This window comes from Vigna umbellata, chromosome 4, assembly GCF_029865625.1.
Source record: "Vigna umbellata cultivar VRB3 chromosome 4, Vumbellata_1.0, whole genome shotgun sequence".
Classification (NCBI taxonomy): domain Eukaryota; kingdom Viridiplantae; phylum Streptophyta; class Magnoliopsida; order Fabales; family Fabaceae; genus Vigna; species Vigna umbellata.
The window spans coordinates 44879722-45023900 of NC_142168.1; the positions used below are offsets into that span (position 1 = coordinate 44879722).

General features: G+C 33.5%; 7 protein-coding genes and 2 pseudogenes across 8 annotated transcripts; 6 read left to right on the forward strand and 3 right to left on the reverse strand.

Annotated features, from left to right (window-relative positions):
• The first annotated feature begins 5862 nt into the window (after positions 1 to 5862).
• LOC124838790 (uncharacterized) lies at positions 5863 to 7165 on the forward strand. Its single transcript, XM_047314476.2, has one exon. It carries the CDS (start codon positions 6133 to 6135, stop codon positions 6817 to 6819), a length of 687 nt encoding a protein of 228 aa, XP_047170432.1. The 5' UTR covers positions 5863 to 6132; the 3' UTR covers positions 6820 to 7165.
• A 3427-nt stretch (positions 7166 to 10592) lies between these two features.
• On the forward strand, positions 10593 to 16039 carry LOC124838791 (caffeoylshikimate esterase-like). The gene is made up of 9 exons (XM_088113573.1): positions 10593 to 10749; positions 10951 to 11150; positions 12622 to 12651; positions 12827 to 12953; positions 13046 to 13192; positions 14148 to 14278; positions 14359 to 14496; positions 14676 to 14774; positions 15518 to 16039. The coding sequence occupies exons 1-9, from the start codon at positions 10689 to 10691 to the stop codon at positions 15749 to 15751; spliced, it is 1167 nt and encodes a 388-aa protein (XP_087969699.1). The 5' UTR covers positions 10593 to 10688; the 3' UTR covers positions 15752 to 16039.
• A 10260-nt stretch (positions 16040 to 26299) lies between these two features.
• On the reverse strand, positions 26300 to 28571 carry LOC148200354 (uncharacterized; annotated as a pseudogene).
• Positions 28572 to 33199: 4628 nt separating this feature from the next.
• On the forward strand, positions 33200 to 44362 carry LOC124848797 (protein ABA DEFICIENT 4, chloroplastic-like). The gene is made up of 6 exons (XM_047326589.2): positions 33200 to 33370; positions 33778 to 34009; positions 34514 to 34614; positions 35312 to 35440; positions 35716 to 35804; positions 44042 to 44362. The coding sequence occupies exons 1-6, from the start codon at positions 33326 to 33328 to the stop codon at positions 44187 to 44189; spliced, it is 744 nt and encodes a 247-aa protein (XP_047182545.1). The 5' UTR covers positions 33200 to 33325; the 3' UTR covers positions 44190 to 44362.
• Positions 44363 to 45705: 1343 nt separating this feature from the next.
• On the reverse strand, positions 45706 to 57688 carry LOC124839465 (zinc transporter). The gene is made up of 11 exons (XM_088113413.1): positions 57431 to 57688; positions 56185 to 56377; positions 55987 to 56072; positions 55611 to 55695; positions 49196 to 49274; positions 48918 to 49048; positions 48737 to 48823; positions 48482 to 48600; positions 48000 to 48130; positions 46755 to 46868; positions 45706 to 46039 (listed from the first exon to the last, which is right to left on the reverse strand). The coding sequence occupies exons 1-10, from the start codon at positions 57484 to 57486 to the stop codon at positions 46756 to 46758; spliced, it is 1080 nt and encodes a 359-aa protein (XP_087969539.1). The 5' UTR covers positions 57487 to 57688; the 3' UTR covers positions 45706 to 46039; position 46755.
• A 9016-nt stretch (positions 57689 to 66704) lies between these two features.
• On the forward strand, positions 66705 to 68910 carry LOC124839482 (small ribosomal subunit protein eS7-like). Its single transcript, XM_047315307.2, has 6 exons — positions 66705 to 66862; positions 67725 to 67809; positions 67904 to 67977; positions 68061 to 68184; positions 68348 to 68530; positions 68626 to 68910. Exons 2-6 carry the CDS (start codon positions 67735 to 67737, stop codon positions 68743 to 68745), a joined length of 576 nt encoding a protein of 191 aa, XP_047171263.1. The 5' UTR covers positions 66705 to 66862; positions 67725 to 67734; the 3' UTR covers positions 68746 to 68910.
• Positions 68911 to 77646: 8736 nt separating this feature from the next.
• Positions 77647 to 97009, forward strand: LOC124839490 (uncharacterized). Its single transcript, XM_047315315.2, has 12 exons — positions 77647 to 77796; positions 78262 to 78394; positions 78498 to 78600; positions 80693 to 80816; positions 89655 to 89720; positions 93185 to 93223; positions 93440 to 93520; positions 93654 to 93701; positions 95207 to 95257; positions 95347 to 95415; positions 95892 to 96140; positions 96558 to 97009. Exons 1-12 carry the CDS (start codon positions 77647 to 77649, stop codon positions 96804 to 96806), a joined length of 1362 nt encoding a protein of 453 aa, XP_047171271.1. The 3' UTR covers positions 96807 to 97009.
• On the forward strand, positions 84551 to 85528 carry LOC148200355 (uncharacterized). The gene has a single exon (XM_088112168.1). It carries the CDS (start codon positions 84551 to 84553, stop codon positions 85526 to 85528), a length of 978 nt encoding a protein of 325 aa, XP_087968294.1.
• A 3160-nt stretch (positions 97010 to 100169) lies between the features above and the next one.
• Positions 100170 to 114073, reverse strand: LOC124839497 (uncharacterized; annotated as a pseudogene). Its single transcript, XR_015785843.1, has 14 exons — positions 113644 to 114073; positions 113517 to 113563; positions 111514 to 111778; positions 110945 to 111288; positions 110543 to 110828; positions 110365 to 110432; positions 109787 to 110038; positions 106055 to 106130; positions 105705 to 105781; positions 105547 to 105596; positions 105224 to 105308; positions 101568 to 101666; positions 100953 to 101296; positions 100170 to 100531 (listed from the first exon to the last, which is right to left on the reverse strand). The product of XR_015785843.1 is annotated as an uncharacterized LOC124839497 (transcript).
• Positions 114074 to 144179: the final 30106 nt, after the last annotated feature.

Sequence of the window (144179 nt, forward strand, 5' to 3'; positions counted from 1 at the left end):
CACGACTTCACTTTGGGTCAAAATTTGCCCATTTTAGTAATAAAGAGGGCATATTTGCCTAGTTTAGTGCAAAAGCCCATGGGTTTCAAAGTTGAAGAAGTTGATTCAACGTGTTGCCCTACATCCTTCTTTTAATTTCTTAAAATGATTCCACCATTGTACTTTTGATTTTAAAAGTCATTCTTTTTAACGATTGAAGTTGTTAATTTTCTACCTCTCTTCTTACTTTAAGATAAACATTCAGATCTCCATATCCGATCCTTTTGTCCATCGGATATTAACATTGATATTTTCTTTTTCGAATTTCTTTATTCAATAACATTTTCACAATTTTATTTTTCTAAAATATTTATATTAAATCTAAAAAATTCATAAAAATTATTTTTTAACAATTAAAAATTATCTAATTAAATTATAAATTTGTAAAAAATTTTAATTTAAAATCTTTAAAAGGATGTAAAAGGATTTTAAAAAGAATGAAAAAAAAATATATTTATTAAAATTAAAAGATGAATTTTTAAAAAAGTTTGAGATGGAACTTTGAATGAAACTGTTTAAACTTTGACCAAATTGTTTAGTTTTAGTTTTTTATAAATTAAATGCATTTTTAATTAGGGATGAAATTAATATTTTATTAAAGTTTGGAGATGTAGGATGAAAGGAGTGTACATTTTTTTCTTCAAAACGCACAGCTTCAGCTTCATTTCAGCCCAAAAGAGCTCTTTGTTGGTCAAATTCATGACTTGACACCATCTCAAGTGGTTCTGCATCTCTTCACTATTTTTTTTTATTCCAAAAATATTTTATACCTTTCCACTATTTTCTTTTATTCCAAAAATACCCTACACATCCTCACTATCATCTTTTTCTTTCTCTCTCTGCATTAATGGAGCATTCATATAGCTTAGATTTAAATTAAATATAAAATTCACAGGAAACTTCAATATTAGTGCTTCTACCACTTCCATTTTATAAACATAAAAGTTAGATGCAAATACAAAATAATAAACATAATAATATTAATAGTAAATAATATATTATTATTATATACTAACTTTATAATGACGAAAGGATTAAATAAATTTCAAATTTTTAACAAATAACTTTTCTTTTATATTTTAAGTATTTAATAATATTTTTATATTATTTATCTAATAAAATAAATATTTTATTCAAGTTATTTGAGTCAAACATGTCGGTAAGTTAAAACATAATATAATGTTAAAAATTATAGATATTAAATGTAAAAAAAAACACACACATATATATAAACATTTTTCTAGAAATTTAGAACAAAATTTTACCATTTATTAAGTAATTTGAAGAAAAAAAATATATTGAACAATGAAAATAAGATTGAATCAAACTTATTTAAGGGAAAGTTTAAATAAAATTTTGCAATATATCACAAGTTTAAATCTAAGCCATATAAATGCTCCATTAATGTGGAAAGAGAAAGAGAAATATGGTTGAATATAGTGGGGATGTGTAGGGTATTTTTGAAATAAAAGAAAATAGTTGGGAGGTGTAAAACATTTTTGGAATAATAGAAAATAGTGGGGATGTGCAGGAGCATTTGGGGTGGTGGAGGGAGCAACACCCTCATGACTTTGCCTAGTCTCTTCAGCAGCTTCAGCTCCGTCCCAAAACATTTTAATTTGGCCCAATCTGTAATAAAAAAAAAAAGTCAATCAGCAAATAAGAAAAGAAGAGAAATTAAGCAATTAAAACAAAACATTTTTATTGAAAGATTTTCAGAAAAAAAAAATACCAATTTCCTAATTATTAAGAAAGACTAAAAATTACATCTAAAAACCTATTTTTAACTAAAATTCTAAAAACTAAAGAATTAAAAGAAAAACCTAAAACTAACCTAATTCTAGACAAATAGAAACAAAAAGAAATTAAAATTGACTTTTAAACATAAGAAAAAAAGGGAAAAACTGACAGTTATCAAATATTTTAACTAGGATTTGTTATAATTGGATTTATTGAGCATGAAATACCAAAACATGTTAAAAGTAGCTTTTTATTTGCATAAATGTTCTTTGGATATTTTGAAGTGTATTAGTGCAACTATATCTAAGTTAAGTTTATGGAGATGTGAAAATAAATTGGTTAAACTTTCATGACATCTTAAAAATAAATCAAAGAATAGAAAATAATCAAAATCGATCACAAGAAGTCAATCCAAGCATTGCATGAAGAAGGAAAGAAAAACATGAAAAAGTGAAGAAATTTGACTAAGTCAAGAAGATGGAACGGACAACAAAAATTGGACCTTGGAGTTTTCTCTATTGTTTAAAAAAAATGGCTTTGATAATTGATAAATGTTTATGATAAAGGATAATTTTTGAAAAATATATCTATAGATATTTTATTTAATATTTTTAAATAATTATCTTATTTAACTATATCAGTAAATATCAAAAGATAATATTAACCAAATTTTTGTTGAATCTATCAAATATCTTTTCAAATATTTTTAGATATCCATAACAATCAAATATATCTTGAAGATGTTGGAGTGTTTAGAAGATAATTGTAGGATATTACATTATCATAAAGAATATTACAACAACGGAAAAGCCAAAAATAAAGTTTAGTCCAATTTTTATATAAAGAGACTTAGGGAAACACATTATGGGAGTTTAGGAACCCTTTGCGAAACCTAATTTCATCCTCTCTGCCACCTTTCATGTATTCTACCCTATCTTTTTCTATTTTTATGTTATTTTCACATCCCATGGAGTGTTAAGCCTTTGAGGTGATTATGTTGTAATTTCTTAAATGGATTATAAGGTTAGAGGACTAAATTTATTTGTTCTTTTGATTCTTGTTGTGATTAATTTTTTTCGTACAACTTTCTAGGAAGTCACGTTCAACTTTTTGTGCAACTCTCCAAAATGCTTCTGGTAGTCGATTATAGGGTCTTGGTAATTGATTATAGGGTTCCCAAAATTTGAACGTAGTCCTTACAATTCTAAATAACACTTGAAAATAATTTATCATTTAAAACCAATTACAAGGTCAAACGTTTAATAACTACTTGAAAAATGTCGTACTTGACGAAAGTGTATATTAAGAAAGTTGAGAAAAAAAATTTCATTAACATTATTCAACCCCCTTCTAATGTTTTTAAGGAACTTCAAGTCTCCCTAACAAAAAATTGAACATATGGTCCTTACACGACAACCTACTTGGCTATGGTGGAAAACATTACCCTCACAAGGTAGCTTCGTGGGTTATGGTGGAACAAAACGCCTCCAAAGGGTAGTCTCCCTAGTAAAAAATGGAACATATCGTTCTTAGAGGACCATCTTCTCGACTTTTGTGGAACACATCACTCTCACAAGTCATCTGTTAAATATAGTGAAAATTATATATGGGATTAATCTCCCTTGTGTTAAACACACATAAGGTTCTCTATTTATAATAGAAGAAATATGGGCTAAGCCCAAAATACAAATAAGAAATAATAACAAACTAACTGAAAGATAAAAGATAAAGATAAAAGATATAATATTTCTAACACTCCCCCTCAAGCTGGAGCATACAAATTGTATGAACCAAGCTTGAAATAATTGAACTTGGTTTTGAACTAGATGATTTGTCTTCAAGAGTGTGAGGCAAACAGAGATGGGTTATCACATGTCAATGAACAAACAACAGCTTGTGAAACTTCAACTTCAAAAGTGGATGAAGGAGAGCAACGGAGAAAGAGGCAATAAACACTTCAACTTCAAAAGTGGATGAAGGAGAGCAGCGGAGAGCAGCAGAGAAGGAGGCAATAAACACTTCAACTTCAGAAGTGGATGAAGGAGAGCAGTGGAGAAGGAGGCAATAAACACTTCAACTTCAAAAGTGGATGAAGGAGAGCAGCGGAGAAGGAGGCAATAAACACTTCAACTTCAGAAGTGGATGAAGGAGAGCAGCGGAGAAGGAGGCAATAAACACTTCAACTTCAGAAGTGGATGAAGGAGAGCAGCGGAGAAGGAGGCAATAAACACTTCAACTTTAGAAGTGGATGAAGGAGAGCAGCGGAGAAGGAGGCAATAAACGCAACAGATCTGTGCGGCAGATACAATAAGAAAGGAAGAACAAGGCAAGAACAACAATACAGAGGCGAAACCCTCTACAACAGAGACGAAGCACAAAAAACGCAGAAAGAAGAAGGAGGTCCGAAGATGCGGAAGCATGCGGCGAGAAGAAGACAGACGTCGATGGCAGCAATGGCTGCTCTGGAAGGTCTGAACAGAAAGAGGGAGGTTCGGTGAGACGACTGGCGGTTTGGTAACGACGCCGAGAAGGCGGCGCGTGATGAACACTCGTTCGAGATCTACTTCCGGAGAGTGGAGGCGCGTGACAGCGCATGCAGACGAGACAAAGACGGCGACCGCCAGGGTTAGGTCGCGCTTGAAGAGACAGTCCAGATCCACTGGTCACCGGTCGAAACTGTGACGGTGGCCGGTGAGAAGGTGTATGGTCGGTGGCAGCAGAGAGCGACAATCGATTGAGCGACGACTGGTTCAGAGGAGGCAGTGGTTCCCAGGAGACTTGTCTCTTTGATTCTGGGTGCTGAGATTTAAGAAGAAGAGAAAATGAATCTTATGAAATTTTTAAGGGCTGCTGGCGGCCATGACGGCCGGCCGCCGACAGACAGCAAAGACCACCGGAAGAGATCAGAAAATCTGCTCTGATACCATGTTAAATATAATGAAAATTATATATGGGATTAATCTCCCTTGTGTTAAACACACATAGGGTTCTCTATTTATAATAGAAGAAATATGGACTAAGCCCAAAATACAAATAAAAAATTATAACAAACTAACTGAAAGATAAAATATATAATATTTCTAACACATCCTCTCCAACTATGATGAAACAAAAACACCTCCAAAGAACAACCTCCTCAACCTAACATGGAACATATGGATCTCATAGAATAGCCTCTTGACTATGGTGGAACATCACCCTCACAAGGCAACCTCCTTGGCTATGGTGAAATAAAGAATAAATTAAGAAAAATTTCTAGAGTTACTTTTTAATTTTAGAAATTAATTATAACATGCAAATATAATTTACGAAAATTATCCAAGCAAATCCTACAATTATCCACTTATAATAGATGACAAATTATTTTCTCTGCCATGGAGAATACGTTTAAAACTAAATATGCCACTCTTCTTTTTAATATAAAGCTTCAACTACGCATATAATATTGAAAATGACTAAGAAATTTTATATGCGTCGCTGACACATTCAATAATACAGAACACAGTTTTCAACATGCCAGGAGTCTCACTTAATTCAATATTCACACAACTCAGTCCGTCTCTACCATTCAGCCAATTGCACAACTTATAGAACTTGTCTTCATGTCATAGCAATTCATTTAATGTAACAAATAACAATGAAACCTTACTTTAAATGAAGACATATGCTGCACCATAACTCAATGTTCTAAATTGTTTTTTATAATATATTTTTTATTTGTCTTTAAAACATAGTAATATTGTATATTAAAAATGTTTTTAATAGTATTTTCGGTTTTTATATTTATAAAAAGGATTCCATGTTTTTTTATTTCTTTTTTTAAAGATTTGATATTGTTTGGTTAGATCAACATTGAAGTCATTCGAAATTTGGTAAATAAATATGTAAAAAAAATGATTGTATTAACATTATTAATTGATCATTCTCAAAACAAATTTAAGTGATTTAATGGTAGTAACCCTATTAAGGGTTTTAAAATGTAACACTTATGCTTAATTAATTCTATTCTTCAACAAAATATATAGAATCCAATAATCACAAAGACTTAATAGATTCTTCACCAAGATCTAAACCCAACAACCCAACTAGAACGTTAGTAAGCCATCATTACTCATATCAAAATCAAAGTAACAAAGTTACTTTCTCTTTTTCTCTCACACACTTCAACCTAAGATTTAGACCGTTGCAAATAAAACCCTTTTTCACTTTGTCAAGTTCTGCTACATTGATGAAAGGCAAATAATCTCAAGAATAAGATGTATTAAGCTGTTGATTACTCAATCAGCCACAGATACAGAAGAGAAAAGACACTGCCAAAACCTTCAAATTCTTCAAGTATTCTTATCATTGATCATGGCTGACACAAAACCAAACAGCAACATCTCACTGCCTCAAACCCATCAAGCAAACCCCAATCATGAGCCTCTCTTGCATGCCCTTGATCCCATATCACTGATCCTCAACCAGAATTCCAATTCTGAAAACCCTTTTCCTCTGAGACTCGCCTTAGTAGACAGTTTCGTGATGGAGAGAGGACCCAACTATACTGCGTATGCCGAGTTGAGAGAATCCAGGTTGCACATGAAGTGTTTGATGCAAGACCGCCAACAAGAGGCTCAGGTATCGGAACCAACTATAAAACCTGCAACACCACCAAGGAAGAAACAGGTCAAGTTTCAAACTTGTGAGAGAACCTCAAAAGGGTCCTTTTCTATTGCTCAATCGGTGCCAGATTTTTCTGCTGCATTAAGGAAAGAGAATAGGAAGCCTGTGAACACTCTGCCTTCAATGACACCACCAAGCAAGAGTGGTAATCGGGTGGTGTTGAGTTCAAGGGGGAGCAAGTCAGTGAGTGGAGGGGAGAAGAAGAAAGGTGGTGGTGGTGGTAGTGTGATGGCTAGGAAGAGCTATGCCTGCATTGATGAACTTAAGGGTTTGTCTTCCGCTACAGCCATTGCCATCAATGGTGAAGGTAGAGGTGGAGGAAGGAGTAACAAGGTGATGGGAAAGACAGTTTCAAGATTCCCCAGCCAGTTTTGAATGTTGGTGTTCTGGAAATATTGATTCCTTAAATTTGGACTTGTTCTTTATTGGTTGAATTTGTTGGTTTTGAGAGGCTCTGGAAATGGCTGTCTGATTTATCCTTTTTTTCACTCATTTTGTTCTTATCTGGGATTTTGAGTATCAGTCTTATTCATAGGTGTCAAGATTTGAATAACTTGAATGTTCCTTATGAATACTCCTAAGGACTTGTATAATTCTATTTTATGATCTCTTACTGAGGATCTTACAGTATAATGTAAACTTGTAAAGTTAAGGTGTATGTAAAAGTGTTTCTCACTGTAACACTGATATAGAAAATACACAGTTTTGCATTTCTTTTTTATGTGGACTGGTTGATTTTTGTGTTTCGAAATGAAGTATCTTCAAACAAATATTCAAAATAGGTGTGTGATTTGTTGCTAATGCTTAACTCAAACTATGTCTTTCACCTCTTCCCACATTCTACTAGTGATATTGTAATTGCCAAAGTTTAGGGTATAAGTTTTTCTTTTCCTTTTTCAATAAAATTCTTCCTCAAGTTTTAATTACCAACCTTTGGGTTTAAAGATTGTAGTGGAATCTGTCTGTTTCTTTCTGGCGTGCTTAAGAAAGGGCAAATGTCAAACTTTATCTTTAGTATGTTTTTATCTTCATGTATTTTTGGTTGAACAAATACATAGAACAAATCAAGTGACATCATCAATTTTCATTTATAAGAAGGCAATAAAACATTGGATGCTACAAAACTTACATTAATCCTAAAAAAAAGACAATAAAGGCGAGCTTAGGTAAATTAAGCTCATCAAGTTGGTCCATTTTTTCGTATCCGGATACCTAAAAATACAAAGAGATTCAATCAGAAAAAACATCATGCTAGTCCACGGTTTCCTTTTTATTTGATGCATAGAATGTGCCCAAGTTAAGTTCTTATAGGAGGAAGATCTTAATCTATCAACTTGTGTCATTTAATATTATATTTTGATCATAACAAATAAATAAAACAATTTTAGTGTGTCTAGTATATTTTACCTTGTGTGCAATATTAGATAAAAACTGAGTGATATTTGATCATGCCAAAAAGAGCTTCTTGTTAAACTAGCAGTCATGATTGAAATCTACTATAAAGGATTGAAATCTACTATTTGCAAAGAGCAGAAGAATTGTCAATCTTCACGAGTGCAATAGAGAATATATAGAAGTGTTAGATTATCATGTTATCTAATGAGTGCAAGAATGAAGCAACTCTTTAATTAGTTTTATGGGTCCTAAATAGAATTTACGGGGCTTGTATTTAAGATTTTTTGTTTAATTCTAAAAAGGTTACAAATAAGTATTTGGAAGCCCAAAAGGCTAAAGGGTAAAAACATTAAAAAACTAAAGGAAACAAAAAGACGTTTGGGCCACTATATTCTCCTGTTTACAAAACTACATGGTGAGCAAAGAAGACACACATGAAAAGTAGTGAAAATAGGAAAAGTACACCAAGATTGAATTGAGTATTTAAGACTTCTAAAAGCTTTTTGGGTTGATAATTAGACGAAGTTTTAATGTGACTTCAAACTGTGAAAAACACTTTTTTTGAAAATGATCGTCCCATAAATTTTCTTTGGTTAGTTCCAAATATGTAATTTAAAGATAAAGGGTAGAGATAAATTTACACAAGATATTTTTATTTTGATTAGTTACAAATATGTAATTCAAAGATATAAGAGTAGAGATAAATTTACACAACATATTTTTATATTGGTTAGTTTATAAAAACTATACTACTCTTGATCTATATGATAAAATTACTCTATTAAACTAATGTTGCAAGATACAACACGTATATTATTTAGATCTCAGCCACTCTTGATAAAAAAATAAAATATCATTTGAATTTCAATTACTTTCTAATAAGACAAACACAATCACTCCTAATTGAACATTAATTAAGTATTCTTTGAACAGGCCATCAGTCTTGGTTAAAACATGAGTATTCTTTGAAGTCAACCATTATAGAAAAAAATGCAAATTACTGACTAATTATTACCTCTATATTAGTATTTCAATATACAAATCTCTTTATGGGTACTTAAACATATAATTTTTAATATTTAGTTCTAACATAATTTTAAAGAAGATGTGAATAACTAAAAGTAATGACATATTATAATATAACTTTTTTACTATATGTTAAAATGCTTTATTTATTATAAAATTTAATTATACCATTGTTCATTTATTTTAAAATTTAATTATAGAAATTAAACATTTATTATTCTAAAATACTAGTAGACTATAACATCGAAACGTAAACTACTATGCTTAATTTAATGATTTTCGTTATAATATATAGGTGAAAATATGCACGGACATGCACATGTATATATATTTTTTATAATAATAGAAATAAAAAATATTATAATAATTAATTAATGAAAAAATATTACTAAAGTTTTTCTTGAAGTTAAATATAGTGGAGTAAATTAAAAAAAAAATCATAAAATTTATTTTTATTAATATTTGTAATGTTAAAATTATGTAATAAGAATGTTTATAGTTTTTAAACAAAATTATAATTAAAAAACTAATACAAACACATGCACTTATAAGAATTTTTATTACATATAACTATGTGAGAATAATATTTAAAATATTAATACAGGAAAATTTAGAAATATATATAATTTTATTTTAAGGAATATGACGTGATTATTTTGAAGGAAATAGGTTATGTCATTATTTTTTAGGAGAGAGAAATATTTTGTAATCACTTATTCTACTAAATGAAAAGTTACTTTTTATTTATTAATAGGTAAAATTATCTAATTAAAAGATATAAAAGTAGTTATCTGTGTTGTTTTACTATGATGATGGTATAATGATATAATATTATTATGATATAGATATATATATGAAAATAATTATAAAATATCTTAAATTTTACTATTTGGTATAATTATATTATAAAACATATTCAGTCTGGCTAGTTTTACAAACTTCTATCTCTATTATTAATTTCTATAAATTTAAAAATCTTTCATTTGTAATCAATTCTTAATGACCTTCCTTGAACATAATAGCCTGTAATTAATTTGTATTATAAGAGAAAAGTAAAGTTGACTTTAAATTAAAATAATAGTATTTTCATATATTTTCAAGTAATTAAAGAAAATATTTTTAATTAAAAAAGTTATAAGTGTATTTTGAATGATTTTGAGATTTTAACACATTACTAAAAATTGATTGATATTTATTAAAATTCATCATTTTAATTATTTAAACCCTATAGGCTATGTCAAGGGTCAATTCTCCACCCTCTTCTTTCTTTCGTTATCCTTGAACTTTACACGCCCTGCTTCAAACCTTATCCCAATCTTCCACATTTCGTATCCAATTGAAATCATATAGACTAAGAAACATCCAAAAATGATTTTATAACTTCAGTCAAATTCAGATTCCCATTATAAGCAAACCAATGAAAATAAAGAAGAAGAAAAAAAATTCTCTTCTTTATTTTTTCAAAGATTTTTTTTAATCTTAGTCAAATTCCACCTTTCATAATAAAAAAAATATTTAGTTGGATTGGTATAAGAATAAATCTCTTAAACTAAAGTACATAATTGAAATGGAAACTTCGTTGAAGATGATGGATTACCAAAAATAACCCAAATTCAAGTCAACAACTTTCATATTAAGAAAACTGAAATCCAAAATAAATGCTCTTAAAATTTTATTCACATCTTTTCCTTTATTTATTTATTAATTTTTAAGACTTACTTGCTTAATGGGTATTTGTTTCTTCACCACATACCTTATCTTTTTTTCCCAAGTCAGATATTGCATGCTTTGCGGATCCCATTCATGTTTTTTCCAATAAAATAATGATTAAATCTACAGTGCATCCCAGACCCCCAGAGCTTTACCGGTGCCACCCTTTGAATGGTTGGCATTTGCATAAAAACTAGTAAAAGCAAAAGAAAAAAAAAAAGTTATTCTTTTTCAATATTCTATTCACATTTCCAAGTGTTCTTTTTAATGTCTATATACATATTTTTCTTAAAGGGGTGTGTCAGAGTCTGTTTCCTATGATTCTGTTTCTGGGTACATAGATCAGGTTGAATCCAAGTGTTTGGGGTGGTGCAGAATTCAGAGCAAGTGTGCAGCAGAGGAAGAGGAATAATAGGAGAAAGGTGATAAGGGTGTCAAGATCAATGGGGTTACCTGGTGTTGATAGAGAATTGAAGAAGATTTTGAATGCAAATATGGACCAAGTGGGTGCCAGAAGGCGTGCACGTGAGGCCTTCAAGGATATTCAGCTTGGAATTGATCACATATTGTTTAAGGTTTGGTTTTGTTTTGTTTCTTTTGTTTTGTTTTGATGCTGTTTGTGGAATAGATGACATGATTAAATCCATGCCATTTTTTTGTTGTTGTTTCTAATGTGCTTGGTTTTGTCTTGTGAGTGAACGTTTTGCTATTTGATTATGGAGGGACTTGCAAAATATTTGGTTTTGCCCTTTATTGTTTCTTACTTCTCTCTTTCTTTAATGCTGAGGATATTGATTGGTGGACTTGAAACTTTGACTTTGAGATTTCTGATTTGCAAGCAAATCCCTTGTAAAGAGAAAGATATTTGTTCTGACTTTAGCTTCTTTTTGATATTGGGCATGGAGGGTTTGTTTGGTATATTCTGTTGCAGCTATTAATTATAAGGTGAATTCCTCTTCAAAATAGTTTACCCTAATTTCTTAAAGCAAGAAAAGATGAGATTTTAATATATTTTCTGTTAAACTTGATTATGTGGATGAATTTTGGTTTGGATGAATACTTGAAGCTAGTTTTAAAAATTTAAACTCATTAGAATTAACTGTGTCACAGCCAGAGTTAATAGAAAAAATGTGTTAAAGCTCAAATTGAATAAATTTAACTTTATTGTGAAATGAGATGAGTCATGAACACTTCAATTCTAGTTTGTCATAGGGGTAGGGGGCTTCAACTGTTGGTATTAAATGTTGCAGAATTGGAAACTCTGTATTTAAATGCAACGGGGTCAGCCTTCAATACAACTACAATAAGAGGAAAAATGTTAGGTGGGAACTCGTTCAAAATTCAGACAATTTTTAGTATAATATTATTTGACTATGGTATTCAATAATTTAGGGTAAAAAAATGTAAATTTATGAAGTTCTTCTTGCATAAATATAATGCTCATTTACACAATTAATCAAACGTTTAAGTGTACTGGAATAGTAAGTGGAGAATTCTTACATGAGGACGGTGGTGAGTGGAATGTTGAAGCTATCTTTTTATTTTTCTAAGTTTTTGAGTAGTTGTGAGTTGTGAGCATGTACTGGTGCAAAATGGCACCGATTTCTGGTGTAAAATGTGAGACCTGACCCAATAAAAAATGTGTTACAGAGATATTTTGAAAAGACTTGTCAAGAGCATGTAGGGATTCACAATAATTATGATAGTTCAGTGAATTTCTTGAGTAGTTAATATTCCTTAAACATGTTAGGTTATTTTTTTTTATCATAGTTTTTTGGACTCTAGTATGGCCTACTCGTTCTTTCTTACTCAACTTTGCATCAGACACTACAATATGCAATTAGATCTGTACATTGTCTTTTCTCCATTCTTTTTCAAACCCATCCATTGCATGACATTTTCATGGTCTTGGCTTTTGGTAACCTTTTGGTGCTGGGATAACTTTTTGTGGGGGGTGCAGTGATTGTTTTATTTCACTTTAAATCAGTAAAATTTCATTTCCTTTAAATTTTAACATCGATTCTTTTGTGTTTTCTGTTTTTGTAGACTCCATGTGATGGAATAAAAATGGAAGAGGTTAGTGAGAAATTTAGTCTTAAACGCTTTCCTGCAATTTATGTTTCTTCTGAGTAGTTACCAAAAAAAGTGACGATTGAGTAACTATTTCTATGAATCATCACCAGTGCCAACTATTGTCCTGTTTTGCTATTGAAATATGATGATTGACTTAATTTTGTGTGCTATGGAACAGTCATATGAGAAGAATTCAAAAGGACTAGAAATCTTCTGCAAAAGTTGGCTTCCTGAAGCATCTACGCCAAAAGCAGCACTATTTTACTGTCATGGTTATGGAGACACTTGCTCCTTTTTCTTTGAAGGCATGTAGTTGATACTTAGACTTGGTAGCTATAAGTAACTATCAGTTATCTTGAGGATTAGCAACTCAATGGTATCATGGACTTTTTTGCAGGAATTGCTAGAAAACTGGCATCATCTGGATATGCAGTTTTTGCCATGGATTATCCGGGATTTGGTCTATCAGAAGGTCTTCATTGCTTTGTTCCCAGTTTTGATGGACTTGTTGATGATGTTATTGAGCATTACTCTAAAATCAAAGGTACCTATACTCCCATCAACCCCCAAGTCATGAAATTCTTAGTCATCATGAATTTCTTCAATAGTTTGTTGCGTCCTGGTGGTTTGTGATTATGTTTACTTTTTAGTTTGGACACAGTCAAGGATCTTGAACTACTATTTATTTTTGTATAAAGTATTTGATCCATTCCTTCTGAAAGTAGTCTATACTATTAATCAATGCTCAAAATATAAAGAATATCAGAAAAAATAACAATAAATTAATGATCTGTGTCTTCCAATAGTATTGAGTTGGAGATGACTAGAATTAGACATCAAAGGGTCAAAGAAAAAATGTTTTTGAGTGCTTTCAAGGATATTTTTTTATTTAAAAAACTTGGAAGCTAAGGGAAACAACAAATTCTTTATTTGTTTATTTTGAGGTTTGTGGTAGGGTGATGAGTTCCAAACCTATTTTGAAAATATAAATTATTGAGTTTTATGAAATGTAATTCTTCAGGTTGTAGTTTTTCATCTGCTTTTTGCATATATATTCTAATCAAGGCAGTAGCTAAAGTGAATCTATTCTTCAGTTCTATTTTCCATGTTCTTAAAGTCACAGTTCTATTTTCCTGGTCAAGAAGAATGGTGACTTTAAGAACATGGAAACTATGAAACATTAAATGTTACATATATTTTCCTATTTCTTGGGCGACAACTTAAACAATTTAATAACAAGGAATATTGTATTTGGAGTAAATGGTTTGTTAGTAGGGTGCTCATCAGTTAGTTTGTTGATGGTTTGTTACTAATAAGTTATCAATAAATTAAACACCATTGTATCTCGCTCATAATCTCTTAATCAATGAATATGATTCTTTGTGATTGCTTCTCTCAAACTACTCAGCATTAGCCTTTGATCTCTATCGTTCTCATCCTCTCATTACTTACATATTGATTCCGTTATGTTCAATCAAAAGATTTGGTTCATGTTGCAGAAAATCCAGAGTTTCGTTCTCTTCCCAGCTTCCTATTTGGACAGTCCATGGGTGGAGCAGTTGCATTAAAGATACACCTGAAACAGCCTAAGGCATGGGATGGTGCCATTCTTGTTGCACCTATGTGTAAGGTATTTTTCTTGAAACACTAATGTATGGAGTTCTGGCTATTCTTTGCTTTGATCTCCCTTTGATTACAAGATCTTTGTAGATTGCAGATGACATGGTTCCACCAAAGTTGGTCACTAATCTCCTTATTGGATTAGCCAATGTTTTACCAAAGCATAAATTGGTTCCAAACAAGGATTTAGCGGAGGCTGCATTCAGAGATTTAAAGAAGAGGGAACAGGTTTGTGTTTTGTGATGTACTCCAACAGAATGTTACTTTTTCTCAGCTAATCTTAATACAAAGATCCATTTTTTCTTCTGCGCTTTTTAGTGACTCCATTTTTCTCCAAATTTTTTCATGCATTTGTTTTTGGTAATGTGTGTTAGTAAGAGATTCACACGTTTCTAATGTCTTTGCAGACTGCTTACAATGTTATTGCTTACAAGGATAAACCACGCTTGCAGAGTGCTGTAGAATTGCTCAGAACTACTCAAGAAATAGAACGGCGATTGAAAGAAGTACGTACTGATCTTCTGGTTTATCTGAACTAAGTGGTTGGAAGAAATTATGGTAAAAGTGATAGGTTCAGAAAGGTCTCAAATCTTTGGTAGCAAAGGCAAGGATGCAAGTATAAGAATGTGTTTCATCTAAAACTAGTTCAATTCAATAGTTGAAACTGATGCCCATAAATTCTAAAACAAGATCTAGAAACCCCTTGAAACATGTCGGGCTATACCTTAAAATTTCGAAATGTTTGAGAATCATTTGTGGCTCATGTTTTGATGACTTTGAAGAAATAGCGAATAGTGATCCTTTCAAAACTACCCTTTTGCTCTGGCTTCCAAAGACACCACTCTACTTCATATATTGTTCATTTAATTTGATCATCCTCTCTTAATTTGATCTTCTTCTCCATGGTAGTATATCTTGGAGTTTGTATCGATTATTACTGCAGAAACTAAAAACACTATACTTTTCGAGATGTTTACATGATTCAGGATCACTACATGACCCATAGTCTCAACCATTCTTTGTGTGATAATCAAATTTTCAAATTTAGGAGAAAGAATTGATAATCCGTCGGTTAGATGTCACGTGTGGTTGGGACCACTGGACTCTCTAATAGTTTATCGTGCTTTTAGTTTGACCAAGTGTTCTTTCTAGACCTGCTGTTTAAATCTGAAATTTCACTTTTATTGACCATATTCTGTCAGTGTAATAAAATGTATGCATCTTCACACGTAATTGATTATGATTACAGGTTTCTCTACCATTATTCATCCTTCATGGAAAGGCTGACACAGTGACTGATCCATCAGTGAGCAAAGCCTTGTATGAGAATGCAAGCTGTTCAGATAAGAAGCTTAAGCTTTATGAAGATGCCTACCATGCTCTTCTGGAGGGTGAGCCTGATGAAGTGATTACTGAAGTTTTTGAAGACATCATCTCTTGGCTTGATGAACACAGCTTGAAACAGAACCAGCCTTCCTCCTAATACCGATAAATTAATTTTGCAATCTTCTGATTTAAAGATGAATATTTTTATTGGGATTGTTTCAAGCAATGGAATATAGAATGCTTCCGTTAAAGTTGCCTATTATTTGCAGCTTACGTTCAGTGAATACACCATAACCTTGTTTTATGTATATAACATACAAGGTATATATATGTATATTTTTTTTTTCTTTCTGTACCTTTATTTTTTATATGTTTTAAGACTTTACGTAATAAGAAAAGAAAAAATATGAGGGGAACAAAACATCCACCTCCTTTTACTATTCTACATCCCTTGGTTTGTGAGTTCTTGTGCAAAGTTTTGGTAACTTCAGGCTAGTGTATTGAACTATTTTTTCTAGGTCAGAGCTGCATTATATTTATTGGGAGATTTCCCTTAGACTCTCGTAAGGTAAAATTCTAAGTACTCGAAAGCAAATTCTATAAGCAAGAAACTCGGAATAACATTGTAAGCATTCCAAGATTAATTTATTAAGGAGTTCTTTAATGTTTTTGATGGATAAAGATGTAATTCTTATCTTCACTTGTTTAGCGAAGGGATACGTTAACTATTGTTTTTGATAATTGACAACGGTTTAAGAACCAATACATATTAAGATGAGGTAAAAAGAAAAGTTGACTTTAGTTATGAACCTTTGTTTCGGTTAAGAAAAATCGAAGCATTAAATTGAAAATAAATAAAAAATAGGTTTTTGGTAGTAAATCTACAAACATCAGAGGTCATGGACCTTATTAGATTTTAGATAATTATTTAAGTTTAAGTCTTTATGGAAAATTTTAACTCTCTCGTCATGCTCATCTTGAACTCATTCTTCATAAGGCTTGAAAATTTCTCACATAATGATTAATTAGTAACACCAAAAATTATATCATTTATATATAACTACACTGATATAAAATCATCTGAATAACTTTTCCTAAACAGGATGGTATCTACATGACCTCTAGTAAATCCATTTTCAAATAGAAAAATACTTAATCTCTCAAACCAAGCTCTACGAGCTTCTTTTCAACCATATAAAGCTTTATTTAGTTTATAAACATAGTTTGGATATGTTGAATCCTTAAATTTAGGGGGCTATTCTACATAAATTTCTTCCTTAATGAATTCATTTAGAAATGCATTCTTAACATCCATATGATAAAATTTTATGTTGTTAAATGTAGCAAATTATAGTAATAACCTCTCGTCTAGCAACATGAGCATAAGTTTCAGCATAGTCAACACCTTTCTATTGTAAGTAATCTTTCACTACCAACCTAGCTTTGTTCCTTACAAACTTACCTTGCTCGTTAAGTTTGTTTTTATACACCCATTTTTCTTCTATAATACTCTTGCTTTGGTGGTGGACATACAAGGGTCCAAACTTCATTCTTTTCAAATTGATCCAGCTCCTTCGTCAGTACTTGAACCTAACTCTCATCCTCTAAGGCTTCATCCACCTTTTGGGGTTTAATTTATAAAATCATTGCTTCGTGAACTTTAAGATTTGATGTTCTTGTGACTCCTTTCTTTGGGTAACCTAAAATAACCCCTGTTAAGAAAGAATCGTCTTCAGACTAATATGTATAAATGCTCTCATGTTTTGAAGTTTAACAAAACAACATTAAACGAAATGAGAATATGAGGATGTCATCGCTAAAATATGATAATTTTTGTATCACTTGTCCATTTATAATATTAGAGTCTTGAATAGATAAATCTATAGTATTTTTTTCTCTTAAAACATCTTCTTCTTTATCACCATCTACAATATAATAAAAAATGCTAACTAATAATATTAAAACAAAAAATAATAAATAATTAAATTAAATTAGGTGGGTTGGTGAGCCAACCCGACTCACCATGGGTTCAACCCGGTGAGCCAGGTTCTAAGTGAGCCGGGTTGAAAACTAGCCCGCATAAAAATATTACAATTTTTTCAAACCCAACCCGGCTCAAACCCGTGGTGAGTCGGGTTGGCTCATGGGTTACAACCCATTTTGACAGCACTATTCAAAATCTCTAAATACCCAGTAACATAGGAAACCCTTAGAAAAACACTTAGGCCTAAACGAGACGTTATACTAAACGATTCAAAAGTTAAAGCGCCTATGAGAGTTGTGTTAAAAGCAAAAGTTATAATGTTTCAAACAGTATTCAATCAAACTATCAAAAGAATTTAAAAGTTGTTGAGACAATGTTTTTGGTAAAGCTATTTAAGAGTCTCAATCAATATTCCAAAAACTTGTAGAAGACAAACTTGTTAAATGCTCTGGCTAAAGGAAGCAGAATATTAAAGTGTTTACAACAGTCTAGACGATATCATGAGCAAAACCCTATACTTCGTCCAATGATGAAGTCCTTAATTAATGACTAGTATCTTAAGAGAAAAGCTGAAATGATAAAATGCTACCTGAATGGTAGAAAACGTAAAAAACACTTTGTTATTCTAAACAAGTATTAAATGTCATTAAATGATCAACGTTCAAAAACAACAAATAATGAGATAAAAGACATATCTATTTGAAATATATTAGAAGTGAACATTAAAGACAAAGAAAACATTCACAGAATGTTCTTTCCATCAGAAGTCATGCCAAGAAAATAGTACAACCTATTTCAATCGAAGTACTAAAAAAGCAAGTCTACTTTGGCAAGTTGACTTTAACCAACGGCTGCTTCACATGATAAGACAAAGAAGACACAAGATTCAAGGAAAAAGCTCAAGTCTAAAAAATATCTTTTGAGAAGCCTTTAAATAGCACAAGATTTGAAGAAAGAATCAAGAAAATCGCTTGAAAAAAAGAATATCAATATCGTCGAGAAGAAAAAGCATAGAAGAGCTCAAGATCAAAAGAGAATATCTAAGAAGAAGAGAAAAAAAAAGTCGAGAAACTCTCAAGGTTCATTGTAATATCAACTTACAATTTGTAAGAAAAGAAAAAAAAAAGAGAAACACTTAATGAGTTCGTAGACAGTATTGTATTGAACATATATCCTTTCTATAAGAGTTATCGTCTAACGACTAGTAAGCAATCAGATTAATTACAAATTTTAAAGAGAATTCAAACACTTGTTGTATAACTCAATAGAGTTAAGGATTACTAGGCAACGTATTGGGGGGATACCATGAAGTACCTGAAACACACTAGAAGGGGGGTTGAATAGTGTTAATAGAAAAACGAATTGCAACTTTCCTAATATAGCACTTTAGTCGAGTACAAGATTTATCATGTAATTATTAAACGTTCGACCATGTAAATGATTTTAAACAATAAATACTTTTCACTTGTTATTCAGAATATTCAGTGTAGTGTTTTAAGAACATCCTTTTTAATGAACAATCGTTTAGTATGTGAAGCTCTTGTATTTAAAACTAAAATGCAACCGCAGGTTTTATAATAGAAACGTTGAGATAGATGTAAAGAATAAATGCATAGATAATATTGGTTCACTCTAGCTAAGATATGTCGAGTCTCCTCTATCCTTGATGGTTCCAATATAATCTTCAACCAGATTACAACTGAGTATTCTCACCAATCATGGTATCCCTAGGCATTCCTAGTATCCCTCGATACGTTGCCCAGTTGAGTTTCACCCACACATGGTTGTGCAGTATTCTTCACCACTCTTAGTATCCTTAGGCAACGAATGACTCTTTTTACCCTAGATTGGTTGAGTTTCACCAATTCCTGCTTGTGTAGTATTCTTCACCACTCTTGGTATCCCCAGTCAGCAAATAACTCTTGTTACCCTAGACTGGTTAAGCTTCACCCACTCCTGGTACTAGACCATCCTAGTATCATATGATATGCTTCCTAGACGCTAGAGCAAAAAAGGCTTTTGACGTTTGTGTTTTTTGGCTTTTAACGTCTAAAATAATACTGACATCATATCGAGAGACGTTAAATTGACATAATTTTTTTAAAAAAAAAATTGATGTTAATTGACGTCATATCTCTTGAATGAAGTTATGAGAAAACACTAAAATAGGGGTTGAATAGTGTTTTCATAACTTATATCGTGGCTAAAGGGCTAAGCATTATGTACATAATACTCATGAGTTAGTTGTACTTTAACTATAAACGCAATTCCATGAAGATCGTTTACAGAATTAGCCCAATATTCTCCAATAGATGTATAAGTAGTAACATGTTAAAGATGTAAACGCTAGCTAAAAGTTTGATGCTAACTTAAGCGTCTAGAAGGATTGTCTTCATCAAGAGCTAGTCGTTTACAAAGAGGACTACAACACATAAACAATTTTTATATTGGTTCACTCGTTAAAGCTACATCCAGTTCTCCTCTAAGTTAACATAGAAGGTTTCATTAAATACTCAATGAATTACAGTTCAGTGTTTTAAACCACTCCTAGTGTTCCTAGTCCTATTAAGTAACCATTGTTACTTCTTACTAGTTGAGTTTGACTCATTCCTGATTGTGTAGTATTATTCACCACTCTTGGTATCCCTAGACCTTCCAGTATCACTTGTTATACATTGTCTAGTTGAGTATTACCCACTCCTAGTTGTGAAGTATTTTTCATCACTCATGGTATTCCTGATCAACAAATAACCTTCAATTACCCTAGACCAATTGAGTACTCTTACCACTCCTGGTTTCTCAGTCAACAAGTAGTTTTTAATTACCCTTGATTGGATGAGTATTCGCACCACTCTTGGTATCCTCAGTAAGCGAATAACCTCTTGTTACCCTAGAATGGATGAGTTTTTGCACCACTCCTAGTATCCTCAATCAGTAAATAACCTCTTATTACCCTAGCTTGATGAGTATTTGCATCACTCCTGGTATCCCTAGACACTCCTGATATCCACTGATACTGCCTAGTTGAGTTTCACGCATTCTTGGTTATGCAATACTTTTCACCACTCCTGGTACCCCTAATCAGCGAATAACCTTCAGTTACCCTAGACTAAGTGAATATTTGCACCACTCCTGGTACTAGACGACCTTGCCTAGATTTCCTTAACGCTCCAAAGTCAAGTTTTGAGTGTTTTTATTCTCTCCAAAATTGCAATCAACGATTGGTTACAAGTCCTTTAGACTATTACTCTCGTAGAGAGGATGTGATTATAGTATAAAGCAATCTAAACACTAGCAGGTGTTTCTCTCCTTACTCTTTTCTCTCATCTTATAAAGGTAAGCATATAATACAATGATGCTCAAGAGTGTTGCTTTAATTTTCTTTTTCTCTCTTTTCTCTCTTTTCTCTCTCCTTACAAAGCTGAGTAGATATTACAATAAAGCTTAAGAGAAATTCTTAGTGTTTCACTCGATTAGTCTCTCTTGTTTTCTTCAAGTAGATGTTCTAATGAAGCTTGAGAGTATTATTCTTTTCTTGAGCTCTTCTCGTTTTCTTTTTCCTTAGATAAGGATTTTTTCTTTTAATAGCTTAAAGAGATTTCCTTGCTCAATTGATGATGATACATCTTCATGTTTTTCTCTTCTTGTTCATCTCTTCATCATCGTCTTCTTCTTCTTCTCTTCTATCTATACACCTTAAAGATATAATTGTTATGACGATGCTTGTCTTGAGATTTGATAATATGACTATTTGACAAAGCTTGTCTCGAGATCTTTTCTTTTCTGACTATTGGTGTAGATGTCTGTCATGGGTGGAGTCTTTTGTCAGAGCAGACATGTTTTTTTAAGCTTTTATCAAAAGTATATTTGACTTCTCATTTGACACAACTTTTGATAAACTGATCAGTTCTTCTTTTATCCTCTTCTCTGCAACATTCATTTTGATTCTTATAAGATGAGGTAGATGAACATTTGTAGCAAATGTCCTACACAAGATAGAACAGAGGCAAGTATGTCCTATTTCCAGTTTACTTTGTTATTTTCAAAAGTTTTCAGCATTTGTTCAGGATTTTTTTTCTATTGTTTTGTTTGTAGTTGATATCGTTTAGTCTTTGTAAAATACTCTTCCTTGGTTGGTGTTTTACCTGTTGTTTTCATGATTATTTTAGACATAGGTATTGTGTCACAATTTCCTAAGACAAGAACATTCTGTGAATGTCTTTCTTTTTACTAACACCTATTACTGATCTGTTTAGGGTTTTAATGTATAATCCATACATTAGATATCACTTTTGTTGTTGGGCATTTAACGTCATTTAATGCTTGCTTAGAACAATAAATTGCTTTTTATTTTCTACCGTTAAGGTAGCATTTGACAGTTAGACTTTTCTTCTAAAGATATCAAGTGTTGAGTAAAGACTTCATCGTTGGATGAAGTAATAATTTAGCTCATGGTATCGTTTAGACTGAGTAAACATTTCTTGTGACTTAGATTTAGTTTTTCTTTGTGTTTTAGATTTAGTCTTTTAGAGTGATTTTGTCAATGACATATTCTTGACATTGTTTCATTTTTCCCGAGAATTAAACCGATACCCCTTGAGTATAGTAAGTTTACGTGTTTTTAGTTTCAACTTCATTAGCTTATGCGTTTTAGCATAGTATGGTAAAATAAGCTTATGTGTTTAGCTCAAACTCTCTTAGATGCTTTGACTTAATAGTTGTTTAGCATAGCGTCTGGCTGTTTAGACCTAGTTTGTTTTTCTAGTTCTAAAATCCTAAGTGTTTTCCTAGGTTTGCTTAATCTTAATGCTTTATTTTTGTTTTTCAGCAGCTAGCCTAATCCTTGTTTTCTAATAGCCTAGGTTGACCTTCTTATGATTTTCTGTGTGTTAGACTTCTTTTAGAGGATCGTTTAATGTCTTTCTATTTGGTGTATTAGACTTGTTATACGGATACTTGTTCTTAGAGTTTTTGTCCTAGCATTCGATGTTTGTTTTCTATTCTTCTTTATTTCATGTTGTTTAGTTAAATTTCAAAATCAGGTTTCTATAAACAAGTTTGTTTTGTCCTAACAATCTCCTCATTTTTTATGTTTAACAAATATACATGCAAAATGAAGAGATCTACTAGTTTATTTCTCTCCCCCTTATTTGTAAAATTTCAAAAAAAGGTACATAGAAATAGTAACCCTTATAGTGAGCTCCCCTAATTTGTTGCACTCTTGAATTTCCTATGTTTATTTGAGTTTTGTTTTTTTTTGTTTTTTAGGTTTGTCTAACTTTTTCGTATTTTATTATTTAATTTTTACTTTGAGTGTTTTTACAATTTTATTATGTTTGGAAACTTAATGTCTTGCCTATTTAGTCATTGGGTCATGTAGGGTGTGTTCGCTTGAACAGAAAGTATTGTTCAAGAGTATTTGAGAGCGAAGAAATGCGATTTGTTTTATGTTCGCTTGAGACGAGAGGAGCGGATTTGTGGGAGACAAAAGGCGCGGATTTGCGAGATTTATAAAATTTTCATCACCCGCAAGAGTGCAGCGATTTGGAAGGATTGTCGATACAATATCTTCTTTACCCTTTGCCTATTATATAATTCCAGTCCAAGTCCTGAAGCTTACGTACATCGATTCTAACTATGAAATAACTGATTCCATATGAAGATGATGGTTGAAGATGAAGTTTGAAGCTGAACAAGATTAAGAACAGTGGCTGAAGCTGACGTTTGACTGACGGTGTTTTCGGTTCCAGCGCTGGAGCATTTCCAAGCTTCGAAGCTTCATGGTGGAGGTCAGGCGCCATGTTCGACGAAGCTGGAGGTTGCTTTGGTGGTGGACGCTGGATTAGATGCCACAAAGGTGGAGGATCCAACTGTCTTGGCTTCCGGCCAGAGATCTACTTTCACCAACACATCTCTGCATGTTCAACCAATCCCAAGAGCCAGCACAGTATAAAGAGAAATTTGGTTGTAAATAAGAGGAATTATTAAAATGAGGAACCAAACACTTCATAAAAAAATGACACTCTCAAAAAAAAAAAAAAGAAAGGTTCAATACCCAAATTTGTCCCCAGTTTGGTTCGGAAATCTCAATTTAGTCCCTCTTTAGAAAAGTAATTGTAATGGATCCTTACTTGTAATTATGTGAGTCAAGTTAGTCCCTTCCGTTAAATATAAGCAAACAGAGTTAATGGGTTGATGATGTGGCAGTAGTCACTAGTTAGGTGTCAACATGCAATTTTGTGCGTGCTTACGTGGTGTTAGGGCAGCTGATTTTAAAATTGGGTTTTAATTAGAAATTGGGTTTATTTAATTGGGGATAAATTGGCAGCAGTTAGGGTTTGTAATTAATTTTGTGCAATTGAATAGAAAGAAAGGTAGGGCAGCTGGAGTTCTTCACGTACATTGCCAACACGGAGCAGTTGTGGGTGTTGTTGTTGTTCATGATCTTCTCATTTATGTTGTTCTTGTTTACGGGTTGTGCTTAAGTTAGTGGTTGCTGGTGGTTCGTGGTTGGCGAGTTGTTCTTCCTTCTCAGTGGTTGTCTCGCTTTGGGGTTCGCAATGTCTTCGAATCACGGTTGTTCGTCTTGCTCATGGGGGAGCTCTCGTGGTGGTTCATCCAGAGGATTGGTTGGAAGCCAAATATGCCATTGTGGGGAGGCTGTTGTGTTGAGAGTGGCAAAAACAGTTAAAAACGAGGGGAAACAATTCTGGGGCTGCCCTAACTAAAAGGTTTGTAGTTTAATGTTTGTGATAAATTATTTTTAGTTATTAATGAAAATTTTGTGGTTGGATACTTTGAACAGCAGACAAGAAATGAAGAACTTCAAGGATGCAATTTCTTTAAATGGCTTAATGAAGATTACGTAGATGATGCTGCTAGTACTATTGGAAGGCAAAGGAGGAAGATTAATAGCCTGGAGAAATGTGTAGGGAATGTCAGAAAAGGGAGAAGATGTTAATAACAATGATATGTTTTCTGGGATTCATTAACATCATTGTTGTATGTATTTTGTTTAAAAGTCCATGATGTGTTCTATTAGATAGTTTATGTGAAGAGCACTTTGGGCAAATTGTAATATGATGTTATCAAATGAAGGTGAAATTTGAATTCAAGCATCTGAAATTATGGTTTCAATTTGCATTTTGTTTGATATATACAACATAAAATGAGGAAGTGGTGTGTAATTGGCAATAAAATGAGGAAGTGGCTTCTGTAATCCAAAAAGAGAGTTATGTATAAGAAGGGACTTTTTAGACAAGAAGAAGTATATGTGCATTGTTTTAATCCAAAAAAAGAGTTGTGTAACAGAGGTATTACACACTTTCAGTGTTTGTAATATAACTGAAGAACAAATCCACTCATAATGACATCATAATCAAAAGAGAAGTTGTGATCACAATATAATGAGAAATTGTAATTGTGAAATGCACATCCAAAAGAAAATCTGTCATTGAAATTGATATGCCAAAGGTCTAAACACCATTCATAATTACATCATAATGAAAACAAAATATGTCATTGAAATTACAAAGTGGGCTTCAAATGGATGTCTGACAGTTTACAAAATACATGTCTGTGATTACAAAATAGCCATCACTTAAGCTAAACATACTGTCAGTCCTAAATCACTTTTAAACTTGTGTTGTAGATGGCTGAGTTTGTTCCAAAACGCATTGAGTAAGCTGACTTGGTGCAGTAATTGGCTGACTTTGTTCAGCTTGGGTTTCAGGTTGCTCAGTTGATTGATATTGAGTTTGGTTTGCTGGAGGAGCTTGTGGACAACTATTTCTTTTATGACCAAGCTGTCTACATATGGAACATCTCTTACGAGTTCCATTTTGCTTGAGTTGTGTGTCATCCTTCTTTAGCTCCCAAGCCTCTAGCCTTCTCTTCTTTTTTGGTGTACCAGGCAACACTCTTTTAGTTGGAGGCAAAACATCAGGTTGAGAAGTCTTTTCCCATAGCTGAGGACCATTGAGATTGGAATGTATGTTTCTTGGTAGGTTGACTTTGTAAACCAATGTGGGACGTAGTCTTCTCCATTGATGTTGATAAATGTCATGGCAGCTAGTGCATGACAGCATGGGATGGCTGTTAAAGTCCACTTTCTGCAACTGCATTCCAGTTTATCTATGTCAACCACATACTTGTCACTCATCATTAAAATGTGTCTGACCTCAAAAATTTTGTCCTGACCAACTGCAAATTTTTAAAAGACAAATCAGGGTTTATAGTACAAAATTGAATACATAAAGAAGTCAAATGGTAATGTAGTGATGTCAACATACCTAGGTATCCAGCATTTAGTCAAGTGCAATTCCTTGTCAAATCTTTTCTTAATCTTTGGACAAAGACTACCTTTATATGTACTTATTTTTTTTCTATTTGTTGCCCATCTCTACATGAGGTACAGACGAATGTCTTCCATCATTATGATGATGGGCTTACCTCTTGCATGTAATATTACACTATTAAATGCTTCGGACATATTATTCACTAAGGTGTCACAAACAGCATTACTTGTAAACCTTGGCCGTGACCAAAATATACTTACACAAATAACAAGTGCAAAATATCAGCTATGAAAACAAAGAACAATTAATAGGAACAATGAATTTTATAGGCATGTGGATTGACATACCTTGGTGGAATGGCTAATAAGTATTTAAAGGCGTCTGGATTCACCTCTTTAACTTCTCTCATCACTGCTTCCCATGTTTAAGGGTGTGTTGATGCTGCTGCCTTCCATAGTAGACGTTTTAGAATCTGGCTAGGAAACCTCTTCCTGAAATTAGCATAGATGTGCCGCACACAAAACCTTTGCTCCACACCAGGGAGAAGTTCTTGTAATGCTGGTAAAAGTCCCTATTGACATGAAGGTATACAAGTTAAAATAAAAGACATGAAGATTTAAAAGATAAAAAAAGATGCCAATGGTAGTAAGTTACTCACTTTTTGTTGATCTGACATAAATGTGATGGTTGAAGAAATCTCCACACCACCAAGATCATCAATGAGCAAATGTAGAAACCAACTCCAACTGTCCTTATTCTCCACCTCCACAACAGCATATGCCAAAGGACACATTTGGTCATTCCCATCTCTTGCTACTGTAGTTAACAACTCACCTCCAAATTTTCCTTTTAAGAAACAGCCATCCAAATCTATAATCTTCCTACATGACACGAAGCTGTCCTTACAGGCCTTCAAACACACATATAGTCTCTTGAAAATTGGAGTGTCCTCATTAGGTTCAACATGAACTTTGACAGTTGAACCAGGATTTGACCAAAGCAACTCATTGGCATAGTCATACACTCTTCTATATTGTTCTTTAAAATCACCTTCTATTTGTTTAAAAGCCATTGCTTTTGCCCTACAGGTTGTGGACCGAGAAACACCAATGTTCCACTTCTTAGAAACTTTGTTATGGAGGTTATACAGATTAATATTTGGATTCTCTTTTATAGTCTTCTCTAACCTCCCACTCAACCATTTTGAAGTCATTAAACGGATGTTAAATTCTCTACTGCAAGTGTGGTTGTCTACTATTTTCCTTAGCTGCCATGTATTTTCAGCTGCCTTATATGCACAATATGCATTCCAAGGACATTTCCCTTTTGCCCCACAACATCTGACACACACTCTTCTTTTGTCATTTTTATAAACTTTTAATTTTCTACCATTCTCTACTCCATACGATCTTATAGCTTCTGTAAAATCTTTTTTGTCACTGAAGTACGTGCCCACTTCCCATTTATATTGTTCCATAGTTTTGGGCATTGAAAAAACACCAAAATCCCCATACTCATCCCTGTCATCATCTGTGTTATCACTTTCCACAACACTGTTCAAACTATTGGATTCCCAATCACTATCAGATAAACCCCTAGGTCCACCAAATTCAACTTCATTAGTAGCTTCAAATATATCAAATCTCACTTTATCTCCATGGTCAATAAATACATCCTCTTCGGACCCATTCCAACTTCTAACATCATACTCATCAGCTTCTACTCCATTACCCTCTACCTCACCCTCTACTTCTGCCTGCCCCTGCACATCAGACTGCCCGCCTACATTCACACCATTTCCCTCAGCATTTGAATCACTCTCTGCCTCAAGATGTGCCTCCACACCAACATCCTGTACCTCAACCTGTGCCTCCACACCAACATCCTTCATTGGCTCTGATTGTAATTCTACGACATCCTCTACATCACCCACTAACATCAACCTCAACTTCAATCATTTCTGGGGCTACTTCTGATTCAGGTTCTACCTCAGGTTGTACATCAATCACTGCCTCTGTTTGAACTTCTACCATAGCCTCTACATCAGCCACTACATCAACCTCAACTTCTATCATTTGTGGATCAACTTCTGATTCAAGTTCTACCTCAGGTGCTACTGTCTGAACCTCTGCTTCACCCACTGCCTCAACATCTGCTTCACCAATCTCTATCTCAACTTCCTTTTCAGCACTCTCTCTCTCAACTTCTCCTTCACCACTAGGTCTATCAACTTGCAAATCAGCACTCTCTCTCTCAACTTCTCCTTCACCACTAGGTCTATCAACTTCCAAATCAGCACTCTCTCTCTCAACTTGTCCTTCACCACTAAGTTTATCAGTTTGGGGTTCAGAAAAGTATTCCAACTCCAGAAGATACTTAGGTTCACACACCCTATGTATAACATAAAGGTGAGCTTCACCATTCAACATAGCAATATTGATCAGATGACAAGCACCCTTGTCATCTAATAAAGGTTCCAAACAATCTTCTAATACAGGACCACGACCCAATGAATACCATAAGTCTTTTACATTCCTATAACCCATCTCCTTTAGAATGCTTAATATTTCAAAATAACTCCATCGATCAGGGTCTATTTTTAAAGTTGTGGTTTCACCATAGTGATATCCAAATGTCCCATTATTCTCAAATTTCCCTCCATGGTGAAACACGACTTCAATGTCTGAGTTGGCCATATTATCTAATATAAAAATTGCTCACAGTTAATCTATGCTTAACCCTTAACCCAAATGATATCTAAGCAAAAACCAAAGCATAAACATACCACTGTACAGACCATAAACAAATCAAACAAAGCAAAACCACATTTATCACAGTAAATAAAGCAAATGCCACAACACAATACCACACACTATCAAGGGGGACCACAACGACAATGTCGCAACAGAAACAAAGCAAATCAACTGACAATGGGGCACACAACAAAGACAAACCATAAAAAAATCAAAAGTTCTGGGGGACTACACCGAAAGCAACAGGATTTCACACTCTTCTTCAACATCTTCATTAACGAGATTCGTCTCTCCCTTTGTCTTGGTCTTGCAATACTTTGCAATATGACCAACCTTACCACAGTTGTAGCACTTGCTTGATCTACACTCGTTTGCATAGTGGCCATACTTGCCACACTTAAAACACTCAACTCATTACCGATCTCCTCGGCCTTTTCCTTGTCCTCGGTCACGCTAATTCTGCTGACCGGTTTGCTCTTCACTATCATTCTCAAAATTACCTCGGTCATGTCCACCTCGTCCTCAACCTCCTCGCCATCTTCTGCCAGAACCTCGGCTATGAGTAATCCGAGATTTATTAGAGTCAAACTGTACCTGTAGTGATTGCTCATCGGGTTCCCTCTTTTTCTTTTTCTTCCTCAATTCGTGGGCTTTTAATGACCCAGCTAACTCGTCCACAGTGAGAGTTGACAAATCATTTGTCTGTTCAATAGTGACCACGATACTTTCAAAATCATCTGTCAAATTTCTCAAGATCTTTTCCGTAACCCGGTTAGGAGGAACCTCTTCTCCGTTCATTCCGAGTTGGTTGGCCATCTTCTGCACTCGAGTTATAAACTCGGCAACTCCCTCATTTTCATCCATCTCCAAATGTTCAAACTCTCTTCTGAGAGCTTGTACTCGAACCTGCTTCACGCGGGTATCTCCTTTGTATGTCATCTTCATAATTTCCCATGCTTCTTTTACTGACTTTGCATTAGCTATTTTCACGAATCTAGATTCATCCACTGCATTATACAAAAAGTACAAAGTCGATCTGTCTTTCACTCGTATCTTTTTCAATGCAGCAATCTGGTTCACTGTGTGATACTTATCATCCGTGGGTTCATTGTACCCGTCCTCCACTATGTCTCATACATCTTGGGATCCAAGAAGAACCTTTATATGCAAAGACCAATTGTCATAATTGGTATTTTCCGACAATTGTGGCACACTCATCCCATTGACTACCTTTGTCATCTCTCTCACAAAAAAATCAAGCACTCACTTTTTCTCTCACGGTGTTTGACTCTCTCCTCTCTCTCTCTTTTTCTCTCTCTCGGTACTCAAAGCATAAAGCTTAATACCACTGATGAGAAAATCTCACAATATACGAACTCTGATATTTTCCTGAAATTGAGTCTTACTATTCATTAATAATTGAAAGGCTTTAAATAGTCATAGCACTTACAATATTACGGGGAATAAAACTAAAATATCAACTATCTTAAAAATAAAATATGTTTAATCTATCATAAAATAATATTGTACCTAGATAAACCGAAAATCATAACTACGTATCCCTATTTTATCTCTATCAAATCAAACTAAATATTACTATACCCAAAAAACTAATAAAATAAGATTTAAACAAAATTATTAATAAAACCCTAAAATTTAAGTTTATCCCAACAATCACCAAGTAAGGATCAAAAAGGGTGATGAGTAGAAAACCACTTTGGACTATATAAGTGGTAGGTGATGCCTTTTCGCCTTACTAATGCACATAGAACCTTTATGAGGCTCATGCAACATGTTCTTAGAGATTGCATAGGCAATTCTGTAATAGATAATGTTCTTTACTTAGGCTTTGTAGTCAACAAAAATGGTGTTCATGTGGTCCTTGAGAAAATGAAAGTCATCCAAGAATAGTTAACTCCACAAAATATGGGAGACGTAGGAGTTTTAAAGGTTTGGTAAGCTTTCATAGAATATTTGTGTCTAACTTTTCTAGTCTTGTTTTATCTCTTAATGAGTTGGTGAAAAAGAATGTCACATTTTTGTTGTGGAGAAAAACAAGAGCTTGTTTTCCAACAGCTCATAGAAAAACTCACCACTGCACTTGTTAACCTTACCTGATTTTTTCAAAACCTTTAAGCTAGAATGTTATGCATCTACTATAGGTATAATGTTGTGTTGTTGCAAAGAGGCCTCCCCAATGCTTATTTTAGTGAAACATTCCATGGTGTGTCCCACAACTACCTCACCGATGATAAAGAGTTGTATGTTTTAGTGTGAACCCTTCAAACTTGGGAATAATACTTAGTGTCCAAGGATATTTTGTCATTCATAGTGACCATGAGTCACTTAAACATCTTAAGAGCTAACACAAGTTGAGCAAGCGACATGCAAAGGGGATAGAGTTCTTAAAACAATTTTCATATGTGATAAAATACAAGAAAGGTAAAAGTAATATTGTGGTTAATGTGTTATCTAAGAGGCACAACTTGTTTCAAAAATGGGAGCCCAAATTCTTCTAATCACATATTTGAATTGTATGAACAAGATTTTTATTTATCCTCCATCTTTAGTAGTTGCCAAAAGAAAGCATAAGGAGGTTTCTATGTTTCTAAAGGGTTTTTATTCAAAGAAAGAAAACTTTTTATACCCCAAGGATCTCATAGATTAAAGATGTCAATGTTCTTTAGCAATTTAAAAGAGCAAACCTAAATCTTGCATTTGTACTGGGACATTAAGTATATTTTAGTTAACAACCTTCTTATCCTTTTTATCAATAATCAATATCTTAACCAGGGATGGTTGTTATTCTCAACAATACTTGGTTGTTTAGTCAAGAGTAGATGAGGTACAAAGAATAATGTATTTGAACATTAGTTTGTTTAGTGAAATTTGATTGTGTTGATCAAGAATTAGACATAGTCTCGATTATATAAACAAGTATACAAATATAAAGTGTAAATATTTCTTTTTCTTTTAACTCTTTCAAAATACATATTATCAAAGTATTATCTAACTTGATAGAGAAGTAGTTTTTATTGGTGTAATGTTGCTCTTGAAAGGGGTGAATAAAGTAAGGATAGAGAAAATATACATGAAAGATTTATATTTGTTCATCTCCCACTAAGGCCACGTACATTTTCTTAAGTAACGTGCTTAAAGAATTTCACTAATGAACATCTTTATCAATAATGAGTATCACCTCTTCAAATTATCACTAGTGTAAATATTACTTTTTATTATGACTTATTGTGTGTAATTATAATCCACCCCTCGTTGATGTAATGCTAGAAATGTAAAAAGTAAAACTGGTATAAAATGTGGCGTAATGATAATTTTGTAATAAATTACAAAGATTTTCTACAAGGATTCAATCTAAAATAGAAAGTAATCTTTAATTTTTCCCCAAAATATTCCTTCTCTCTGAAGTTTTGCTTTCCTCCTCCGTATCGTCTTCGTGTTCTCTCCTCTCTTCGTCCTTCCTCTAGCGAGCGACGCCCTCACCAATTGCAGTTCTCCATTGCACGCCTTTTGCTAACCATGGCCTTCGCTAGTGACAGTTTGTTCCTTCTCTCTGTGGCGAGTCTTGTCTCTCCTCTCAGTCCTCGACTCATGCTGTCAGGATTCACTGCTCACTCATATTCCTTGGTCGTGATAACATCTACAGATTCAATGTACTCGGAACCACCGCCACTAAAATGTTACCATGAATGACTTAGCCTAATTGTGCTTCTGAGTTTTGATTTTTGTGGATACTGGAAATTGTGTCTATATTTTTTCAAGGGTTGGCCAAGATAGAGAGGAAGATAGAGATGCTGGAAATTGTGTGGTTCTCTGATGGAGAAGAAAATACCCTTTGAAAAAAACTGAAGGAAGGAGATGAATAGTGAAATAATTTAATAAATGTTAATTGACACCATTCTCTATATTAGGTTGAAAGTTTGTTTTTTATACATGCATGATATATAAAAACTTTTATATTAATTTAAAACAATTTAATATCTTATTTATTTATCGGAATTGACATAATTTTAAGAATATATATGTTAAAATATGAACAATTTGGTTCCATTATTTATTATTTTTGTTTTCTTTTAACAAAATTTAACATTAATAATCATGATATAAAATTATAATTTAAAGTGGTATGGGTAAAATTTGCTTTTATCTAAAGTCACTTATAAAAGTCATTTAGTTTGAAATTTGACGTTTTGCGGATATGTAATTATGCACATTTTACATGAAGGAAAAAAAAGTAACTGGCCCTTCCAAATAATCACACAAGTGGCAAAGTGACCCATCAACTCAGATTACTTTGTTCCATTGGTCAACTATAGAATACGTAACCATCTGAATAAAGAACTGAATTATAACTCCCACAATCCAATGTAAACGTAAGTGTGTAACAGACAAAAGATCATGCAAGTGGAGTGCAAATGTTGTCCTTTTTTTAGCCAACTTTTGGTGCTATGTGCCTTTACCTGTCTTCCATACAATTCTAACTCTTTACAATTAGTGGACTCTTACCCTTTTGTATCACTTTTTTCTGTGTTTGTTTGTTCTTCTACTTTGTTTCTTGGAAAGTCCTGTCACCTTTATCTACTGTGCATTACATTACATTGTATTATATATGAATTAGTTATATATGATTTAGCCATTTGTTGCTGAATGTAAGTAAAATTCTTGGTGTTTCTTCAATCATGGCTTTCTCTTCCATCTTTTGCCATTCTCCTTCACTATTGAAGGTACAGTTTTCAGTCTCTGATATGATCTCTCCGTGTTTCTTTCTTCATTTTAATGTTGGATGTTTGGACTTGAATGAATATAACATTACTAATGAAAGTGGAACTTAAGCATGTTTTCATATTGGAGATATATGTTTGTCATTCAATGCATAGCAAATGGTGTGTTGGTACAACAAAGGAGTTATATTTGTAAAACAAACTTGTTCATTGTCTTGCACATATATTCCTTTTGTTCATAATGTCCTTTCTTGTGCATAGTAAACAGGACTGATAAGTAATTCAATAATCATTTTCAGAAATTGCTTATTTTAAGCGGTTTTGATAGATCTTGTTGTTTTGTTTATGGTTAGATAGTGTCTTTGAGGGTTCAAGAAAGTTACTTACATTTGAGATTCTTTTTCTCATAGATTGATCACTTGGGGCAGACTGAAAAACCTTGTGGTAGAGTTCAAAAGGGGCAAAAGTTTCCTTTCTCTGTCAGAAGTAATGGTGCTGAGACTGAACTTTGTAACCAGAGTCAACTTAGTCAGAGAAGTAGAGTCAGAGATTGGAGTTTCATGAGAGGATCAAGAGTTGCTATGAAACCAAAAATCTTGAGATTGGCTCCTTCTCGAAAAGCCCCTCGTGTATATGCTTCATGTAATCCCTCAGCCACATTTACTACTTTTGATAATCATTTTCACTATATCATGATTATTGTGCCAAATCAATTTAAGAACTCTAATAAAGTTACACTTTTAGCATTCTTGGTTTTGCTGAAAGATGGTGTTATCAGATGCTACCTAGCAAAAATAAATTTCTTTGAGTATCTACTGTCAATTTTCCTCATGAAATTTATCCTTTGATTCTGATCATTACGGTAATCTGGTGCAGTTTGCTGTCACATCATTGTTTAATTGATACCATTTACAGTTCAATAGGACAACCAATTGCATGTGAGAAATTTCAAGTGTTAGATGTTTGGATACATAAACTCCTTCAGTATCATTTATGCTCTCTGTATTAATCTTATTGAACATTCCTTGCTTTGGTATAACAACCTTCCTACATTCAACTTATTTATAATCTGCATTTTTCATTTTAGGAAAATGAATCAGAGCTAATTAAGTTTCCTATATTCATTTCTCTACCTTCATAATGTAGGGTTGTCAGGATCAGAACTTGCTAGCACTGCCTTTACATTAGGAACAACCGCAGTGCTTCCATTTTACACACTAATGGTTCTAGCTCCAAATTCTGAACTAGTATGTTTCTTTCTAAAAACATCTTCAATATGTCACAATACCTTTTGTTTTACAAATATATGTATAAATATTCTTAAGAAAAAAACTTTAAACTTAACTCAATTTTATAAAACAAACTTCAAAGATAAATTTTGTACTCATTTATATATTGTAAATTTGTCTTATTTTTATTTAATGTAGGATTTCTAACACACACCTCTCACGTTAAGACATATAGAGTAAAGAGTGAGATTAGACACTAGTATGTGGTTCGACAGTGGTTTGATAATTAGTGGTACAAATTTCCAACAAACAACAAATATCAGTATGATAAGTTTTAGATGACTTGAAGTTAGGTTTAAAGTTCATTTATTAATATAATATCATATTCATTCAAAGCTTATCTTAGTAAAAATTAATTTTTGTTGGGTTTATTAGGTCACCCATTATCATACCATTATTGGATCACCCCTTATGTATAGTATCAATGCCTTGATGTGAAAGGTTGGAGACTCGGATCAACTAGAAATAAGATAAATTAGGTTTAAAGTGTATATCTTAATAAATATATTTGGTAAGTTTTTTCCTCATGTTGTTCTACATAACTAGCATATAAGTTTGTTGTGCTCTGAATCTTCTGAAATTTCCTTCTCATGGGCTTTTATTTCTGCATACCTGTGATGTGCTTGATTCATTTTCCTGGAATCCAAAAATGCAGACTAAGAAGTCTATGGAAAGTAGTGTACCATATATTGGGCTTGGAGTTCTATATGCATATTTATTGCACCTTTCTTGGACCCCTGAGACAGTTGGACTTATTTTTGCAAGCAAATATTTGCTACCAGAGGTATGTATACATCAATAAAGTTAAGAGTTAACTGCACTCATAAGGATGCAATTGTACCATCTTAAATTGTACAATTCTGATATCTCGGTTAACACATAAAATTGAGAGACTCAAATCTCAGTTTTCTATACTTATACCCGAATGGTATAAATTACTGTGCTATTAAAATCACACAATTACAATTGAGCAAAAAGTGCTATTAAGCCTAAAGTTAGATTTCCATGACCAAAAGCATTGATATATTACTGTGCTATCTTCCTTTGTACTCGGTGCAGCTGACTAGTATAGGGAAAATGTTCTCCAGTGAGATGACTTTAGCCTCAGCATGGATTCACCTTTTGGTTATTGATCTCTATGCTGCAAGGTTACGAATCTTTTATTTTTCCTTCGAATTAAGTTCGTTTATAGTCATTGTAAATATAATTAAATTTGATTTTAGTTCTCTAAAATATGTTAGGATAACCTTAAATGTAATGGAATTAAATGAGTTGTTTATTTGTTTAGGAGTTTTGTTGTTTTAGAGTATAAGGGTCAGCAATTTAATGTATTGGTTATTAAACAATAATAGGTAATAATGGTGTCTTAATGGTAGAGTTTATGGCTTTGGAGATGAAAAGCTAAGATGTAAGTCTATGTAAATTGTAAGTGTCTAGTTAAAACAAAAATGTAGCAAAACACACATAAGCATATACAAAAAATGATAATTGAGTGTCGTTTTCCTAACAAATTGACATCAGAGCTAAAAGTCTAATTGTCCGAGTGAAAAAAGAGAGTGTTTGAGAAAGAGAGAGTGAGAGATGATCAACCTTGCCAACCGTGTGTCCCTGTCTCAGTTGACAACGAGAGAGTGGACGAATCTAGCTTTGAGAGATAGTAAATGTTAAATCTTCAAGAGAAGAGTGGCAGATTCTAGAGAAGGTATACAAAGGAGACAATCGAGTTAAGCACATTTGGCTTCAAACTTTTAAGCGAGTTTAAAAGCTTGAGAATGGAGAAGAGAGAACGAGTAGCCAAGTACATAACTCAAGTGGAGGCCATGGCAAATCAATTTGATAGAAATGGAAAGGAGTTATCTGTCAATAGAGTTGTGGAGAAAATCACATGGTCGTTAACTAAGGACTTTGAGAATATAGTTTGTGCCACCAAGGAATCCAAGGATTTGTCCATGCTCTTGGTTGAAAAGCTTCCCGGGTCCTTAGAAGCGCACAAGCAACGTAAAAGGAAAAACTATGAGCCACTTGATCAAGTACTTCAGGAAAAGCTTGACTAGAAGGGAGGAGTTCGGAACACCCAACGTTGTTGTCCAAGTGGAAGAGGTTGAGGACGAGGAGGTCGAGGTGATTATGAAGATCGCAAGGAGCAAACTAATTTATAAAATTGACATGGTCATGGACAAGGGAGAGGTCGAGGAGGTCGGTCAAATAACTCTAGTGTTGAGTCACGACCACTACGCAAATGACTGCATGTTAGCCAAGTGCTATAACTATTGTAAAGTCGATCATATAGAAAAATACTGTTGGGCTGAGAAGAAAAAGGAGACAAAATTGCCTTACTGAGGAAGCCAATGAAGAAATAGGAATCTTGATGATGTCAAGGAGCTTAGACACTGAGATACTGAGTTAGAGACCGAATGTTGAGTTATGTCCAGGTTGTGAAATATCGAGGAGATCAGATGCCGAGATTCCTCCAAGTTATAAAACATAGAGAAGATCGAGTGTAAGCTCAGTCCGAGCTATGTGATATCAAGGAGATCAAAAGTTGAATTGAGTTGAAATGGAAGATCAAATGTCAAGGACCAAGCTCTAAGTGGGTTGATGGAAATGGAAAAGTCTGGATGCACAAAGAAGGATGAAAGATAGAAGAAGCATTTAAGTTTACGGGAGAGTTTTGTTAGGATAAACTTAGATGTAATATAATTAAATGAGTTGTTTATTTGTACAGGAGTCCTTCAAAATATTCATTCAAAAATGTTACTTGACTTGCATTTTATATATGACCCAACCATTTTGTGCAAGGAAGTTTAAACAACAACCTTGTGGTAACATAGCCACTAAAGCAAAATTTTTAGAGAAATGTATCCCAAAAAAGTTGAGCTACCCTTTAACAAGAAGTTTTTCTTTATACTTGTTTACAGAACCATCAAGATTAAACTTGGTCCTATAAACCAACTTTATTCAAACTACTTTTTTGTGCTTAGGTATATCAACTAATTCTAACGTCCATCAATTATATTTATATTTTACAATATGTATATTTTCATTTGTCATGACTATACCTTTTTCATATCGAGCAAGTTCCACACTACGATAAAATCATAATAGAAAAAATATGCCGGTGTTTATCAGCGGACTACCAATGACCAAAATTCCATCTGTAAAATGATCATCGGTATCTGTCAGTAAGCATAGATGTCCATCATTTCATCGATAAGTATCCTGGTAAGTATTTATTGATAATTATCGACAAATTATGACGGTTGGTAACATTCATCGATAAAATTTATGATTGGGTTTTCTCCTTCCTCCTACTCTTCCTCTTCTTCTTTTTTCATCTTCTTCCTCCTCTCTGCAACTTCTCCTCCTCGTAGGGTCGTCCCTGTTTACCAAGATTACCACCTCCAACTCATTCTCATGCTTCTCCTACTCTTATTTCTCTTCCTCTTCTTGTTCCTCAATCTTCTTCTCTAACTTCGACCATATTGCCCCTCCATGTCACTAGTGTATCTCTGAGTTACTGACACACATTCGCATGATGTGTCTCTATTTCACCGACTTACCTCCACCAAGCCATTACCACACCACCATTGAGTTGTCAGTAACTCACCATAGAGCCTTTACCTCTTTCTTCTCTTCCTCCTCCTCCACCTCCCCATCTTATTCTCTTCTTATTCCTGCCCATGTCCCCTAAATACATAAAAAAATTTATTAAATTGAGCTAGAAATTTATAGTCCAAATTGTCAATGAATTTCAATAATTGTAATGATAAATTATTGACAAAAAATATTTATCGATATATAAATTTAATTTACCTACAGACAATAAAATATGTTTAGATTAAACCTTTATCATGTAGCAAGCATCAAGTCCTCTCCATGATTATCGTATTTCTCCTTTTAACAATATGTAAGTTAATGTCAATTGGTGTTCTTTACCTACACATTCACAAAATTTATTAAAATTTTCAAAATTTTACTCAATTCTACTTTCATATTAGATCTTTTGTATTTTTTTAATACTTAGGTTTTCCACCCAAGCATAGAACTTCCAAAAAATGTCAACCACCACATATTTAAACTTCATAAAGTAAATTTGAAATCATTATTATGTTATCATCAATGAAAGAAATCTAATTCTATCATTCTGAAATGGTGCGCTAGTAGGTCCTCAAACATTAGTATGTATTAATTGCAACATTTATCTAGTCCTTCTAAGCTTATTTTCTTTTTACAAAAGACACCTAATTTCGTACAAAGTTATTTATAATAAAACATTATACAACAAACAACTCCTTTTGTAATTGGTGCTCAACAACCTTACTTCATCTTAGGATTTGCATATGCTCTTAATATGCCCAACTGATCACACTTATGGCACTTTGCATCAAGCCTCCACCAGTATTGCTTTTTGTGGATGATTAGTTTTCTTTTTAACGAGGGCATGGTGGATAGATTTAAGCATTACTACTTTTAGAATTTTTTAGGGAGTGATAAAACAAAAAGGATGGAAGTTTAAATTTGAATGTCAAATAGTTCAATAGCCAAGAGTTCACTAGAAAATACATGAATATCCAAATCACTAAAGGTAATGGAAAATACATGTAGTGGAAGGAAAATTATTTGTGCCCATTGAGTAGAGGTGTCTACTTGACCCATGATGGCCCATGGGTCAATCCTAATCCATTATTGAAACAACTCCATTTTAGGAAGTCCTTCAAGTGGGGACCAAAAAAGAGACCCGACCCTTAGAGCCCCCTCTTAAGTGGGTTAGGGTCAAGGTTAAGGTGGGTTTAGCCCCACTACGAAACCTTTTAGTTAATTTTTAGAAATAATATCATTTATATAAACATATAAAATTATATATTTTATTAGATAGTTTAATATGTTGTAATTTTATTATATTTAAATCAATATTTTTATATCATACTTATTATTATCTTATTAAATAAAATATATAATAACACTTCATACTTTTTGAGTTTTCATGTATTAAATAAAATATATATTTTTATATTTTTATATCATACTCATATATAACAATCTTCATGTATGAAATAACGTTTCATATATACACATTTTACGATCATCACCGATAATTTCATTCACAAACACACAAACACAAACATGTATGGGGTAAGCTACTAATAAAACAATCATAACAACAAGATACATACATATTGATTATATCAACCATAATCAAACATACAATAAGATACATATCTTATGATTATACAAACCATAATCAAACACACAACAAGATACATACCTTCTGATTATATTAACCATAATCAAACACCTCATACATAGTAGTAATAACAATAGGATTCTTAATCCTCTAACATAAACAATTCAATCATACTAAATTATTCGATCATCAATCATTGATCATTGAACTTCGATCATCGATCATCGATCCTTGATCTATAACCCTTGATGTCATCATTAATATCTCACACATAGACTCTTGGTCTAACCACTCATGCTAACTACTTACTATAACCATTATAGTAACACCACTATCAACATAACATAACTTGGAGCATCTCAACTACCATGATCATCATCATAGATACACCACATCATGACTATCCTAGTCATGAACAACACCATGAGCATCACTGTACCATAATATCATAGTGGAAAGAGTCCATCTCACTCTTGTACCCTACCTACAGTCGCTCCTACAGCCCACCACTAGCCTCCCCTACAAGGCGTTTGTAGCCTCCCTATAGGACATCTGTAGCCTTCCCTACAGATCATTTCCCTCCAATACACACAAGGCAAAAGGAAGCACATATTCACAGATAGAACCATGATTTACAAGGTACAAAAGTAGACTTATCCCCCACTCTCATGCTCATCAATCACATACTCAGGTACATCCCAACACTCAGTCATGCTTCACTCTCAACCACAAGTCAAACTGACCCTAAACATAACCATTAACCTTAATCTCTAATTATCATCATGTTCCACAGCTCCTTAGGCTTGGTTCACGTCCATTCTTCATCAAATTCGTCATTTTTCACCAAAATGTACTATGATAATCAATTATCACTTAAGATAATCGATTATCTAAGTGAAATTTACCCAGAAACATCACACAGGAAGGGATAATCGATTATAATCCCAGATAATTGATTACTCTCGAAACCACACTCAAAATCAACACGTAGATAACTGATTATAAGTAATGATAATCGATTATTGCCGAATCAAAACACATCATCGACATGATTCAAGCATTCAAACATACATACATCAACCCTAGATCATGTGGAATCATAGTTAACACATCATACATGCACTCAAGCATCACATACTTATGTAAACATATTCAAACACATATAATACATCACTTGAATCATCCAGATTCAATCATTGACATGTTATACCCCCAATAATAAGGTGCAAAAGAGCCTCCGATAAAAGTACCAAATAGGGGTTTCAATCAGTATAACTAACTAAGCATAATGCTTACAAATAAGAACAAAAAGATGAAAATTCTCCAACACAAAGCTACTGGTGCGAGGCTGTTTTGTTGGGATAACCCTACAAAACATACATAATACATTCATAAGAAAAATTCATCACAAATATTACATAAACCTTATGCTCATTCATACACAAACTCTTACCCAACAATAATCGTAGATAATCATAATCATATACACATGTATCAAAACAAGGATTACCAGTTAAGATAATTAAGAACACATATAACATACAACTATAAACAAACAAAGGTAAGTTTCCCCATACCTTGGTCAATCATAAGGCTTTATCTACAACCCTAAAACACCACCAATCTTCCTTTACACTAAGAGTTTCTTGTCACTCTCTCTCCTTTTCTCTCAAAACGTCAATCTTCTCTCTTCCTCTGTTTTCTCTCTTTGATTTAGAATTTATAGGGTTTCTAAACACCAAATCACCCCTTAATTAATTTCTACACCAATTAAATAAAGGTAAAAGACATTTTTGCCCCTAGACAAAAATATAAAAATAAAGAAATAACATAACAATTATGTTCTAACAAAATATACACTCAAGAATACTAATTTCCAAACAAAAACTCAAAGTCTCAAAACTACTTTATTTTTAAAATTCTTATTTTCCTGGATCTTACACTAACTTTTGTATAAAAAGAGAAAAAAAAACATGAGTTATTACTTCTAGCATATTCTTTAACCAAATGTAGTCTTTTTAAGAAAAATCTTAATGTTAAATAGATAAAATTAATTTTCTTTATCTTAGTTAGGTTTTAATTTCTTTAAAATCAACTAAACATTATAAAAGATATAAATTATTTGCTTAGCTAATAAGAAGTTAATTTTTTTTATTGTGGTAAATCATTGATTTTTTATATATTATGTATTGTTTATAATATTTTAATAGTTTTTTAGTTTCTTTTAATTCTATAAAGAAGAAAATCAACATGATGATAAATTTAAGCATAAAGAAAGAAGTTTCATGTTAAAACATAATATATAAAAAAAATCAACAAAATAATATTTTAAACTTTTGAGTTAAAGATAACTTTTTATATTATTTTTCTATGTATGATGTAAAACATATATTTTGAAGTGAATGAGTCAACATAAAGAATAATTGAAATATATATATATATATATATATATATATATATATATATATATATATATATATATATATATATATATATATATAATGAAACACTAATAAACTACATATGTTGAACAATTGAATTAATAACAACTACTATAGAAAATGCATATAATCTTTAAGTATTCATTCTAATATTAATAAATTTAGTGAATATTAAAAATGATACATCATAAATAAATATTTTAATGTTAATTTTGATAAAAAAATTCATTAAAAAGTAAGGAATTACTTACTTAAATACGTTTATGAGAAATATTATATATATATATATATATATATATATATATATATATATATATATATATATATGAGAAATGCACATGAAGTTTTTGCATTAAATAACTATCTTATATACTTTAAAAATATATTTAGTAAGTTAAGGAAAATTAAATATATTTAATTAGTCAAGGATTTTAACGTCTTATGTTACTATATTATAAGCAAACAATCAAATTTATTGAAATCTCTTACGAAATCTATTTAGTCTATTAAAATGTTTGTATATAATTATTTGAAAAATTAAAAACACTTAGATTTTCAAATGAGGAATTAATTACATTTTTTCTATAAAAAAGGCCTATGGGTTGGCCTTGACCCATAGGACTTTTATAGATATTTTAGTCCTGTGGGCTTTTTCTATGGAGAGTTTTTTGACCCAACGGATTTTTTTGGCCTCAATCCACGTGGGTCAGGGTCAAACCATGTTAGGAGACCAAATTGACGAGTTTACTATTGAGACTCCTTCAAGTACAAAATATATTTTAGATAATCTATTTGTATTTGAATTGAGTTAAAATCTATTAAGTGTGAGAAAGATGATACAGAAGAACTATTTTCTAGCTTTTGAAAGAAATGAAGTGTAAAATATTTTATTCATTTAGAAGTGATTTGATGATCATCAAAATGAACGATGAAAGTTTGATTATTGAATAGAAGAAAAGAGAGGACCAAGCTTTTGTAAGCAAAAGATGACTCAAATTATTTCACTCTGAAATATTTGAGCTCAAAGTTAAAGAGTTGATGGTCATCAATCATAACATAAGTTGTGACATATATGGAAAGTATAAAGATAATAGAGAAAGAGCAACTGACAAGAAATTGAAGAAGAATAAGGTTATTAATGATTTGTAACAAAAGGACTTTGTTAACAATACAAAATTATATCATGACAATTAGTTCTCTTCAATTTGTTGTTGTACAATGATTATAAAAAATGTTTTGAATCTTGTTGAAGAACTAAAGAAACAAAATAAACAAGTCAATTACTTTGATAATCTCTTCTATTATTAACACTTTACCAGAGTCATGTTGTTCATTCAACTTGTGAATAAAAGTTGTGATCGGAAGATATCCTTATTAGCTAATGATACACTTTATCTGAAATATATAAACTAGGGTTTTGGAATTGTTTTTTTTTTTCATATATTTAGGAAATAACATTTAAATTTTTTAGATCATGCTTATGTGTTAAGTAGGAATGTAAGTTTCCTCATGCTTCCTAGTTTATATTTTTTATCTAGGGATATAATGGAGCTGTCCATGGATAAACAAATCCATGCATAACCAATTTGGCTTTTGTCCTCCTTAATACCAAAAGAAACAAATAAAACATAAAAGACCAAAACCAAAATTAGTCAATAATATTCTACTTTTTTTTCGTTCATATAATTCCATGATCATGTTTAATATTGCTAAACTTTTTTCTCATTCATTTTGTTGACATATGTGTCTCTAAATCCAGACATGTTTTTCTGGATGGACTTGAGAATCAGATTGAGACAAGGCATTCAGTTTCTCTGTGCTTGTTCTTTTGCCCTATTGGTGTTCTTACTCATGTCATCACCAAAGCAACGACTAAAAGTGGCAGAGAAAACAAGCGTGGATTATAGAGGGAACATGCTTGCACTCCCACAGAACAAAACAAGAATTTTATTTTAAGTTTAAGAATTTCATAAATTCATGTTCATGTTTTTAAATTTGTAATTGTCATTGGAATTCCTCCATCAAAATATCATATATTAGTAAATAGTTCAATCTCAAGTGCATAAATTATCTTTCATAGAATGTTTTCTACAGTTCTTCTTGAGTTGTGGCAAATTTTCGATTTTTACCAGACCTTCTTGGCAACATCAGAATCATCAGACACCATTTTAATGAAAAAATTTGGTGTCAAAGGTAGAAACCATTTTAAAAGAAATAATTAGTAGATAAGGGAAACTAGCATGTCTTTTGTTTTGGTGTTTGTACGAAGTTAAAAAATGTGTTTTCTCTTCATATCAATATTTTTTTATTTTCTTTTTCTTTCCTAGGGAAAGTCTTGATCATCTTCATGCATCTTGTTACTTCCCTTCTTGATTTACTTCCTCTTTCCTTTCCCGAATTTTGTCGTCAATATGAATTTCTTCCATTTTCAAATCATGTTATAGTTGTAGATATCGTTGTGGCACAAGTACATATATATAATCTTTAAGACGTTCTTTATAAATATTTTCATATTTGCAGTTCTTCATTTTTTATACCTTAAGAATATTTTCTTCTTTGTAATAAATCATTTTATTAGTGCACAGATTTATTATTAAGATATTTTTCAACTCTCAATTAATATATCTTTTATTTCTATATAATTTTCATAACATAATTCAACATCTATATATCTTTTAGTGCACCACGTCACCGTGTCGTATGTGAAAACTTAACAAAAAAAGATTTAATTAACTCAATTTTTTAAATATTTGGACCCAATTGAAAGAGTTACAAATATGATAACCCACTTGAAATTCTCTAACAAATATGAAAATTATACGAAAGTTTAAACCAAACTAAAATATATCAAAATATCAAAGTTCAAAAAGACTAAAAATATATTTAATTTATTTTAAAAATATATAATAAAATATTATAACATAAATAAAATATCATTTAATAAAAATTGCAAAAATAGGTATAAATGACTTTATTAAAACATCAATTTACTCATTTATATTAATTTTTATTTGTTATGCATTATTTTTATAATCTTGGATTATATTAGTTTATCATTTTCTTCTAGATGTAAAGTTTTTACTTTTAATTAATATTGTCATAATTTATTAAATTTAAATTTAAATATTATTTGTTTGATTTTATCTTCTATATATACTTTGGATGTTAGCGTCTAGTAAAATGATATTTTATTATAGATTTTAGTGTTATAAAATTATGATACTATATTTAGTAAATATTATTTACAAACTTTTTTATTAATACCGGTTTAACCGCAGTCGAACTATTAACTAATGTTTTTACCACTGATTTGGTCTTAAAAACATTGATAACTCTGATCCATCATCATACAAACATTGTAAATGGGTATCATAAGATATGCCTCTGAGGAAATAAAGAGAAAGAAAAAGAGTGGAAATAATATACAGGGAAAAACCAACAGATTGGCAGATTCATAATTTCATTACAAAGTGTGGTTAGCTGATTTGGATGATTCGATTATAACAAGATTCAAAGAACATCTACCAGGACCAGGAACAATGCTGCTGCTTTTTTCATGGTGGAAAATTACTCCTAAACTACACAATAAACTAGCAGACTACTAATGATCTTTGTAGGTCAAAATTGGTTCTCAAACCAACAAAGATAAGATCAATCATCAAGAATTTGGTGTGTAGCAAACTAGATGCTGGAGCTTCCAAAAAGTGGTGTTCAACAAAATACATCTTCACAACATATAACATCTTGTCTGCAAAAACTAGTTCACAACAAAATGATACTATGGGTCAACAGAGTTCATACTTTTGTGAACCAATACTGAACACATACTAAACCAAGACACCTTGAGATAAACAGAGACAGTGTTATTAAATCTTTCTTCCAAACACTCTTTTATTGGTTTAAATTAACTACGATCTACCAAAATCAAGAGTCATTGAATGAAACCTAGGACCCACCAAAATTGAAGGTTTTCAATCAATTTCAACCAATAACATAGAAAGTATTTCAAAGAGATTGGAAACCACAAATTTTGGTTGTTCTCACTTCCTGTTTAATGACTGTTGTGCTGATTTTATAGTTTTCAATAAATTTCAACCAATAGTGAAGTAATAGTATATTAAATAAATTGTGGTAGAAAGTGTGCTGCTAACACTCTTCTATACCAGTTTGTATCATGCAATTTTCTCGTTCTCTATCAATTCTTAATATTCCTACTTATATCCCTATATATTTTTAGATGTTCATATGCTTATTGTTCACATTGAACATTAAACAGACAACAGATATTACAAAAACTGGTAATCAGCCTCGCACCATGTAAGAATCAGTATCAACTCATCATAAAAAATTGCTGTCAATCGAATTAAGAAGAAGCTCGACATAGATATGCACCCCACTCACACATGGACCAAACAAACAATTGGCAATAAATTCATATTTAATAATAAGTTGAAGGAATAAATTACACATACATCAAGTAGGCAGGGGTGACATCTGGATTGGATCATCAAATTCTCTAATTGATGAATCTGAATTTTTAATGGAATCTTTTCTACTGAGCTCCAATGAAGTTGCTTCGTGTATCCCTACATAATTCAATTGCATTGAGCATTTAAGATTAACTACTAAAAGAGAAAAACAAAAACAAGAAAGCCATAAAATTTATATTCCGATGAAATCAGGTTATTACTATTAAGAGAAGGCAATGAAAAAACCAACATATATATGTTTCATTTAAATTCCAGGGGATGAAACAAATGTATAAGGAATCTGAGAAGCCGAGTTTTTATATAAAGAAGTTAGGGTCAGTTTGATTTCCTTCTCACCTTTTGGTTTCCACGAAAGTTTGCTAAATAATTTAATACTACTTGGCAATAAATTTCTTGTCCAAAATTTATTAAGTTTTGAAAATTGCATCAAAGAGTTGGGAGATGTTTTCTCTTAGCGGTCCTAGCTCAAGAATCGGTCATCAGGAGTGGTGTTGCATATGGTGAGTAATATGCTGTCTGTGGGTGTCTATTTACTTTTTTTTTTTTCAAACTCAAAACAGTTTTCGAAACAGAAATCAAACACAGCCTTTAAACTTTGCTTTAATATAACTTACTTCTTTTCTTTCCGAATGAACTTCGTAAGAAAAGCAAATTGAAAACACTAACATTTATCAATTTTGTCATGTTTGTTTATTTTAGAAAAACATTTTATCAGACAGAAGAGACAGAATAAGTAAAATAAGGGAATGGGTAATATTTCCTCTAAAACTAAGGAAAAAACAACAGAAGAAAATGGAAAGGTAAAAACTAAGAATGCAGCAGGGCTGCTGGATCTATCTCCAAGTTAGACCCTTGAAACAGTCATGGACAGTGGCTAAAAAATCACCTTGGTCATGAGTAAGCTATAAGCACTATACATCATCAAGTAGTTTTACTAAAAGTGAGAGAACTTGAAACCTGTTAGATGTTTCCCATTCAATTTATCATATTTCTGTTATTAAAGCTATTAGATGTAACAGGTTTAGGCCCATCTCCTTGTATTTTCCTTTTATAAATAAATAACACTGTGTGCAACCCTAATATATAAAAAATAAATTAAAAATAAAATATGAATAGTTGGAAAGGTTTGACAAAGAATTATCATCTACAAGTTCAGTTCAGCAAACAATCCATGAAAAGCAAAATTTAAAGAGAACATTAATATTCAAAATGAACTGCTAAACATACCAAAACCTAATATTAAGCAGCAAATTGTGAATCCTGCAAGAGAAAAATCCATCTTGTACACATTCTCCATTATGATGATGCATGCACTAGCTGCTGCTAAATGCCTTGGTGAGGAGAAAACCATATGCAATCTACAAAGGAGATTATGAGCTAATTCACAACATCAAAATCCAAATATAATTCAGAGCATACCAGATCAACTTTGAATTTAAAATGAAGTTTTTCATTGTCATTTAATGAAGACAGATAGATAGATGTCAACTAATTTCTACACAAGGATTATAATTTCATAAAACTAAAAATTGAATAATACTTTCCCATGGCAATTGGGCGAATATTACTGCTGCGATGCCATTACTTAATAGCTATTTTATAGAACCTTCTCTGACAATCTAAAGAGCATATGAAACGCAAAATGCATAAACATCCTAGTACTCTAGTAGCCTTTACTTATGGCAAGATTATCATCATTCATGACATACCTCTCCTCTGCAATACTGTCAGCATAGAATATCACAATGTTTCCAAACAAAATAGTGCTGAAGAAGGCCCAAGCAGAGAACGGCAACTTTTTATTGTTATCAGATTCAGATAATGAGCCCTGAAGGACCCAAAAGAGAAGTGAGAAACAATTGCCAAATGTCAAACAAGCCAAAATCACAAACAATACAAGAATTCCATAGAAGACATAGCCATATCTAATATAGACCTTAAAGTGAAAATTACATAGAACTCACTATGATCATGTCCCACATGGCGATGGGAAACATAAAACATGTTGCAGAAGCAATGGTTAAGCCATGGAGCCGCCTTTTAAGTTGATTCTGAAAGGAAAAAAATGTTCTGGGTTATGGAAACACACAAAGAACCACGCACCAAACACAAAGTATGAAGGGCTAATTACATAAATGTTACCACCTTGATTGAAACACGCCGAGCAATGACTCTCCTAAGTGCAGATAGAATACCAGCAATTATAGGTATTAACATTAACTTCAGGCCCAAAACTGGTTCAGTCTGAGACTCAGAACTATCTCGATCTTCCCAAGGTAAATTCTTGTTAAGTTTACAACATTTATGGAAAATATGAAAAGTATGAAAAAGTTGACAGAGAAGACAGAATAAATAGAATAAAAGATATTTTAGAAGAAAACTTTGTGAATTTAAGATAAAAATAACAGTCTGAGTGAGGATATAGAATGGAGAATACGTTGCAGTAGCCCATCCTTCTGATAACAGGTATAAAGATGCCAGCATGGCAACTAGGCCACCTATCTGGTTCAAAATAAGAAAGTATACACTGGATAAGAGACAATCCTAATATCTCAAACTCTTTTTTCAAACACATTAATCACAACCAACAACACAAATCAAATTGTTTCACATATAATAGTACAACCTGGGCTTAGATCATAGTAGTCAGTAGTGATCCATAAGTAGCTGAGTATAGCACCCTAGGCTTATGAGCTATGAAGCACAAATACGGATACGAAACGGACAGGGATGCGGTTAAATTGAAAAAATATAGACGCACAAGGCAATATATATATATATATATATATATATATATATATATATATATATATATATATATATATATACACACACATATAATTTATAGAAATAAAAAAATGAGCCAATTCTTTTACAATATTTTGGTTTGGAAACTACGTATATTAACTAATCATCTCGATTCCTACCTTTTTTTTATCAAAAAAGTGAAGTTTTACATAAATTTGTAAAAGATTGAGGTCAATTTCAGTATTTTCACTCAACCCTAATGAAGTTAATAGATTTGTTGGTTTAACCATTATCAAATCTTCTATAAGCTCACAGATAAATATTTACAATAATTTTCCAAGTTTTAACTTCTTTTTATTGTGTTTAATACTGATTGATGTCTGTCTGTCTTACTTCATTTCACCTCTCTTTCCTTACCCCCCAAGCTCACGCCACTCACTTTCTTGCACCAATAACAACAATCTCTCAATTTCCCCACTAAAATCTAATCTGAGTTTCATTCTTGAGAGGAAAAAGTTTCAGACTTTGCAGGATTCGGCTTGTTCCACTGCTGTCATGGGCAAGGTCACACTGGGAGTTGTCATTGTCTGTGTCCAGTGTGTCTATACAGCATGTCAAAGAATCTGACCGTGTCATCTCCAGCATGTCAGAGGGCATGATCATGTCTGGCCCAACACACTGTATCCGATGCAGTGTCATACGTGTGTAGGTAGCATGTACCACGGGAGTCTAACACAGAAGCCCCATTGTTATGGTGTGCCTGAGCTTCATAGCTTACAAGGGATTCACAATATGGAGCGGTAATAGCAGAAATTCATATCTATAGTGGCAATACCATGATAGGCTTCCAACACCCCTTTTTCACTCATGTGATCTTGTCTAGGGACTTTTTGTGGGTAAAATTGTGATTTATTCACCAATTTTTAATGCACTTTTTAGCAAGAAACAAAATAGGATTTAAAACCCTTCATCCTAAACCAATCCTCAAAAAGTTATATTTTGACCTCTGTTCCTTCATACTTGGACTACTTTCTTATCAAGTTCGATTTTGTCTTCTTCACTTAAACTTCCCCATTCACATTCTACTTATTTTCATCTAATCTATGTCCTTTTTCTATTAAATTCACCCTCATCAATCATTTTATTACATTCTTATTGTCCTAAAATAATGGCGACTATGTAAAATGAGACATTTTATTTATCATGAATTTCTTTAATTTTCGGTTTTCATTTTGCTTTGCATACTAGCAGTAAAAACCATGCAGTTTGCATTATAATAACATCTCACTTCCCACCATAACTATGGCTTATATATTTTAACATTATTTTATCAGAGAAGTAGATGAAACAATTTGATATAGATTTTTACCAAAAAACAAATGTTGTTTTCTACTAGAGAGAAAGGAAAGGACAACAGGGGAGCTGATCCTGCAAAACAGATATATTAGAGTTCTATTAAAGAGCAGTAGTTCTCAACTGTATCTGCTTGATAGTTTATTATTCTTATTAGTATAGTTACTATTAACATCTGTCAGTTACAATATGCCAGGTGTCAGTAGCAGTTTGTAACTACCTATTCACTTTATAAATTCTTTATTTTACCTCTCATTCAGAAAATAAAAGATTCAATTTGTTTCTCTCTTTGCTCACATTCTCTCTAAATAGTTTCTAAAGGTTTTCTACTGATCCTACCTAAATCCACTGAAAAACGGCACTAAAAGAGATTTTGTTGTCAGCAAAGTTTGTCAATTTGTGGCAAATATTGCTTTAGTCTCCGTGGGTAGCAGTAAAAAGAATTCTAAGATTCTTACAAAGATCGATGCATCATGAGCTTCATCTAAAACCAGTTACTTCAAACACACCTTTTTGTGTTTAGGGTCTTTGTGACATTGACTGGTATCAAATCCAGATGACCATAGATCAAACTCAGGTGTATATACTTAGGTCCAAATTTAATCTCTTGGTGGTCCAGAAAACAGCAGGTGGTTGCCAGGTCAAGTACTGAAGCAGAATATAGAAGTCTAGCTCAAGCCACAGCTAATATTTTGATAGGTCTCGAGTAATGAAACCTATAACCTTCCCACACTTTAACTCACACAGAATCCACCAGAATACTGAATAACCTCCTCTGATTTATAGAGAAACAAGAAAGAATACAAGAATATAGGAACGTGGAAGCCTAATCTTCCCCCAAGCAGACTACAAGTCTGATTCAGATACAAGAATTTACCAAAAGTCCCTATCCTTCTCCTCTCTAGCTATTTATACAAGTTTGACCTCCTAACAGATACATCTCCCTTCCTAACTGATAAAACAGTTAGGCTACTGACCCACTAACTAACTAACTACTTCTCCCGTCTGTTTCTTCTCACATACACCTTTAGCCTCCTATCATTACTTCCCCCCCCCCCCCCCCCCCCACTTTCAACCTTGCCCTCAAGGTTGAAGTCTGGAAACTGATCTTTGATTGTGGCTAGATCTTCCCAAGTTGCTCCTTCTTCACCTCCAGTCTGCCATTCTATTAATACTTGCTGAATTGACTCCCCATCCTGCTGTATCTGCCTCTGTTGCAGAATTTTTGCTGGCCAAAAAGCAGGTCCCTCTGCTTGCAACTCCTCGGCAGATCCTTTTCTACTTTTCGATCCCCCACTGCCCTCTTTAATTGTGATGCGTGAAACACCGAATGTATCTTTGCTAACTCATGTAATTCCAATCTAAACGCTACATTTCCCACCTGCTGCAGTACCTTGAACGGCCCAAAATACCGTGCAGAAAGTTTGGGATGCAACCTAGTTTGCATTGAAAGCTGTCGGTGTGGCCTGATTTTCAGATAGACCCAATCTCCCACTTTTATATCAACTTCCCTTCTCTTTTTATTCGCTTGCTGTGCCATCAAATCTTGAGCACGACTCAAATGGTATTTTAGCTACTTGAGAGCCTTGTTTAACGCCCTATAATCCACACAAAAACGCCAACTTCCATCTTTTTTTTCACTAATATAACTGGGCTCGAAAATGGACTTGTGCTGGGACGGATGATTCCAGCTCTCAACATTTCTTCAACTTGCTTTTCAATTTCACTTTTGAGGAGGTGAGGATACCTGTAAGGCCTTACATTTATAGAGTTATGGCCCTCCTTGAGCTGGATACGGTGCTGCTGGATACGTGTCGGAGGTAAGCCATGCAAACCTCGAAATAAGTGTGAGTGGGTCTGCAGCAGAGTCACTAACTCTGCCCTCTGTCCCACGGTCAAATCTGTCCCCCACTCACTACTATCATCTGCCTCCATTCTACTTAAACTCCACACCGTGGCCCCCGCTTCTGCATCCACCACTTTTAACAGTGACTCAGCCTTTACCAGCTGTCTCGATAGGGATGGGTCACCCTTAATGCATATCTTCCTATCCCCCACCTTGTAAATCATAGTCACATTACCCCAGTTACTACTCACTTCTCCTAATGTGGCCAGCCATGCAACTCCCAAAATTATATCCACCCCTCCTAAATCAAAGACGTAAAAATCTTCTTCCACGTCGACTTCCCCCAACTGCACTGTTACCTTGTCACACCGACCACACGCCTCCCTCCGATGGCCATCACCCAAGCTTACGCAGTATGCCGGAGTGTCCGTCACAGTCAATCCCAATTCCTCCATCACCTACCGACTGATGTAATTGTGACTGGCGCCACTGTCGATCAACACTACCACCCTCCGTTCACCTATTGTTCCCATCAGCTTCAAAGTTCTCGGACCGGTCCACCCCTCAGCAGAAAACGCCGATAACTCCATCGTCTTCTCCCCTGTATCGTCAATCACCTCCGTCTCTCCTTCGTCTTCGTCCTCCGCCAGTAACAACACTCTGAGGCTCTTCTCTGTGCACCGGTGGCCGGGGGCAAAGGGCCCTCCACATCGATAACACCTACCCTCTTCTCGCCTCTTAAGGAACTCAAGATAGGGCAAGTTACTGACCGCCCTGGTTTGACCGTCACCGGTCGTCGCAACGCTCCCTCTCGTCACCATGTTCGACGCCACTCCCTCTCTTCTCGCGACTCCTCCACCCTCCGTTTTCACCACTTGGGTCGTCGCAGTTCTCACCGGCTCCGTTCGCGTCACATTTCCTTGAACTCGCGTCGCAGTTCGTCTTAAACCCACTTGCTTGCCATCCTTGAACTCGCAGCGCCGCGTCTTCCACATCCCTTGCTATCCTCATCGCTTCCATTAATTCAGAAGGATTCTGAATTCGCACCTGTCCCTCCACGTCTTCCCGTAACCCAGCCAAGAAATACCCTAACACCTGTTCCTCCGGTACCCCTTTCGTCTGCCCCATCAACGTTTCGAAACTCCGAATAAATTCTTCCACCGTGCCTTCTTGCCGTAGAGTGGCCAATCGCTCGAACACCGTGCCTCTGAATCCCTTTCCAAAGCGATTAATCATGGCCGTCTTCAGGCCATCCCACGATCGATTTCGGGCCTTCTCTTTCCAAAACGTAAATCAGTACGCCGCACTCCCCTCCATGCTCACATAGGCGAGTTCCACCTTTTCTTCGTCGTCCGTTACTTTCTGTATGTCAAAGAATCTTTCTGCCCGATTGAGCCAACTGAGTGGCTCCTCTCCTTCAAAGGTCGGTAACTCTACCCTCTTCCTCCACGGTTTCTGTTCTCCCCCTTTTCCACCATTTTCGCCCACTCCAATCACTCTGGGTCCCCTATGCTGATTATCGTTGACGGAGCTATCTTCTGAACTCCCTTCCGTTTGAGGACCGTGATGGCCTTGCGTTCCCACAATCTTCATTATTTGTTGAAGGTCCCTTCGTACCGCCGCCGATTCAGCCTTCATTCACTCCATCGTAATCTCAATGGCTTCAAGCCTTGCCTCCGTCGCATTCTCCATCTTCGCGTTTTCTCCAATTCGTTTGTATCCGGCAGGTCGGACCAAATGATAGGTCTCGAGTAATGAAACCTATAACCTTCCCACACTTTAACTCACACAGAATCCACCAGAATACTGAATAACCTCCTCTGATTTATAGAGAAACAAGAAAGAATACAAGAATATAGGAACGTGGAAGCCTAATCTTCCCCCAAGCAGACTACAAGTCTGATTCAGATACAAGAATTTACCAAAAGTCCCTATCCTTCTCCTCTCTAGCTATTTATACAAGTTTGACCTCCTAACAGATACATCTCCCTTCCTAACTGATAAAACAGTTAGGCTACTGACTCACTAACTAACTAACTACTTCTCCCGTCTGTTTCTTCTCACATACACCTTTAGCCTCCTATCATATTTTCTAGATTCAGACTTGCTGAAATTTTGTGGATTCAGACTTTGTTAACTGAGCTGACTGCTCCTTTTACTTCTCCTATTGTGTTTTAAGAAAATCAGAGTGCAGTTGAGCTTGCTCACAATCCTACTCATATAAGAATCAAGTATATGGAAATTGATATCTTTTCTGTTCAAGAAGGAGTAAGCCAAGCAACTTCTAGTTCAACATATTTCAGTTCTTGATCAATGGGCAGATGCTTTGACCATATTTCTATATCCTATATGTGTTCTATTTCTCATTCAGAAAATAAAAAATTCAGTTTTTTTCTCTCTTGCTTTCTTTAACAGTTTCTAAAGGTTCTTATTGCACCTATATTGATGATGATTGTGAGTGTAAAATGTGTAAATTTCTTTAATTTTCAATTATCATTTTTTCTTTTGGAGTTACTTGCATTAAAAATACTGTATCTTGCTTTCTCTAACAGTTTCTAAAGGTTCTTGCACCTATATTTATGAGGATTGTGAGTGTAAAATATGTAAATTTCTTTAATTTTCAATTATCATTGTTTCTTTTTGAGTTACTTACATTAAAAAATTTGTATGAGAAGAACACAATGTTTTTCCTATTGAGTATTACAACACTCACTTCAGCCAATACCAAACTAACCCACCGACATGTTATAACAGATTTATCAATACAGATAAAGTAGAGAAGAGAAATATTGCAAAAACGTTGTTGTAGAATAGGTATTTAAATAGATTAGAGAACGTGTGGTGTAACTTGTATGGTATACCTAACAACGTCAGTATCTGAAAAGGGTTACCTTTTTCCACATATGAGCTCTCCTACCATATAACACTGCAGAAAGTACTCCAAGAACCGCACCAGAATACTCAGCCAATATTGCTCTAAATTAATAAGAATAAGAATAATTACATTGAGATAATATAAGTTATAACCATAAAAATAATGTTCTCATCAAAATTAAAGCACCATTAACACCTCAATACTAACATGATCAAGAACTGGCTATAAAATGGTATGATAACATCAATGATTCAATTGGACATGGACTATGACAATTGAAAATCAGTGATTACTGAGCATCAGCCATGACGTGATACAACTCAGCAATTAAGACTGGGCACTTGACATATTAAAGTTATCTACTGAAATTTTCTTTCAGAATATAAACCAACCTAGCTGGTCCACATGATTTCAGTCCCTTTCCCCATAAGACCAGATACAGTGCTGTTATACCACCATTTATTATAGAAGGAACAACCTGAAAAGACAAATGGTACAAGTAAGGAATGTTCTTTCATGATAACCTTTATATGAAATTCAATGTGTTTTTTTTAGAGTATTTATTTGCAGTGATTTGAAATTAAATTCACCTGCGTATTAGAAAGAGGCCTGCCCCTCCAAGGCTTCTGCAAAATCAAAAATAGGATGGACGCTGGGGCCAGGCAGGCAAACAGAAAAAGAACAACAGAAGCACCAGTCTGTTCAATGTAGCGGTACATGGAGTATATAGACCATATCCTCATGAAATTCGCAAGAATATGGATTATCTGCAAGGGTGTCTGTCTACAAATTGAAATGTACAATCACCAGTAAGAGCAAATGAAGTTAAAAGTTCCAACACACAACTTTCGTCTCTTAATAATAAATTATGTAACCAAACATTAACCAGTTTGGTATAGTAGAATGTCACTGAGAAATTGTTATGCAAATCCACTAAAAGCAGAATGCCACAACACGTAATCAATAAAACAGTATAATCAACTATCACAAAAGCTTAAGTGAATAAGTACTGTCACATGAATGCTTTTGTATTAAACCTCTAATAATACCCTTCATGCAAGATCTCTTAGCACTTAAAGCTTCGATAATACATGTACCTACCTTTGGTTCGTATTACAATTCAACTTTTTAGTTAGACAAACAGGAACAATAACGATCATGCTCTAGACCAATTGATCCTAAAGCTTCTGATACATTATCATAACTATCTCGAAAGCTTAAACAACTAGGTGAAGACAAAAGAGAATTTTATATTGCTTCTTTAACACACGCTAATGGATTAAACTTAAGATACTACTTTCTCTATATAGATCGCACATATCATCCACTGAAAACAATCCTGGTCGAGCTCGGTAGAACCACTACAGGAGGCAGATTCTCCCTCCAAGTATGCAGTAAATATTTGGCAAAAGATTATTTCTTGAAAATAATTCTTATTTCTCAAAAAATTCTCTCAGAAAGAAAATAAGATGAACCGACTATTTCTTCAAAATAAGCTGAACCAAGTTAGAGATTAAAGTGCAACCATTGAGAGTATTGTCTTTGCTCTAGTACTAACTTCAATTTTTCCCTCTACACATATACTCCACCGCAAAATAAGCAACGTTTGTGGTAACTATCAAAAAGAAGGCCAATAGGCTTCAATCCAGTTCCTAAAACAGTTGGCACATTAAGAAACAGTAAAACATTGCCACATGTCAATGCTCGTAGCCAAACTCCCAATTGAACAGCAAACAAATATCCTCAGAACCAAAGACATTCAAAAAGAAAAGAACAAAAGTGGAGCATACCCAGAAATGATTTTGGCTAAATTTTCAGAAAAGGAGGAAAATTTACCTGAAATGATGAGGTGGGTTGCCCCGATCCTCTGAGACGCGGTTCGGGGACATCATTGTTGTGGAAAGCACTTGGAGAGAAAAAAAAATGGGATGGGGAAAGTGAAGAGTGTTAGGATTCAAATCGAAGTGATCGTAGCGTGGCTCAAATCACGAACACAAATCCATGGCTGGTTTCTTCGATCGGACACAACAAGAGGGTCATGCTTTCTCTTCTTCCTCAAGTTTCAGTACTTAGTCCTTTGCGTCCGATCATATGGGCTCTGGGTAAAATATTTGGGCCCTTGTTCCAATTTGTTTATTTTTAAAAAACAAATAAATAATTATTTATTCCTTAATCACTGAAATTTAAAATAATTCTTTTTTTCAACTTTCATCAATATATATATATATATATATATATATATATATATATATTTCATATTTGTTTTTTAAATTTATTCTTTAATAAAAAAATAAATTAAAATAATTATTTTATCATCTTTAAAATTTAACCTTATTTTTAAATTTGATTATTTTTTAAAACTTAACTAATTTTTAATTATAAAATTACCTATAAAATAAATAAAAGTTATTTATAATAAATTTATAAAAATTATTTATATTTAATTTCATAATTATAATAATAACATAATTTACCATCTTGAATCATTTTTGTGATAGAGTATACCTACTCTGAGTTGGATGGCATTACTATAATAAAAAAGTAGAAATGTTTTGGTCTTGACTTGTAAGCATGCAATGCAACTATGACAATCTTTTTGAACATTTTTTTCATGTGAAGCCAATAGAATTTCTATCGAAAAATGTTTAGAGTCTTATCAACTCCAAAGTGGCTTATGAAACTTCCCTCATGTGACTCATTGATGAGGAATTTCCTATGGAACCCTTGAGGCACACAATTTTTCCTCTTTAAAAAAATATCCCTTGGACACATAGAATCCCTCTTGTGACTTCTTTTGGCAACTTTCAAAGATATGGAGGAAAAGAAATCATCTTGTGCATACAACACTCCCATATGATCAAATCCAAGAATTTGAAATCCAAGTTTTGAGAAAAGGCTGCGTCTCCTAGAAAGTGCGTTGACCACAACATTTGTTCTTCCCTTCTTATATTTAATCGCATAATGGAATTGTTCAAGGTATTCCATCCACCTATCATCCCTCTTATTCAACTTGTGTTGTCCCCTAAAAAATTTAAGTGACTCATGGTCACTATGTATGACAAACTCTTTGGAAAGTAGGTAGTGCTTCCAAGTTTATAAGGACCTCACGAAGGCATATAACTCATTATCATAGGTAAGGTACTTTATAGTGGCACCATGGAGTTTTTCACTAAAATATGCAATAGAGTGCCCCTCTTGTAACAAGACTTCACCTATTCCAACACCATTTGCCTCACATTCTATCTCAAATGTTTTTGAAAAGTTTTTGAAAAGTTTGGAAGAACTAAAATGGATGCATTGGTGAGTTTTTCTTTGAATTTCCTGAAAGCCAACTCTTGTCTCTTTTCCCACTCAAACTTGAATCCTTTTTCACAAACTCATTAAGTGGTGAAGTTATGCTTGAGAAGTTAGGCACAAATCTCCTATAAAAAGAAGTTAACACATGAAAGCTCCTAACTTCTCCTACATTTTAGGGAGTTCGCCACTCTTGAATGACCTTGACCTTGGTGGGGTCAACATGAACTCCATGCTTGTTGACTATGAATCCTAGGAATATCACATTATCCTCACAAAAGGTGCACTTCTCTTTGTTGGAAAATAAGTGGTTGTCTCTCAAAGTGGTAAGCACTACATGCAAATGTCCTAGATGACCATGAAGGTTCTTGCTATATACTAGGATGTCATCAAAATATACAACCACAAACTTCTCAATTCAATCCCTTAGGACATGATTCATTAGTCTCATGAAAGTGTTAGGTGCATTAGTTAAGCCAAATGACATAACTAACCACTAATATAATCCAAACTTAGTCTTAAATGCAATCATCCACTCATCACCCTTTCTTATTCTTATTTGGTGATACCCACTTTTAAGATCTATTTTGGTAAACATGGTGGATCCATGCAACTCATCCAACATGTCATCAAGTCGTGGAATTGGGTGTCTATACTTAATGGTGATGTTGTTAATAGCCACAACACATTTTCCATTTTCCATTTTCCATCTTTTTAAAGGCTAACAACATGGGCACAACACACGAACACAAACTCTTTTGGACCCACCCTTTATTGAGCAACTATTAGTTGAAGGAATGCATAAGTTTTCTATATACCAGAACTATCTAAGGAATCCAGATAAGCCAAGAGATTATTCTCTTTATAAAACAGGAGGAATGAAGAAAGACATTCGCCTTTGTGCTTTTGTCATTACCTGGATTATCTGCCAAGGGGCAACAACCATGCACAAGTGACTATAGAGGATATGTGCTTAATTCATTCTCTAAAAGAGAATATCCAAACTGATTGGTCAGTAGTTATATCTGACAACATGCTTAAGGTAACTTGGTTGGAATTTGCAAGCCTGCCCTATGCAGTTTTCATCTCAAAGGTCCTTCTTCATTTTCAAGTTAATTGTGTTGAAGAATCATGTGAAACCTACAGCAAGAGGAACATCATTGACAGAACTGTCTTGCATCACATGAATCTTCGGCATGGACCAGATGGGTGGTTATTTAAAGATGAAAATCAGGATGGGGAAGAGGCACCTGATGGATCATCAGTTGCCTCCTTTAGGCCTAAATCTGAGTTTGAAAAATACATGGTTAGGCAGATGCACTCTCTATCAATCCTCTATACATATCGGTTTGACAAAATCAACAAGGACATAGTTGTTATTAAAGACAAGTTGGAAATCCAGAGTTTGGATGATGATGATAGTGATGAGAATGAAGAGGATGATGCAGATGATGATGAGGAAGAGAGTATTCGTGATGAAAGCGATGATGATATATTGCTCAGGGATATGATCTAGTATAGTTTGTTGTTGTAGTCCTAGTATTTGTTTTTAAGTGATGTAATTTTGGCCATAAGGCCTTTATCTTTTGAACAATTATACTATGTTTGATCTTTATTTTGATAATGATATTTTGTTGTTAATTCCATATCTTGTGCTTATTGATTGAATGCTCCTTGAATGATTTTTTGGATATTGGATGATTCATTGAAATCAGTTTGTGAACACTTGAATGGGATTAAATTGATGAAATTGTTTGAATGCAATACTACATTATCATTTATTAATATTCATGAATATTGACATTGCATCACAACTATTGATTTTATAATGCTTATTAATGTGCTAACACTCAACATGGTTGAGAAAGTTGAGATTACAGGTTGAACATTGATCTTAAAAGGTTTATTTGATCAAAATAGTGCATTTGATCACTTTCACGAAATTTAACGAATTACATAGATCAATAATATGTTAAAAATTTGCTCAACAGAGATTTTAATCGGTTAAATTCATAATGTAATCGATTAAAAGTCGCTTACTTAGTTTACACGCTTATAATTGTTTATATATATTGCTTAACATGTTATGATTGGTACTTTATACATCTTAAGCATCAAGTGTTACATATTGTTCAAAAATGTTTTGAAAATCATACTTATGCTTCATTTTGAAAAATGCACCAAATGTTGTAGAATTTCTTAAACTGTTATATATATTCTACCGCTGCATAAGATGGTATCATGCATTAACTTTGCAATCATACTTTGTACTTCACATCTTATTCATAATCATATTGAGTATTTTGCAAAACTGCACTTGGTACATCTTCATACATTCATTTGAAATCAGTATATACTTTGATCTATGTACATTAATATATTGTCATACTGCTTTCATTTGATTCATTGAGCTTTGATTTATTATGTTATAAATCCTACTTTTTCTACTCATAATGTTTAAAGTGTTACACCGCTTCATGATAGGGGGAACATCATATTCTTCAATGGTCTGTAAGAATTTCTTTTGATGTATCTCTTAAGCACTTTCTTTCCATGTTACTTATTGTCATTTTTTTTGCTAATTCCCAAAGGGGGAGAGTAACTGGAAAACAATTTCTTGTTGTACATCATAAAAAAAAGGAGATTGTTGATAGGGAGAGCTATGTACAATTGAACCCATATCTCACATATGTGTTTTTTATGATGTCAAAAGAAATATTTTATAGTTTCTTGCACAACAAAATGACAAAACAGTTGCTTGATTATATCTGTGTTTGTGCTTAAACTATTTGTTATGTGTATTCATTGTTTAAATATAAATCATTGGGTGAAACACTTTGCACATTGCATATCTGCATGAAATAATCGATTAACTGTTTGATTAATCTCTTAAATTTCATCATATATCAGTATATGCTTATCAGAGTGAAAACACAAAGTTTTAACCGATTACATTATGTGTATAATCGATTAAAACTCGTTGTTATGCCAATACATGATTACCGAGTGCATTGATGTGTTCTAAATGGAAAAAGTTTTCAAAATTGCTTAAGTATGGAACTTAACTGATTATATTAATTTTCTAATAAGTTAAAATGTGTTTTATGTGAAAACTTTTTGGTTTAATGTTTCGGTAGGTCCTTATTTTTGTTCAGAATCTCAAATAGGTCCTTTTCTTTTTCGACGTCTCAACTGGATCCTTATTTTTGTAAAGTTGAATCAAATAGAGGCTTGCCGTCAAATTGAAAAGACACCGTTAAGGAGGGTGTTACGTGGCATGCTGACAGTGCTTTTTTAAATTACGTGGCATTAAAAACGTGTGGGAAGTGTATTTTTTTAATTTCTGAATTAAAAAATGGAGTACAAAGAAGGGAATTAAATTATAAATAAGGGCAAAGTGGTCAAAATAATCTAAATTAACTGCAGCAATCCCTTTCTGTGCAATTGTCAATTCGAAATCAGATTGGGGGAAGAAGATTAGGGCTTCATATTAGGGTTTGTGAGAGAAAACAATGCTTTGTGCATTCGGAGGAAGAGGAGGAAGGGAGCTTGGTGATGAAATGGTTAAGATAATCATATGGCGTGATGGAGCGAAGTCTCCATTTGAGATTGGACATGACCCAAATCTCCTCGTTTTTGGAGCAAAGACGAAGTTGGGTTCGAACAGTTGCAGGTCCAATAAAAACAGGACATGAGACTCTTCCATTTTTGCTACCAAAGACAGGCATGCCACTAATAGAAGCTGAAAAGGCCACCCACTCGATTGCTGCCACAAAATGAAAGTAAATTAAAATAAAAAATTATAAAATAATAAACAATAACAATGTCTAACTTAATGCCTAAAAAGCGTAACATTTTCGGGAGAAAAAGCGAAAGAAGAAAAGTGCATTACGGGAACAGAACATAGAGAGAGGAAATAGTCCAAATAGTTGACAGAGAGAAACGCCGTCACCAGAGAAAACTTGTAGAATGCTTGAATCTACATTGCCAAAAACAAATCACTCGTTCATGCATCTAAACCAAAGTGCTTATGCCCTAATCTCTCACGAACCCTAATTCGAAGCTCTAATCTTCTTCCCAAATCTGATTTCGAATTGGCTATTGCATAGAAAGGGGCTACTGTAGTTAATTTAGATTCTTTTGACTACTTTGCCCTTATTTAAATTTTAATTCCCCTCTTTGCACTCTATTTTTTAATTCACAAATTAAAAAAATACAATTCACAGACGTTTTTAATGTCACGTCATTTAAAAAAACACTTTCAGCATGTCAAGTAACACTCTCCTTAACTGCGTTTTTTTAATTTGACGGCAAGCCTCTATTTGATTCAATTTTACAAAAATAAGGACTCAATTGAGACACCGAAAAAGAAGGGGACCTAGTTGAGATTCTGGACAAAAATAGGGACCTACCGAAACATTAAACCAAACTTTTTTCTTAAAAAGACATCACTGTCAATAATGGTCATATTTTGAATGTTGTGGCTTGTATGAATTTATAATTGATTGTATGCATTTTTAATCTGTTAAATTTTGTGCAAATGTAAATATGTTAAAGTTTAAGGAAAACTTTAACCAATTATATTAATTGTTTAATCGATTAAAATGTGTCAGAGTTCAAAAATATATAAATAGACGCATTGCTCTCTGTACTTCAAAAATTTTATGATTCCTAACTTTCATAATTAACTTGATTGTTGAGATTTTAATTATAGGAGCGTCCTGAATTTCTTGAAGAATCAAGATTGCTTCATTGGAAGGAAATACTTAAAGATTCTTCCAAGAACTAAGTGTTTTCATATAGCTGATCGTTTCTACACATTGAGGTGTACTTCTTCAGATTAGTGTTCTTATACCATCAATGTTGATTGTATCCTTGTTGTTGCGGCCAGGAATAGGACTTGGTGAAGTTCTTTTACTTAGAGTTGAGATTGCTCTAAGGGTGACAAAAAGTGAGTGATCTTTCTGGGTGTATGTTATAGTTGATATTGAGTTAGAAAGGAGAGTACATTTAAGAGGATTGTTCTATGTATGTTTGCTTGTAAGAACTCTATCAATATAGTGGACCCCTTCATTTAATGTTGATTGAAGGAAGACTGGACGTAGGCATTGGGCCAAACTAGTATAAACAACTGTGTGAATCTCTCTATCCCTTCTCTTTTACATTGCTCTTATTCTTGATTGATTGCATCCCAAGAAAACATCAAAGATTTCAAAAAGTTCTTTACAGAACAATTTTTTAAAGGGAAAAACCAATTCACCCCCTCTTGGTTAAGAGTATTGGCTCAATGTTTTCTACAAATACAAATAAAAAACAAAAGCAAATAAAAAATTAGAGATAACCCAAACACACCCAAAATAGAAAAAAACTTCTCAAATGAGCAAAATAACAAACAATTAGAAATGGCTAAGAGAAACATGAAAATTTAGCACAGATTCAATGGTCGTTAAAAGAAAAAGATAGACAAATTTGAATTGACATAACTAAGAAATCAACAAAGAGATAAAACCAAAACTAAAGAATATCCAATGGAGCAACAATTAGGAAAGGAGAAAACCAAATTAACCACATGAACCCTGTTAAATACATATGAATAACATTTAATAATAATTTTCAATTGTGATATCACTAATAATAACATTTATTATAATATAAATGGTTAAATATGTTTTTGATCTCTAAATTTGGATACAAAATTAAAATTCTTATATCAAACTTTGATAATTTTAGTAAACAAACAAATAGACATAATTCTTTTACCAAACAAGGTTAACTTTCTTTTATGTGTTAAATTGGTATTTTAGATTGACATTTGAGTTGGAATGTATTAAAAGGTATAAACAATTCAAATGTTAGCTTATAACATCATTTAACATTTAAAATTTTAAAATGTATTAAAAGGTATAAACATTAATACCAATGAAAATTGAAATAACTGTACATTCTTTCATTTTTTAAATTTTAAATCAAAAAAATATTAAAGTTTAAAACACGAATTACACTATGCATCTAAGTAACTATAACCATATTTAATCAAAATATAAATAATTAACATATATATTAGTATCTTATATTTTTTTTAAGACATGTGATATATATCATCTTAAGCATCTTTTAAATAATTATTCAACCTTTTGGTAAAAGACATAAATAATTAAAATTACAACATAATATTAAGAATAAGAAATAATAATTTTTTATTTTAAAAATACAAAAACATATTTTATACGTTAATCGCAACACATTTAAGCTAATTATATATATATATATATATATATATATATATATATATAATAACAATTTAATAAACAAATCATAATCTCACATTAATTATAATTGATAACATATCATACATACACATTTACGGTATAGTTTCATCAATTATAAACAATAACATTTTTATCAATGTCATCTTTAAAAACATTTTCTTTAAGAAAACTCAATACAAATTTAAATTTATATTATATATATAACTATTAATAAAAAGAATTACGTTTTTAATTATTTAGTAACTACATATTTTACTACTAAATTTATCTTTAGTAATATAAATTATTTTATTCTTTTCTCTTTTAAGTTTTATCATTATTTTTTAAAAATCCAATTAATCTATTTTTAATAAAAATACATGAATACTAAAATCATAAAAAAACTATTTATTTTACAATTAATCTTCATAACTATATTTTTGAAAATTTAATAACATTTTTTTAATTTTAATAAAAATTACTCATTTTTTATAGGAGATTTCCACTAGTATTTATAAAAATAATATTGCTATAAGACATAATATTGATTTTTTTAATTTTTAATAACGGTTTCGGTAGATATTTTTGTGGGATCGAGACACGTGACTTTAGTGCTCCCGGATGACTTTGTCGCTAACCCTCGCTCTTTTGCAAAGTAGACCAAAGGCTCGCTCTCCCGCAATATAGATCACACGTTCATCTTTCTTGTGTTCGAATGCTTGAATCGTCTGCCTTCCTTCTGCCTGGATTGCTTGGTCTTTCGTGTGGAACGCTCGGTCACCTTCAATCTCCTGCCGCCGACCGATCAGTCTCTTTCTTGACGAGGGGATGTACTTGCAAAAGGCACTCCGACGCTCAAGTTAGGCGTGTGATTTGAAGAGTCTCGGCTCTTGATTGAATATTTAGTGAATGATTATCACTATTGAGTATTTAGAAGTGTGAGTCAAACGTGAATGGAACGTACCTGGCTTTTGGCTCTGTCATTCTATTTATAAATGCTTCATATAGATGAAATAATAACAAACTTACCTGATGATTCGGTTGGTCATTGATAAATAGCTTATCAATATCTTTAATTAGATATTCTTGATTATTTTATCATCTGCTGGACTATTGGTCCAATAACTTAAACGCTGGCCCAATTGCAGTCCAATCTTTAAATGCTGGTCCAATTGCAACCCAATCTTTGACCTGATTGACTGTAACAGATGAACCGGACAATCTTGAGTACATGGATCGAACGGTGTTGAATGTTAATCGTTCGGTCTCCACTAAATACGATACAATAACAATAACTCATTTTTTTCTCTTTTTATAGGAGATTTACACTAGTATTTATAAAAACAATATTTCTATAAGACATAATATTGATTTTTAAAATTTTTTAATAACAATAACTATTTTTTCTCTTTTTATAGGAGATTTACACTAGTATATATAAAAATAATATTGCTATATGACATAATATTGTGTGTGTCGTGTGGATGTGTGAAATTATTGACGTAAGTACGTAAGAAATTACAATGATATAACAAATTTTAAATAAAAAACTTAAAAAAAAAATAAGAAGATTATGTTCTCTGAGCGTATCTAAAATTAGGGCAACCTCGAAGCCTGAAAGCTGTTCCATATAAAAAGCTCCTAATCGCCTCTAGTTTCTGTCCGTCTTCCATTCGTGCTGAAGCTGAAAGTAAAGGCGAAGGCAAGACGTGTTACTCTGTTTCTGGTATTATTCAACTCTTTCTCTCACTTTCTCTTTAACGCATTTACTTTCTTCAATTAAGTTTAAGTTACAGCAATTTTTAATCAACCCTTCATTACCCTGTTTTTATTTTCTTTGAATTTGGGTGATTTGGTGACTTGAATTGATTTCACTTAACTTGTTCTGAATTGAAATTAGGGTTGTGAACAATTAGTTTCAGTAATGTATGTATCAGGAGTGTGTTGGTAAATGGTGAGAGCATGACAGGAACTAATTTTTAGTCAAGATTATATATACGGTCCTTCATTTTTTTTTTCAGTTTTTGGATTTTTGGTATGCAGATATTGTGGCTGCTAGCTCAGCTAGTGAGAATTAAAGGGGGCTAGAGAGAGAGAGAGAAAAGTGTTTCAGTTGTTATCTCATGCTTATTGTAATGAAAATTGGGAGATTGGTGGTGTTTTATCTCCATTTAGGTTTATGGTCATGCAGCTTTCAAGTTTTTTACCCTTGCGACGTTAATGAATATTGGTTTGGGTTGAGGTGACAGTTGTTCGTATTAGGAATTCGAAAAATATGTTCACTCTGATATTACCTTTTAGCTCACTAAGTGAGAATTAATGAATAGAGGGAGTGGAGAACTGGAAAACTATTAGTTGTTGACACCTTCTTTTGTCTGGGTCTTCCTTACTGAAATTGAATTTGGTGGTTTTTTATTTCTACTTTTAAAATTATTGGAAGTCTTTTTAATTTCTTTTACCGTAATCTTGTGAATACGGGTTGGTTGTCACTTGCCTTCTAATAGGATTTAGGGAACATTTTTCGCTGTGATTTTTACTTTTGTTTACTAAGCTAAGGTTCTGATAGTGGTCTTTATGTGGTGAAACAGATTGAACATAATGTACACATCGAGGAAGAAAATTCACAAGGATAAGGATGCAGAGCCCACTGAACTTGAAGAGACAGTTGCACAGGTTATTGCCCTTTTCCTGTTTCGTTAGAATGGTTTATTTCACGAATTCATGATTATTATTTATATTGAAACCGTGGTATTTGATGACTGTGCAGTACTTATTTGACTTGGAGAATACCAACCAGGATCTGAAAAGTGACTTGAAGGATCTCTATATTAATCAAGCAATGTAAGGATGTTGCAAATAATCAATTGATGTATTCTTGGTTATAGAAGTTTTTCTCGGCAGAATGACATATTTTTCTCCTGCAGTCAAATGGATGTGGCCAATAATCGCAAGGCTGTAGTCATCTATGTGCCTTTCAGATTGAGAAAAGCATTCCACAAGATTCATCTCCGACTTGTGAGGGAGTTGGAGAAGAAATTTAGCGGGAAGGTTGTATTTTACTTCAATATATCTTGATACAAACAAATTTGTCTTTGATTTTCTTTTCTATTTCCCCCCTTATGTACGTATTTGCCATATCACTTCTTGGTTATAGTGAGTTCAAGGAACACTAAATTGTATTATTAACTGAAGAATGTATATCAAATGGCAGGATGTTATTATGATTGCCACAAGGAGGATCGTGCGGCCACCAAAGAAGGGCTCTGCCGTTCAGCGTCCCAGGACCCGGACATTGACTGCAGTTCATGATGCCATGCTAGAGGATGTTGTATATCCTGCAGAGATTGTTGGAAAAAGGGCCAGATATAGAATTGATGGCTCAAAAATAGTGAAGGTAATTGCTTGTGAAGTTTTCATTAATTTGAATTTATCTTGTCATTTCCCATGTAACTTATAAATTGTTTCTTTTTGACAATTTTTATATTGAAGGTTTTCTTGGATCCCAAGGAGCGCAATAACACCGAGTACAAGCTGGAGACTTTTTCTGGAGTTTACAGGAAGCTTACTGGAAAAGATGTAGTATTTGATTATCCAGGCACAGAAGCCTGATAAGCTTCTGGGTTTAAAGGAGGATAGTTTTTTTTTTTTTTCAGTTTTTGTTAGAACCACACATTGTTAAACAATATCCAAAATTTTGACTTCTGGAACTTTTTATTTGCTGCTTCTTTTACTTGATGACATTAAAATTACTAAGGAGTACTTCCTGTTCCCAAATCACCATTTTTTTTCTTTAATAATAGGAATGTAAAAATGTGATGCAAGTATTTTGGATTTACTATTCTAGGGAAGATTTATGATTTTTACATTTAGGAATGGGTGTGGAAGGTATTTTCAAGTTTGGAATTGACGTTGGAAACACATTTCAAAAATGTTTTTTTATATTCTGAAACAATTATTCTAGAAGGTATTTTCAAATCTGAAAATACATTCCAGACTAAAATACATTCTGGAACACAAAAGTTTTCAAAATCAGGGTTCTGGAAGTCATTTCTAGATTTGAAAATCTATTCTGAATCACTTGCTTCGGAAATTTTTTTATGGGATGTTCCGAAATAGAAAAATTCCTACAACATTTGTACCTAAAGTTATTTCAAGATTCGGAAATATGAGAAAACACTTGTTATGGAAATTTTTTCTTATGTTTTGGATGAATATTTTGAAAGGTATTTTCTAGATTTGGAAATACCTTATGAAACATCCAAAGTAAGAATATGTAGGGATGTTTACTATATTTTTAATGAAGGATAATTTGGAGACTTTAGTTAAGAAATGAATTTTAAGTCTAGCTTTACAAAATCGGTTTGTAAAGTGAGGTTTGCACCTATTTATATATTATAAATTGGTTTTATTTTTAGTTCACGTGGAACTTCTAACATTTCGTCTCATCTCGAGGTATAGACATTATCTTGAATGTGAGACTAGAGATTAATACGTGATCCGATAACGGTCTGATAGCATGTGGAATAATATGCTCAATATATTGCTAAGATATGTTCTAACTTTGTTCAATGGACTTTAGGCCTTACTGAACCTCACAAAATCGGCTTGTAAGATGAGGTTTGCACTTACTTATATATATATATGGTATGTTTACCTTAAACATTCAATAAAATCACAACAAAATTAAACAAGCATATTCAAATCATAATCACAACCTATGACAAAATAAGCAAAATACAAGACTATGACAAAACAAAATTGGATTTCGAAATTAAAGACTCAACAATGGAATTGCACTGATTAAATGATGAAATAATGGACTCAAAGTAGTAAAACACTGACTCACACATACAAAACCTATTGAATTAGAACAAAATTCAATGGAACAGTGCAAAACAGAACAAAACATAAAAGGATTCATCTAAACAGCACAGAAATAGGAAAGCACTTAGCTCACTACTAGACTTGAACCGTGGCTTTGAATACCACATGATGACTTGCTTTGAGGGGGCTAGAAAGTCCATCCTTCACGGTACGAAGAGCCATACAATAACTCTTTGAAATGGATGCACAAGGTACAACGAAATATGAAGGTGTGTGATGTGTATGATTGATTTATGGTGAATGTGTGGTGAAATCTAGCTCAGAAGGTCTACCAACTAAGGAAGGAAGCTAGACGGGAAGGAGAAGAATTTATATTCAAAGTGACTTTCAAGCAAGGAGGTGTTGAAGTCATCTCAACAATGTATCACCTAATTGCATTCAAAAGTGATTCACAAAGGGGTGGGGTACGAAATTTATAGGTGATTCAACACCCCTACATGAGGCCCTGCTAATCATCAACCACCATTCACAAATCAAGTGACATGTAATTGACATGTGATTCAAGTGTTAACTTCAAAGAAATGCACAAAATACACATGCTCAAAATTATGTAATCTACAAACTATTGTTGAGTGCAAGGCAGTGGTTGTTATATGCCGAATGACTTCCAAGTTAAGGACACTTCCATTCTTCATGGGCTTGAATAGGCTACCTTTGGTTCATTAGCAACAACAATAACCAACCATAGCAGTCCTTGATTCAACAAATATTTTGTTCCACCAACAACAAGTAGTCATCAATTTTGTTACAACTCGAATTGCTTACATGCAACAATAACTAGCAGCCACTCATATGGCTCAAATTACCCTACACTAGGAGATTACATTCTTTTCCTTGAGATTTCTGAGCTGTCAATCTGATTTTGTTGTTCTTTCCTCTACATATGCGTAAACTGTTTTGTGCTTACAATTAGGACACGCTTAGTGGTCTAATTGGTGTTTAATCTTCGCTTAGTTGATTAACCTGTGTTCTGTAGAATTGATTAGATATATTCATTGTGTTTGCTTAATTCGTAATTTTGAAGATCAGATTAACCTTCGCTTAATTGGTTAATTCGTGTTGGATTAGGGTGAGAAGAACGTGTAATTTGTTGTTAATCAAGGATGTAAAACATTGCAATTAAACTAGTGACCAACCGTTTTTAATCATTGTTTAATTTAAGGTATTTTCTATGTTTAATTGAATTGGTGAAACTATTCAACCCCTCCTCCACTACGTTTGACTGAACCAAAAATTGGTCACTGAGAGACGACCTAGGAGTCATTCCTTATCATACTGCATTTTAATTGCAACATCAGTTTGAGTCGATCGCGACATTGACGATCACCAAGAGTGGGTGAAACTCAACTAGATCGTGTATTAGGAAGATACTGAGTGTCTAGGGTACTAGGAGTGATGAAGAATACTATGTAACCAAGAGTAGATAAAACTCAATACTAGTTAGAGTAATGGTGGTTACTTGACTAGCGAAACCAGGAGTAGTGAGAATACTCAGTTGTAATCTTGTTGAAGATTATAGTGGAACTCTCTAAAGTGTTAGAGGAGACTAGACGTAACTCGATACAGTGAACCAATATAAAAACAATTGTGTGTTTATTGCTTTATTCTTTCTAAACACTTTACTTACAAGTTTTGCAGTTGCACATTACTTTAACCACTATAAAAGCTCTTATTACTAAACATCTTTTATTAAAGAGCTAGTTTTATCAAAACACTGCAATAAACATATTTAAACGATTGAAAAACATTTGCTAAAAAGAACTTATAGTTTAAACTAGTTTTCAATGTTAAGCGTTTAACAACTTACGTAAGCTTTTCAATCATCAACAAAATTGTTAAATTATCTCCTTCACAAAAATTTTTCCTATAACACTATTCAACTTCTCATTCTAGTGTTTCTTCAGGTACTTCATTTGTTATCTCTCAATCACGTGAAAAGTAATTATTTTTACATCGTAGTTAATTAACGAGGTTTTTTAATCTGTATGCATATTGATCAAATGAGTATAAAGATTTTTAATTTTGATTGAATTTAGAAACTTTTATGTGATTGAATGAGTTTTTTCTACCAATTGAGAATGTATTTGGATTAGTGGTAAAAACTTTAACAATAATTAATCAAGGTTGATATGCTGTCATTGACACTATCAAATTACTATTACTTTGATTAATAGGATTTAATTGAGAATGTTTTTTGGTTGAATTTATTATGAATAATCTAGAAATGTCTTGCTTTTAATTGAGAATCTACTTTGGTTAATAAGAAGATTGTCATCAAATTAATTAAGAATGTACTTTAATATATTTGAAATCAAAAGTAATAATCAATTGAATAATAATATGTGGCTAATCGATGATGAATATATTATGGAAAACCAATGGAATTAGCCTATTTAGTATAATTGCTTTAAATTCTTTTACTTCTAATTTCATGAAATTCACATTTAAACAATCGTACATATTAATTTCATTAGGATATATTTTACTTTTATCTTTTAGTATTTACATTTTGTTCTAGTAACCTTTTGAGTAGGATTTCATAAGAATAAATTATTGAAAAGCAATTTCGTATTCGTTGTGAAACGACTCAGGGCTAAAATCATATGTAGTTTGTTAATGACTAACTTGACAATATTGAAGGTGTCTTGTTAAGTAATAGTAATTGATAGCGTCAATGACAGCGTATCACTCTAACAACTTTGAACTCTCTTGTATTCGGTATTATCTTTCATTTATGTATCTTTGCTTTTGATGTAAAGTTTGTTAATTGATTTATGCTTAACATTGGATGAATTGATCACTTATCTTACTTTACTAGCTTAAGATTAAGTGTGAACTAGTTGTAAGTTGTGGTTCAATCAGATTTATTGTGGACTTTTAAATGCTAGGAATAAATCTAGGGTGTGCAACTAGAGAAAGAGTCTTGATCTTAATGCAGGTGACATGTTCAAGCAATCACTGAGGAATCATGCTAAAGGGTGACGATCATAGGCTCTAGGTGCCAAGGATGGACCTAGAGTAACACCTAAGCGAACTCCTAGGACTTAATCATTTGTAGCTCCATATTTAGGGTGGACCTGATTCAAGAGAGGTAGAAGTTGTGAAGTTGAACTCTAACACAATTTCCATAAATATGTTTTTCAATACAACTTAAATGAAGATCAAGATAGTTAAAACATTGTATTTTCTGCCAAATCTCTATGGATACAACACTTGTTATACTACAACAACTCATTACACTTGCTGGTATATTTTGGGTGTTGCACAATCACACCAACATTCTTTCCGTGAGATCCAATTTCTGTAGAATTTTTTGAATTGGTTAGTCGGTTTTAGCCACAATATAACATCCCTTTCACGAGTCATGTGTAGTTTATAAAACATTTATTAACTTCAAAAATCATTAACTCTGATACATTCGCAAAATAATGAATTAATAAAAACTTTATTTAATTATCGCGAACTAAAACAAACCAAGTGAAAATCACATTACTCTTAATTCAAAACCATAAGATAATACTTCAAAAACATTACATTAAAATAAAACATTGTCTTAAACGTATTTTGAAAATCCCCCAAGATATTCTCACGTGTCTCCTCGTTCTAAGCAGCAACAACATTATTTATAATATCATACGCTTCTGCATAACAATATAAGTTATACAATCATCGTACAACACAAACAAACAAGCAAGGGTGAACTAACATAACAACATTAGATAATATACAACAATCATACTCACTCATTCTACTAAAAATATCTATTACAAGCAATGAGTTCACACTACAATCGTCCCACAAGATCCACATCACCTCCAAGTGATACCAAACCAAATGTCATTCTCCTATACCCTACCGTACACAACCTGTTTTTCAAAATAGGGTAGCTCGAGCTATCATATTGTCACAACAAGGACCTATCTCCCCAACTTTTCAAGGAATTATGAGTAAAAATTCGATGCATCACATACTGAGCACTATACTCAACAATGAACTAAAAATCTACGGGTAAAACATCATTCCCTTCTCCACTACTTCACACATGCAAAAAGGTGTAACACTTGAACCTCTCCTCTTCCATTGCCTCACATAGGTGAAAAGGACCATTTTCACAAACATGAAAGAAACAAACCCCAACTTTATAAGATACGACAAGAAGACATAACAACGAACAACAGAGAAACATCACTCAACCACAAACACCATAACCAACATCCAACGTTACAACCATGTTCCAATACAACACAACAACAATCACAACAACTCGGTTAGACACCTTCATAGCCCGACAAACATGCAACTAGCTCAGCCAACACACAAATAGCTTGAAAATAATAAAAATACAATTCAACACTCATAAAAACAACTCAATAAAGAAAGAAATAACTCGACAACCATAAGCAACAACTCGACCAGGGTAAAAAACCCTAGGCCGACCTCTAGAACAACAAAATCGAGTTCCAAAACCTCCAAATCATGGTCTCAAAACAACTCGGTCACCCGACCAATATAGCCCAGCCCGCCCAACCAACCCAGCTCGACCTAACACCCTGACTACTTAGCCCAACCAACCAACTCGATTACCCAGCCCAACCTAACATTACCCTAGTCCGAAAACACCACAAAATAGCTCAGATTCAACACTTAACACACAAACAACATGACTTAGCAACTTAACCAACATATATTACCATTAAACAATTAGGATTGAAACTTAAGCATACTAAAAATAGCTTGTCACACTACAATACATGTATTTAACATATTAGATTCAACTTAAGGCACTAAATGCAACTTTAAGACACATATCAACATTGTTCTAGTACCTAAAACACAGTTCCAAGCCTAAAAAATACGAATTCAAACTTACCAACAAGAAATAAACCTTAAACATCATGAGTCAAGCTTAACGGATCGACTGTCATCCCAAAGCCATAAAACAAACCATAACGTTCAAACACTGCACAGATAAGTTCTTATTACAAAACAAAGCTTTAGTCACCAAAAGTGTCACAACACTATGCCTATGACACTATAACAACACTTCTGCACCACTGAAACAATCACGACCAAACCCAAAAATTATCAATCATTAGCATATACTCATCAAAACCAAAATCCATGCATTAAACCATCAAAACATGACCATTGCTAGATCAAAATTCGACAGAAATCAACATTCACTAAACCAAATTACAACCAACATATTCCCCTCAACCATAGTATTACCCACTAACCACATGAGGACACATATAAACATAACACTTGCTTTAAAACATTCATTACACAAAATGAAGGTTCAAGAAGAACAAGCACTTTGAACCAAACAAGAAGATATATAACACATATTTAATCGATAAAACAACATCAAGACATGTAAAGGATGTGATAAACAACTTAGAAATAAAAAGTAGAAGGGAGAAGAATAAATTATCTTTAGTATGAGCAACCTAGCCCTGATACCAAATGATGAGATAATGTAGAATGGAGAAAAAGATAATGTAGTGTTTGTTTTGACTAGTGTGCGTTTTCTAGGGAGAGGTGAGACCAACTCGTAAGGAAGGAAGCTTAAAGTAGTATCAAAGAAAGAATTAGTCTAGGGAGATCTAAAACAAGTTAATGTCACTCAATTTGGACAATATTTCTTTACTAAACTTAAGTTGAATTTACAAGAGCTAGAGACATTTATTTATAGGCTAAGAAACCCTAAAAGTGGTCTCCATAAAGTATAGTCAAAAACAATTCAAACCAATATAGAAATTTGAATTTTGGAGCCAAAAGAGAGCATGAGTATAGTGTGACTTGCCACCTAAGCAACTCACATGTTCCTTGCCATGGTGCGCTCAAGGAGGAGTCTTGCACTCCACGCCTTCTAGGTTTAAGAAACCCTAGTTTCATGCATTTCACATCAAGCCCAAAAACTAGGTCTATCTCCTTTAGGATCAAACTAGACTATTAGACTCAAGTTTAAACTATGACCTAAATATAGGGTCCAAATAATAAAAACTATACTTCAAAATATTTTATTCTAATATTTACAAAAGAATCTTAAACTAGGTTTTCACGTCTTTCTTAACTTATCTAAACATCATCTTGAACTTAATTTAAATGAAATCTAATACTCTTATATCCTTTTTGTTATAGTTCGTGACGAGTCTTTTAATTAAGAGTTTTCGATCAAAATATAGAGATTAAATTATTAATTACTTTTTTATTTTATATTTGTATTGAATGTTTTATCTATTCAAATAATTAAGAAATTGTAAATATGACTTATTAATGATCTTATCTTTGTTTAATGTATAATTTCAAATAAATTGGATTGTTGGTGAAATATGCTAAAAGTAATCCTTTGTACTGAAAAATCAAATATAACTACAAACCAAACTATTTTCGGTTGATCCTATGCTAAAAATGTATAGAAATGCCGATTATAGTCGTTGAATACATATTAGTAATAGAAACATAATGATTGATGACACATAATACAAAGAAAGTGTGCATTCCAAGTTTATTGGAAACGAGTGAGAGTGATTCCATTTAAGTTACCAACAACAATGTGAGCCATATGGTTGATTCGCACTGGGTCAAATTTAGAACATTTAAACATGATAAATTGTATGAAGAATGAAAATACTCTTACATGTATAATTGTTAAATTTATTTATTTAGTCAAAAGATACTTTCTAATGTGTTATAATTTTATTTTATCGTTTTTTTTCTTCTAAATCCAATATGAATGGAGAAATGTTCTTTTCATTTCCTTATCTTTTTCAGACCGAAAGTTAGAAATCATCTAATTTATATACCTTCTTACTTTTTTTCTTCTTTTTGCTTTTTGAAACAGTGAACATGAATGGATTGGATGAGAGTGCATTATTATTATTATTTATTAAATTTATGAAATAAATTCTTATATTTAAATTCAAAAGAGAAAAAGAAGAGGGTAGTGGAGCTATCTGAAACGCGGGGAAGACAAGGGCATGGGTGATGAAACAAAGTAGAAAAAATTGAGAAAAAAGTTCGATCAATTTAGGGTTAGGGTTTGTCTACGCATCAAACACAGTCTCATAAATCCAACGCAGATTCCCCAAATTGGTGAAGCCACAAATCACTGCCTTGCTAGGTTTTCCCAATTCTTAAACTCTTTCCAATCAATTTTTCATTTTCTTCTCTACTTTCGGTATGCATCTGGGAATTTTCCAAATGGGGAACCTTTGTGAGCATGGGTGATTCAATATATATGTGAATAGTTGCTCTTTAAATGCCTTAACACTCTGTTTTGGGCCCCCAAATTTAAATTTTTCCTCTGGGGTATTGAAATTGTGCTATGCAGTGCCCTTGTGTGTTGGTTGTGTTGAGACACTTAAGGCATTTAATATTTTTAATTTTCTGTGTGTATTGGCTGTACTAATAGGTGATAAAGCATTTGTATTTGTGCATTTTGGTTGTGTTGGTAGGGGATACAACATTTGAATTTTCACATTATGTGTGCGTGGTATGTTTTTAGCTTCACAGGGATTAAGACACTCTAACCATGGTTTCAAACCTAGGGACAGAAAAAGGGGGTGGCGTTGGAACACTCAAACACAGTGGAAATGTTGGGGGAATAGTACATGAGTGGAAATGAGTAGATTGTCTTTCAGGCCTCGACCACTTGACATCCACAAGAAGCTCCCCATTGTCAAGTCCATCAAGGACTTTGAAGACGATGAGGCACCTGCTTCTACCCGGAATTCCCAATTGTTACGTGCTGTTCCTGAGGTTGAACATGAGGTATGGACTGTTCGTGGTTTTCTATCATTGCACCCGTTTTTCCAGAACTCTATTTATTAACTATTTGGTGTACGCCGCTCTGTTTAATTGTTTAACTCTATATTTATCAATTATTTGTATCAGTGTGCTAGTAGTTTCCAGCTACATGCTAGATGTACTTAGCGTCAAGGCAATGAGTGTTGCACTATATCTCATTAGCACTTCGCATTGTTCTAATAGAAAAGATGTTCACCATGTTAACGTCGGATATTCATATTTAATTTATTAAGTCATTATTATCTGATAAGTTAGTGTAAATATTTTGCAGGTTAGAAGCCTTGGTAGTTGAAATGTTAAATATTTAGGGACTAATCATGGATGTGGCTCCTCTATCAAAAACTGATTGTAGGAAAGGAACCATTTGATAATGTGTTTGTGGTTGAAATATTGTTGCTTTTATCAGTAATTTTTATTTCTTATTCTCAGGTACATCATCAAACCCCCAGCAAGAAATTGGCTGCGGAAATACCTACTCCTCAGTTTGTTATTGTGGATACATATGAAAGGGACTATTCTTGCACTTTCTCTCAACCAACTTCCTATTTGCGGGCAAGAGGAGGTGCTGCCACTTCTTAGATCATTTAGTTATATTAAAAAATAATTTTGGAAAGTTCTTTTGTAAATTCCAATTCTTGTACTGAAAGTTCTTTCATTTATTACAGCTCGGGCTGAGATTGGAGAGTTTGTTGAGTATGACTTAGATAACGAAGATGAGGATTGGCTTTACCATTTTAATAAAGAGAGGAAGATTTTGGCACCTGAAATGTAATCTTTTGTTCTTATTTCGGCTTTATTCTTTAATTTATTTATTTGTGGGTCGTAGTGGTTTGTTTCAGTTTAATGGTATTCATCTTTATAAGTTGTTTGTTGCACTGTAGAGTCTTAGACATTGAAGGATAGAATAGACAGAATAAAGGCAATTTAGGACAGAAGCAATGGCCAGACACCTTTGTCCTTTCTCTCCCTCAAAATCAGTATCACATGCTGTAGAAGACAATTTGAAAACGAAAATAGAGTACCTATTGTTGTGGACAAGCAAAATCAAAACTAGGGAAAACCAAAAGAGAGAAATAGATGCTGTAGAAATATACAAGCACTAAAATAGAGGTTACAGAAAGAACAAATACAAAAATGAGAGCTATTATCAAACAAGGGAGGTGTAGGAAATGCAGCCGCCAATCAGCCAAACAAGAGTAGCAAAACACAATGGGCAAAACAAAACTAGTGTATCCATCAAACAACAAAAGGACGCAACAGATCAATTACAGTCACCAAACAGCAGCATGAGTATCCTCCAAATGAGTTCAAAAGTAAAGTAGGGAGAGCCAAGCAAAACTAGAAATAGTAAGTTGACGTCTACTATTTCTTTAGAGGACAAATTAACAAACCAGCAAGAAGAGAGAGCAAAATGATGAAGCAAGAGGTAAATAGTGCTAGGTAAAGAGGTATAACCAACCAAAAGCCAATGGGAGAAAAAGGTGAGGAGATACATGGGGTTGATATGGCAAAAAAGACGAACTCCAAATTTTAAGGAGGTTAACAATGCTGTAGTTGTTGGAAGTCCCACGTCGACTAGAGATAAGGCCAATTCATAGTTTATAATTGGGTGCAAACCTCACCCTACAAGCCGGTTTTGTGGGGTTGAGTTAGGCTTAAAGTCCACTTCTAACATGGTATCAGAGCCATGGTTAAAGCCTATCCTAGCGAGTTCTAAGTGGGCATTTCTGTTCTTTTATTCCACCTGCTATCGGGCCGTTATTGGACCACCCAATTTCGACTATCACGCACGAGATGTCTATACTTCGGCGTGAAGGGGGTGTGTTGGAAGTCCCACATCGACTAGAGATAAGGCCAATTCATAGTTTATAATTGGGTGCAGACCTCACCCTACAAGCTGGTTTTGTGGGGTTGAATTAGGCTTAAAGTCCACTTCTAACAGTAGTGATGGCACATATTGAAGAGGATTGTACTACATTGATATTATGGAATTTTATGTATTGAAGGCTAGATTAGAGAGAAGAGAGAGTTGGTATAATATTGTATTAGGTGATGAAATATATTACAGTGTATTGATGTGCTTGATATGTTCATTAAACTTAGCTGCTAACTCATAGTTCTCTAATTAGGGAAACAAGTCATGATAAAATAAGGAAATATGGTAACTAATCCTAGGAGAAAATTAAGAAATAGGGAAGCTAAACCCAGATGATAAATTAAGTTATTCCAAGATATGATAAGATAATGTGTTGTGTTCCAATATATATTAAAGACCTCTTAAAATTAGGGCATCCTATTGATCATGGTTTATTTGAATTTGTTATCTACCATTTCTTTTGCAATGCATCGGTTATTTTTATTGTACATATAAGTAGATAAGCAGATATAGGGTTGGTTTGAAAGAGCATATTTACAACTTATGAAGGTATATTTTATGACATAACCACTGGCATTATTGTTTGTTAGAGTTCATGGAAATGACTCCTTATATGTCCATAAGCTGTTTTCTGCTTATTTCTGCAGGCTTTCTTGGATAACTTATGAAAACAACTTATAACTTAATACTTATATGAAAACAGTTTAGCCCATTTTGTTTATGGTTAAGACATTCAACATAATGATTTGTTTGTATTTAAATTTGTTTCTGTTTAATTTTGAGTTTGGCCTAACATTTCACCAACTTGAATGTCTTGTTTTACAGCCCACAAGTATTTTTTTCCTCTGTTTGGTTTGCTCGATTCTTATTCCATTGTGATTTTGGTTGTTTCACTTTTCGTCATCTTGTACTGTTAATATAAGATATGCTTCATATATGCCATACTTTTTCTTTCAATTTTCATTTAATTTATTTGGTGGATAGGTTTGAGAGTCTTCTTTTCAAGTTGGAGGTATTGGATCATAAAGCTCGTGAAAGAGCTGGACTTATAACACCTACTCTTGGTTCACCAATTCCTGTGCAACTACGGCTTGATACTGCTATTGAGGTAAAAAAAAAATTATTGTCTCTTCACCTGTTCATAATCCATCTTGAATAAGTTTTTTTTTTTGTGCCACACTTACTAAGAATAGGCAGTTGTCCCTCTGGTTCTTTAATGACTAGTCATTAATGTAGAAGCTAGGAAGTATGTTTTTTTATATTAATGGTCTTACATGCAAAATTGTACTGAGATATGAGATAATAGAGGTAATTCAAACTCTCTAAAATATATGGTTTCCTTTACTTTTCTCAAGTTTGAATCAGAGTGGTTCAATGCTTCTTTACTGGTCTATATGTCTTGTCCTGCAAAGTCTTTGCTGCTGTCATTGCCATCGTAGTTTTCTTCGATGACCACTGCATCTGGAGCATCTATCCAAGCTGGAGGCTGTATCTGCTCCATCTCCCGCCACACTCTCTCTGTTTGCCATTGCTAGGCACGAGAGGTTCAAGTGCTGCCTTCCTCTCTCATCAGAGTGACGTGGAGCCTCTTCCATAGGACTCACCAGACCTCCTTTTCTCCCTTCTGACTGTTGGTTCTTCATTTCCAGCATGGTTGGAAGTCAAATATGGGATGTCTTTATTGCTGTCTCCAGCACCTTCATTGTGGTGGGTGTGATGGGTGTCTTTAGCCCCACATAGTCCAATGACATGGCTGAACTAGTACTGTACGCCTTGGTCTATTTTTACCTTACAAGTTAGTTTTGTAAGGTTAAATTAGAGTCCAAGCCAAATTTTAATATCAGAGTATGTCCTATAGATCACTATTGGACCACTTGCTTTGTCCACACTTCAGCTCATAGCTGTTAGGATATTTATCCTATTTTATTATCATTATATTGTGTCAAGGTTACCCTATTTATCATAATTATATTGTGTTAAGGGTTACCCTATTTATCATGATTATATTGTGTCTAGGGTTACTCTATTTATCATGATTATATTGTGTCTAGGGTTACCTTATTTATCATGATTATATTTTGTCTAGGTTACCCTATTTATCATGTACTATTGTATCAATTTATTCTTATAAATAGAAGATTATGAGAGGGATCAATTAAGCCCTCTAGAATTATTTTACAATTTCAATCTCAAGTTGGTATCAGATCAGGTTGTCTGAGTCTCTTCCTACTCTGTCTTTGTTGTCGCTGGTGGCCAGTGCCGCCACCGGCGGCATTAAAAATTTCATCTTTTCTGAAGTACTTCAATGAGCAATCCCACTGTTGTCTGCCACCATCCATTGCCTCGGTATAGTTCGGCAACCAGTGGATCTTGATCGCCTCCTTGAGCGACGGCCAATCCTGCCGGTGCGAGGGCTAGTTCTCATCAGGCGCCGTCACGTGCGCCACATCTGTCCGACGTCTGCCGCCACCGTCACGTTTTCTTCGACAAAGTTAGTGGTTTTGTCACCTCAAGGAGCGTGACTCATCCTTGGTAGTCGCTGCCACATTCTCCTCCACACGCACTATCACGAACAACTTTTCTCCGATCAACTTCCCGCGCGTGGTTGTCACAAGTCACCTTCCCAATGTCAGAATCATATTGCGCCGCTGTCGTTCATCTCGCTAGACCAAAAGAAAAAAAATATTCTTTGTTTCAACATTGTTCCTTAGCCTCTTTCATAATGTGTGTTTAACTTTGCATATTGTAGCAGCTGTGATGTTCCTGATGGCTTGTGTCATTTATTTATAAGTCTCCAAGGAGAGTCAGTGCTATTAGTTGATTAACACCAAGGAATTTCAACACAACAAAGTCATAGGTTGAAGGTTCCTCATGGCATGAGGGGAGTCTATTTCTATCAAGATTCAGAATCTTAGTCAAACAATTTCACCAGTCCCTTGTTAGATTTGTTTTTGGATCCTTTGATGAATAAAGGAGCCCATTATGATCTTCCACCTTCACGATTTGTCATCGGCGCGTCGTCATTTCCGTCGTTTGTCGTGAAGGGGAGTATGTTTCCAGCCACTGCATGTCCCATTAGTCAGTGATGGCAGTCCCTGCAGTTTTGTCCTTTCAGCCACCGTAGGCCCCCATCACCTCGTCAATCAGTGATGGCAGTTACTGTAGTTTTGTCGCTTCCAGCCACTACAGGCCCCATCAAACAGTGATGGAATTTTAGTCCCTACAGTTTGTCGTCTACCATTGTTGGCTGTCATCCACTTTTAATGGAAATCTTATTTATCAAACTCATCCTTGTTGAAGTTTCGTGGTGTTAGTTGAAGTTCTGTGGTTGTCCACTAATGGCCAATATTATTCTCCATAAGCTGTTGTGAGTTGTTTGTTAATCTGTGTTTTTGTACTTTTGCTATTCATTGACCATTATCATCGGTTTGCTGCACACTCTTGAAGACGAGTCCTATATTTCAAGAAGAGTCTCTTTGGCTATGCTGGATTGTGAGTTCAATTTGGTTTATAGACATTCTCTCTCGATGGTCTGAAGCATATGTGTATCTTGTTCGAAGCCAAAGTTACCATGCCTATTGTCTCGACATTTTAGACAAGTTGATTTTGCTGGATTGAGTTTATTTATTCCAAGCTTGGTACATACAATTTGTATGCTCCAGCTTGAGGGGGAGTGTTAGGATATTTATCCTATTTTATCATCATTATATTGTGTCAAGGTTACCCTATTTATCATGATTATATTGTGTTAAGGGTTACCCTATTTATCATGATTATATTGTGTCTAGGGTTACTCTATTTATCCTGATTATATTGTGTCTAGGGTTACCCTATTTATCATGATTATATTTTGTCTAGGTTACCCTATTTATCTTGTACTCTTGTATCAATTTATTCTTATAAATAGAAGATTATGAGAGAGATCAATTAAGCCCTCTAGAATTATTTTACAATTTCAATCTCAAGTATAGCCATGGTCTGCCTTCATTATGCTGGGTGTGTTGGGGTATGTATGGTCTCATTGTCTGTGCAGTACTTGTACAGCTTGGACAGTTCTCACCTTATACATTAATTTTGTGGGATTGGTTTAGTCCTTAAGCTCACATGTTAGGAGGTTAGGAGTGTACGAGAAAAGAAAGAAACATTAATTGCCAACTGCCTTAGTAGTTAGGAAAGGTGGGAATAAGAATGTATAAATAGCAATTGTATAGTCTTTTAGAGGACTTTTGGTTAGTTGTTGTTTCTAACAGGAATATTTCAATCTTGTGGGGGAGGTTCAGCTCTCATTGGCTTTCTGTACATTGTTTCTTGTCCTTGTTAATACAAGAAAGGCTATTCTTTGTGTCTGGTGTGTGATCTGGATTGTGTGTGTGGCTGTCTATTGAGGTTTCTTGAGTAGAAACCTATCAATTTGGTTCGACCTGCCGGATTAAAATTAGGTTAGGGTGTTTTGAGGGAAGGATGGACGGCCGAATGAACGTTGTGGAGGGACAGTTGGAAGCGTTGGAGATAGCCGTGGACGGAATGAAGGCAGAATTAGCAGCAGTCCGCTAGGACCTGCACGAAATCATGATGATATTGGGGGCGCGAATCCGCAACAATAGGGGGCATTTCGATGGAAGTCAAGCTTCCGTCAACGAGAACCAGGGAAGGCGCGAGGAAGAAGATGGGGGAAGAGGAGGAGGTGATAATCAAGAAGGACCAACCCCTTGGAGGAAGAAGGTCGAATTACCCATTTTCGAGGGTCTGGATCCACTAAACTAGATTAATCGGGCAAAAAAATTTTTTGAGTTGCAGGGAGTGACGGAAGATGTAGAGAAAGTTCGTCTAGCATACATTAGCATGGAGGGTAGCGCGGGTTACTGGTTTAGATTTTGGAAAGAAAAGGCCAAGAACCGTTCTTGGGAGGGCCTAAAAGCAGCGATGTTCGAGAGGGTTGGAGGAAGAAATAGGGGGACTGTTTTTGAGAGGTTGGCCGCCATAAAACAAGAGGGCACCGTGGACGAGTACGTCCAAGAGTTCGAGATCTTGGTGGGTCAAACACGAGGAGTTTCAGAAGAACAAATGGCGGGGTATTTTCTCGCGGGATTGCGCGACACCATTAGGAATCAGGTGAGACCCCATGATCCCCAGGAGTTAACGATTTCCATGAAAATTGCGAGGGCTGTCGAGGAGGTTCCGGGTGGTGCGAGAGGGGGAAGCTGGAATATGACCAAGAATTCGCAGTCTTGGGGGCGCGAGACGGGTACGGTGACTCGCGATGAGACCAGTCGCAGTAATCAAAATTGCATTGGTGGTGCGGAGAGTGTAGGATCAATAAGAGAGGGAAACCCTATGCATGCTAGCGCGAAAGCTAGTGGGGCAAGGGGAAGCGATAACAGAGGTCGGAATGTGCGAAGCCTTCCTTATCCAGAATTTCTGAAGCGCAAGGAAAGGGGCCGATGCTTTAGGTACGGGGGGCCTTTTAGCCCTGGCCACCGTTGTCCTGAGAGGAGTTTAAGGGTGGTTATTCTCGTGGAGGATGAAAAGGAGGAAGGCGTGGCAGACCAGGACCAGAAACCCATGGAATTGTCTGGGTTTTCAGCAGAGGGGCTAACTCGACCCAAAATGATGAAACTGGAGGGAAGGATTGGAGAGAGGAAGGTGTTAGTACTCATAGATAGTGGCGCAAGCCACAATGTTATTAGTAGGGAATTGGCAGAGGAGCTGAAGTTGCCCATGGAGGACACGCCACCCTATCAGGTGAGTCTGGGTGATGGACAAAGAAAAAAAGACTCGGGGGTGTTGCGAGAAGGTAGTAATTACCCTGGCAGAAACTGAAGTGGAGGAGAGGATCCATCTGTTTGAGCTGGGCGGTGTAGACATAATTTTGGGTGTGGAATGGTTAGCTAAGCTGGGGGAAGTGATGTTGAATTGGGGGAAGATGACCATGATGTTACAAACAAGGCGGAACGAAGGTGATTATTCGGGGGGATCCAACGTTGGCTAGGAGATTGGTGGAACCTAGGTCATTACTGAAGTTGACAGAGGTGGAGGCTTGGAATTTAGTATGGGACTTGGGCTTTAGTATGGGACTTGGGCCAGGTCGAAAGGGATGATGAGCCAGGGGAGTATCTAGGGCTGACAGGGGAACAAAAGGCATGAGCTAGAAGGGATTCTGGACATTCACTTCTAGGTTTTCCAGGAGATAAGGGGGTTGCCCCCAAACAGAGAAATAATGCATCAAATTCCCCTTAAGGAAGGGGTAGACCCAGTAAACGTGCGTCTATATAGATACCCACACCTTATGAAGGGAGAAATTGAGAAGCAAGTGGTAGAAATGTTGAGAGTGCGAATAATTAGACCAAGCACTAGTCCATACTCCAGCCTGATCATTTTGGTCAAGAAGAAGGATGGTAGTTGGTGTTTTTGTGTGGATTACAGGGCCTTAAACAAGGCAACCATACCAGATAAATTCCCAATCTCGGTGATAGAAGAGCTCTTGGATGAATTGAGAGGAGCTAAATACTTTTCCAAGATAGATTTAAAAGTAGGGTATCATCAAATTCGGATGGGAGAGGGGGATGTTCACAAAACAACCTTTAGGACTCACCAAGGCCACTATGAGTTCTTAGTGATGCCTTTTGGCCTCACTAACGTGCCAACAACTTTTCAGAGTGCAATGAACAACTTTTGCAGCAGTATCTCAGAAAGTTTGTGCTGGTTTTTTTTTTATGACAAATTGGTGTATAGCCCCACTTGGGAGGATCACTTGGAGCAAGTGAAGTTGGTGCTGCAGCGGCTGGAACAACATAAGTGGGTGGCTAACAGAAAGAAATGTGAATTTGGGAGAGATCAGATCAGGTATTTGGGCCACCAGATTTCAGAGAGGGGGTTGAGATGGATCAGGAGAAAATCAGGGCGGTTTTGGAGTGGGAGGAGCCAAGAACCTTGAAAGCTTTGAAAGGGTTTCTAGGCTTAATTGGTTACTATAGACGCTTTGTGAAGGATTATGGAAAGATTGCAAAACCCCTGATAGAATTGTTGAAGAAGGGGCAATTTGTTTGGAACGAGCAGGCCAAGGCTGCCATGGCACGATTGAAGGAGGCTATAACATCTGCCCCAGTACTCACACTACCCGATTTTGGCCAGACCTTTCACATAGAATGTGATGCTTCAGGAGGAGGAGTTGGGGCGATTTTGACACAGGGGAAGAAGCCCATTGAATTTTTATGTAAGGCCTCGTCTGAAGGATCCTTAAACAAGTCCATTTATGAGAAGGAATTAATGGCATTGGTCTTGGCTATCCAGCACTGGAGGCCATATCTATTGAGGCAGAAGTTTATCTTGCATACTGATAAGAGAAGTCTGGAATACTTGTTGGAGCAAAGGATAACCACCCAGAATCAACAAAATTGGATGGTAAAACTCCTGGGCTATGATTTTGAGATTTTATACAAAGCTGGAAACACTAACAGGGTGGCTGATGCCCTACCTCGTAGTGGAGAATGGGGTGAGGAGGAAAGAGAATTGAGAGTGGTTGCTAGACCCTACTGGCAGGACTTCCAAGAGGTATTAAAGGAGGTCGAGGAGGATGAGGTGCTGAAGAAGGTGATAGCAGATATTCAGAGGGACCCAAATGCTCATTCAACATACACCCTAGAACAGGATAGGTTGCATTAAAAAGGAAGACTGGTGCTATCTGCGAAATCGGTGTGGATACCCAAGCTTCTGGTTGAGTTCCAATCGACCAGCACGAGAGGCCACTATGGGGTGTACAAAATGTACAGAAAAGTAGCCCAATCTTTGTATTGGATAGGGATGAAAAGGTCAGTTACAGTCTTTGTGGCAAGTTGCTTGGTGTGCCAACAACACAAATATTTGACATCTTCTCCTCAAGGGCTATTACAACCACTGCCCATACCTCACGCAGTTTGGGAGGAAGTGAGTATGGACTTTATAGTGAAGCTGCCAAAATCCCAAGGTTATGATGCAGTTCTGGTAGTAGTTGATCGCCTAAGCAAATATGGCCATTTTTTGCCACTTAAGCATCCTTATTCAGCTCAGACGATAGCAGAGGTGTTTGTTAAGGAGGTAGTGAGGTTACATGGGATCCCAGTTTCAATTGTCAGTGATAGGGATCCCTTGTTCTTGAGCATTTTCTGGAAGGAGCTATTTAGGATGCAGGGATCCCATCTCAGGATGAGTACAACATATCATCCTAAGTCAGATGGCCAAACCGAGGTGCTAAACAAAATTTTGGAGGGGTATTTATGGTGTTTCTGCTCTGAGTAGCCAAAGAGTTGGAGTGCAATGCTATCTTGGGGGCTGAATACTGGTACAATACCAGTTATCAGGGTGCAGCTAGGTGCGCACCTTTTGAGACGGTTTATGGTAGGCATCCGCCTTCCTTGAGCAGATTCGTACCAGGAGAGTCACCAGTAGAAGCGGTTGCCCAAGAACTGCAAACAAGAGACGAAGCTCTTAAACAACTGAAGTTTCACTTGACTCGAGCTCAGGATTTAATGACCCAACAGGCGAATTAAAGGAGGCGACCAACAAATATAAAGGTGGAGGATTGGATTTACTTGAAGATCAGACCTCATAGGCAATCTTCCATGCCATCAAGATTTCATCTGAAACTATCAGCTCGATACTTTGGTCCTTTTCAAGTGGTGCAACAGGTGGGAGAGGTGGCTTACAGGATCAGGTTACCAAAAACAGCTGGGATATACCCAGTCTTCCATGTATCCTAGCTTAAGAAGGCAGTGGGCGGAAAGAAGGTGGAGAAGGAGCTGCCGCCTGAGTTGCAAGCAGAAGGACCTACGTTTTGGCCAGTTAGAATCTTGGAAAGCAGGCAAGTGCAACAAGGAGAAGAGATGGTTCAACAAGTGTTGGTGGAATGACAAGAAGGAGGAAGAGAGGGAGCAACCTAGGAAGACAAGATTACTATCAAGGATCAATATCCCGATTTCAACCTTGAGGACAAGGTTGTTGAGGGGGCGAAGGGTAGTGTTAAGAGGTTAAGAGTGTACGAGAGAAGAAAGAAACATTAATTGCCTAACTGCCTTAGCAGTTAGGAAAGGCGGGAATAAGAATGTATAAATAGCAATTTTATAGTCTTTTAGAGGACTTTTGGTTAGTTGTTGTTTCTAATAGGAATTTTTCAATCCTGTGGGGGAGGTTAAGCTCTCATGGGCTCTCTGTACATTGTTTCTTGTCCTTGTTAATACAAGAAAGGCTATTCTTTGTGTCTGGTGTGTGATGTGGAGTGTGTGTGTGTGGCTGTCTATTGAGGTTTCTAAAGAAACCTATCACCACATTATAGGACTCTAAACCTGCCACTTTTTTCTACAACTCATCTAATTAAGGAGCATGAAAGTGGTAATGGTTTGATAATTTGTTGTAGGGGATTTAATCACTTTTCAAAAACTAACTCTTGTAAGCTTTTAAGTGGAGGACAAGTTGGCCTTATCGTTCAATTTTTAGCCTGTGTAGTGAAAGCGGACTGGATTCTTCTTGCTAGATGTTTATACAATGTTTTTCAAACCCAAAATCTCAATGCTCTTGAAAAGACAAATCATGGATATTTCCTGTTATTCAAGTGTTTTCCTTTCAAGGATCTCAGTGCTAAAACATAACATTTTATGTGAATGATGAAGGTGTTGATTTTAAGGTTAATACTATTTGTGGATTTGTACAGTTTCATGTTAGATGAAAACCACGACTGGATTTAGAAGTCTTTTTTAATCTTATGTGACATACATGATGCTGATGAATTATTGGTTTTCTTCAAAGATTTCCATATCTAGGTTATTATTTTCTATTAACTTTGTTATTGGTATGTAGGACCATCTTTCAAATATCAGAATGCTTTTGGTGACATTGTTCTGCAATGCAAATCTTATATTACTTTGCTTATGTCGTGTTATTGTGCTTAATAAGAGTTATGTTCTTTATTTGTTAGGCCTTACAAGCGCAGGGCTTCAAATATCCACTTATCCAGTCTGTATATGATTATTGGAAAGAGAAGGTATGGAATCAACATCATGTTATCATCACTTACATGAGGGGCATGCCTCTTTCTTTTATCTATATATAACTTTGTGAATTAGTTTCAATAATGATTTTCATTAGGAATATGGAATCTGTACTGTACCAGGTCTTCATACATTCTTTGTTGGGATGACAAACTGGGTGAAGTGGGTGTGGGCTTGATTATACCCATCCTTGTTCCTGAAATAAAATTTCACATCCATCCTTGTCCGCAATACTCGATGGGCATGAAATTTGTCTCATCACCATGCCTGTCGGATGTATTTGTACACGTGTCTGTACAACTCACATTTATTTTATAGTAAATACAAATCCAAGCAAAGAAAAATGATATTAAGAATTCAATGTCAAAAGACATACATATTCTTCTCTTCACTGCCAAATAAGAATGAAAATAATTATAATTGCATAAATTTCAAAATAAAGTACCAAATAGACTAGAAATGCCTTAGTAATTTTAAAATGAGCATTTGTGCGAGGATGGAACAAATATGTACATATTGATCCTCATCCTTGGCCCTGATTTGAAAAGTTGGGTATTACTCATACTCGTGTGGTTAATCCAACCTTTTCTTGTTAATATTGGAATAAGTTTGGAAAATACCCGTGTGTAAAATTTTATTTTCCATCTTTAATTCTTAGAGCATTTTCTAATACAGCTGGCAACAAAGAATATTCTGTTTTAAAACAGAATGAAAAATGCATATTTATGCTGTAATCCCACCCCCCTCAAACTCAAGGTGAATATTTTTCAGAAAACCCTTTCACATTGAGTTTGCTTTTTGGCTGGAGAGAGAGGCCCAGTCAGCACATCTGATCATTTGATCTCAAGCTGGAATGTGGTAAATCTGATGTTGTTTCCATAGAACTTTTTCTTGAATAAAAAGTAAATGAGTCTCTATGTGTTGAGTCCAACTGCAAAGAAGATTGTAAGCTATAGCTACTGCATTTTTAATATCACAGAGCCGAACATGAGTAAAGAAAGGAACTTGAAGTTCCTATAATAGAGCCTGAACCCCAGTCAACTCAGCTTAAGTCTATTCTGCAATGATCAGCCTTTGTGCCAGGTCTGGCAGTAACCTGTTGTTTCTTTGCTTGACCACCAAGTTATCAAGTTAGGATCCAAGTAGATGGCAGAACCAAGGTGGATCTTTTGACATAAATGTCAGAGGAGCAGTCAGCATCACACATAGCTGTGACCATTAGGTCTGCAAACAGCAGCTGGTGGCATGTGAAGATCATGAGAGAGAGTGCCCTTAAGATACGTTAGAATTCTTTTGATAGCTACTCGGAGAGTCTAAGGGTTTTCCATGAATTGGCAAATTTAGTTAACTTCAAAACCTACTTCAGGCCTTGTGACAGTAGTTACTGCAGGGCACCAACTACATATGTATAATGGGGTCGGATCCTGAAACAAGTTACCACCACTTTTAGAGAACTTGTAGGAGAGAAGAAATAGGTTGGTTGAGCTTCAACCGTTTTGGTCCTGTGTTATAGGTCTTTAATGTATTTTCTTTGAGTCGTAAAAGGAGACATGTTTGGTAGATGTTTGATCATAATGCCCAAAAAATAGTCCAAATAGTCCAACTGTTTGCGATGAGGTGAGCTGCCAATAATGATAATATCATCCACATAAACCAGGATGAAAATAGTGAGTTTGAGGCTTGTATTTGAACAGAGAGAATCACATTTACCAGATTGAAATCCAAACTGAATGAGGGTAAACTTGAGTCTTTCAAACCACAGCCTTGGTACCTGTTTAGGCCATAAAGTGCCTAGTTTAGCTTCCAAACAAGAGATCTGTCGCCAACTTCAAATCCTGGGGGCTGCATCATGTAGATTGTTTCTTTTAAGAAAATCATTAAGGAAAGAGTTATTCACATCCAAGTGAAATAACTGCCAATTATTAGCAAGTGCAAGGATGATGGTGAGCCTGATGGTAATAGGATTAATAACTGAAGAAAATGTTTCATTAAAATTAAAACCATGGGTTTGATACCAACCGAGCTTTTTATTTGTTTGTGGACCCATTTGCATTTTCTTTAACCCAAAATACCCCTTTACACCACCCTCATGTTGTTCTATCAGAATGCCAGGGAGTTATGAATGGGAAATAGAGAAGGTTGAAGTCTGGATTATGAAATCCAGACTTGGACCTGGTTTGCATGGGATGATTATTACAGTTCTGGGATCAGTTTCAGTGTGTGCAAGAGTGGGTGAAGAGCTAGACTACGTTTGTGATTGGGTGACTCAGGTGAAGGAATATTTTGAGCACTATGAAGTTTTCAGAGGAACGGACAAGCTGCTGTGAGGGTGTAGACAGAACTTTGAGGTGTGTGGTTTGGAGAAGACAGGAAGATTTAAAGACATGTTAGACATACAGGTCTTGGTTAAAGGTGAAGTATAGAGAGGGAGGTAGCATTAGTGGGACCTTTCTGGAAAATTTCAGAGTACGGCCTATTCCATAACCATTGCCACAATGACCACCGTTGTTGTCACCTCAATCTCCGTACATGGCTACTGCTACCACAAGCATCATTCACCATTATAGCCGCCAAAATGTTCAACATGACTATAATTGGACAAGTTAGGTAACCTTGAGAGTAGTTGACATAGGAAGATAAGGATTGTTTTTGAAACCTATTGTTCTGAGATTCATGCACAAGAAGAGCCTCAAGTTGTTGGACCAGTCTTGAATATGCTTTCAATGACTGAAACTAATGGTGCATACTCTTGAGGTAATCCTTCCAGGTGCAAAAGAAAGGGAATAATTGAAGAAGATACCTTGGTGGTTGCCTCCAGGAAGTGGTGCGACAAGATTGTCAGAATTGATCAGAACAAAATGGTAACATAAAAGGTTGTAAAAACTCTAGTTGGGCTTTATAATGTTGTTTAAAAAATGACCTGTTTGCCATGGCCATGTGGCAATAGCAATAGCAGAAAATGGTGGATGACACCGAAAATGGCCATGTAATGCATTTAAAATGGCATAAGGAATCTAAACTGTCTTGCTATTCTGCCACGATGGCATCACACTGCCATTTGACAAAAGTTATATCCACTTATCCACAACCTTTTTATATCAATAACCCTAAGCATATACCTGTTTGCTCTTTTCTACCCAATATTCTGTACAATGATGGATTGGATCTTTTTGTCCTTAAGAAAATTTTCCTTTGCGTTTAAATTTCACCTTTGAAAAAGAAAAAGAACACTTGAAAATGTCTCCATTTTATCCACCTAGCTTGAACCATTTGATTTATGTCTATTCCTATGTTTCTTTATATGATAGATCCAAAGTGCCTAAGTTGTGCTACAAAGTATATGATGGCACTGTGTATTCATGCTATCTAAATTATAGTTGGTAATTTTTTATTTGCTTTTATTAGTTAGTATATGACAAAAATATCTTTTCCCTTGTTTGTATGCTTTTTGTGGCAGCGAGAACGATGGCAAAAGCCTGTTTTGCGACGTTTGCAGGTTAGACTTTAGAACATTATAATTAATATATTATTTTCCTGTTATATTAGTCTGTAGTTTGCTGCTAACTATTGTACTTGATGTTTTTTGTTTTTATTTGTTTTGCCCACGGGGGAGGTGTAGTGGGCCTATATCTCTTCTTGTTTACCTAAAATAGTATGCTGGGTAAGCCCATTATGGTGAATTTTGACAAGATGAACTGCATTTTTCATACAGCCACCTCCACCAGTTAACGACACCAACCCATATAATGTCTTTCGGCCAAGGGAGAAGGCCCACAGGCTTCACACAAGAAGGGTAGGTGGAAAACTTGGCAAATGTTTTCATTGTACATCATTGTTGGGTAAATGCTTTTCCCTGAAAGGCATGAGTTTATTTAAGACTTCAAAGGGTTTTAGGTTGACTTAATCCCGTACATTTTTCTTTTCAGATGCAAAGAAGGGAGAACAATGTGCAGTCATTTGAAAAGCTTCGCCAGGTCAGCTCTTCAAATTTGATTATGATACTTCGGCTTCTGTTAAAGTTAGTAAAATTGAACTCGGATCTACTCTTTTTTAGCCGGTCTGGTTAAGTGTGAGATAATGATTTTATGAACTTGTGGTTTACCCTTCCTCTATGAATTATTATTTCAAAGAAAGGGAGTCTTAAAAGGTTTTAAAGGATTATTAGAGGTTTCTTTCCCCTAATTATTATTTCAGAGAATGTTGAGTTTCTTGAAAGACTTGTGACCTGTGTTCCATGTGGTTCTAATCAAGTTTCTCCTGATGATTATACAGAAATCTGAATTCTTTGTAGAATATAATCGTGTATATACGTTGAGTGAAAGTAATATTTCCTCACTTGAAAGTTTAGTAGAATCATCTTTGCATTGTCATGATCTTTAATCTTTTTACTGTATCTCTCTCATTCACTGTTAAGAGCTCAACTTTTGAGAAAAGAATGTTGTAAAAGTAATCACTCTGAAACCCATCAGTTTTTGTGGTTGTAGGAGGATTGTTGTCATTGTAGTACAACAAATTAATAAGATGGTGGGGGCTTGGAACGGTCTTGATTTGACCAGAGAAAAGGAACCTATTTAAGTGATATGTATCCATTAATTTAGTGTGTGGCTTTGTTTGCTTGATATTGTTTGAAAGGCAACATAGTGTTTGGTAAACAAAATTTCTCATCTAACTGAACTGTCATTATCATGAATTTTCTTTTGATGACGTACTTTAATGAAAAATCCATTTAGTGGATAAGACAACTTGCAGCTAGATTAATGAGATTTTGAGTAATCTGGTGTTGAAGTAGTTTCTAATTCACTTGATAAAGAAACATAATTTAGAAATTGAGGCACAAGTTTTAGCTTATGGTTTCTGTTGGAAATCATGCATCAATAACTAAACTATAATATGTAAAGATACAAACCTCAACTTGAAGCTAGTTTTATAAGATAGAGTTAGGCTTAAATTCTACTTTCACATATAGCATCTGAGCTATCCTAGTAAGGTTTATGGAGTCTATCACGTCATCTATCCTAGTAAGGTTTATGGAGTGTATCATGTCATCTGCTATAAGACCGTCCATAAATATCTATTTCTATGCTCAAGACGTCTTGTCTTAGATATGAAGGGGTGGATGGAAGATCTCAAATCAACTAGAGATTTAACTAAATTATGATATAAAAGTGGGTGCATCTTTTGAAGCTAATTTTGTAAAGTCAAGTTAAGCCTAGGACCTACTTTCAACCTGTTGTTTATACAATATCGCTGCTATTCTTTATATAATTGTCAGTTATAATTAAAAATGATTTGATTTTAGTTCATTTCATTCTTTTTTAGATATTTTGATGTAAAAAATGTTAATAATTCATATTGTCTTTCTGAAGTAATCGATGGCTAAGGAGACAGTTTTTCTTTCTTTTTTTATTTTTCGGATTAGAGTGTTTCTTATGCAATGTATAGTACTTGAAAACATATTTGAAGCTTTGACTGCAAACAGGTCAGGCGCAACCTTGACCAAGCTAAGAGCTTGTTGGAAGCTTTGATCAAGGTGTGACTTCCAAGTTATTTTTGAGTGTTATACCATATTTCTATCATTTTTTTTTTCAATCTTATTGTGTTGAATACAATCATGACCAGAGGGAGGAGAAAAAAAGAGAAGTAATGGAGAGTGAAGTTACATTGCAGAGGATGCAAATGAAGTACAAGGTATGGATGTTCTTTTGAATGTTTATTGTCTTCAATCTGCTGACAATTTAGAGCTGATCATTATTAGTGTTAATTCCCCTTTTTGGATGGAATTGGACTGGATTGATTTTTCTTTGGTTGAGTTAGAATACAAAACCTTTTTGTATATATTGAGACCTATTGAACATAGTGAAAAACGATAGGAATTTATTTACTCTTGTTTTTTTGGCTATCTGAATTAAGTATAGTTTCTGCTAATCAGAGTTGTAATTAGCAAACTCCATGTTCTAGTTCTTAGTGGTTGACTGAGAAGGCTGAAAAAAGGAAAAAAACGTAAGAATTTGTATATAACTATGCAATTTGATGCACCTTGCTGGATCAATTTTATAATTTATTAGCGCTGTGTACTTTGAATATTGTTTCTTTGGCTTGTCATAGAATGCATTGTGAGGTAGATTGTTTGTACCTATGATCCAATGTGTGGGTTTCTATTTCAGCATGAAACTGAATTTTTGGAAGACAACTTGGCATTCTCTGGCTTTACTGCTTTCTCTTCCAAGTTTGTTTCAAGTGAAGAAGAATATTTCGATTCTGATGATGTCATGACAAACCGCCTTCCTCGAACACGTTCTACTGCAGTACAGAGTTTGCCTTCCCATGACACCAACCTGCCCATGGTTACTACAGCTAGCACAAAGCAAGAGTTTAGGAGGAGATATGTCCCGCATGGATGGCCTCATAAACTGGTATTTATTTCATTATCTAACTACCCATCTATCTAGAAAGAATTGTATGATGTGAGTGCACAAGAAGAGCATATCTTGACGGTATAATCCTAAATGAACAATGAAATTATAGATTTATGTAATTAATTCAATTTTGAGCACCTATGTATGATTCCATGGCCAAGAATTACCCATTTCACTACATTTTTTTAAAGAGTTATTCTTACAACTCTACATTTTATATACCAACCCGTTTTGTGTTTATCTCTCTGCACATATCATTCATTACATTTTGTATTTCTGTTGTAAAGTTTGTTGTACTAGTTGTGGTACAAATACAATTTGTCTGTGAAGTGTTCTCTTCCCCTTCCATTTCTTTACATGTCCTCGTAGTTCAGCATGGTTGTTGATGAGTTGTTGTCACATGGGATTATGCAGGATCCACTTGAGCCAGTTTTATTGTTCACTAAACCTCTACTTCCAGATAAGTTGGCCATGGCAGGCATTATGCCACCGGATTCTATAGCAACAAATGGGGTGTCATCGCCATCGTATAGATTTCGCGGGCGAATGGGTAGAGGTGGTCGGATAATATTTGACCGGTGGAATCCTCTTATGCAAACTCCAATTGATTGTGGTAATTCTTATTATATGCCTCCCAAACCACGACCTTCAACATGTAACTAATTTGTTTTTGTTATCTGATGCTAAAATGGTACCTTTCCTGTTGGTTAGAATTTAATTGATAATCATTGGGAAGGTAAAATGTTGCAATGGAAACTTGTAAACATGATTTAGGTCTGTAAGGTTTTCTCTTCTTTTTCTAGGTACAAGGTCATTCAAGTATTTTTCATTGGGGGCAGTGAAGCTAGATGCATTTTGTATTGATATATCTTCGAGTTTCCTCTGCCTTGGTTCATGCAATGGGTTTTTTATTTTTTTTCTGTATAAAAAAAATAAGGTAAAGCTTCCAAAGAACCAAAATAACACTTTCAAAATAAATTCACATGATAACATCTGAATTTACTTGTGATTTCTTTTTGAGTGGGTCGATTTCAGTTTTGATGCATGCAAATACCTTATTGAAGTCTTGTTAAATGACCTTTTGATCGTGGTTAGCAATACCAATTCTAACTTGGAATCTATTGGATAGAAGTATTTTGGACTCCATATCTTTTTAGAGGCTTTTCAAGTTGTGTTTCCCCCCCCCTCCCCAAAATAAACTACTCCTGCTGTTTCAAGACATTTTATGTAATGTGAATATGAAAACTTTTTTATGCTGCTAAACAACATATTATAAGGCTATTTTTTTTAATGTACAATCCATCATTTAGATGACAATGTTAGTGTATTTTAGTTAGATGACGTAGTCAGTTTACTTTAATGAAGTTATATTTTTGTTATTTGTCTAACATACTGCTTTTACACCATTTCATTTAATTCAGGTTATGTTCGCATGTTTTTTCTTTTATTAACTTTAGTTTAACTTGATTGTATATAAGTATTATTATTGTCATTTTTTATTTAAATTGAGTGTATCAAGACATTTTACTATCAACTAAATTTGTCCTCAAATTGAGTACAAGTATATAATGGAACTTTTGATGAAATACATAAAGTTATCGCTGTTTTACAATAATAAGTTAGTTTACAAGGAAAAACTTTTCAATAATAAGCTGTTAGTTTACAAGGAAAAACTTTTTAAGACAGGAATACTCATTGTTCTAGAGTCCAATTTCACAAGGTGTATTCTAAGCACTACAGGTTTTTTATTTTCTCTCACATGGGACATGTACATAAAGTGTTTATATATTGGACTTAATACGTTCAATTCATCAATAATTTCTGCTGGAGAAGCTTTTCATTATAGCTTGTCTTACTATCATTACCTTTTCAGAATTATGATTAAATTCTTGCTAATACCTTTTATTGTTGCTTTGAAAGTTGTATAAGAGAATTTTTTTGTATCTGTATGTTGCTTCTCTATTCTTGAGAGTACCATGTTAAACATATAAACTACAAACTTTAATGATGGGTATGCTATGTCAAAATGATTTTGGGGATTTTTAAATTACTTATAATTTTTAGATGTTCTTTCATCATAATGATACCCTAGTGTGCACACTTGTAGTCTTTATCTTGTGTCTTCTTTTGAAACTGCAAAAGACCACGAACAATATTTGTTTGATATGCATCTAGTGTTTTGTCCAATCTTCAACAACTTCGTCTAAGTTTTGTTAAGGTCTTGTAATGTGTTAGACATCATCTTATAATTGTTCTATCCCAGATAATATTGTTAAACACGATAAAACATATTATTTGGTATATCAAAATGAGTGTTGTGGAGATGTCTTTTATGTTAGGAATTATGTCTTATTATATATAAATAGATGAATTTGTAAATTCAAGACAACATTTCTAAAATTTTTCTTTATTGACCTAATTTTAATAGCTATTGACCAAACATTGGATGCAGTTAGAAAACGAAATTATTTTTATGGATTTTGAAACATAACTAAAAAAGTAAACATATTAGGATGACTTTAGAATTTGAAAAATCTACCCTTCCCACCTTTGAAGCATCTATTTGAGGTGCACTGATTAAGATGTTATTCCAATTTAAGAAAAACTGAGGTGCACTGAGTTTATTATATATATATACCATCAGCCCTTGCTTTGATAAGTGAATCAAATTCCCTGAACACTTGTACAGCAGTAGCATGTCACTTTTCTTTTATCTTCAGGATTTGGTTCTGGGCTTTTTACTACATGCACCTCCACAATTTCTTTCTGCACCCCCAAAATATTGATAATTTTTAAGAACGATTTTTGGATTACCTGTTACAGAACTCTCCGAAATTTCTGGAACGTGTGAAATGTATTCTGAAATAGGATTTCGAAAACGAACTTTCTAGAAAACATATAAATGCTTTGTTGAATTTCGAAATTCAATAAAAAAAACTCTTAATCAAATTTTGAAAGTTGATGAAAAAAATTCTTTATTGAATTTTAAAATTCGATAAAGTATAAAAAAAAGGGAGATGTAAGGTTTTTCTAATCGCAAAGAACAATTTTGGAATTTTAAAATTTTTTGGAGATGTAGAATAAAATGATTGGATGTGTAGGTGAAACAACCTAATTGATTAGCTGAATTTAATTTTATCCATCTAAAATAAAGAAGGCTATTTCTTTCTACACCTTATCAAATATCTTCCTACAACCCATCGCATGCTTTGAAAATTTTAATCCAGAATAAGGGTGGAATGAGTGCTTCTGAAAAAAATATTCCCGGGTTAGTTTAGCATTTTCCGGAAAGAAAAATCCTGTTAAATGGGTGTTCGAAGAAGTTTGATGGGGTGCAGGAAGAAGTACCTAATAAAAAAATCAACATTATTTTATGCTTATATGCCACTGGCAAGTTCCACTAGAAATAAAAACAAAGGTAGAAAAAGTGCCTCTCGTAAGTCTTTTAACATCACTTTTTACAGTATGTTTTATATTCCTCTCTTTACAATATCACAACAATATAAAATAAAAGTTATTTATGAAGCTCTTAATATCCAAATATTTTTTATATTTCAAAAGTGTAAAATTAAATTATTGAAATTATTAACTATTTTAAATCTTTTTTGGAATAGGGTCTTAATGACCATGATGTCAAGAACTGTTCTTATTTATGTTATAAGTAAAAAATAATTTTAAATTGTTGGAAATTAGGTCATTATATAGATATAAAGTAGACTTAATGGTAAAGTTGAAAAATTAGATGAAAGAGGTTGTAAGTTTAACTCTTCTGCTAATACTTAGAAGTTATAAGATTGGTTTAGTAGATTTGGAAGTGGGAGTTAAGGATATTGTGTTCAATTATAAATTATTTACAAGATTAGAAATAAATCATAAAATTTTCCAAAAAAAATTAAAACTTGTATGCTGATTTATTAATTTATAATAATTATTTTAAAAGTCATGTCTAAACGATTTTTTTTATTGAGAGAATACATACAGATTAAACAAAATTTTCTCCATTTTATATTTTTTTCATAACCTCTGTCATCTAAAAGCGTTTGTTTTTGTATTTCCTTCACGAATCTGTATCTTTCAGACCATAATAACATGTCCCTGCGTGCAAGATCATACCATAATACCATGCACAGAAAATATAATTTTATAAGCTTCGTACAACTTCTTTACAAACATGAACAATGCTAATCTTGGTCCTCTGAGCTACAGCTTTGATTTCAGTGCCAATCTTTCAAACGAGTCCTTGGGACTACCCTGGAGTTAATGAATCATATGCACATTGTAAATCATATTTTCCACAACATTGGAATCCCTTATGAAACATTGGACTTTTCTCATCAATAATTTTCAACTGCTTTCTCCAAACTGTTAGGAAGTTCATCCCTGGAAAGCTGGAAGAATACTTGAGACGAATAAATTAGTTATTAGTTCATGTCAAAGATAAAAGAGTTAAATTACCAATTTAGTATCTGAAATTGTATCTCACTGTCACTAATTCCTGAAAATAGGGAAAACTCAAACAAGTCCCTGAATTGTTTAAAGGTTTTATTTAAATTTCCCAAATTAATCTCTCTTTTTATTTTGATCTCAGAACATATGTTATTATTATCAATTCAGTCATGGATCTAAGGATCAAAATGACAAAAAGAGAGTTAACTATAGGAACTTAAACAAAACTCAAATATTTCAAGTACTTATTTGAGTTTTTCTTAGTTTCAAGAACTAATACAATAACAAGATGAAATTTTATGAACGAAATTCACTATTTATTCAAGACAAAATTGAAAGGGAAATGTGTAATGCTCCTATTACCTTCAAATACATCACAGCCCCGGCATGGAGAAATCATTAGCTGTGTGATAGATTCTGCAAATTATTAGTAACCCTTTGAAGAATTGATGCATCAGCCAGATTTCTGGATTACATCCTTAGCAACTCTAAACTTCTTAAGTACCAGATGATTTAGAAAACATCATCCTGTACATCGGGGCCTGACGCTCTAAAACATGTTTTTCCCAATCTGATCTTACTCCAAATGGGTTTTCCTCAAGCCACTCACTTTGTCCATACTCCAAATCAAGCTTACTCTTGCCGTATCTCAAAAATTGTTCTTTCATTCTTATTGCCACGGCTTCTACATCAGATTGCAGATAGATCTGGTCAATGTCAATAGTCTAAGTAAGCCTCAGTATTAACAAACTCAAACTTTTCAAACAATTCAAGTAAAGTCACAACTCAGGACAACAAAATGTCAAAAAGGCACAATAAATATAATACTGATAAAACAAATACTTTTCTAGTTTTTTTGTTGGCTTCCCACTCAGATCTGATAAGCAATTGTGTTTTTTGGATTAATGGGGAAGACCTGACCATCAACTGCACATTGATTGAGGAAATACTAGTAGAACTCCTTCAAAGTCTAATTACCTTCCCATTGGGTGCTAGAAGATCCACTACTGCTTCAATTAAAGATCTCTGAAGCATCCTCCATCTGTGCTCAGGCTTATTGAAATCGGGGTTTGGACACTGCAGAAAATAAAGCCAGAATAGAGACTAGGGCTAAGCAGTTGACGGAGAAAAGAAGAAAATTACAGAAAATGTGATTACCACTAATTTGCTTTAAATTCATAGAACCTCATTTACCATAAGGAATAAGTTTGGAGCCCCCTAAAACTTGTCCTTCCAAAAAAATTTAGTTCTTATTGTGATAGCAAATTTTCTCAAATGTTAACCAATCATATAGGAAGGTTGTGACATCAAACAATGAACATTTTATATCCTGTGAGAAAATACGAACAGGAAAAATTGCAAAATCAGGCCACAAATAATTGCTATGGTAATTTTGGCTTTAGCAGAGTAATATTGCTAGAATGATCAGGCTGGCAGATATAACTAAGAGTTATATGTGTCACCAAACAATGGTTCAAAATTAGTCCTGTAGTTATTTTACTGTATGCAAGTCTCAGTCAGTCAATATGCAGAGAATGATCAAAGCTTCCATGAAACTTCTAGTGATGGTCGTGAGAAAAATGTAGGGAGAAGACTCGAAGGATTTGGATTTATCTAAATGAACCCTTAAAAATTAGTTAGTAAGGTGAGAACCGAAAAAGCTTCATAAGTTCTATTTAAGTCACATTTCTAGTCAATGTGAGATTAAATCATCATCCTTGAGCCTACAATTAAGACAGCTCCAAAAAGATCACAACTAAGGTGGGTTAGGAATGACTGCAACTAAGACAACTTTCCATCACAAAAACTAGTTAGGTTGCAGCAGAGAATTGGCAGCAATGACAACAGCATCATTACATCCCCACAGTAGCTTGCTGACTGCTAAACAATTAGTTGTGCCAAAGAAATTGCTTATTGGTGATAATAGTGTGTATAAATAAAATGCCTCAAGATGAATGATGTCAAAAAAAGGTGGTCAATATGATAGAAACCAACTAGTATAGAAATTGTATTAAATTACTGTTACAAGATCTGGTCTATAATTTACCATATTACACATAACACATAAACTGAAATAAAACAAGATATTGAATATAGTAAAACTAGGTATAGGACTAGTCTTCCTTGTGTAGAAAATACACATAGGACAATGTATTTATAATAATGAGAATGTAGGCTAAGCCCAAATACAAATGAATATGTAAAAATAACATAATTAACATGGGGACTATGTTTTCCTAATTAATATAAAATGCAATATATTTAACACTCCTCCTCAAGCTTGTGCATATTAATCGTATGTACCAAGTTTGTTACAAATATCATCAATTCTCAGTTTTCCTAAAGACTTAGTGAAAATATATGCTAACTGATCATTTAAGTTGACGAACTCAGTCTTGATGTCTCCAGATACAATCTTTTCTCGAATGAAATGACAGTCAATCTTAATGTGTTTGGTTCTCTTATGAAAAACAAGATTTGAATTGATATGAAAAGTAGCTTGATTCTCACATATAAGTTTCATTTGAGTGATAACTCCAAATTGTAACTCTCTAAGCAATTGTTTAAGCCAAACAAGTTGACAAGTGGCTGAGGCCATATCTCTATATTTTGCTTCTGCCCTAGATCTTGCCACAACACTTTGTTTCTTGTTTTTCCAAGAGATCATGTTACCACCAATGGTAACATAATACCCCAAAAGTAGATATTCTATCAGAAGGAGATCGAGCCTAATCAACATCTAAATAGCAAAAAATTTTTGTATGGTTATTGGAATCATATAACAAATCTTTTACAAGAGATCCTTTAATGTACTTTAATATACGGATGACTGCATTCCAATTATCTTCACATGGGGAATTAATAAATTGGCTCAGCACACTATTTGCAAAGGAAATGTCAGGATGAGTAACTATAAGGTAATTTAATTTCCCAACCAATTGTCTATACTGCTTAGGATCTGAAATAGGATCCCCCTGATTTGGTAGGAGTTTGATATTAGGATCCATGGATATGTCAACAGTTTTTGAATTCATAAACCCAAATTCCTAAAAAATATCCAATACATACTTCTTTTGAGATATAACAATACCATCATTAAATTGTGCTACCTCAATACCCAAGAAACATTTGAGTTTGCCAAGATCATTGGTTTGAAAATGGTGGCAAACATGTTGTTTCATCTAGGAGATGCCATGGTGGTCAGTGTCCGTAAGAACAATGTCATCAACATATACTATCAAATAGACACATCCAACACTTGAGTGGTGGTAAAAGATTGAATGATCTGTCTCACTTCGAGCAATACCAAATTGTTGAACAACACTGCTAAATTTTCCTAACCAGCCCTAAGAGACTGTTTTAGGCCACATAAAGATTTGCAAAGGCGACATACCAATACAGAAGACTCCCCCTAAGCAACAAATCCGAGAGGTTGCTCCATATATATTTCTTCCTTCAAATCTCCATTGAGGAAAGCATTTTTGAAATTGAGTTGATAAAGAGGCCATTATTGAAGAGCAACCATGGTTAGAAATAAACAAACAAAAACCATCTTTGCCACTCAAGAAAAAGTATCTCCATAATCCAATCCAAAAATTTGTGTAGCCTTTAGCTAGAAGTCGAGCTTTGAGGCGATCAATAGTACCATCAGGACCAACTTTGATAGCAAAAACCCATCTGCAACCAACAACAGATTTCACAGACAATAGTGGGACGAGCTCTCAAGTTCTACTATTCTAAAGAGCACATAGTTCATCTGGCATGGCCTATGCCAACCAGGATGGGCTAAGGCATCACTAATAGATTTAGAAATGGACACAAAAGAAATAGACGAAAGGAAGGTATAAAAAGGTGAAGATAATCTATGGTAACTCAAAGCAATATAAGGTGGATGTTCTCTTCCTCTTGTCTCGCACATATTTCACATTTTTCGCCTACACTTCATTTAATTGTTCAGCATTTTTCACATTAGCTCCCGCATTGCCAACAAGCCTTCCAACCCCCTTTCCAATGCTTCCACCCTTGAAATCCATGCTTCGTGTTGTCACCATGGATGGTCTCCAGGAACATAGAGCTCTAATACCAGTTGTTAGAAACCAACTTGTACAAAAATTGTCTTAAATTACTATCACAAGATTTGGTCTATAATTTACCAGATTACACATAACACAACAGAACACATAAACTGAAATAGAACAACACTTGGGACAATACACATCTTCCAAGTTACCAAGAACTTGGTCTCTCCCTTTCCAGATTTCCTCTCCCATCTAATCTGCCTTTTCCCTCCCCTTCACTATTTCCCTGCTGTTCTCATAACTGCCTAGGCAGTTATGCTTGGCCCTAATAAAATATTGAAAACTATCAAACTGATTACAGAATTGTCAAAAAACAATAACTGTCCTATTTACTATAGACCCTGCAAAATCTTTATTTCTGGTTTCTCCATTTATAGTGCTTAATTATCAAGGCCAGCATGCTGCAAATTCGTTCATTGGTGCAATGATAGCAATTCATGCGCATCAACACTCAACAAAAGTGTGCACACATAGTAGAATCAATAGCAAAGAACAGGCCCGCAATGCTCAACGTAATGTAATAATTCAAAATATAACAAAATTTAATTTATTGACCTGTATTGAGACAAGAACTAATTGTCCTGGGTAAGTAGAAACAATAGAACGGAATGTTGATGTTGCATTGGTAGCAACAAAGTACCTAGAATAGAGAAAACAGGAAACCGAAGCTAAGAAAGTTTAACAAAGGAATTAAATTTCAACCACGAAGGAACTCTAATTAATCACATGATCGATCATAAGTGCATGTGTGCTTATAATAAGTTCAGAATGTTCGTGTGTCATTCCTTGATGTTGAACTAAGATAAAATTTAGATTCATTGAATCCAATAAAAACGAAGATACTGCATCAATTTGTACAATGAAAGCAACATATTTACCCATTCTTTATGCCATATTGATGAATAGAATCCTGGCAGCGCAAGACATGCTGAAAAAGATGTTAACAGGAAGATAAGAAAATTATTAAGTAAAAGCCTAGTACGGAAAATAGAAAACAGGGTAGAAGAGAGATAAGAGGACATGACGAGTAGGGAACCTTTTCATTGATCTCCAAACCGAGGAAGTTTAAATCTTGCCTCCTTCTAGCCATTTCAAGAAGGAAAAGCCCATTGCCTGTAAATAAGAGCAAACTATATTTGGGAAAAACCAGTAGCACAAGTTTTCTATTTAATCTACTGTCTCTGAGTCCCATGCTTCATCTTTTTCTGTTACAGAATTTGGGAATTTTTACAAGGATTTTAGGTTAAACTTAACAGAAAAATTTATGTAATGACAATGCACTCACATCAACTGTATGTTTTATAGTGCATGAGAACTTTAGGAAATGTTTCTAGTTGCAAAGTTTTATATGCTACAAGCATAATGAACATTAATTTAAAAAAATACCACTTCCAATATCCACAACCAGAGACTGAGTTGGGTCAGAATAAATGCTGCTCCAGTTGATCTCAAAAGGGTATCCCTGAAACATGTAACTACCATAAGCAGTAATAATATCAATCATGCATAATGTTCAGACACTTTAAGTTGCTTAAAGCAAGATCAGTTTTGTTGGAAGTCTCACATCGACTAGAGATAAGGCCAAATTATAATATATAAGTGGGGTGCAAACCTCACCATACAAGCCGGTTTTGTGGGGTTGAGTTAGGCTTAAATCCACTTCTTAATATGGTATCAGAGCCATGGTTGGAGCCTTTCCTAGCGAAATCTATGTGGGCCTTCTGTTCCACCCATTGTTGGGCCACTATCGGACCATCCATTAATTCTACTCTCACGCTCGAGATGTCTATACCTTGGCGTGAAGGGGGTATGTTGGAAGTCCCACGTCGACTAAAGATAAGGCCAAATTATAATATATAAGTGGGGTGCAAACCTCACCATACAAACTGATTTTGTGGGGTTGAGTTAGGCTTAAATCCACTTCTTAATAAGTTTCATTAGCATGATTAAACGACATACTATAAGTTAACTGCATTGATGATAAAATATCAATATTGACCTCATCTTCCTAATTCCTATATGTTAGTTACATTCTGTTACGAAATTAGTTAGTTAATATAGTTAGGATATTGATAGTTAGTTGTGACTTAAATAGACAGTAGGATGTATGGAGAAAGAGAGGAAGTTGGTCACTTTTGTAGATTGAGCATTAGTTCTTTGTTAAAGGAGAAATCAATTGTGAAGGGAAAGGCCTTGGAGGAGAGAGAGTGCTCTCGTATGTATTGATCTTTCATTCTATCAAAAAAATCTATTTTCTTTCTATTTTCATTCTTGGTATTGGAGAATATTCTCTTCTTTGCTAAGAATTGCTTCTCTGTTTCAGCCTTTGCACAACCGTACCCTAAGGGAAGCTTCTATAAATGCTGCCTCTGTATTTAATTTTGAGTTAAAACTGAAATGAAAAACTCTGATAAAATCACGAAAAGTACAACTGGAAACAAGACTCTGTCTTGTAAATCTTTATTGCTTTATTTTCAATTCTGCACCTACCAATGTAATATGCATAGAAATGGCTTAGAATGTTACAACATATTTTCCCCAGAGGTTGTTCGAGAGAACCTCACTCTCCACAACAATCCTGAACTTTTCCTCCTTTCCTCCCAAAAATCACTCCCTACACACCTCCTAATAAGACTATTTATAATAGTCTATTACAGTTATGTAATTACAATTGTACTAACTACCTTCTTTTTTCCTTCTTTTGTAAACTGTATCAAACCTATCAATACCCCCTCCATCAAGATTCACCTTGTCCTCAAGGTGAAATTCTAGAAATTCTTTATAATGCAAGTAGAAAATTCCCAGCTATTCTCAATATCTGAAAATTTATGTCACCTTCAGTGGTCTTTCTAGTATCTAGCAGTTGTTATAGATATACTTCTAGAATATAGTCTTCAGTAAGTGGAGGAGGCATGGATTGGGTAGATGTGGTAGGCTGCCCTCCCTGGTGACTAGTGATGCTACTTGTTATGTTTGAGGTCTCCCCTTTCTCTCTGTAATAGGCAGAAAATGGCTTAGAATGTTACAACATATTTTCCCCAGAGATTGTTTAAGAGAACCTCACTCTATTAGGTTTATAAAGGAGGAGGTTCACTAGGGAGATACAACACCAATGAGACCTAAATCCAACCACATAAGAGATTGACATCACTCTCTAACTAAAACTTTAAAGGAATGGGTTAATGGGTCTTCATCTTTATTTGGTGCTCTAGTTTTTCATTTCTACTTTCAAGCAATCTCCCCCTTCAAGGGTGAGTCCTTTCCACATTGGTACACTCCCCCTCCAACGAAAGCATTCCCAACCACGAGTATCCCTTCTTGTACTGTCGTTCATCTTAATGGGAATGGGACACGCTTACCTGGACCCATGCTAGGAAGACTTTTGATACAGGGACCATGGTAGTCATCTGAGTCTAACCAAGCTCTGATACCACTTGTTGGGTTTATCGAGGAGGAGGTTCACTAAGGAGATACAACACCAATAAGACCTAAACCCAACCACATAAGGAATTGACACCACTTTTTATCCAAAACCTTAAGGCAACGGGTTAATTGGTTTTTATCTTTATATGATGCTCTACTTTCTCATTTCTACTCAATGTGGGACTTAGACTCACACTTGGAATTCTAACACACTGTCCACAATAATCTTGAACTTTTCCTTCCTTTCCTCCCCAAAAACACTCCCTACTCACCTCCTAATAAGACTATCTATAATAGTCTGTTACAGTTATGTAATTACAACTGTACTAACTACCTTTTTTTTTCCTTCTTTTGTAAACTATATCAAACCTAGCAAATTCCAATTTCAGTTTAGCTTTTTCTCTTTGAATTTCTCTATGATGGCATCAATGTGAAGTTGACAAGCATGTGCGTTCATCTGCATGTGGAAGTATTCATGGATTTTATTCCATACTTGATATGAGTGAATTGAGTCAATGACTTGGGAGAGAACAGATTTTGACAGTGTTGATTGAAGTCAGTTAAGTAACATTTGATCCTGAACTTCCCAAACTTACTATTCAGGAATGAAATTATCACATCAGGATCTCGATCAGTGAGACATCTAGGAGGAATCAATGTGCTAACGACAAACCTTTGAAGTTTGTGACACTTCGTAACGGTTCAATTTTGATGTTGCCAAAAATCATTTTAGTCATCCAGTTTCTCAACGACAGAGCTAGGAAAAGAGTGGGGCATGAAAGGGATGGGATTTGAGGTAGCCATAGGAGAAAAAAAAAATCAAGGTCAAGGTTTACCAATAGAATGTGTTTTAATCTATGACTTGGTTCCTATAACACAATCATTCACAATAATGACTATATATACTATCTCTGTTAGGAATGGCTCTAGGACTGAGAAGAAAGGGGAACAACCTTTCTAGGTCTATTATAGAAGGAAGGCGCTACACTGTAATCAGTTAGAACCGGGTAGTTAGTTAGTTAGTTATGCGGTTCAGGAGTAAGGACCTAAGGAGTAGGTCCTCAATGGTAATTGGGATTTTTTTAGCTTTTGTTTTCTAGCATCTGTGTATCTGGTTTTTTTAGAGTGCTTTTTTTTAGGGTAATTTTGTATACCATGTTGCTTTGATTGCTATAACTGTTGTGAAGAAATATTATTCCTTTCAGTCACACTATTTGTAATAGAGACAGTGATATTGTGCTAGGATTTCTGCTTTTGGTTCCTAACAATTCCAACATGCTGTGGAAAAGAATTATGTTTTTATTAATTCTTCTATCACTTAAATGTATTCAAAAATATGTTGTACACCAAATTTTGTCTAATTTAGTAATAAGTTCATTAAACAACAAATATATTTGCTTTTAAGGAACATTCATATATATTGGTTTCCTCTCCCCAGTATCTAAAATAATGGACTCAGATGGCCATGTTTTATTTTGTTAGAAAAAGTTCACAAAAATAATGATATAAATTACATAATCTCAAGAAACTAGAGTCATCTCTATAAATTCCAGCGGTAAAATCCTAACAATGCAAGTTCAAGAGACATGCAAGGTAGTTTTGATAATTAAAATATTTTGAGCATACATTGAATTATTCTCCTGAAATATTTAGTGGAAGAGAATGGTATAGAAAATAGTGCTTATCAAGGCATACCCTGTCGACAGCCATAACACCAGGGAGCTTTCTTCCTTTGAGAAATTCCCATACAACAGAAGCATCCTCAATGATATTTATAAAGGACAATGAACTTTTTTCCTGTCTCACTAGTTTGCTTGCCATAGTCCCAACAACTGTTATTTCACAGTTGTTTTGGCCTAGTTTGTCTAGAATTCTTGCCAATTTAGAAGCCCCGTTGGTGTATTCACTTGAATAATCAAATTTCACAGGACCAATCCAAATTATTTTCTGCAATGGATTCAAAGAAAAATGTTATCTAGTTCCTTGTTACATTTCAAAATCGATAGATAATAAATTTTTTTAGAATGAAAACAGTTATTCATTATCAATACCTAAAGTCATTGCATGATATTGATTACATGCACAAATTACAACTAAAATTAGCAGAAAAGATGAAAGAATCAAATGCTCATTTTAATAAAAGATTCCCAGAGCAGAAATGTTAAATCAATCCCAATTACATAGTTATCTATAGATTCTTTAATATATATTAAGAAAATAAACCAATTGTAGTTTATGCTTGATGCCTATGTATAAACAAATTAGTAATGTACCTTACAAGTTCTAAGTGTAGAGTCGATTTCATCCAATGATACAGGTCCTAGGTCCACAGGTACCCAATCTAGATCAAAATCAAATCTGCATTAATTTTATTTGCTGAACACAAGTAATATATACATGAATATCTAAGTAGCACAACACAATCCCTTATCAATGTGAAGAATAGCATACCATCCAAAATTCCATGAGAACGAAATAATTGCATTTGCTTTGGATCACTCTTTTTCTGGCACCAAAAGTCTTTTGGATACAGAAGCTGCACGTTTCTATCTTGAGCAAGTCTCACTATATCTAGAGCTTCATTAACTGCTTGATGGTCAACTAAATCACACGGAATTGATACTCCTAATGCGTGCATTACTTGAAATGACATCATGCCCACAAAAACAAACACTTGGCATCTGGAAGCTAAGAACTGAAAAGAAGCTGCTTTATCATAAAGATTACCCCCTCCAATCTGGATTGCAAGAGAAACAAACAGTGAACAAATTTATCAATAAAAGTACTTGAAACTTTCTTGAATGTAAAAGTTATTAATTATAACAAATAACATTAACAGCAAAAGGGACATACAATTGCTACATATGGCTTTGTGCTGGCTTCTGCAAGATTCTTCAGTTGATCAAGCCTCTCCTCAAAATGAAAACCAGCTATACAGGCGTAGCAGAAACGGGTAACACCAACAGTAGAGGCTAGAACTTTATGACAGTTGGAGAAGGAGTCGTTGACAAAGATATCAACTCCTGATGATAATATTCTAGAAAACTCCAAACTATTAGCAACTTCCTCTTTGAAATTAGAAAGATTCTCAAGAAGATGGATATTCTCTTTCTCATGGCTATTCATCTTTGCTTGCTTCTTAAAATACATGGCATGGAGTGGAACAATTTGTATTTGAAGAACTTCTGATAAGAAATCTACAGCAAGAAATTATCAATCATCCAATATGGAAGCTCCTTACATAAAAAATGACATCTGTTAATTCCATTGCCCACATAGTTTAAAGTTTCTTTTTAGTAAGTTTGTTCTGTCTTTCCTCCCATTATAAAACTAGAATTGCTATAAGCAGTTCAATTGATGACATACTAGCTAAACATGGCAACTAACGGAAAGGATTGAACAAAAAGCCTTTAAGAAAGTACCTGTAACTGAATCTGTGTGATGTTCTGGAATATTCATATTCCAATCACTGACCAAGATGACATTTGCCCCAGCTTTATGCAAATATTTAATTGTATATACTGCATTAGAATCTGATTCATTCTTCAAGTCGCACTCTCTCTTGACTAATATGTTAGAATCAAATCTGACCATGACAACTTTTCCAAAAAGCTCCTCCCTAGGAAATTCTCTAAGAGTTTGTATATGAGGAATACCATTCAACTCTCCACCATTACTAAAGTAAATCTAACAATAAAACCATAAAATTTAGGGCCAAAACAAAATAAGCAACAAATAATGCTGTTAAAAAGTATACAATAACCAAGATTGATTTAATGTTAGTAATTTTTTTATTTCATCAAGACATAAACACAAAACTCATACCACATCGAATGGAAAAAGTTAAGATCCAAACAATAGAAGCATATTTAGTTATGCGTTCTTAAAAATTGGCTTTATGGCTAATTCAAGTCTCGAACTAGCTCAAGGTATGAGGGTAAATATAGTTGATGCGAAATTTCCTACACACACCCCTCATACTAAGGAGTGGACATCTCAAATGTTACAAGACTAGATATCTATATGTAGTGTAATGAAGGCCTAATAAAAAGTGGCCCGATTGACCCAAAAATAATCATTAGAATATATTTTAATATCATCTTAAAATTTAGATTTAGGCCTAACTCAAAAGAAAAACCTAGCTTATGAGGTAAGCATATGCACACACACACATATATATTATTTTGACCATGCCTTTAGTAGATGTGGGATCTCTAACATACAGTAAAACCAACAACCATTAAGAATGATATTTTACCACTAAGCATGTTATTTTTATGAATATAAAATCAATCTTGAGCATGCACCTAACAAACTAATATTGGTCCTTGCAATATCAAAACCTTTGTGACCAAGTGGTCAGGACATAGGAGGAATTCATTCCTTGTAACCATTGCAATTCATAACTAAAGTGAGTTTCAGCACAAGACTTAAAAGCCTATGCTTTGTTCAACACACCTATATGTATATATTGTAAACTGGCTTTATCTCTAGTCAATGTGGGATTTCCAATACACCCCCTTACATCGAGGTATATACATATCGAGCGTGAGACTAGACATTAATGGGTGGTCCATTAGCGGCCCGATAGTGGGTGAAATGATATACCCAACAAACACAAATCTCGCTAGGAAAGACTTTAACCTACCTCTGATACCATGTTAAGAAGTAGACTTTAAGCCTAACTTAACTCCACAAAACTGGTTTGTAGGGTGAGGTTTACACCCACATATATACTATAAATTCGCCTTATCTCTAGTCGATATGGGACTTTCAAAATATTAAAACTCCAATGGGTTTTGCGAAAGGGTCAAGTTATGTATGTTATGACCTGTATATTAGGGCTTGTTCTTGTATATTTAGGAGAGTTGGTAAGAGAAAAAATGCATGTGAGTGACAAAAAGAAACTTTAAGTTTCTCATAAATAAATTTAGAATATAGTGTAGTATGTGATGAGATACCATTCCGGATTTTATTATATATGAATTCTAAGGGGATAGGTGTAATCTAACTTTGATAGGCTCTCTACTTCAGTGGGTTTTACTATAGTCTCTCTACTATGTTTTGTATCTTTTATTTTATTTTTAATTATATTTTGGGCATGCTGCAAATGATTGATATAACTTGGGATGCCAACCTAGTAAAACTTACAATTTATATAGAGATATCTTTGCATACCTATGTTCTATAAAAGAAAAGTATGAGCTCATATCATCATCCATAGATATCCAACAACCTCTATTAGAGCACCCGAGAAAAGACATAATAATGACAGTTAGTGTGTGCCTCCAGGATTTTTGCAGTTACTTTCTCTCTTTCTCCCTGACTTTCAACCTCTCTCCCTCTCTTTCCCTTCCTACATAGTTATCAGTTACAACTTATCATTAAATATCGTGGCACAAAAAGGACCTGTTAAGTATCTCACCTTATGGTTAAACAAGTTCGCAACATGATTTGTTATGTCCCCACTGCCTGTCAAAACTAACTCCAAATAAAGCACAGTAACAGAAAACAAATAACAAATTTCAAAAAACAAAAATCCTTAAGACAACCTTGCAAAGGCAGTGGGGCTCCATTAAACTCAAGAAACTTGGCAAATTTTCCAGTATGAGCATATCTTATTTGTTTAAACAACTTGGGAAAGTCACTGAAATATAATTTGTTGGAGAGAACAGTTCCATGCAGAAGATTTACAGGGTGGCCCATCATCAATTTCCCAAGATTGAAGCTGCAAATTGTAAGAGAAAACAAACGAACAATGAAAATTGCATAACAGAGGAGAAACTAAGAATAATAAAAGATGGTCCAATACATCATCCACAAACCCTCACAAACACTCACATAAAAAACCAATACAGATACACTCGCATAACAGTTGAACTTAACATAACACATTTTGTCAAATTGAACTTAATAAATAAATAAAAGTGTTCAAAGTGTGATGAAATTAGAGTGTGACAGTGAAGTGAGAAATATTTCAAGTTTACAACCCAAATGAAAATTTTGTTGACTTTAAGACAAAATTCAATCTTGCAAAGCTTGCTGTTTGTTTCTTTAGTTATTACCAACATTGAACTACAGAACGAAGAAGCAAAACTCACCTTAGAACTGCACTGCCCCTTTTCCACGGTTGCCAAGACAACAGTGTAATTCGGTGAGACGATAAAACGACATGATACAACCTGTCGTTTTGGTTTTAATCAAGGCTAATTAGGGCGGGTTGAAATAATACTTCCCTATGAATTATTAAAAAGAAAATTTTAAAAAATCAAAATATTTTTTTTCACAACTTAAAATTAGTTTATAAAAGATAAAAATAGTTTAGAGGAATTAAACATTTAGGACAATCTTGAATTTAAAGATGGATTTGAGAAAATACACATAAGATAATTATTTAGAATAAGAAAAATAGGTTATAATGGGAGTGAATTTAATATCAAAATTGATGTATAATATAATTTATATGATAGATTAAAAAAATATTTTAATAAATAAAATTATATGATTATTATTTTTAAAAAAAATTGTAACATCTTATTTTAATAGCATAAATCCATTAAAATAAGAGTTACAAAGATGATAACTACTATAGAAAATTATAGGTTTCTAAAAAAGAAGATTCTACACCTAGAGAACAAAAACCTGTGCAGCTTCATCCTCAACCTTGTGTTGAAACGAATGGAAAGATATTTCTTCTAAGCTCACACCATTTAAGGTGATCATTGCAAAAGAGAAAACATACACAAACAAAGACAAAAACAAATGTAAGCTAATGATAAAAAGAAATCAACAAGATATATTAGTATTGCATCATACATCACATTTCACCTAGTGTAAAACAACCATCCTAATCATGACATAGACCTAAACTTGACTATCCGGATATAATAATGTTGACTCACCCCTATCACACAAGGTTAGTCCGTAAACAAAAGTCTTTGGCCAAGGCAAAGGCCCTAGACTAGGATCTCCTGCTAGTCTCACCAGATGCCTCACCCCTCTCTACTTGAGAATGAGTGACCATTAGAGTGTCAAGATAAACCACTGATACTTAGTTCATACATTTTGTTAAAATAGAATGACTCAATTTCTCACACCAAAGAGGGGGGGGGGGGGTGAGTTGGTGAAACGTAAAAACAAAGTCTTTTAAAATCTTTTTCGCAAAAGGTGATGCCTTTAAAGCTTTCTTAAAACGCAAGGTAAAAGACTTTTTAATGCAGCAGAAACTTAATCGAATAAGTACAGAGTAAAGTCGATTAAAAGTAAAAGAGTAGGGATCAGAAGATTCAAATACTACTTTTTATACTGATTCGGTCAACCTACCTACATCCAGTGTCCTTCCAACCACGATAAGCAAATGCACTATAATGATCAAGGTTTTTAAAACAAGGATTTTATAGAGACCTCACGTCAAAAATATAAAACACCTCTCTAACCCTCTAATCAAATATAGGCAGATAATAACTAGACCAGTAACAAGAATCACCTCTCCTGTTATCTAAATCCTTTGAGACATCTCTCAAAGTCAAGAACGCCGCACACTCTTCTTCCTGTAGTCATAATAGGGAACCTCAATCCAATCTTCACAAGATTGTAGATTCTGATCTCACAGTTACACCCAATTGTGCAAAATTGATCAGCCCTTTGAATACACAACAAACTTGCTCTTCAAGAAATCACAAGGAGATGATCACCACGGTCACTTCTTGATTCTTGGAGCTCTTTTTCTCTTTCTGCAAGATAACACTTTCTGAAAAATATCACACAAACTGTTAGATTCACAAAAGTTCTTACAGAAATCAAATTCGCGTTAATTTATAGTATAACACATCTCTAACGCATTTTAATTGACCAAGCTACTAATGCAGTCGAATATAACAACTCTGTTATAACAGTTAGCAGTAGTCAAAGCAATTAATTGAATTCACAATTAATGCAGTCGAATGACATTTAATGCTTGGTCAACATATTTAAAAATATGACCGTTAGACATTTATATCAAGCATTAACAGAATTTCAAAACAGTAACATACTTAGTCGGATGCAACACGCATATAATCGACTATGTAATAGTCTAAATCATAGTTTTGAAAAACTTTCTCTTTGAAAATTCGTACAACACACTTTGAAAAAGGTTTGTGCAAAGACACGAGTTTTAATCGACTCACCCCATAATGAAATCGACTTAAAAATTGTTGTTTTGCCACACAATTAAAACTCAACATTAATGCTTGTGGTTTTTCTTATCTAGAAACATGTGTCATGCATTCATGTATAAAATCACATATATAACACAATGAAATGGAATGAACAACACATCAACAACACAATTATGTTCTCATATACGCATATAGCATGTAAGCATAGAACATGTAACATATAATACACATGTGTTATTAATTATGCGTTGTCATGATCAAAAACTCAAATATTAATGAGATTGTGGGTTCAGCTAAACCAGTGCTCCCCCTATCAACAATCTCAACACATTCATATAGATAACACATTGATAACCACCAATAAGAATTTCGTTCTTGGAATTCCTTTCCACGCTTTTTTATCCACATACACATCTTTCCTATAAACGCAGTGCACAAACACATGAAACCACTAAACATTCATCAAAGTACCAGAAACAACATATCAAAAGATCACAAAACAACATAAACACCCTAGACCGAGACTAGACAAAGGGCGTTCAGCACTAGAAACAGGGCACTCATCACCATAGCGGTTGAAAAGTGACGCTCTGCGCCCAAAAGGCATTAAGCCCATTTGACATTTCCAACAACACCCAAACTTAAAACTACACCTTTTAACTCAAAACCCTGCAAATTAAGGGTCTTAGCAAGTCATAAATGGTCTAATAACAGAGTCCAAACTCTCTATTTATGTTCAAACTTACTACATCAAAATCTCGCTATCCAAAACCTTTAAATTGAGACTCAAAACCTTCTTAAACCACTCCAATAACTCATACTCACTTCCACATTAGATGTTCGCTTAACTCAACATCTAAACAAGTCCTAAAATACATAAAAACTAACGTTAAACTTCTGGTTTTAACATCTAACCATAGAGTCTCCATCAGAGGACTCTGCATCAGATGAGTTGTCTTCCCTTCATTGATGATTATTGTCTATTTTTGATTCAAGATGTGTAAATTTTTCATTCAGATGTCTAAATTGTTCAACAAAAAACCTTTCAAAGTTTGTTTCAGGAAAGAAATTTGTGCACTCCTCATTCACCGCAGGTGTGCTTCCTGAACTATGAACCAAATCTTCTTCCCCTTTGAAACACCATCCTTTCACTGCTTTTACCAGCCCTAGAGAAGCCATAGTGTTTCTGTTTATCACATTTATGCAGTTGCAAGAACATCTCTGTTCTCCATCAACATCCACACCTTGAAGAGTTAATATTCTGCTGACCATGATTGCATAAGGCAGATAATGAGATTTATTGAGTGCAGCTTCAACCATGTGATCTTTTAATACCTCAACCCAGTTGGTGGGAACATCATTCTTGATTGCATACAACAGATATACATCCTCAGTAGTCATTCTATCCTACAGCAATCTTCCAGGTAGAATCACCCATGCAAGAAGGTGAGCTGTTATCTTTTCTTCCATGTTTAGACCTTCATGCACGAAAAGTCTTTCTATTGTGTATCTCCCTGGAAATCTCAGCCAATTCCTGAAAATATCTCTTTTCTTCAGCCAACGATTTGTTTCTGAGTTTGGTAAATGTGAAAATATACCTTCAACCTTTAATCCAGCAACTTGTTGCCATACATTATTGTCAATGTAGATATTAACACCTTTCACCCTTGACTGAATATCACCATTGACAATTTTCAAGTTGTTGTAGAACACCCTTACTAAATCAGGGTACCAGTCACCCTTCATTTGAACTAATGTAGAGAGCTCTTGAGTCTCAAGCCATCCTGGAAACTGAAAACCCTCTCTTTCAAAAAGACTTAAGCTTAAATACTTAAGGGGAACAACAATTTTGACCCTTCCATCCAGAAATCTCACTCGAGTCTCATCATCACTGATCCAGCCAGAATGACTTGCATTTCTTTCAACCACTACTGCTTTTCCTCTACTTCGTCCTGAGGGATGAGATGAAGACGCCATGTGATATTGAGCTCTTGGACACTCTTCTTCAGCTCTAGGGTTATGAGGATTACACAGATAGAACACACTAAATGCTAACACATTTTTTCAAACTTGATATGTATGAGGGTGTGAACTAAAAACACATACTTAGGCCCATTCAAATTTTCAAAATAAGAAGGCCCATAATAGAGATTATTAATCGGTTTCATTAAATCCAAAGTCGACTTAATGTTTAACGGCGTGATCTCAAAAACAGAGAAACACATGCCCAAAACATATTCGACTTAACACTTAATAGAATTGATTAAAAATCGAGCAACTTAATTTTCACAGAAAACACTCACTCAAACAGGCATACAACTAACATGCATTTAACAATCAATCATACATACAATTTTGATGCATAATGCATTAAGAGAATTACAACAGTTACCACTTTTTGAATCTCAAGAGCTTATGAATCCTACATTGTAGTTCATCCTTGAGTTCTATACTGTTTCACCTGCAGCTACTTTCCTGCAAAACAATTAAACGATTTTGACGTTGTACCCATTTGAACTTGGGTCCTGTCTTGTTAGTTGCAGGAGGTAGTTCCTTAGGAATCCATTTGAATTTTCCTTTAGGAACTCCAACCTTTCTGTAATAGCAGTTTCTAACATTGTGACCAATGTTGTTGCAGTAAAAACAGACATTAGTAGTAGGTTTACTCATATCAGTAAATTTCTTTGAGTTTATCCTATTACTTTTAGCCTTATAACCAATACCATGTCTGTTGATTGCTCTTCCAGAAGCTCTTAGCAAAACATCTAAATTTTCTTTACCTTGTGTAAATTTTGCTAGTGTGCTAGTTAAGTAATCAATTTTCTCAATATGCACTGGACAATTACCACATTCTTTTTCAACAATTTTTGTCTCTATTTTAATTGTCTTTGTAGATTTTAAAGCAATTTCAAGTTCTTTTTCAAGCTTTTCATTATCCTTTACTAGATTATCAATTCTATATTCATAGTCTCTTCTCTTAGAGGATAATCGATTTACCTTATACTGGAGTCGCATGGCTTCTGCATGAATATCCTGAAATGCATCCAACAACATGTGGTACTTGACCTCTATTGGCTCATTTTCGAACTCTTCATCACTATCATAGTCTGAATGTGCAGAGCCTGCCATAAAACACAAGTTTTACTCCTCTTCAATGCTGCAGTCATCATCAATTGAAGATTCAGTATCATTGTTCTCCCAGGCTATGTATGCTTTCCTTTGCTTTCTGCTCTTGTCCTAAGGATACTTTGTGATTGCTTTCTTCTTGTTCTTCAAGTCTGGATAGTCATGCTTGATATGACCTTCTTTTCCACACTCATAACACATTACAACGTTGTTTTTTGAATTCTTTCTTCCTTTTGAAGGACCTGCATTCTCAGTGGTACAACTTCTATTTTTCATAAATCGATTAAATTTTCTTACCACCATGTTCATGATTTCTTTATCCTGTAGTTCTACTTCTGAATCAGTTTCTGGCTCAAGTTTCTTTGAGGCTTTCTTGCTCGTGGCCTTGAGCGCAATTGAATTCTTTTGCTCAATTTATTCTTCCTCTTTTAGCCTTCCAAGTTCCAGTTCAGGCTCCTTGAGCTTTCCAAACAGAGTTGCCATATTCATATTGGTTAAGTCTCTTGATTCTGATATGGCTGTTACTTTTGGCTGCCAGCTCCTATTGAGACTTTTCAGGATCTTGATGTTGATCTCCTCTTTGTCAAACACCTTGCCTAGAGCCATGAGATGATTTGTTATATGTGTAAATCTTTTCTGCACTTCATAAATCGTCTCACCAGCTTTCATCCTGAATAGTTCATACTCTTGTACAAGAAAGTTCTTTCTGGCCCTTTTCACTTCAGTTCCTTCGTGCGTCACTTCAAGAACCTCCCACATTTCTTTGGCCGTTCTACATTGGGAAATCCTGAAAAATTCATCCATGGTTAGTACAGACGTAATAACATTTCTTGCCTTTACATCATACTACGCTCTATGGTTTTCATCCTGAGTCCATTCTGAAAAGTTTTTCAAAACAGATTTTCCATTTATAACATGAGTGAGTTCATATGAATCGTTTAGAGTTGCATCCTAAACTCCTTTATCCATGGATTCAAGAAAGATTTACATCCTTATTTTTCAAAAAGCATAGTTTTCTCCAGCAAATAGCGGTAGCATATTTGTGGATGCACCTTCACCAAAGGTTTGAGAATTGAAAGCCATTTTCCAGGATTAATCGGAAATAGTAATCGATTAGTTTTTCAAATATTTTATGAAAACCTGCTCTGGGACCAATTGTTAAAATAGAATGACTCAATTTCTCACACCAAGGAGGGGGGGGGGGGGGTTGAATTGGTGAAGTGTAAAAAACAAAGGCTTTAAAAATCTTTTCCACAAAAAATGATGCCTTTACACTTTGCTTGAATTGCAAGGTAAAAGATTCTTAATGCAGCGGAAACTTAATCGAATAAGTACAGAAAGTAATCCATTGAATAAAAGAGAGTAGGGATAAAAAAATTCAAACACTGCGTTTTTATACTAGTTCGACCAACCTGTCTACATCTAGTGTCCTGGGAAAGCATGATCCCCGACCGGAAACTTGTGTTTTCTTATGATAGATTGTACCATACCCTCCGAGAGACGTTGGCCTCGCCTTACCTTCTGATCTCAGACAATCGTACATGTACCTTGCCAACTCAGGTTCTCTTTTAGATGAATCGACCGGTTTGATGAACCGAGAGTTTCAGGAGTTGGGGGCCACACTGAACCTGAAAAGCTTCATTTGTATCCCAGGTATTCTTAGCTTGTGAAGAGCTATCTGGCTTGTGAAGCTACCCAGCATGAGCACGCTTTCGGTCAGTCCCATAACATAGAGAAGAGGTCCTTAAAGAATAAGGAAGCGAGACTTTTGACAAGAAGAATAATGGACACTCATTAGTCTCAGTCTGTCTCCCGTAACAACGGAGAGATAAACTAGGGCACAAAGTGCGTATGGCCCGTCCTACCTTTTGTTGATGCAACAATAATAGGTGCCAGTTGTGAGGCAGTAGCGTAAGCAGCACGCTGTGGTTTTTCTACTCTTCTTATTACTAGAAAACCTCCAACCACGAGAATCAAATGCACTATAATGATCAAGGTTTTTACAACAAGGTTTCTACATAAGACCTCACGTAAAAAATGTAAAACACCTCTCTAACCCTCTAATCAAAATATAGGCAATACACAACAAGACCAGCAGCAAGAATCCCCTCTCCTGCCGTCTAACCCCTTTGAGGCATCCTCAAAGTCAAGAACACACACGTTCTTCTTCCTGTAGTCACACCAGGGAACTCAAACCAATCTTCAAGAGATTGTAGAATCTGATCACGTAGTAACACCCAAATGTGCAGATTTGATTAGTCTTTGAAACACAACAATCTTGCTCTTCAAGATATCACAAGTTGTTGATCACCACGGTCAATCTTGTTTCTTAGAGCTTTTCCTATCTTTCTGTAAGATCACAACTTTCTGTAAATGATATGAAATTGTTAGAATCACCAAAAGTTCTTACAGAATTCAAATCTGCGTCAATTTATAGTATAACACATATCAGACACATTTTAATAGATTGAGCTACTAACGTAATCGAATATAACAATCAGTTATAACAGAATTAACAGCAGTTAAACAAATATTTGAATGTACAATTAATGCAATCGATTCACCCCATAATGTAATTGACTTAAAACTATTGTTTTGCCACACATTTAAAGTTCAACCATAGTGCTTGTGATTTTCGTTTTCCCAAAAACATATGTCATGCATACACATATAAAATCACATATTTCACATAGTGATATGCAATGGACAACACAAACATAACTCAAACATGTTCTCAGATATGCTTTAACAAATTTAAAACCTTAAGGAAAAGGATATATCATGTAAAACATAGAACATGTAACACAAAATACACATGTGTTATTAATTATGTGTTGTCTTCATCAAAAACTCAGATATCACTTGGATTGTGGGTTAAGCTAAACATGTGCTCCCCCTATCAACAATCTCAACAGTAGCCAACAAAATAGAAAGGTTAAATTCAACCCTAAGTCGTCTCCCAACAAACACGGAATTGATTCTTAACAAATTAGTTCTTATAAAAACTAGACAAAAGGGTTAGTGAAATAATAAAGAAGATAAAGATAAATAAAAGATTAAAGAATGAGGTAACAAAAGATCGAAAGAAAGAAATTTATAGAGAGATTTAAAAAGATAAAAAAAAATAATGATACATAAAATAAGTTGATTTCACTGCTTTTTCAAAATAGGATTCATAATTGGTTATCTAAATATTATTGTTCAAATAATTATTATCTTAGATTTTCAAATTAATCAATTTAAATTCTCAATTAATTTGTTAGCGTTCTTATTCTTAACCAAAGTACATTCTCAATTAAAACTAATAACTTTGTAGATTAATCAGAGTAAATTTAACCAAAGTACATTACCAATTAAATATTACTATTCCTAATCATGTTTATTCTTTTACCTCTTATCAAGTAAAAAGATAATTAACCAAAGTACATTCTTGATTAATTCTTGTTAAAGTTTTTACCACTAATCAAATTACATTCTCAATTATTGGAAAAAAACTCATTCAATCATATGAAGGTTTCTAAATTTAATCAAAGTAAATTCTCAATTAAAAACCCTTGGACTCATATGATTGATATGTTATGTTGATTTGACACCATGCTAAATTGCTATAATATAAAAATTATTACTTTTACTTGATTAAGAAGCAAAAGACATAGATAAAAATAAATCACAACAAGAATCAAAAGAATAAACAAATTTATTCATCTACCCTCATAATCTAGTTAAGAAATTACAGCAGAATCAACTTAGAGGCTTAACACTCTATGGAATGTAAAAAATAACATGAATGTAAAAATAATATAGAAGAAGAGAGGATGAAGAACACGAGAGAAGAGAGGGAGGACGAAAATTGAACTCTTAAAGGGTTCCTTAAACTCCCCTAATGTGTTTCCCTATGTCTCTTTATATAGAAATTGGACTAGGCTTTGTTTCAAGCTTTTCTGTTGTCGTAATCTTCTTTATGATAATTTAATCTCCTCCAATTATCTTCTAAATAATCCAATATCTTCAAAATATATTTGATTGTTGTGGAAATCTAAAAATATTTGAGAAGATATATGCTAGATTAAAAAGGATTTGGTAAATATTATCATTTGATATTTATTGATATATTTTATATTTATTGATATAGTTAAATAAGGTAATTATTTAACAATATCAAATAAAATATCTTAAGACATATTTTCCCCAAATTATCTTTAATCATAAACATTTATCTATTATCAAAGTCTTTTTAGTAGAAAAGTAGATAAAATCGCAAGATCTAATTTTTGTTCCATGTTCCCTCTTCTTGGCTTAGCCAAATTTATTCACTTTTTCATGCTATGCTTGGATTGACTTCTTATGGTCTTGATTATTTTCCATTCTTGGATTTATCTTTAAGGTGTCATGAAACTTTAATCAATTTATTTTTACACCTCAATGAGCTCAACTTAGTTGTAGCTGCACTAACACATATCAAAATATCCAAAGAACATTTATGCAACTAAAAATTTATTTTTAACATGTTTTTGTATCTAATACTAAATAAGCTCACTTATAACAAATCCTAATTAAAATATTCTATTAAAGTACAAAAACCAATTAAGAATCCAATATTAAAGGCTGAATGAGGGCATAAATATGCACTCATCAGTAAGCTTACGCATTTAACTTAAACTCTCTTAGACATTTTTGACTTATAGTCATTTAACATTGCATCTGAGTGTTTTGATTTAGGTGTTTTTATGTTTTCTACAATCCTAAAGGTTTTCCTAAGGTTTTTCTATGTTGGGGATCCTTGAGCCTAAGTCTTTTCATCCTAATATATTTTCATATTCTTATGTCATTTAATGTTATTTGGTTAAACTTCAAAACATGAGAGTGTTTAGACGTATAGACAATTTTGTCTCAACAATCTTCCCCTTTTTATGTTTAGCAAATACGATATATAATCTTTCTTAGTTCAGCGCAGAATTTTAGGTTTGGTTCTTTATGTGTTTTACATGTTTGTCTTCTTTTATTGTTTTTATATTTTGAATACGGGTTAATAGACATAGTCGAAATATATAGAATAATAATTAATTTAAAGCGTGATAAAAACATAAACTAAGACATAACACAACCGAAACAACACATAATGATAAGTGATAACTTTTATAGAAATAATGTGTTTTAAAATAATGAAACTCGTTTATAACAAATTAACTCATATTAAAATATTTTAATATTAAAATAATCGAGTATCGCTATTTTTAATCCACTAGCACTTCAAAAATACCATTTTCTAGATTTTTACAAAAATAAATATAAATAAATATAAATATGAATAGTAAACATTATATTATATTAAAATAAAATTATGATTTAAAATTACGAAAATATTATTATTATTGTTATTACTATTATTATTTATTCGCTTTTATATTCAGGTTTTTCGTTTTATTGTTTTCCTTTTCAACTTCTTTGGTTTCTTCAGTTCAGCGGCGCCAGGTAAGTTTATCCCCCAACCATTGCCTTTGGAAGGATATTTTCTTTATTATATATATGTGGGTCAGGTGGCTTTGCTTGCAAAACTTTGTATTTGTTTAAGGATATGAAAAACTCACATCACACCTTTTGCGAACCCTTAAATTATAATCTAGCGAGCTTCACAAGATACATATAACTAAGAAATTTTAAGTTCTGAAATTTAATTTCCTTTTTGAATGAATTTATTTTAATTATTTAAAATACTTTTTTAAAAAAAATTTAAATTTTAATCTTCTTTTAATTTTTTTCGTCCAAACCATGTATTTTACTCTGTCTTTGTGTATTTTTTCTCTTTTGTAATGATTAGCTTAATAGTGTGAGCTTAGAGAGAATGCCTTTTCAGTCTTTTCCGTGTGAGATTGAGAAAATAACAGTAATCATAAATAGAGTTTTGTTCTCCAAAGTATAAACTCTCCTTCATTGAAAGATTGTAATTCTTGATAAATTATCATATTTGTAATGTTTTATTTTAGTAGTTTTATACTATTAAAAAGAGATGTTACATTATCACTCCCCAATTATAAGGAACAATGAAGTTTACACTTTGTAATTATAAGTTCTACTCTTTTTTTTTTTATAACTATCACTAATAAAAAATAGAATTTACATAATCTTTTTAATAAATTACGAGTTGTAAGTATAATTCGCAATTAAATCACTTTTATATAAAGATCGATATATAATAACTTGATATTTCCTTAAAATATGTCTTGCACAACCAAGCTCTCCAGAACATTTAAATTTTTTTTTATCAAATTAATTAATGCACCAAAATTATTAACATAAGTTAATACAACAGCAACCGCACATTTTCTGAATTTATACACATTTTTAAAAATGTTTACATGTGTTTTCGGTCAAAACTTAAAGAAATCTAAAATTCAATTCACATTACTCTTAATCTTACAAAAATCACTCTCACAACTTTAACTTCTGTTTTTTCCTTTACGAAAAAAATGACAATAATATAATCAATACACAACCAAAACTAAAAGAATTATTTTAATTATAATAAATTACACCAAAATTTTATGAATTAGATTTATGTATAAGACATCTTCACATAGTCTACTTAAAAATAATATATTATAAATTAATTTATTTCTAGTCGACATTAAGTATTTCTAATATCCTTTCATACCACTGTGTATGTATATGATGCGTAAGATTATATGTGTAAGTAATCCAATAACATTTATGTAACCGATGATAAAATGAATTCAATAAACTTCGATAAAATTAAAAAAAAAATTATAAATAATTTCTAGATGAAGTTACCTTTACAAAATTGACTTATAGAATAATAATCATTCTCATTTATATATTATAAATTACTTTTTACTTATACGAGAATTAGAAAATAAAAAAATCGTTTAATCTTCTAGCCGACAAGTATGTTTGTATTTTATTATTGAAAATTCCATATCCACTCTAAATACTAAATATCCTATCCATGATCAAGACCTAGGGAATCAAATCACAAACCATACTGACTATGACATTATATGTGCTTTTCACAATTCAGTCACATAAACCCTTGTTTTTCCCTTTTATTCCAAAAATCCCTTTAGACGAATTATAGTACAAGTTCATGCATTGATGTTCCCCAATTAGCTAGGGTTCCCTACCCTTCCTTACGTGTAAATCACTAAATCTAAGACATTCTGGTAGACAGCACACTCTCTTGTTACAGACCAGTCCAATGTGCTTTAGATGCCAACCCAATTGCAAACCCTTTTCATTTCAATTATGAGTACTTTGGTGTTTGAGGTGATGCTGCATGATCATGATTGCCAATCTGTAATAAGGGTCCCCCACCCTTTGCTTCAATACTCTTCTTCCCATCACACTAGACAATTAGGGTTTTGAGATTGGATCAAAGGGTGCAACACTTTATTTGTGTCCACTATTTTTGTTAAAAGACTTTTCATTAGTAATTAATAAATGCATTCTTTTAAGGAAAACTCATTTAAATCAAAAATACTGGAAACTTGTTTTGACTTGTCTGAACCTAATTTCTGGATCCAATATGTATGTTAACAACTTCTTTTAACAATTTTTTGACAATGAATTATGCGTCACTATTTTATTGGTCCGTATATTTAAAACGGATCAATCACAAGTTACCAAATAAACGATTATAAAAAAGTTGTTAAAAAGCATTTTTCTTTTTTTTTATATTGATGAAAAACTTTGGAACTATATCATATGGAGAATAATGTGTGTAAACGGGTTAAACAAAAAATATTCTCTTAACATAAGCTTTACTCTAAATCAACATTAATGTGGTTCTTCTTTATTCATTTAACTAGTCCAGTTTAATCATTTTATTATTAGAACATTTAATTGAGTACCTCAATTTTCAAAACAATGCAATGTTGTGTCCTTTCTTTAAACTTTATTTAGATTACTTACAAAAATATTTTATGGTTACAGAAACCATTTTATGTGAAATCTACATGTAATTTTTATTATTGTATCACATACACAGGCTTGTAATGTTATTTTCAAGAATATCGACTTGAAAGCTGATATATAAAATTAAATATTTTAGATTTAAATGCATTTTTAACCCGTAATAGATGATCAAATTTTATTTTATTTTCCTAATAAACATGGTTTTAACTTTTCCGTTCCTAAAGTTATTGATTTAATTTAATTTTCAAATTAGATAACATTTTGAATATAATAAAATAAGGGGCCTTAGATAAACTTTTGAGATTAAAAAAAAGTAGAATAGAAAAAAAATAAACGAAAAAGATAATTTTTAATAAGAATTCATTAACAAAATTTGTTACCTTATCACGAGCAAAATTGAGTTTCTACTTTTTATTTACTACTTTAATTTCACCCACTTATCAATTAAATAGTTACATAAATTAAAATATATTTAAAATTAATATTAATAAGTAAGTTTTAAGTCTCATTAAATTTTACCTATTAAATGAATTTAGAAATACTTATATAGTATAAATTCTCCATATATTTAATCGATAATATTTAATTTTAAATTGGCTATCAAACATTGAATATTTTCTTCCTGTTTAATATTCTTTCATCACGTAATATTGAAAATGTTTGCTAAAAGAGTATATTAATATGTCCCTTCTCACTCTTTATTGTCTGAGATCAAATAGGAAGAAGAGGATGTATGTAGGTAAAGGGATGGAAGGTACAGTAAAAGGATGCATGGATGGGGCAGTCTTGAGTATTATTGGTTCATGTGGATATTCTACAATGTCATCGGTTTTTCTACTTTTGGTTTTTCTTCACATGGCAAGTGGCCTAATATGAAAGTGAAAAGCATATGAAATTAATATTAAAATATTATTAAATGTGATTTCAAAAAGGTGATAGAAAGAGTTGACAAGGATGTGGTGGTGGTGGCTATTTTGTTTCAACCTCCTCCCATATAATGGCTGGGCCATTGACTTTGAAAAGATGGAAAGGATAATAATGAATTCATTTCCAAAACATTTTTCACTGTTTCTTTGATTCAATATATATACTTTTCAAATCAATGTTTATTACGGTCTCCTTTTCAAGAAAAACAAATATTTCTGGGTATTTTTTTATTTGTGAAAATAGGAAATTAGGAATATGTATATTTTAAATGGCTTTTAGATATTGAATATATAAAGATTTCACTTTTCAAATCTTTTATGCTTAAAGATTATATAATTTTCACTGTTTATTTCTTATTAAATATCAAAAATATAAAAATATGATATGATAGTAATTTAAAGGCTTCATAATCTATTTTCTCTTTTTGCTTGATTGTGTCAATTAGGTCCCTGATTTAAAAAAAATGTCTAGTTGATCCTTACTTAGTAAATTTTGTGTCAACATTGTCCCTTCCATTAAAAAGAAACAAACAGAGTTAATAGTCTAATGATATGGCAGTACATAGTGGTAACGTGTCATTTTTATGTTGTTTTTGGTCACGTGGTAAGCAATTAGAGGTTGAGGTGGATACTACACATGGTAGCCCCTTCTCCCACCCAAAATTAGGGTTTTGATGGAGAGGGGAAACTACTTACTACTACGCCGCGAAGGAAGGTTGCTCGCGATTCTCGGCCATGGATGGAGGCGCGAGTTGCTCGTTGCTACTGGATCGCGATTAGGGTCTTGAACTACTTTAGGGTTTCTGATTTCTTTTCGCAGGTGCGTACTGGGTGGAGAATACTCACAGCGGCGCGAAGCTTGCGCATCTTGTTCATGAGAAGGGTTTGCGATTTAAGCTCGTGGTCCTTCTATGGAGTTCTAGTTCTTGTGGTTTGCAGGTTTGATGGCGTCGCGAATGGAGATGTGGTGGTTGCAGGTTCTCGCGTTGCGTGTTGCGCGATTCTTACAGTAGCGACGACCTGAAGTGGGCTTTGCAGGTAGGGGTGGTGAGGCTTCGCGGTGCCGATGGCACGAGTGGTGGTGGTGAAGTCACACTTAGGTTTGCGATCCTGCTAGGAGAGGCGCTTTGGTGCGAAGCGAGTTCCATGGTTGATGCGTCAATGGAGGAGATGACAACCATGGTGAGGACGCAATTTTGGGTTCTCTCTGCCTCTTATTTCTACATTGATCTATGGTGATGTTGATGGCAGAAGGTTGTATCGCAGCTGACGGTTCGTTGCGACTTTACGGCATTGACGGTGTGGGTGGTGGCAGCACAATTGGTGTCAATGGCGCATGGTAGGATGGTGGTTCTGTTCTGGATGGATGGTCGTGCCGACGTCCTGACGACGACTTCATTGTTGCGGCGTGGCAAGGTGGTAGTGGTGGATAGGGTTTGGCTGACGCTGGAGGAATTAGGGTTTTTGCTGTTTAGGGAAGGCAAAGCTGACGTAGCAAGAGGGATTAGGTGGCCCCAAAGATTAAAGAAAGGATTTGAAAAGGAACTGCCATATCATCCGTTTGTGTTTTAAACGGAAGAGACGAGGTTGACGTAAAATTTAATAAGTAAGGACCAACTAAACACTTTTTTTAAACTAGGGACCTAATTGACACAGTCGAGCAAAACTGGAGACAAAATAGACTATTAATCCTAATTTAAAAATAATAATAAAACTTGATTATTTTAATATAAATAGTTTTGTTATGAATGAGTTTTATGATTTTTTTCTCTGTTCATCTGATTGAAGAATTAAGATCGTAAAATTGATTTTTACGGCGATGTAAACTCATGAAAATTAAATATCTAAAAAAAATGTAGTAGTCAATATTATTTAAAATAAAAAAGATAGTTATTATAGAAGTGTAACATAGTTGTTAGAGCTCCTTATTATGGGTTAATAGTTATCTATTTGATTTTTGCTCTATGATATATGTTTATTATTTTTATTATTTGTTTTAGGTTAAAGTGTGACGTGTATTAATATTTATAATACTTGTTATGTATATATTTAATAAAAATTAATTAAAGTTAGGAGAATGAAATTAAACGTGTTAATTACAACATATTAGAAAAAAATATTATTAATGTAAAATAGTATTATTTAATTTGAAACAAAATTAGAGTACAACATAAATTAATTATATATATTAAGTAAGGTGCATCAAGATTATGTTATATACATATCTAGAAAAGAAAATAAAAGGATAACTTATTTCTTTTGGTAATATATATATATATATATATATATATATATATATATATATATATATATATATATATATATATATATAAAATATTTTATGAGACAATTTTGTTTTATTTGATTCATGATATATTAAAATGTATTTATTTATTTTATTTAAAAATATGAAATTGTAGTTTTAATTTGGATTGGGTTGGTTATATAATTTTACACTTATATGTAGTTGTAATATCTAAATGAATAATTTCATTTAGTGGTACTATAGTGTTTAAAGACTATTGCATGGAAATAAACATTTATAAATTTTGATATTAAATATGGTTTACATAGATATATAATTAGGATAATTATAAGATTATTTTGTTGTAATTATTTCAACATATATATTTATGACATGCATTATTATTCTTATTCTTAGTATGTTGTGATTATTTATATACAAACTAAATTATAATTATAGTTATAAAATAATTGAGTTAGTTGTGAGTTTCTTTTTTATATATACGTAATTGTTGTTTTTATATTTTATTATATAATTGCTATAATGGCTATAAAAGCTAGCCTGTATGCTTTTGATAATTTAATTAGAAAAGTAAGTTAGTTAGGGTTTTATACAATGTATTACTTTAGGGACTTATCAAAATCAATTAAGATAAGCATAAGTTAATTTTGAAGATAATGAGCTTTTATAAAAATTCATAAAAATAAAATGAAGAGAGATAAATATACTTCTTATTTATATTATGTTAGGATAGAAACACTAGTCATCAGGAAAAAGAGACAAAAAAAATCCTATAATAGTTATAAGAGAGGTTTGCGAGGATAACATTATTTATTGCTAAGGGAGAAGCCTAGGAGCCAAGCTATTAGGAGTACTTAGAAGATCTAGAACTCTTTGCTGGATTAAAGGTAGGGGAGCTTATATTCTTGACTTTTGTTATTCTTGATTTTTATTCATGGTTTTGTCATTCTTGATTTTTATTCTTGGTTTTGTCATTCTTGATTTATATTTTTGATGTTTGTCATTCTTGATTTTTATTCTAATTGGTTGCAGGTAATATATGATCTTATGGTATTGTTAGCATAAAGTTGAAGAGAAGAAGTTTGATGATGTCTCAGTCAAGTCTCAAGTGCTCTTATTGCAAGAAGATCTTCATGAAGACTTGTCTTGTGTTAAAACTTTTGTTATTTAGTAGATTTATGTATAGGATGTGGTTTATCTTTCATTCTATGTATTGTTTGCCTTATGTTGTGTTAAAATTTGTTTTGAATAAAAAAACTTCATTTTAACTTGATAATTGATTATCAATAGTTAATTATGACTTGCCATAATCAATTATCATGAGTTATTATGAGAATTTTTAAGCAAGTTTTTTACCGTTGTGCATTCATTAAATGCATATCTTGTTACCATAAGTGGATAATCAATTATTATACGTTAATTAGTTGACAATAGAATTTTGAAGGTATCCTTCTGTGAGATCTCTATAAATTGGATTAGTATGCCTCGTCCATTTAATGCGCTTAGTACAGTTAGATTTTGAAGAGAGATATTGTATCTCTTAAAGACCAAGAAATTTTGGAATAGAGTGCTGGTGAAACGAATAAGAATGGGAAAGGTGGCAAAGTCAAAAAGTTTGTGTTGATAGGGGAAGCCTAGCTTATATACATATTGGTTTTTGATGATGAATAGGTTTAAATGATTAGAAATTGTTTTAATCATTCTTGCACAACAAAATGGCATAAAAAATGTTTAAATCATTAACATGTTAGTGCTAGATGTTTGAATCCATTCATGATTAATGAAATATGCCTAAAGTAGATTGAGAATCTAGTTTCTAATAATAATAATTGATTAGATTTGTGGTATAATCCATTAGATTAAGTCAGAACACTTAGAAAGCTAAACAAGGACAAATCACTCTATTATAATCGATTATATAAGTTACATAACGATTAAAACCAAGAGAAAGAAATAATCTATTATATAAGTAACACAATTTGTTAAGAAAGGCAAATGAATGACTAATGAGGCTAAATGTAAACATAATCGACTATATAAGTTGGAGATTAAAATAGATAGTAAGGTCTAATCCATTATATAGATAGTCTAATATGTTAAGGTTGTTAAAAGAAGCAGTTATAGGCATGAATGTTGCAATAATCGACTATACACGTGCTATAATCTATTAAAATAGAGAGAAAAATATAATAGATTATGCTGATACTATAATCAATTAAACTGTGACAAAATTTGAATATTCTATATAAATTTGACTTGAGATCTGTTTCTTTAACGTTATAATTTTCAAATACTAACATACTTTGAGTTTTGAGTACAAGGTCTCTCAAGAACAGTTCTTGGAGCATGCTTCATTAGTGATCATACATTCAAATATTCATTCAAGATCAAGTGGACTTCACTATTTTTGATATATCTACACTAGAATAGTGTGTTGTAATGAGTGTATCATTCTTTCTACATTGTGTAGCACCTGTACGAGTAGGCCAGGTTAGAGATTGAGGGTTTTCATCTCTTGTATTGGGTGAGAGTGAGTGCTTTCCTCTCTTATTTATGTTGTAATATGATTTAAGGGTGGTGGGATATCAATTGAGAGTTTCATTGTATTCTCAACTCAAATTTGATTTATTGTAGGCTTGTAATAAGCTGAACTAATATAAATTGTTGTGTGTTTTGATCTTTCTCTTATCCTTCTTTACTTAGTTGATTCATTTATCTTTGATTATTTATTTCAAGTTTCAAGAACTCATAAAGATTTGAAAAAGATTTAGAAAAAGGTAAAATTTAATTCACCCTCTTTCTTGGATTGAGATATAAGGCCTTCTATTTCTAATAGTTTGTTTTCTCGAGGAAGAGGATAAAGGAGAGAATTGATGTTAGAGATGATAACTTGGTTGACACACATAAGATATTAAGCAAATTGGAGAGTGAGGGGTGTTTAGGTTTGGAAATCTAAGATAACTTCTAAAGATGGGCTCAACATATAGACACTACCTAATGCATGTATGTAGATGTCTTGTAGATTATTTGTCTTAGACATTGTTGTATATAATGTCATTCAAACTATGTGTCTTAGACATTTGAATCTCTAGACGCTATATGAACAAACTAAAACATGTTGAATCAAATTCATTCAACGACTCTCATACCAATAAGGGTGATTAGACGGTAAAGTCTATCATTAATTAATGACTTAGTGAAAATGTCAGCAAGCTAATCCTCTATGTTTACATATTGTAAATCCATAGTACCCTTGTTAACATGATCACATATGAAGTGATGTTTGACCTTAATATGCTTTGCGCATGAATGCAATGTAGGATTTTTAGGCAAGCTAAATGAAGCATTATTATCACAATAGATAGGAATCTTACCTTCAAAATAGTTGTAGTCTTTTAGCTTATTTTTAATCCATAAGAGTTGTGAGCAATAGAGAGCGACATATATGTATTCAGCTTATGCTGTTGATAGTGCGATCGTATTCTGTTGGTCAACCACGATACTAGGTTTCTTCCAATGAAGTGGCAACCTCCACTTGTACTTTTACCGTCAACTTTATCTCAGCGTAATCGACATCACAATAGCCTTCCAGCTTGAAGCTTTCGCTTCCCTTATAGCATAGATTGAGACTGACTATTTCTTTAAGATAAGGAAATATACGTTTAACAACACTGATATAGGTTTCTCTTGGATCTCACTAAAATCTCACAGATAAGCAGACACTGAACATTATGTCAATTCTAGACGTTGTGAGATACAAAAGTGATTCTATCATTTGTCGATATAGGGTGTTGTCTGCTTTTATTGAGCTTTCATCTAGCCTCATGTTAGTTGTTGGATGCATTGCAGTTTTCAACTCCTTTACTTCATTCATTTTGAACTTTTTAAGTAGTTCCTTGATGTACTTTCTCTAATGAATGTAGATCACATCTCTTTCTTGCTTGATTTGCAGTCCAAGAAAAAACTTTAGCTCACCCATCATGTTTATCTCACATTCTTCTTGCATCATAATTGAGAAGCCTTAACATAGTTTTTCAATAGTAGCACTAAAGATAATGTCATCAACACATATCTAAATGATAATGCAGTCTTGATTGATATTTTTCTTGAAAAGCATGGTGTCTCCTTGACCTCTCTTGAAACCATTCTTTATAACTAAGAGACTTAACTTTTCGTACCAAGCTCTAGGGGCTTGCTTTAGTCCATATAGAGCCTTGTTAAGTCTAAAGATGTGTATGAGATTTGTTTGACATTCAAAGCCTGGAGGTTGTTCCACATACACTTCTTCCTTAATGTCGTCATTTAGGAATTCTTGATGTCCATTTGAAATAATTTGATTTTGTTGAATGCCATGAATGATAAGAGAATATGAATGGCTTCTAACCTAACTACCGAAGCATATGTTTCTGTGTAGTCAATTTCTTCTTGTTGAGAATAGCCTTTCGCAACAAGTGTTGCCTTGTTTCTGATGACTTTTTCATCTTCATCTAGTTTGTTATGATATACCCATTTTGCTCTGACTACATGCTTTCCTTGAGGCAACTGTATGAGTTCCCATATCTCACTTTTCTTGAATTGATCCAAATCTTCTTTCATGACTTCAACCTTTTAGCATAAAGATGAAAATTTATAAGTCTTGATGATGCCCAAAACTAAGTTTCAAGTGTTCAAGTTGCAAGAAGACTTTTATGAAGACTTGTTTTATATTAAAGCTTTTGTAATTCAGTAGTTTTATGTATAGGGTATTGTTTATCCTTGATTATTATTTCCAGAAACTCATTTCAGCTTGGAATAATCGATTACCAACTTATGATAATTGATTATCCATAATTAATTATGACTTACCATAATCTATTATCACGTGCAATTATGAGAGTTTTCAAGCATCTATTTTACTGTTGTGGATACCTTAAATGAATAATCGATTACCTCATTTAGATAATCGATTAGCACACGTTAAATAGCTCACAACGAATTTTTGGAGGTGTCCTTGAGTGAGGTCTTTATAAAGATGTTTTAGACTCTCATTCTAGTACACACAACTGAACTTGAAAAGTAAAGTGTGATCTAGGGTCTATGTAACCCTTGTGTGAAGTCTATCATCGTCTGTGAAGATTCAAAAGAAGTGTTCATCCTTGGTGAAGCATTTGAGGAGGTGTTCATCCCTTATGGTTTTCATGGAAAGGGAGTATCATCTCTTGGGGTAACAAGAAAGGTGTTTCTAAACCCTTAAACTTGTCTTTATGTGTGATTGTAATAGTTTATTAGTTTTGTGATAGTGGAAGTTAATCTCTGTTTGGGATTAGCAACTGGACGTAGGATCATTGGGATCTGAACCAGTATAAACTTACTTGTACAAATCTCTCTTTCCCTACACTCTTTATTGTTGTTGATATTATTTTTTAAGTAAATTTTATAAAGAGAAAAGAAAAATTATTTTCGAAGCGCAAGAAATCCATTCACCCCGTCATCTTGATTTTTGTCCAAACATGTTAATCATTCCACTGCTCCGCTCTGACATAACCCAAGAGTTATCTTCCAGAGCCTGATTGATATTCAATGGCTCTATTTGAGACATAAGACTTGTGTTAGGATGCTTATGATATGCTCTTATTTTCACATGCTCATCCAAACTTCCTATGATCTTTTCTAAAGGGTAATCCTTGGTGATTAGACAATGTAGGATTTTTGGTTCTCTTCTTTCTTTAGAAGTATTGTTTAGTGGTTCTTTTTGTTGAGTCTCTTATTGATATTTAGGTGCCTCTGATGCATTTGCTTCCTTTGACAAATTATCTTCTATTTGCAATTTAGAGAAAGAGTCATCTAGCTTTGGAATTTAGACAAATTTACAAGTTATCTTCTATTTACAAGTTATCTTCTATTTGCAATTTAGACAAATTATCTTCTTTTTGTTGAGTCATCACAGGCTCATGGATGACTTCCTCAACTTTCAAGGTTATAGAGTTGTAAACCTTAAACGCTCTTAAAGTTTATGAGTAACTAAGCATGATTCCTTCATCGCTTCTGGAGTCAAAATTCCTCAGATTATCTTTAGTATTTAATGTAAAGTATTAACAACCAAAAACGTTAAAATATGAGATATTTGGTCTTTTGTCCTTCCATAATTCATAAGGTGTTTTGTTGAGGATTGACCTAATGTAAAATCTATTATGAATATAGCATGCAATGTTAACTGCTTCTTCCAGAAGTTTTTAGGAGAGTTAAAACCATTTAATATCATTCTAGGCATCTCTGGTAGATACATATTTTCCTTTGAACGACTCCATTTTACTGTGGAGTCTGATCATCAATGTAGCGCTCAACTCAAATTAATGTTGCAATTAAAATGCAGTGTACTAGGGAATGACTCTTAGGTCGTCTCTCAAGGACCAATTTTTGGTTCAGTCAAAGGATCAAACACGTAGTGTGGGCGGTGTTTGATTACTTTGTGCAAATTAAATTCGCTAACCAAAACATGAATTAAAACACTAATTAAGGATATGTTAGTTACTAGTTTAACTGCAATGCTTCCAATCCCAGATTAACAATAATTATCCGCTCCTCTCACCTCTAATCCAACACGAACGAACCAACTAAGTAAAGACTAAAATGATTTTCATAAGAGCGAATTAACCAAATGCAATGCACACATTTAATAAATTATGCGCCACAATAGATTAAGCAATTGTGACTCTAATCAACTAAGCGAAGATTAAACACAAATTAGGCAACTAAACATGTACCTAATTGTTAGTACAGAACAAATTTAATATAATGCAAGGTAGAAGAATAGAATCACAATGACAATGCAGTAATCTCATGGAAGCAATGCAATCTCCCTAGTTACTAACCAACCAAATTCAAACTTTCATTAAATACAAAACGAAGAATACAGAGAAATGAATCCGAAACATTAAAACAAAGTGATAGAAGCAAACAAAATGAAAGAAGAGAGGCAAAGTTGGAATGAAAACTAAATTGCAATTAAAATTGCAAATGAAAGTGGAAACAAAATAACAATGCAACAGAGGCAAACGAAAGTAAACTGCAACGAAAATTAAACGGGAAAATGAAGGAAGAATAGTAAATGTGAAACTGGAACAATAATTGAAATTGGAATGAAAATGAAATTAAAATAGAAAACGAGAAATTACCAAAACTTAAGAGAGAGCTGTTGTTCACGTTCAAGGCATAATGAAAATTAGAATGCTAATTGTAGTTGCATGGGAACTTAACCCTAGGCCAACCAAGTCTGCCCCAAACATGGGCCTATCTAAATCTGACCCAAAATACAAAGGAAACAAAAATAAAACAAAATTAAAATACAATGATGATGTGGACAATAGAAAATGACGAGGCAACCCTCTTGAAGTCCTAATTCTAATTCCAAAATTTTCCTTGAAAATAATAATGGGAATAATTAAGCTTAGATAATGGAAATTAATTAAAATATGAATTATTGGTCAAACTAAGCCCAAATAGCAAAATTGAGAGAAAAATGAAAAGTTAAGCGCAATTCACTAATTAAAGCATGCTATTACATGAATGTTGATTTTAGTCAAAAGCATGCTATAGCCTATTTCTACTGCAATAACATTAGAAATTTGTCAAAAGCATGCAATTACAAGAATGTTGATGTTCCTAAAGGTAAATTCAAATGGATCCCAAAGGTACCACCACAAGCAACTAACACGAAAGGCCCAAATTCATTTGGGTACTTGCAACCAAACCATTCAACTGTTTTGTAGGAAACTAAGATGATTTGGAGATACACTGGCTCAAGGAAAAGCACAAAGCTATTACATAAGTCATACTTCAAGTGCTCATAGCTATTACGTAAATGACTGTGGTATTGATAAAAGATATATGTTTGTTGCTTGACAAAAGAAGAATGTATGAAGATTTGCAAAATGCTCATTTATGTGAGTTTTAATCGATTATGTTAGTAGTCTAATCGATTAGAATGTTCTCTTTGTTTGCTTGAAACTATGGTCTACAATGATTTTAATATGTTATGTTAAAATAATAATCGATTAAATCTGTCCAGAAAGGGTTTTCTCAATTTTCAAATTGGTTTCCCTTTTTAAGTAATCAATTAGAGAAAAACCCTAATATATTAAAGTGTTTGTCCTTCCCTCTGGTTCTTAAAATCTCCAAACCTATTTTCTAACCTTCATCTTTTATCCAATCTCTCCATCAAGCACTCCACTCCATCTACTCACATGGAATCTTCATCTCAACCAAAGCGTATTAAGGGAGTTGCACGTAAGGCTCACGCTCCAACCCTGGATGGGTGGATAAGTGACTAATATGCTCAAAATAACTTCATTACCTTCTTCCAACCGGGAAAGGTAATTTGTCATAAGCTTGAGAGGTCTATTGTCAAAATCCATAGGAAGTTGGATGATGGATTTGACAATGAAGAGGTCTTTGAAAGCGACACATAGGATGAGGTTGACATGAAGGATGAAGGTTACATAAACATATCAGATTAGATTAGGAACTTAATTAAGTTCAGTTTTATTTTGGAAGTTTTGTAATTCAAGCCATAAGGCTTCTTGTTTGAACACTCTATTTTTATTGTTGTTAGGTAATAAGATAAGTATTTTGATTGGAAGTATTTTGATTGTTGAACAATGCCTTGAATCTTAATTTACTAGTTGATTAAATTCATGGATGTTTATTGCTCATGAAGTGTGATCACTGAGTTTGATAATGCTTATCATGAATCTTTGGATGTATACATTGAATTAGTGTATTGACTCTCTTCTAAGTGTTAAATCTGGAATTTCACTTTATGATGCATTGTAATTCTTATTGTCATATCATTCATTCTTCATACATTGGTGTACAATTGCTGTTCATATCATATTATTGAGTACTAACATTGCACAATATTGAGAAAGATGTTTTTGCAGGTTCAATGTGAGCAAAACAGGTTTATATTCATGAGCTCTGATCCTTAACCATATTTGCACATTTTAACAGATTAAATGGATGACATAATCTATTAACTGCACATAACTACAATTTTTAATCTATTACATTAATAATGTAATCAGTTAAGTGCCTAAATTTGGACTTATATGTATATAACTACATGTTTGGATTACTTGACAAGTTTAAAATGTCATAATATACCTATTTAGCATGAAATACATGTCATATGTTGCATATAGCACAAATTCTCTTTGAAATCCACCATATAGTGTGAAATATGCATCACTATGAGATCAAACATGTGTTTTATATCTGTTGGAGCTTTGCTAACTCATGTATCACATTTTATGCAGCATAATAGCTTATATCATATAATCATTTGTGCAATAATACTCATTACTTCATCTACATTGTGTACATCATATAAGTATTGGACAATGCACTTCATATCAAATGCTATATTAATGTGAAATCAATATATTTGCTCTGTTACAAGTTAAATAGCTCTGATATACTATTTTGAGGTTGTTACATTGAGAACTGATATACTATAATACCATTCATATACTACTCACACTCTCTCATAGTGCTATATCTCTTTGTTATAAGGGGAACACCATATTCTTAAATGGTTTGTAAGTGATTTTGATGTTACTTTAGCACGTATTCAGTTCATGTTACTTGTTTTGTCATTTTTTGCTAATGCCCAAAGGAGAAGAATAATTGGAAAACATGTTTCTAGTTGTTCATCATAAAAAAAGGCGGAGAATGTTGATAGGTAGAGCTAAACCTACTTCTTTATATCATGTTTGTGCTTGATATGTGAAATCATTATTGATGAATGAATCATACTTAAAACAGATTAATAATCTCATTTTTGGTTGAAATAATCGGTTAAACATGGTATATAATCATTTAGATTTAACCAGATCACTTAGAAAGCTTAACAAGGGAAAACTACTCTGTAGTAATCGATTATAAAAGGTATATAACCGATTAAAACAGAGAAAATGCATAATGTGTTATATAAGTGAGATAATCTCTTAAAGATGACTAATATAGACAAATGTAGAAATAATCGATTACATTAGTTTGCTAAACGATTAAAACAGAAAATAGTTTAATCCATTATATAAATAGCCTAATCTGTTAAAATTGTTCAATGAATCAGTAATAGGCTGAAGTGTTTAAATAATTTATTATATACATAGGATAATCTGTTAAAAGAGAGAAAAAGCATAGCTGATTATGCAATTAATATAATAAATTATAATGCGATAGGATTTGAAAATCTTATATATATCTGACTTGAAACCTGTTTCAAAAACGTTATCATTTTCAAATATTAACATTTTCATTGAGTTGTGATTACATATACTTTCAAGAAGAGCTCTTGGAGACTCTAAGCTACATTGGTTCATTACCCGTCAAGATTCTAAAGAGGTTTTGATTCAATCTTGTTAAAAAAGATGTGCTTCGTTTCTCACACCAAGGGGAGGGGGGGGGGGGGGGGGTTGAATTGGTGATGTATAAAAATGATCGCTTTTGAAATCTTTTTCGCAAAACTATAAGGCATAAAACTTTTCTTGAATCACAAGTAAAAATGTATGCAATGTAACAGTGTGCGTATTCGAATACAGATAATATGCAATCGATTAAATGTAGATAGATAGGAAGAAGAAAATTCAAACTCTGATTTTTATACTGGTTCGGCCACTGCCTACATCCAGTGTCCTTCCACTCAACCTGAGATTTGAAGCTAATGCACTACAGAGATATGAGTTTTTACAACAAGGGCTTTACAACAACCACAATGTCAAAATCTAAATCACCTTTCTAACTCACTAATCTAATATAGGAAAATACAAATAGACTAGCAGCAAGAACAATCCTCTCCTGTAGTCAACCCTTTGAGATCCCCTTCAAAGTCAAGAACCACGTTCTTCTTCCTGTATACACCATAGGGAAACAACAACATTAAGCATTTGCAAAAGCTCCTAATCAAGCAGTATGCACCTCTGTTGTGCAGAACGATCAGACTTTACAAATCAATCAATCTTGCTCCTCAAGCAACCTTCAAGTCTTGAACACCATGGTAATTCTTGGTTCTTGGAGCGTTTTTATCTTCGGTAAAACTTCAAAGCTTTAATTTGAAAACAGATTTGAAAGTGTTAAGCTCAATGGTCTTAAAAAATTTTAAATCATGCATCTATATATAGAGTAAATCAAATCAGACGCATTTTAATCAATTATGCTATTAATCTAATCAAATTTATTTCATAGATATAACAAATTAACAGCAATCAAAGCCATTAATTGAATACTCAATTAATGTAATCGATTTGAATAAATGCCTGGTCAACATATTCAAAAATATGACCGTTATGACCGTTATGTCAAACAATGAAACAATTTTCAAATCTTTAACAAACTTAATTGAATACAAGATACATATAATCAATTAAGTTTTAACACTTAGCATATTTTTAAAAATATTTCTTCTCAAAATCCATCACAGCATACTTGAAAACGATTTGTGCAAATACACGAGTTTTAATAGATTTAACCACTAACGTAATCGATTTAAAACTTTTTGTTTTGCCACAGTTTGAAGCTTAAGCTGTTTGATGATCTTAACTGATTAACACACCATTGTAATTGATTAAGTCATATGGATATGCTTGGTGCATGTAGTTTTTCTATTTCAAAAATCATATTATGCATACATAGATATAATCACATTTCAAACATAGTAGTACGCAATAATCAACATAGTATATTCATAGTTATGCTTGTACAAATCTCACACAATACATCTACATGTGTTTTTATTAACTATGTGCTACCATCATTAAAAACAGATATCACAGAGATTGTGGGTTTAGCTAATCCTATGCTCCCCTATCAACAATCTCAACAATCTCCCCCTTTTTGATTATGCACAACCATAATAAAACCATGTTGTACAGTCCACAATTAAACACAGTTCAATTATCTTAGAAAACACAATTCAATTACATCAAATATTCTCCCCCTTTGGGCATTAGAAAAAATGCCATTTAGTACACTGTAATTGAAATAGAGATAATAAAGCAATTTAAGAAGTATCAATCCGTATAACAGAATAAATTTGATGCTCTCCCTGTCAATAATCTTCACATAATCTTATCATTTTCTCCCCCTTTTTGTAACATGTGAACTATTAAACAACATGCATTGCTTCCCCTGTCATTATGCATATTCAAATATCAAAACACAGATGCATAATACAGATATATCAGAGCATGTATCACTCAAGCATATTTAAGCAATGTATAAGAGAATTATTACAAAAGTCATATCAAAGCAGTATTGATACATGTTGAATCATCACAATAGTTGAAACACTTATAATCTCAAATCATATTCACAGCGGATTAAGCAAAGAGATGTAAGGTGAATAAACATATAACAAAAAATAAGTCATGGTTTAAAGTATCAGATATCAGAAGTTTGGAATCTTCAAACCAAATGTGAATCTTCATCAATTAGAACTTCATCTTAATCGAGTTTTGCTGCAGAGTAATGTTGATTTTCCATCTTAGTTCAGTCAACAAATTGTATTCCTGCATAACCCTTCAGGCTTATCTAGATCAAGCAATTTAGTATTTATGCAGTACAATAATCTTCATCACAGTTAAAGTATGATTATGCGATGATAAGAATGTAATAGTAATATGTTCAAATTGCATTCATACACACTAATTAATCGATTTATCAATCAAATTAAGTCAACAATCACAAATTCACACTCAGATTGATTAAAACTGAAATATTACTTTATTCATGATAAGAAACGATTACAACCAGATAAGAAAAAACTATTTGGCATACAATTCCAATCATTACAAAACACACAATCTCAGTATCATTATGTAGCCCATTTAAAATTTTAAAAATGAACGCCCATATAAGAGAATTTTTAAACAATTTCCTTACTATTAGGATCGACTTCATGTTTAATAGAGTTGCACTTAAAGCAGAGAAACACACAAAATCTTAATCGATTCCACACATAACCTAATTGATTAAAAATCGTGCAAAAAGTTTTTCATTCAACTAAATCAATCAGATATGCACTCATCAAATATGCACACAACGATCATTCACATACAGAGACTTATAATGCTTGAGTGCATGAAAATAACTGTTTTTGTTACCACATAGAGATACTCAAGAATTTGTGAAATATTCCACTACAGTCCATTCTTGAGCGCTACTATGCTTCAGCAACAACTTACTTTCCTGCAAAATAGTTGAACGGTTTTGAAGCAGGTACTTAGATAAACTTGGGTCCTTTGTGGTTAGTTACAATAGGTTGTTCCTTTGGAATCCACTTGTATTTCCCTCTCGGAACTCCAACCTTTCTGTAGTAATAGTTCCTGACAGTATGTCCTATAGTATTGCAATAAAAATAAGCATTTGTAATAGGTTTACTTAGATCAATAAAATTCTTATGGTTAACTCTATTGCTCTTAGCTTTATAACCTATACCTTGTTTGTTTATTGCTCTACCCTGAGATCTTAACACAACATCTAGATTATCTCTTCCTAGAGTAAATTTTGATAGAGTGCTTGTCAAGTAATCAATTTTCTCTATATTTACAGGGCAATTTTCACATTTCTTCTCTACAATCTTAACTTCAGTTTTAACAATTTTGACAGATTGTAAAGTGGCTTCTAATTCCTTTTTAAGCTTTTCA

What these genes read in the sequence shown, in the direction of transcription:
- LOC124838791 (XM_088113573.1), top strand. Translation starts at nt 10,689, where the DNA reads ATGATTAAATCTACAGTGCATCCCAGACCCCCAGAGCTTTACCGGTGC. An exon ending in CCGGTGCCACCCTTTGAATG is followed by an intron (nt 10,750 to 10,950) that starts GTTGGCATTTGC and finishes GGGGTGGTGCAG; the next exon opens with AATTCAGAGCAAGTGTGCAG. An exon ending in GCATTACTCTAAAATCAAAG is followed by an intron (nt 13,193 to 14,147) that starts GTACCTATACTC and finishes TTCATGTTGCAG; the next exon opens with AAAATCCAGAGTTTCGTTCT.
- LOC148200355 (XM_088112168.1), top strand. Translation starts at nt 84,551, where the DNA reads ATGGAGGGTAGCGCGGGTTACTGGTTTAGATTTTGGAAAGAAAAGGCC.
- LOC124839482 (XM_047315307.2), top strand. Translation starts at nt 67,735, where the DNA reads ATGTACACATCGAGGAAGAAAATTCACAAGGATAAGGATGCAGAGCCC. An exon ending in TTGAAGAGACAGTTGCACAG is followed by an intron (nt 67,810 to 67,903) that starts GTTATTGCCCTT and finishes ATGACTGTGCAG; the next exon opens with TACTTATTTGACTTGGAGAA. An exon ending in CTCTATATTAATCAAGCAAT is followed by an intron (nt 67,978 to 68,060) that starts GTAAGGATGTTG and finishes TTTCTCCTGCAG; the next exon opens with TCAAATGGATGTGGCCAATA.
- LOC124839490 (XM_047315315.2), top strand. Translation starts at nt 77,647, where the DNA reads ATGAGTAGATTGTCTTTCAGGCCTCGACCACTTGACATCCACAAGAAG. An exon ending in TTCCTGAGGTTGAACATGAG is followed by an intron (nt 77,797 to 78,261) that starts GTATGGACTGTT and finishes TCTTATTCTCAG; the next exon opens with GTACATCATCAAACCCCCAG. An exon ending in GGCTTGATACTGCTATTGAG is followed by an intron (nt 80,817 to 89,654) that starts GTAAAAAAAAAA and finishes TTTATTTGTTAG; the next exon opens with GCCTTACAAGCGCAGGGCTT.
- LOC124838790 (XM_047314476.2), top strand. Translation starts at nt 6,133, where the DNA reads ATGGCTGACACAAAACCAAACAGCAACATCTCACTGCCTCAAACCCAT.
- LOC124848797 (XM_047326589.2), top strand. Translation starts at nt 33,326, where the DNA reads ATGGCTTTCTCTTCCATCTTTTGCCATTCTCCTTCACTATTGAAG. An exon ending in TAGCTCCAAATTCTGAACTA is followed by an intron (nt 34,615 to 35,311) that starts GTATGTTTCTTT and finishes CCAAAAATGCAG; the next exon opens with ACTAAGAAGTCTATGGAAAG. An exon ending in GCAAATATTTGCTACCAGAG is followed by an intron (nt 35,441 to 35,715) that starts GTATGTATACAT and finishes TACTCGGTGCAG; the next exon opens with CTGACTAGTATAGGGAAAAT.
- LOC124839465 (XM_088113413.1), bottom strand. Translation starts at nt 57,486, where the DNA reads ATGATGTCCCCGAACCGCGTCTCAGAGGATCGGGGCAACCCACCTCAT. An exon ending in AAATCATGTGGACCAGCTAG is followed by an intron (nt 55,696 to 55,986) that starts GTTGGTTTATAT and finishes TTATTAATTTAG; the next exon opens with AGCAATATTGGCTGAGTATT. An exon ending in GAGCTCATATGTGGAAAAAG is followed by an intron (nt 49,275 to 55,610) that starts GTAACCCTTTTC and finishes ATTTTGAACCAG; the next exon opens with ATAGGTGGCCTAGTTGCCAT.